We start from the raw sequence: 144,179 nt of genomic DNA, 5'->3' as shown, positions 1-144,179 counted from the left end.
GTTCTCCCCTTCTTCCTCGTATCTCCTTACTCACTTGCAGTTCAAATGTATGCTAGTCTCCAGCTTGACTATATTCAATGAGCCTGCCTCCATAGCTCTGAGGTAGAGAATTCCAAAAACTCTCAACCTTCTCAGAGAAGAAATCCTTTTCATCCCCATCTGAAATGGTTGTGCCCTTATTCCGAAACAGCACTCCCACCACACCTTGCTAAGTAACCCACTGAAGGAAATAGTCTCTCAACGTCTCTCTTGTCAGTTGCCTTCAGAACCTAATATGTTTTAGTAAGATCACCTCTCATTCTTCTCAGCTCTATTGAGCATGGGGCTTCATTTGTTCAACCTTTCTCATGTTAAAACCCTAATTTCAGGAATCAACCTCGTAAACTCTGCATGGCTTCTAGTTCAGTATATCATTCCTTAAATATGCAAACCAGAACTGTACACATTATTCCAGGTACCATCTCATCAGCACCCTATAAAGTTACATCAAAGCTTCCCAGTGCAATAAAGGCCACATTCCATCAACCTTTGTAATTACTTGCTGTATCTGTATGTTATCTCTTTGTGTTTCATATACTGGGACCTCATCCCCAGATCCTCTTGTACCACAACATTTTGTAGTCTCTCTCCATTGAAAAAATAACTTGATTTTTCATTCTTCCTTCCAAAGCAGAAGACTTCACATTTTTCCACATGCTCCATTTACCAACCTTTTGCTGCTCACTTAGCCTTTGCTAACTCTTTGTGTCCTCCTCACAACTGTCCGACCCATCTATCATTGTATCAGATGCAGTACACTCAGTCCTTTTGTTCAATTCATTGATATAGATTCTAAATACTTGAGGCCCCAGCACTGATATCTGCAGCATTCCACTTGTTACTGATTGCCAGTCTGAAAATTTATCTGCATTCTCCTTTATCTGTTATCTTCTGGAGATTACCAGGTTACTCTGACTGTGGCTGGTTTCTCTATGCCTTTAATAAAAACAAATTAAGCAATTTGTGGGTGTTCCTCTCACAGGCAGACAGCTGAAACTAAGATTTGATTGGAGCCCATTTCAATCCTATTATATGCATTGTCTAGAACGAGACTAATGTAGAGACACAAGAGACTGCAGATGCTGGAATCTGGAGCAACACACAATTAGAGAGTTCAGATCATATTTAATAACTCTGCTGAAACACATTATTTCAATCAGTTTTGCCTTGTCTATATTGATCTTTGGAATTCTGTACCCCAAGAGGGCTCTGGAGGCTTGGTCATTTTGTTTATTCAAAACAAAAATCAATAGATTTCTGCATATTATGGGAATGAAAAGGTTGGGAACATTGTAGAAAAGTGGAACTGAGATAGAGGATCTTGATGAGCAGCAGAGCAAATTCAAAATAACAGATTGCCTACTCCTGCTCCTAATTCATACATTACATCTTTTGAGTCTTGATCACGTTGCTGGTGCAGTGTCTCTCAACTGGGGTGGCGCACTGTTGTAGGTGTTGCCTTTGGATGAGGCATTAAACAGTTATATGACTTCTCAGTGAATGGAAAGTACCCCATGAAGAGATTGTCCTGACAATGTTAATCACACAAGTATGACCACGCAAACCTGAATACAACTCACTTGCTGCTGTTTGAGGAGTCTTGCCTTGATTTGGTTGCCATATGTACCTATTGAATAGTAAGTTCAAAAATAAGCACTTTTGGACCCCGGAGATGTAAAAAGCTCTGCTAAGATAAGCACAGAAATGCTGCAAGTACTCGGCAGGTTGGGCAGTGTCCATGGAGAAAGAAATAGAGTTAATGTTTCAGGTCAATAACCTTTCTTTGGAACTGGGAAAATTTAGAAAACAGACTTGTTTAAACTTGCAGAGAAGGGGGAGATGTGGAAAGAACAAAGGGAGTATCCATGATGGGGGGGAAGACCATGGGAAGATGGGTGACATAGATTGGTGACGGCTTAGAGAGGATGTAAAAGGCTTGTAAATGGCACCTAATCTATCTGAAGGAGGTGTAACTAGAAGGGCAAGTGGGGATGGGGGGGGGGGGGGGAACAAACTGATTGAAGTGTGGGATGGAGAAGACAGCAGACAGTGGAAATCTGAAATAAAGGGGAAGTCAGCATCTGTGGAGAGGGAAACGGGAGACACAGCCTGATTGAAGTATATAAAATTATGATAGGCGTAGATAGATTAGACTGAATCTTTCTAATGTCAAATACTGGAGGGAATAGGTGTAAGGTGAAGAGGGGGCATGCTTTTTTTTTTACACAGAGAGTGCTAGGTGCCTAGAATGTGCCACCAGGGGTGGTAGTAGAAGCAGATACAATATCAACTTTTCAGAAGCATTTAGGCAGGCAGATGAACAGATAGGGAATGGAAGGGTATAGACCATGTGCAAACAGATGGGATTAGTTTAATTTGGCACCATGGGCTGAAGGGCCTCTCCTGTGCTGCACTGTTCTATGTTCTTGATGCCACCTGACCTGCCAAGCACCCCGTGTTTCTTCTCCTGCACCGGAACCAGCCAGCTCTGACACAAACTGGAAAGTCAAATTCACTGGGAGAACAAGTCAGCCAACACAAGATTCCATAAACAGCAACAAGTGTGATTGAAACAGGTATTCTCACAGAAGTTGTTGAATTCGTTAGTGAGCTGCAAGGGATAAAGCATGTCTGGACATAAGATGAGATTTTGTTCCTTAAGTTTGCATTAGGGTTTGTTGGAAGAGTGTAAGAGGTCAGAAATGGTTGGAGAATTAAGGTGAAGTGCAACTGGAAACACAGGGGCACTATTGTGGACTGAATGGGGTTGTTTCTACAAAGCAATCATCCAATCTGCATGCAGTTCTTCCCCACAGAGGAGATCGAATGTGAAGACTGAATGAAATGTACCAAATTGGAACAAGTACAAGTAAATTGTTGCTTCACCTGGAAGAATTGTTTGGTCCTCGGATGGTGAGAAGGGAAGAGATAAAAGGGCGAGTGTTGTGTCTCCTGTGGTTGCATGGGAAGGTGCCATGAAAGGGGAGCGAGTGAGTTGCATAGGGAACGGGAGCGTAACGCTATTACGGCGCCAGCGACCCGGGTTCAATTCCGGCCACTGTCTGTAAGGAGTGTAAGGCCCGTGTCTATGTGGGTTTCCTCTGGGTGCTCCGGTTTTCCTCCCACATTCCAAAGACGTACAGGTTGTGGGCATGCTATGTTGGCGCCGGAAGCGTGGTGACACTTGCGGGCTGCCCCCAGAACACTTGACACAAAAGATGTATTTCACTGTGTGTTTCATGACTAATCTTAAGATGCTGGAATCTGGATGCTGGAGGAACTTGCTGGGTCAGGCAGCGTCTGTGGAGAGAAGTGGACAGTCAATGTTTTGGGTCAAGACCCTTCATCTGGACCAGTCCCCAGATGCTGGGCTGACCCCCTGAGTTCCTCCAGCATCTTGTGTGTTGTTGCATAGGGAATGGTCCCTTCAGAATGCTGAAAGGAGAGGGGAAGATGTTTTCTGTTTTTGTCTCAGATTTCCAGAATCTGCAGGTTTTTGTTTGCTTTTTTTTTTGGTTACATTTATATCACACTGCTTACAACCAATTCACATGTGAATTGTAGTCACAATTGTCACATAGAAAATCTGGTAGAAAATTTGCCCATATCAGGGTCCCACAAACATTCACGTGATAATCACCAGATATACTTTCCTCAATAAATACTGGTCCTTCTATTCATCACACCTTATTTTTACCTGTTTCTGGGATGTGGGCATTGATAACAAGATCAGAATTTATTGCCCATCTCTGCTTGCTCTAGAGGATGGTGGTGAGCTCCTTTCTATAACTGCTGCAGTCCTTCTACTGAAGGTTCTCCCACAGTGTTGTAGGGTAGAGAGTTCCAGGACTTAATCCAGTGACAATGAATTATTGGCATCCAGGATGGCGGTTATGTCATTGAATGGTGCTTAGTAAGTTTGCAGATATTGTGAAATTACTAGGATTAGCGATACCTTGTGCTGACGATATGAATCTGCGAGGGGTTGTGAGGAGGCCACAAAGAGGGTTCCAGGGGATTTAGATAAATTGAGTAAATGGGCAGATACGTGGTAGATGCAGCATAATATGGATTAATGTGACATTATTCAATTTGAACACAAGCATGGCTGATCATCCACTTCAGTACCCTGTTCCTTTGATCTCCCTATCTTTCCCTTTCATGCACTTGTCTCTAGAATTGTACAGCTCAGAAGCAAGCCCTTATAGCCCACCTCATCCATGCAGCTGTGATATCTATCTACACTAACCCCATTTGCCTGCATTAGGCCCTTATCTCGCTATGCCTTTCCTCTCAAACTACCTGTCCAAATGCCTTTTAAACATTATAACTGTATCTGCCTCCACCATCTCCTTTGGCAACTTATTCCAGGTAACTCATCAATCCCATTCCACCCACTTATTTTTCCTGTAGACTATTCTTTATCACATGCCAATTGACTCCTACCTTCCCTAATTCTTCAACCACCCAACTAGACTTGGGGTAATTTATGGTAGCTAATTAACCTGAGATGGCAGGGCAGATGAATGAGCAGACATTAGATCAGTTAGAACTATATTCACTGGAACAGATGAATGAGAAGATATTGCACAGGAACCTATAAAGTTCTAACAGGACTGGACAGACTAGAAAAAATGTCAGCATTATTTAAATAGTGCTAGATTGGGAAATACTGATGTCCAACGGAGCCTGCTGTTCTTGTATGGTAGGCATAGAAAGCAAGCACGCAGCAAACTGTGACAAGTTAAATGGTATGCTCACTTTCAATGTAAAAGGATTTGATTACAGGAGCAACATCTTGCTACAGTTATACAGGACCTTAGTGAAACCACAACTGGAGTATTGTGCACAGCTTGATCTCCTTGCCTGTGAAAGGATATTCTTGCTACTGAGAGAGAGCAATAAAGGTTCACCAGATTAATGCCGGGGATGGCAGTTTGAGGAGAGATTGGGTCAACTTGGTCTGTATTCAGTAGCGTTTAGAAGAATGAGAGAGGATCTCATTGAAATGTACAAAGCTCTGATGGCACAGGACAGACTAGATGCAGGAAGGATGTTTCCCTTCCCCTGGCCAGAGAGACATAGAACCAGGGGTCACAGTCTCAGGATACAGGGTAAGACATTTAGGACCGAGATGAGGTGAAATTTCTTCACACAGAGGATGGTGAACCTGTGGAACTCTCTACTATAGAGGGTCAAGTAGTTGAATGTATTTACAAAGGACATAAATATAATTTGTTAAGGCTTACAGAGTAAATGGCAGAAACCTTAGAGTGTGATGTACAGAGGGACCTTGGGGTGCAAGTCCATTGCTCACTGAGTGGTGACACAGGTAGATAGGGTAGTAAAGAAGGCATTTGGCATGCTTGCCTTTATGGGCCGGGACACTGAGTATATAGTGTTGGGATGTCATGTTGTAGCTATACAAAACATTGGTTAGACTGCATTTGGAGTACTGTATACAGTTCTGGTCACCCCACACTACGGGAAGGATGTGTAGGGCAATAGAGAGAGTACGGCAAAGATTCACCAGGACGTTGCCTGGAATGGCTGTATTTATAGGAGAGAATTGATTGGCTGGGTTTATTCTCACTAGAATGTAGGAGGCTGAGGATTGACTTTATAGAGGTTAAAAAAAAATTATGAAGGCTGTGGATAGGATAGATAATCAGGGACTAGAACTAGAGGGCACAGGTTTAAGGTGAGGGGAAAAACAAGAGATCAGAGGAATAAGCTTTTCACACAGGATGGTAGTTACCTGGAATCACAAGATTACAAGACAAGGGAGCAGAAGTAGGCCATTTGGCCCATCGAGTCTGCTCCAAGGAAAAGGGAAAAAAAGAAATGAGAAATGGGGGGGGGGAGGAAAAAAAAACTATTCTAATCCCAATTTCCAGCCTTATCCCCATATCCCTTGATACCCTGACTATTTAGATACCTATCTATCTCTTCCTTAAACGCCTCCAGTGATCTGGCCTTCACTGCTGTACCTGGCAAGGAATTCCACAAATTAACCACCGTCTGGCTAAAGAATTTCTCCTCATCTCTGTTTTGAAACTGTACCCTCTAATTCTAAGATTGTACCCTCTGGTCCTGGACTCACTCACCAAGGGAAACAGCCTAGCCACATCTACTTTGTCCAGTCCTTTCAACATTTTAAATGTCTCTATGAGGTCCCCTTTCATTCTTCTGTACTCCAGTGAGTACAGTCCAAGAGCCGCAAACGCTCATCATATGTAAGCCCTTTCATTCCGGGAATCATTCTCTTAAATCTCCTCTGAAACCCTCTCCAACATCAGCACATCCTTCCTAAGATATGGGGCCCAAAACTGTGCACAGTATTCCAAATGAGGCCTCACTAGTGCCCCATAGAGCCTCATCAACACTTCCTTACTTTTATACACAATACCTCTCGAAATGAATGCCAACATAGCGTTCGCTTTCTTTACCACCGATCCGACCTGGTGGTTAACCTTTAAGGTATCCTGCACGAGTACCCCCAAGTCCCTTTGTACTTCTGTACTTTGAATTTTCTCTCCTTCTAGATAATAATCTGCCCATTTATTTCTGTTTCCAAAGTGTACAACTGCACATTTCTCAGCATTGAATCTCATCTGCCATTTCCTTGCCCATTCTCCTAAACTATCTAGGTCTTCTGCAACCTTCCTGTCTCCTCAATACTCTCTACTCCTCCACCTATCTTGGTGTCATCCGCAAACTTAGCCACAAAACCATTTACTCCATCATCCAAATCGTTAATGTACAAGGTAAAAAGAAGTGGCCCCAATACCGACCCCTGTGGAACACCACTAGTAACCGGTAGCCAACCAGAACAAGATCCTTTTATTTCCACCCTTTGCTTCCTGCCAACCAGCCAATGCTCCACCCATTCTGTTATCCTACCTGTAATTCCATGACTTCTCATCTTATTAATCAGTCTCTTATGCGGCACCTTGTCGAAGGCCTTTTGAAAGTCTAAATACACAACATCTACCGCCTCTCCCTTATCCACCCTACCTGTGATTTCTTCAAAAAACTCCAATAGGTTGGTCAGGCAGGATCTTCCCTTCACAAAACCATGTTGGCTAGGACCTATCTTGCCTTGCACCTCTAGGTATTCCATAACCCCCATCCTTAAGGATAGATTCCAATAACTTTCCCGCCACTGACGTCAGACTAATAGGTCTGTAATTTCCTTTATCCTGCCTCCCACCTTTCTCATGCAGCGGAACGACATTTGCGATTCCTGGAAAATTATCACCAATGCCTCTGTTATCTCTAAAGCCACCTCCTTCAGAACCCAGGGATGCACCTCATCCGGTCCGGGAGATTTATCAATCTTTAGCCCATTTAGTTTTCCTAGCACCTTCTCTCTAGTAATCTTAACTGAACTCAGTTCATTCCGTGAGACTCCTGACTAACTGGCACATTGCTGATGTCTTCCACAGTGAAGACCGATGCAAAATACTCATTCAGTTCCTCTGCCATCTCTTTATCATCCATTATAATCTCTCCTGCACTGTTATCAATTGGTCCTATATCAACTCGTGTCTGTCTTTTACTCCTTATATACTTTTTAAAAAACTCTTAGTATCCTTACGAATGTTATCCGCCAACTTCCTTTCATAATTCATCTTTTCTTTCCTAACGACCTTCTTAGTTTCTTTCTGCAGGTTTTTAAAAGTTTCCAGTCTTCTGTTTTCCCACTAATTTTTGCTTCCTAGTATGCCCTCCCTTTTGCTTTTATTTTAGCCTTCACCTCTCTCGTTATCCACATTTGTGCCTTTCTTCCATTAAAAAACTTCTTTTTTTCTTGGAATATATCTATCCTGCAATTTCCTTATTTCCTGCAGAAATTCCTTCCATTTCTCCTCTGCAGTCCCTCCAGCTAGCTTACTCTTCCAATCAATTTGGGCCAACTCCTCTCTCATACCATTGTAATTTCCTTTGTTCCACTGAAATATCGATACACCATTTATCAGCTTCTCCTTCTCAAATTTGAAACTGAACTCAATCATATTGTGATCACTAGTTCCCAATGGTTCCTTTACCTTTAGTTCCCTAATCACCTCCGGTTGATTACACAGCACCCAATCCAAAACAGCTGATCCCCTGGTGGGCTCATCAACAAGTTACTCTAAAAAACCATCCCGTAGACATTCCACAAACTCACTCTCCTGAGGTCTACTGCCTTGCTGGATTTCCCAGTCCACCTTCATGTTAAAATCCCCATAATTATCTTCACATTGAAACTCTGGCACGCTTTTTCTATCTCAAACTGTAACTTATTGTCCACTTCCTGACTGCTATTTTGGGGCCTATATATAACTGCTACTATTGTCCTTTTACCCTTGCTATTTCTTAGCTCCACCCATGAGGATTCCACCTCTTCTGACCCAATGTCCTTCCTTTCTATTGATATCACTACTAACCATCATGGCCACACCTCCCCCTCTGCCTACCCACCTATCTTTCCTATACACTGTGTACCCCTGGACATTCAGTTCCCAATCACATCCATCATAAAGCCATGACCCGTTGATTGCCACAATGTCGTATTTATTAACCTGTAGTTGTGCCACTAGGTCATCTACTTTATTCCTAATGCTACGTGCATTTAATCTGCAGGTGGTAGAGATGGATTCAGTTACAATGTTTAAAAGGTATTTGGACAAGTACTCAGATAGGGAGGTCATTGAGGGATATGGGCCTAATGCAGGCAAATGAGATTGGCATAGATAGAAATCACAGTCGGCATGGACAATTTGGCCAAAAGGCCTGTTTCTGTTGCTGTACAATTCTATGATTGTAGAGATAAAGGCATCAAAGGGCGGGAACAGGGTATTGAGAGAGATGATTAACCATGATCCTACTGAATAGTGGAGCAGGTTTTGAAGGGTTGAATGGCCAACTCGTGTTCCTATTTCCTCTGTTTCTCTGAAGGGATATGGAAATTGCAAAGAGACATAAAAAGATTCAATGATTGAGGAATGGAACTTAACAGGGTTAAGGGTGAGTTCTTTTACTTTGGACCCAAGAAAAATAAATAATTTCTTGTAAGGCATGAGAAATTAAGTGACACAGGGATTTGAAAGTACACAAGTAGTCTAATGCCTGTAGAAGTTACAAAAAAAGCTATTAAAACGCTAAAGGAATGCTGACCTTTATATCAAGGTGGCTGCGATACAGAAGGAAGATATTCCTCTGTTAAACAGTGACAGGCCATGTCTGTAGTACTGAGTGTGTTGAGTTCTTCATTCTTGGAGGGGATATTGGAGGGCAGATTCATCAAAATGTCGTGGGAGCTAAACACAGACTAAATTATGAGGTCAGCTTGCAAAAGCTTGGTTTGTTTTTCCTTAGGAATAGAAAATTGAGGGTGTGCGGAATGGGAGATGTACATGATGTTTAGAATATTCCACTGGTTCAATGGGTTAGATACATAGAAATCATTTTCTCTGGTCTGGACATCAAAAGCAGGTGGAGATAATCTGAAAATTAGAGGTCTATTCAAGAGTGAAATCAGGAAATATTTTCAGATGTGGAAAATCAGAGCTTCGATCCAAAAAAAACAACTGTAGAGTCTGCGCCAAATGGAGCTTTCATGGCTCAAATCGATGAATTGTTGCTTGGCAGAAGTATCACAGGATACGAGCATCAATAAACTGAAGATGCTGGAAATCGGAAATAAAAACAGAAAATAATGGAAACACTCAGCAGGTCAGGCAGCATCTGTGGAGAGAGAAACAGAATTTATGTTTCAGGTTGGAGACCAGCATTCACTCTGGTTCTCTCTTCACAGATACTGCCTGACATAGGTTTGAAGAGAAAGCTCCCAATTCTGCCACTCTTTGTATGAATAGATGCTCCATGATTTCACTCCCAATAAGTCTGGCTTTAATTTTAAGATACATTTAGACAGCCAGGTTACCAGCTTGTGATTGGTTAGACACAGTAAATCATAGAACCGTACAATACAGAAACAGGCCCTTTCAGGCCACCTCGTCCATGCTGACTGTGATGCATATCTATGCTAATCCCATTTAAGTCACATTAGGCCCATATCCCTATCCTTCCTATTCCAAATACCTGTCAAATACCTTTTAACCATTGCATCTGCCTCAACCAACCACCTCTGACAGATCATTGCAAATAGCTACCACCCTCTGTGTGAAAACTATTCTATTCAGATCTCTCTTAATTTTCTCCTCTCTTATCTTGAACCTGTGCCCTCTAGTTCTAGATTCCCCTGCCCTGGGGAAAAAAGATTCTGACTATCTATCCTATCTATTGCCTCTCATAGTTTATAAATCCCTGTAAGGTCATCTCTCAGCCTCCTGCATTCCGGAGAGAATAAACCCAACCTATCCAATCTCTTCTTATAAATGCAGCCCTCCATTCCAGGCAGCATCCTGCTGAATCTCTTCTGCACCTTCTCTTTTGCTACCACATCCTTCCTGTAGTGGGGTGACCAGAACTGTACACAATACTCTAAATGCAGGTCTAACCAATGTTTTGTACAGCTGCAACATGATGTCCCAACTCCATGCCGCAGCCTACGAAAGCAAACATGCCAAAAGCCCTATTCACTACTGTATCCACCTGTGTCACCATCTTAAGTGAGCTACGGACTTGTGCCCTAAGGTCTCTCTGTACATCACCGCTCCTAAGGTCCCTGCTATTTATTCTATAACATACACCAGAATTTGACCTCCCAAAGTGCATTACCTCGCACTTATCTGGATTAAATTCCATCTGCTACCATTCCACCCAACTTTCCTGCTGCAGGTGTGTACCCTTCCCTTAACTCTCCAACCTCCACACCCTTCTCCCTGGTGAATACTGATGAAGAAAGTAGGAACTCGCTCATGCCCCCTGGCTCCACTCATAGGTTACCCTTCGGTCCCTTAAGGAACCTACTCTTTCTTTAGCTACCCTCTTCTAATATACTTATCAACAGTTTAGGATTCTCCTTATTCCTGCTTTCCAAGGTCAATTCATGACCCCTTTTTGCCCTCCTAATTTCTTTCTTGTTCTTCATATGCCCTACAATCCTCAGAAGACTCAGTTGATACCAAATTCCTATACCTGATGTATGCTTCCTTCTTTTTCCAGATCAACCTTCAATAACAAAGGATAGTTAACAAACAAGCTTCCCTAATCTTACTGTTGTTGTTTCTTATCCTTACAAGGACATAGAGTCATAGAGTTATACAGCACAGAAATAGGCTCTTCGGCCCAAATTGTCCATGCCAACCAAAATGTCTATCCAAGCAAGTCCCATTTGCATGCATTTGGCCCATATCCCTCTGAACCTTTCCCATCCATCTACCTCTCTAAATGTCTTTTAAACATTGTAATGTCACCCACTTTGTTACAAGCTGTGATGTTACAGCTTCCTCTGGCAGCTTGTTCCATATACCCACCACCCCCTGTGTGGAAAAAGTTTCCCCTCGGGTCCCTTTTAAATCTTTCCCTTCTCACCTTAAATCTATGTCCTCTAGTTTTAGACTCCCTACCCTGGGAAAAAGACATGCTGACTCTGAAATCTTAGTAACTTGCTTCTAAATGTCTCCCACTTAGGTGTTGTTTTCCCCCTGTAGCAGCTGCTCCAAATCTACTTCCATCAGGTCCTGTCTTCCACTATCAAAACCCACCTTCCCCCACCCTCCAGGATCCAACTGCTCTTTGCAATCAAGTGTTCAATGTGACTGTGATTGGATGAATGTTGTGAAGTGGGGTTGGGTGGGGGGGGGGGGGGGTGGTGGGGTGGTGTAGAAGAGAGTTTAATTATAACTTTGAGCGCCTGGAGCTGAATCATAGGAATGCAACTTGTGTTGAGAGCCAATTTCATCAACAGAAATGAACAGCCTTTACTGTAAGTAATGAACCCTAACCATTTAATTGTAACCTCAGATATAAATGGTGTTCCTAAAATTAATTCCATATAAGCATTTCTATTTTTTTTCCAGCACAATTTAATTGATTCAATGCATTTCACAGGGTTGACACACAGCAATTGCCAGTTAGTTAGCAGCAATGACAATTAAAAGATTAACCCAACAAATCTTATGTTATATCTTGGAACATATAGATCCAGTGACAGGGGCAATATATTTTATCTGATCTGTTGATGAATGAATGTGATTATTTTGCAGGTTTTAAGTTCTTTTGCTAGATGTATAAAGCCCAAAATGTTAAATTGTGGTGAATTAAATTTACTGTTCTATAACTCCTACATAAAGCAAAATGAAAACCCTAAAGGTTTTGCTTGTATTTGTTAATGATAATCAAACTGATCCTTGCTGAATCATATTGTACATGCTGGGTTAGGCTACTTGCTATTGATGTTTAATTCCCTTACCATCAAGCTAAAGTCATTGGAAAGCCCCATCTGATAAGTGAAAGTGTGTGACAGTCCCAAAGGTGTCAGAAGTGAAAACTTGGGATTGCATTATTGCAAGAATAGCCCAAACTTTTGCCTTACATTCTTTCAGATTCCATAGTCAGGAGTCATTAGACTGAACACAAGGTGATTACTTTTTTATTGTCATCAGGCATTGATTTCCTATTGAGTGGATCTTTGTAATCAAGCGGGAGAGAATAATCTATATTTATTTGAAGACATTATGGGAGTTAAATGATAAATTTTAGTAATAAGACTGCTTTGTGAATCCTAGACCGGAGATGATAAACTTACTGTTAAAACTCAAACTCTAACAATTAGATTCATTGTGCCTCTAGCATTTATTTCCCTGCTTGGTGACAAAGTGCCTTCATAACTCTCCATCTGATTGTAGGTACAGCAGCAAATATCCTCATTTAACTCATCTGAGATTCTTTAGTTCAAAAATCAATCCTGCAAAGTATTCAGAATGTCCCATTTTAATAGGAATTTTGTGCAAGGGAGATGCTCCATTGCTCCTTCTCAAGGCTGTGGAGTCTTGGATGAGGAACATTTGTATGCATGATCCAGTCATGGGTAATCAGATGTAAGTTAGAGATTCTTCATCATCCAAATCGAATCACTTCACAGCAGAACAAGACTAAGTAGTTTAGGGCTCCATAAAAAGCTGCTTGTTGTGTAGTAAATAGATTTCAAAGCAGACATGTCAGTGCTGGAGTACTGGCCCTCGGTTAAATGATCCCTTTGAAGAGGGTGGCACAACTAGATAATAAATCAGAGATGAAGTTGCACTAGGTTGGGGGTTAATGGAGGAGATAGAGGTGGGAGCTGGGAGTGGAGAGGCAGGAGAAGAGAGAGGGAATGTAAATTGAAGGGAAAGAAAATGTAGAAGGAAGGGGAGAGGGGGCAGGGAAAATGGAATGAAAGATGATAGAGAGAAGAAAGTGGGTGAGAGGAGAGATAGGGAAAGGTAGAGGAGGGAGAGAGGAAATGGTGTTAGAAAGAGAGGGAGGGGTAAGAGATGAGCAAAGGAGAGTGGAGACACTGGAGAGAGGTGGGGGGGAGTCAGACTGAGGCATAGGGGGTGCAGAGAGAGTTGGAATGGAAGAGGGAAGAGACGGAAAGCATGGCAAAAGGAGAGTGTGAGGAAATAAGGAGAGAGGGAGCGAGCACAGGACACAGTGGTAGATAGAGTTTGGGAGGGAAAAAGGAGAGAAAGCATGAGAGAGCAACAGAGAGAGTGCATGAGAGAGTGCAAGAATGAGAGAGAGAGAGAGAGAGAGAGAGACATAGAAAGGAAACTTTAAAGTGAATATCAGTGCCAGCTGAAACTGTTGAGCCTCAGAGGATATTTGTCATTGTAGTAAGAGAACCCTGGTATATGGAAAAGTGAGCTTATTTCCTTTCAGCTTAGGTCAAAGGTACTTCCTGAGGAGTACATTTCATTTGAAGCCCGAAGTTGGTGATATATATTTAAATACTGGCTGTTGGTCATAGTCATAGAGCCATAGATGAAAAACATGATGATGCTGGAGGAACTCAGCAGGCCAGGCAGCATCGGTGGAGAAAAGCAGGCGGTCAACATTTCAGGTCAGGACCCTTCTTGGGATGCTGCCTGGCCTGCTGAGTTCCTCCAGCATCATAACATCTGCAGTCCTTTGTTTCTATTGAGCCATAGAGTTGGGTGGTGCACAGAATTAGGCCCTTAGGCCCACCTTGTTGATTCTGACCATCAAGTGCCTATCTGTATTAATCCCATTTACCAGCACTTGGTCTATAAAGTTGTGTAAAGACCTTCCTGCCATTATACTCTGTGCCCTGGCTAATGAAGGCAAGCATCCTGTATGCCACCTTCACTACGCTATCTACCTGTGCAGCCACCTTCAGAGATCTTAGGACCTGCAAACCAAGGTCCCTCTGTTTTTCAGTACTCCCCACCATTCATGACATAGGTCCCTGAAGGAGGCAGAATGTATCATTCACCTGCCACTGTCTTCCAACTCCACCCCGCTCACCTCCCATACGTGGCACCACCTGCCACATCTTACCCCCCTCCTCAGTCCACCTATCACATCGGACTCCTTTCTCGCTGCCCCCCTTCTCCTCTTTATTCTGGCCGTCTTGCCTTTCCACTCTCAGTCCTGATGCGGGGTTTCGACCCAAAGTGTCGACAATTCCGTTCCTCCCACAGATGTTGCTCGACCCACTGAGTTCTTCCAGCAGATTGTTTGTTGCTCCAGATTCCAGCATCTGCGGTCTCTTGTGTCTCCGTGATATACGTCTGAGCCTTAACTGATCCCCCAAAATACATCACCTCACATGTACGTTGAAACAGAAGCTCAGCGTGATACTGTCTCTGCAGATGGGCAGGTTGCTGATGTTAGTGTGTTAGTGGGATGATTAACTTGATCGACTGAATTACCATTATTTTGCAAAATGATTAAATGGGTCAGACCAAGGTACAAACAAACAAGTTAGGAGCAGGTCACTTGGCCCCTCAAGCCTGCTCCACCCTTTAACAAGATCAATGCTGATCTGATTGTAACTTCAGTTCTACCTGCTCAACTACACACTGTAATATTTCACCCCCTTGCTTATTAAGAATCTATCTACCGCTGTCTTAAAAGTATTCAAAGGCTACTTCTACCACATTGTGAAGAAGAGAGTTCCGAAGACTCTTTGTGAGAAAAAAAGTCCCATCTCCATCTTAAATGGGTAATCCTTATTTTTAACTTTTAACCTTAGTTATAGATTTAACCATAAGAGGAAATAGCCCCTCCTGTCACGACCTTGTAGGTATCAATCAAGTCCCCTCTTGCTCTTCTAAATTCTAGCAGAAGCCTGGACTATCCAATCATTCCTCATAAGACAAACCACCCAATCCAGGTACTAACCAAGTAAACCTCTTCTGAACTGCTTCCAACATATTAGCATCCTTTCTCAAATATGGCCAGGTGTTGTATCACCCCTGCTCTATATAAATGAAGTATACTTCCTACTTTTATATTCAATTCCCTTCACAATAAACAATAACATTCTGTTAGCTTTCCTAATTACTTGCAGTACCTGTATGCCAGTCCTCATGAATCATACACCAGGACACTGATCCGTCTGCATCTCACAGCTCTGCAATCCCTCATCATTTAGGTGTGCTTGCTTTTTGTTTTAATTTCACTGCCAAACTGGACAATTTCCCATGCTACAATCCATTTCCCAGACCTTTGCCCATTCACTCAACCTATCGCTATCCCTTTGTATCCTCCTTATGGAGAGTCAAGAGACTGCAAATGTTGGAAATCTGGAGCAACACACAAAGTGCCGGAGGAGCTCAGCAGGTCAGGCAGCATCTATGGAAGGAAATGGAGGTGATCGAGACCCTTCATCTGGATTGGAAAGAAAGAGGGGAGATAGCCTGTATAAAAAGGTGGTGGAACAAGAGCTGGCAGGTGATAGGTGAATCCAGGTGAGGGGGGTGATGGGCAGATGAGGGAGGGGGGGAAGAGTGGGAATGATATCGGAAGCTGGGATGGTGATAGGTGGAAGTGACAAAGGGCTGAAGAAGATGGAAGATTGTATCCTCCTTATGTTCTCTTCACAACTTACTTTCCTACCCATCTTTGTGTCCTCATCAAACTTAGCATCCAAACCTTTAGTGCTTTCATCCATGTCTTTTATATAAATTGCAAAATACTGAGACTCCACCTCAAATCTCTGTGGCACACATATATTACCAACTACAAAAGGACAATTTATACCTACTCTCTGTTTCCAGATAATCAGCCAACCTTCTAGCCTAGGTAATATGTTACCTCATATCACGAGCTTTCCATCATGAATTTCAATGCAGCTATTAAATGCCTTTTGAAAATCTAACTACAGAATATACACCAGTTCCTCTTTATCTACAGCACGTTATTTTTTCAAACTCCAATAATTTGGTCAGACACAATTTCCCTTTGACAAAACAACTTTGGTTTTCCTGATTAACTGGATTTTTTTTAAGAACCCTTCCCTAGTGTCTTATATAATTGCTTCTGACATTTTCCCTCCAACAGATGTTAAGCTAACTGATCTGTAGTTTCCTGCTTTCTCATTGAGAAGCATTGACATACAAAGAGACTTGGCTGTCCTTGTACATCGCTCACTGGAAGCAAACATTCCAGCTGCAAAAAGCAGTTAAGAATGCAAATGGTATTTTTGATCTTCATAGAGTGCACACCTTCTAAAGCAAAAGCATTCTTACTAAATAAATAGACGATAGCTGTATCTAACACCCTGCTTGTAGTCTCAGCGAGGAATATTTGATTGCATCAAGACATTCATTCTAACACGCAAATAACTATGAATAAGGTTTTATAATTTGCCTTTTCTGCTTTAGCTGTAGGTTTCTTTTCTGTGATGTCTGTATTAAGACCAACATAATCTCAAATACAAATATTTATGTTTCTTTTTTTTAAATACTCAATTCTTTCTGCCAAATAGCATTTTTTTTGTTGTTTCCCCTTCTTGCTCAGTTATTTAATCAGACAGCATCCCTCTTCAGCCCTGCAAGTCCTGGTCACATTAATTTCCTTGTAGCTTTCCATTGTTGGATGCTTCATGCTCATTCCATCCATTTCACCTACAAACACCCCAGACCCAGGTATAAATCCTGATGTCACCCACCCGCTTACAGCCTGTCAGTCTGAAAACAGCCCACTTCATACTGCTCCTATCTGGTAATCAATCCGCAATTAAAATCAATGTATATTAATCCTCAATCCCATGAGCCCCAGTCTCATGTAACAGCCTCTTTATGTGACAACTTGTTGAAATCCAACTACACCACATTCCCTGGTTTCCCCATTATCTACTTATACACATAAAGAAGAACTAATAGATTTGTCAAACATGATATCTCTTTTGTACAAGACTGTTGATTCTGCCTTACTCGTATTAGAGCCCCGTTACCATGTCCATGATAATATTCCACCATTTTCTCTACTGCTGTCATCACACTAGCTAGCCTACAGTTTGCTGCTTTATTTTACTCTCATTCTGTCATTAAAAAGAATGCATGATTTATAAAGTTCAATGGGATGCAGGGGGTGTAGCTTAATGAGCAGCACAGTGCTGCTGCCTCCCAGCAACCTGGCTTCAATCCTGACCTCTGCTGCTGTCTGTGTGGAGTTTGCATGTTCTGTCTGTGTGGAGTTTGCATGTTCTCTCTGTAACTGTGTGGGATTCCTCCAGGTGCTCTGCTTTCCTTCCATGTCCCAAACACGTATGGATCGTTTGGTTACGTGCAACCAGAAATTAGCCCTAATGTGTGGGTGAGTGGTAAGAGAATGGGGGGGGGGGGGAGTGAGGAGGGTGTCAATGGGCATGTGAGAAAGAACAGGTTACAAGTGAAGTAAGCAGGAGAATGGAATTACTCTGAGAACTGGTGTAGATTTGATGGACTGAATGGCCTCCTCTACCAATATCACATATTTGCTGCCTTCGACTAACCCTGTCGACTCCACAGACTGCATTCTGAGAATATGTGGCTTGTCCAAATTTCTGGAGTTTCTCTTTGCTGTGGGTGACATCATTGTATAATTCAACCAGGCATGGAGTACAGTCATCACCAGGGCAGCAGCAATAATTAGAGAACACAGTCAATTAGAGAACCACCATGCATTTTTCACCCACACCAATCTGGGAGGGCACCTTCTCTTGAGCTGTATAGTCATATAGTTCAGTCAGGCATAGTGCACTAGCACAGCCACCCACAGCCAGGCACAAACATATACCAAACTTCCAAGTATTCTTAGCCCATCCCTGTCACTCTGACGGCTGCAGACTCTGGGAACTGCAGACTATGTTTGCTGTTCCCTTTGGTTCTGTAAGCCCCTGTTTCAGTAATACCAGCCTAGGTTCTGGGCTGGGAATTCAATCTCTGTCTAACTCAGAGATGCTGACAGTTCAAGGCCATAAAAGTTGTCATGGGAGCCAATTATATCATCGCTGAGAGAGACTGGCAGCAGTATTTGACTCAACAGGAACAACAACTACGGCCTGCATTTATATAGTGATACAGGACATTCTCTCCATCCACTCCATTGCCAGTGTTTGTGTCCTGACTCATTGAAGTCAATCAATCAATGTAACCGTTTTGTCCCTTCTCTCTCATAAGATTGCCATCTCCCCATAAAAGTATCCTCACTGTTTGCCTCAAGCATCTTGCCTGGTCATTCTGTGGGAGCTTGCTGTGCACAAATTGGTGATCGCGTTTCCTCCAATGATGATGGCAACTTCGGTTGAAGAGTCCTTTGTCAGCTGGGAAGGTGAGTTGGGATATTCTGAGCACGTGGGCTGCCCTCTTCACAGTCTGCTTGGTGCAGGGCTGGGGCAAGGCTGTCTCTGGTTTTTGGATGAGATGTCAAAGCAAGGCCCCCTCTAACCAGCCAGAGTGAACATCAAAGATCCACAGGCGGTGTTTGGGGAGGCGTGGCCAAAATCCTCAGTGTGATCTGGGCAACCACAAAACCTCAACCCAGACCAGGAAAGTAGATTAACAGGTCTCTTATTGGCACTCCAGAGAAAACAACCCTAGTTTGTCCAAATTCTCCTTGTAGCACATTTGAGGAAAAGTTGGAGAATCCTTCGTGTCATTCAATCAGCATTTCTAACAATTTTAAGTTTATTGTTTGTTATAGACATATGTACAAAGAGTATAAGTACTGTGAAAATTAGCTTTTTGCAGCAGCAGTACAGTACATTACAAACCTGACAAACAGAAGTTAACGTAAACTTAAATTAACATAAATTAGACGTAACTTACAGGTGCACAGAAATAAACAACAAAATAAACATAACAATGCTAATGCAAGTTGAGAGAGAAAAGGGATATGACCAAGGTGTGTTAGGATTTTTCAGGTGGGTTCAAGAACCTGCTGGCAGTGGGGAAGAACCTGGAGGTGTGGGTCTTCAGACTCCTGTAGCTCCTGCCTGATGGCAGCGTTGAGAAGAGGGCATGGCCCGGATGGTGGGGGTCCCTGATGACGGATGTTGCCTTCCTGAGACATCACCTCTTGTAAATGTCCTCGATGATGGGGAGAACTGTACCCATGATGGAACCGGCTGAGTCCACTACTCTCTGTAGCCTCTTGCATTCCTGTGCATTGCAGTTTCTATACCACGCCATGATGCAACCAGTCAGAAGGCTTTCCACTGTACATCTGCGGATGTTTGTCAGGGTCTTCGATGACATGCCGAATCTCCTTAAACCCCTAAGAAGGTAGAGACGCTGACGTACCTTCTTCATTGAATCTATGTGCTGGGCCCAGGATAGGTCCTCCGAGACGTTGACACCCAGAGACTTGAAGGTGCTCATCCTTTCCACCGCAGAACCTTCAATGAGAACTGGTGCATGTTCACCTGATTTTCCCGTCCTAAAGTCCACAATCAATTCCTAGGTCTTGCTGATGTTAAGCACAAGGCTGTTGTTACACCACCCAACCAGCAGACCTATCTCACTTCTGTACGCTGCCTCCTCATCATCAGTGATTCTGCCAACAACACCAGTGTCATCGGCAAACTTGTAGACCTATGCTTGGCCACGCAGTCGTAGGTGTAGAGAGAGTAGAGCAGGGGGCTAAGCACGCAGTCCTGAGGTGTGCCTGCCTTGATGGTCAGTGAGGAGGAGAGGATGTTTCTGATCCCCACTGATTGTGGTCTCGCAGAGAGGAAGTCAAGGATCTAATTGCAGAGGAAGTGACAGAGGCCCAGGTCTTGGAGCTTGACAATAAGTTTTGAGGGGATGATGGTGTTGAATGCCAAGCTGGAGTCAATGAACAAAAGCCTGACATACATGTTCTGGTTGTCCAGGTAGTCCATAGCAGAATGGTGAGCCAGCAAGATAGCGTCTGCTATAGATGTATTATGGTGATAGGCAACGTTACCTCGTCATTTTATATCATTACTGTTGAGGGATCCTATGAATTAACTCTTGCCTCTTCCAGTTCAGGAGACAGTTCACTGTAAATCACTGTGGGACATCCTGAGGTTGTGAAAAGTTGGTGCTGAAGCTAACTATTTTGTTTAATTTCTTTCAGACTGTTTCCCATCAATCAATTGTGCCTGTATAAACCATACCACTTTGCAGTGGATTATATAAAGGTCCTGTTGGAATTAGCAGCCTCCAATTCCGTGCAAGAGCATCATAATTGGTTGATAATCAGCCACTAATGCAATCCAGATGCTTTTTATTAAAAATCATTACCTGACAAACAAAGTTGAGATTCTATACAGTGAAAGGAGCTCTGTGCCATTTCTATTCAATAACTTGTATTTTCTGGCCAGGATTTGTGAACCATCTGCACTAACAACACTGTGGGAGCACCTTCATCAGAAGGTTTGCAGCAGTACAGGGTGGCTCACCACCATCCTATCAAGATAGTTAGAGATGACCAATAATAAAATAAGATTTCTTTATTAGTCACATGTACATTGAAACACACAGTGAAATGCATCTTTTGCATAGAGTGCTCTGGGGGCACGCTCCTGGCGCCAACATAGCATGCCCACAACTTCCTAACTTGTACGTCTTTGAAATGTGGAGGAAACCGGAGCACCTGGAGGAAACCCACACAGACACAGGAAGAACGTACAAACTCCTTACAGATAGTGGCCGGAATTGAACCCGGGTCACTGACGCTGTAAGTCGTTATGCTAACCGCTACACTACAATGCTGGCCTTGCCAGTGATGTCCACATCCTGTGAGTGAACAAATAACCATTGTCTTCACAGCCTGTGTAGTTACATTTCTGTGGGTAGACGTGCTCTTCTACCACTCTTTATTACCTCAGGCTGATTTAGATTTGCACTTTCAGATGTGGCACAGTGAGCAGAGCTGCTGCCTCACAACTCTGATAACCTGGGTTCAATTCTGACTTTTTGTGCTATGTCTGTAGAGTTTGCAAATTCCTCTGGGTGCTCCAGTTTCCTCCCACATCCCAAAGACTTGAGTTGATGTGGTTAATTGGCCACTGTATTGTAGGCGATTGGTTGAATGTTGGGGGAGGTGAGGGGAATGTGAAGAGAATAAAACAGGATTAGTCTGCTTCTATGTCTCTATAATAAATGGTGGGAAATAAGGAGTCCTGATTTTAACAGTGACGGAGATTAGTTCTGGTGGGTCAGACCCAGTGGGGGTGAAGTCCAGGGCCATTGACACCCCATTGATCAGAGGTGGTGCTGCCATCAAGCTAATAGAACACAGAAGGAGGAGAAGAAGAAGCCCATGTGAACCCTTGTGCCTACTCCACTGTTCAATACGTTCATGGCTGAACTGATCTTGGCTTCAGCTCCACTGTTCTCTGTTACCTTTGGTTCCCCAATAATCTGCCTATCTCAGTCTTGAGAGTACTTAATGAGTCAACCTCCACTACTCCCAAAGATCCATACACTCTGAGAAAAAAAACTCCTCCTCACCTCCACCTCAAATAGAAGACTGAAACCAGGTTACCCAACTTGGGAAAACATCCTCAGATCATCACCCCCGTGAATGAGTTCCAGGAATAACGGCAACATATACGTCAAAGTCAGATGTTGTGTGCCTTGGAGGGTGCTCGCAAATGATGGTCCACCATGTATCTTGCTGCCTGTCCTCAGTACTGGAGACCCTGGGGCTGTGAAGGTGGTTAAGAAGTGTGTATTTTGCAAGAAAAGACAAAAAAAAACTTGCATTTATATAGCACCTTTCATATTCTTTCAGGATGTCCAGAGCATTTTACCGAAAAAGAAGCAACCTTTGAAATATAGATACGATTGTAGGAAATATAACAAGCAATTTGTGCACAGCAAGATCCCACAAGAACAGTCATGTGATGATGACAGGAGAATCAATGTCTGTGATGTTGTCTGCAGGTGAATATTGGCCAGGGTGCCTGCAATAATGTCCCTGCTCTTCTTTGAGACATACCACCTTAAGAGAGTAGACAAGGTCTGGGTTTAACATCTCACTCAGTTTAGTTCAGGTATGAAGGTAGTTTGAAGGCACTGATACCACAAGCTCAGTGGTGTGAGGACTGTGTGGTGTCAGAGCACCAGTGTATACACAGCAAGAAGCAAATGCATACAGTGCATTCACTTACATGCTCACACACCTGCTCTATTCTGTCTAAGGTTCTACCAAATACTAAGCCTGATCTCTTGACTATGGGAAAATATAAGGACTGTCAGAATGGCAAAAACTCCCTGATTTAAGGGATATTAAACATCTTGCTTAGTGATGTGTCATTGTCAGGCCCAACTGACCTTAGATTGTTCAGATTGCATTCCCCAATCAATCATGTCTCCATCACCAGCCTTCATCAAAATAAGCACTTTAACGTATGCTTTGCAGTAGAAAATTGGCAGCAGCCTTCCCCAGGACTGGAAATTCAACAGGAAATGTATGTGCGCCAGACCACACAGCCAAGAGTTTCTGAGGTATGGGTCTTACTTACTCAAGAAGCAGAAGGTCTGTGCACTCTCGTGTAGCTCAGTGACACAATGACAACTACAGAAGACCCAGGCCCGAGAGGCCAACTTAATTGGTAAATTGGTTTATTGTTGCCACAGGCACCAAACTACAGTGAAATTTGCATGCCATCCATACAGATCATTGCATCACATCAGTATATCGAGGTGGTACAAGGGAAAACAATAACAGAATGCAGAATCAAGTGTCACAGCTACAGAGAAAGTACAGTACAGGCAGACAATACAGGTGCAAGGTCAAACGAGGTAGATTGTGAGATGAAGAGTCCATCTTATCGTACTAGGGGACCATTCAATAGTCTTATAACAGTGGGATAGAAGCTGTCCTTGGAGTTCACAGAGTCTTTCAAGCATTTCTCCTTGTGCTATCCAATTATTTCCTAAACTAAATAGTGACGTAGAAACATAGGAAATCGGATCAGGTGTGGGTCAGTCTGCCCTTTGAGCCTGCTCCATCATTCAATACCATCATGGTTTATTCTCAATACCACATTCTCTCCCTCTTCCAAAACTCTTGATGCCTTTTGTGTCCAGAAATCTATCCACCTCCTCCTTATTCAGTGACTTGGCCTCCACTGCCTTTTGTGGTGGACAATTCCCACAGATTCACACTCTAAGTGAAGAAATTTCTCCTCATCTCAGTCCAAGATGTCTTGGCCCATATCCTGACACTGTGATGGCCCCACTTAGGGAACAATATTCCCTGCATCCAGCCTGTCAAGCTCTATCCAAAGATTCTTGAGGGTGGTAGCACAGGTACTTAACGTGGTCGATAAGATGGACTCTTGATCTCACAATCTACCTCGGTATGGCTTTGCACCTTCTCTGCACTGCACTTTCTCTGTAACTGTAACACTTTATTCTGCATTCTGTTACTGTTTTCCCTTGTACAACCTCAATGTACTGATGTGATGCAATGATCTGTATGATACTAGCCTTCATTAGTTGGGCCACTGAATACAGAAGTAGGGAAGTTATGTCCAACTTTATAAAACATTGGTCAGACCTCAGCAGGAGTACTGTGTGCAGTTCTGGTCACCACATCACAGGAAAGATGTGATGGTGCCGGAGAGCATATGGAGGAGATTCACCAGGATGTTGCCTGAGATGGTGTCTTTGAGTTATGAGGAGACTGCAGAGGCAAGGTCTGTTTTCCCCAGAGAGGAGGAGGTTAAAAGAGCACATGATTGAGGTATATAGAACCATAAGGGGTTTCGATAGGGTAGACTGCAGGAAACCTTTTCCCCTATCAGAGGTGAATAAAATAGAGCACATAGGTTTGGGGTAAGGGGGAAGAAATGGGATCTGAGGGTTTTTTTTCACCCAGAGAGTGGTGAGTACTTGGAATGCACTGCTGGAGACTGTGGTAGAAGTAGAGTCACTGACGGCACCTTAAGTATTGAGATGAGCACTTGGATCAACTGGGCATAGAAGGCTGCGGGGCCAAGTGCTGGAAGATGGGATTTAATACAGGGAGGTGCCCACTGGTTGACGTGGACATGTTTGCATGCTGTATGACTCTTTGACTCTCTTCTTCTAAAGCCTAGTCAATACAGCCTCTTAATGCAGAATTTTAGGCTCCCCACATTACATAGAAACATTGAAAGGCCATTTTGGCCCTTCGAGGCTGCTCTATTATTCCATAAGGTCATAATCCATATTTCCTTATGACATGGAAGGAGGCCATTTCAGCCCATCAAGTCTATGCCAGCCCACAGCACAATCCTGTCCCTCTACTAATCTACTCTCCACATTCCCATCAACTCCCCAGAGATCCCACCACCCACCTGCACACCAGAGGCTACTTAACACCAATGCATGCTAGAATCTGGGGGAGTTGATGAGAATGTGAGGAGGATTAAAAGGAGATTATTGTATGATTAGTGTAAATGGGTGGTTGATGATCACAACAGGCTCAGTGGGCCGAAGGGCTTGTTATGTGCTGCAGTAAATCTAACCAACTGTTTTCTGCCCGGCGTGTATTTTGTCCGGCTTATCCTAACATTTCTGAGCCGCCTTCTCCACTGCCCCTCCCAGTTTGACTACATGGAGTTAGTAGTCCCACAATTGAGCCCTGAGGTGTTTCACTCAGTGCTTAACCCCAACCCCACTGCCACATGCCAAGATACTTCCTCTAATGAGTACCTGCTGTTTCCTACCCTTCAGTCAATTTCTTATCCATTTTCAGCATTTGCCCTGAATCTGCACAGATCAGGTTAATTAGTAGCCTTCTGTGTGGAATTTTTGCCACAAGCTTCGTGAAGGGAAAGTGCACAGTGTCACTGGCCTTCCCGTACTACGAGAGTGTGGTGAGTTCCTTGAAGGAGTCAAGGAGCTGATCAGGTAGAACCTCCCCCTTCCCAATCCAAACTGCTGTTAAATGTTAAGTTGATAATGCATCCTGCCATTAACTAGGTTACACTTATAATGCAACATACCATTAACTGGATTATGGTGTGACGTACCTTGCTGCTAACTAGGATTGTAGCACAAATGTAACCTGCCATTACCACAGTCGTACTGATAATGTGTCCTGCCATTAACTGTACTGTGCTGATAATGTTTCTGCTGTTAACCAGGTTGTGGTGATAATATGTCCTGGCATTAACTATTAATAATGTATTCTGGTTTAACCGACTATGCTAATAATGTATCTTACATTAACTAGGTCATGGTGAAGATGCTGATTTTGTATCTTGAGTTAAGTAGGTAATGCTGATAAAATAATATGCTATTTACTGGCTTACACTAATAACGTATCCTGCTGTTAACTGTAGGTTATCCCAATAACGTCTGTTACTGCAAAATAGATTGGATGCTGATCATGCATCCAATGCTAACTAGATAATGCTGGTAATGCCAGTAGGTTGGTAACATTGGTAATGTACACTGCCATTAACTGGGATAGAATGATAATTTTTTATGGTGTTAATTAAATTATTTTGATAATGTATCCCACTATTAACTAAGAGCAGGATAACTAACAATTAATCATCCTGCTCTTAGCTAAGGAATTGTGAAGCTGTAACTTGCTGTTAACTGGTTATGCTGATAATTGATCTTGCTGTTAACTAGCTTATGGTGAGAATGTATCTCTTAACCAGGCCACTGATAAATTCTCATGCCCTTAACCAAGTTACACTGATGATGTATCCTTCCATTAACTAGACTGTGTCAATAAGTTATGCTGCTGTTAACTAGGTTATTTTTGAGCAATGACGCTTAAGCTTATAACAATTTTTTCATAAAGAAGATTTTATCTGATGTGTTGTTTTAAGTTGTGAGCAGAGACGGCTGTTGCCTGCAACCAGGATTCACGGGTGGCTTGGACATAATTCATAAACAATGAGATAATGTACAGTTAGTGTTCAGACACCCAATAGGCAGTGATTTCCCAGACTGTGGCAGACAATAGAATGAGTTTGTGTGGTTCGTCAGCCAGACTCGCCTCACTGACGTAGGGGACTCATTACTGACTGTAAGGTCTAGTTGTCACCCTCTGCCCTGTTTCCCGCTCCTCGTCCTACTTCTCTCCAACCTCCACCAGGCCCCTTCCTCTTCATTAGCTGCTTGGTGACTGAGAATACAGTATCGGTGTGGCTCATTCCTGGGTGTAGCCAGTTGTTTGGGACTCCAAGATCTTCCAGCTGCCTTCTGTTTACACTACCCCCTGCTTACTCTACCCCCTAACCAATCACCCCCTCAACCTCAACCTTACACCCTAACATCTCTTCAAAGTCTTCTCTGCTCTCTAATCCCTCCATCCCTTGACACCTTCCATCATTACGGTTGGACCACTCGCTCATTCTTGGAACAGTACAGTGCCAGAATGGCCCTTCAGCCCACAATGTCTGTGCCAACCATGATGCCAATTTAAACTAAGCCTATCTACCTGCACATGGTCTATATCCCTCCATCCCCTGCCTGTTCCTGTGTCTATCTAAATGCCTCCTAAGTGTTGCTGTCGTATCTGCTTCCAGCACCGACCCCGGCTGCTTGTTCCAGGCTCCTACCCCTCTGTGCAATAAAACAGCCATCATAGAACACAAATCTTTGAACTTTCCTCCTCTCACCTTAAGGCTATGTCCTGTAGTATTTGAACTTCCACAAAAAGGCTCTATCTGTGCATCTCATAATCTTATAAACCTCTATCAGGTCACCCCTCAGCCTCCGCTGCTCCAGAGAAAACAATCCAAGTTTGTCCAACCTTTCTGTATAGCTCATACCCTCTAATCCAGGGAGCATTCTGGTGAACCTATTTTGCACTGTCTCCAAAGCCTCCTCGTCTTTCCTATAATGCAGTGACCAGAACTGCACGCAATGCTTCAGATGCAGCCTGACCGAAGTTTCATACAGCTGCAACGCAACTTGCCAACTTTTACACTCAATGCCCCAACCAATAAAGACAAGTATGCCGTACACCTTCTTTTACCACCCTATCTTCTTGTGTTGTCACTTTCAGGGAGCTATGGACTTGCACCCCAAGATCCCTCTGTATATCAATGCTCCTAAGGGTCCTGCCATTTACTGTATACTTCTCTTACATTTGACCTCCCAAAATGCTACACCTCACACTTGTCTGGATTAACCTCCATTTGCCATTTCTCCACCCATATTTCTAACCGATCTATATTGATCCAAATCTTGCTAAATTCTTTGACAACCTTCCTCACTATCCACAACTCTGCCAATTTTCTTGACGTCTGCATGCCTAATCCGCCCACTTACATTTTCATTCATATGTATCACAAACACTTGGTCCAACTGTCCCTCAACCTTGGTGTTTCTACTGCATTAATCATTTGTCCTTTTGTAGCAGAAACTATAACATTCCCGACAATTTTTTGCTTTATTTTGTTTTCCCACTTGCCCTCTGATCTCCTTCCCAAGCTTCACCTGAACAGTTTATTACATCACTGTCCATAAACAATAATCTACCAGTTTTTAATCCTATCAAATTGATTAACTAGCTCCAGTGAAAAGAAAGCTAACTAATTTCACCTTCATTAGAACATAGAACAGCACAGCACAGGAACAGGCCCCTCGGCCCACAAAGTCTGTGCCGACCATGATGCCGAATTAAACTAAACCTATCTACCTGCACATGATCCATAACCCTCCACTCCCTGCATGATGATATACCTGTCTAAATGCCTCTTAAATGCCAGTATCATGTCTGTTTCCACCACCACCGGTGGCAGCACATTCCACGCACCTACCACTCTTTGTAAGCGTTGTAAGGATTCACCCTGGTAATGGTGACGGGTTTTGAGTCGCTCATGTCTCTTCCTTCTGAGCATCAGTGCAGGGGGAGCAAAATGAAAACCAAAAAAAGTTGATTGTTTCTCTGTGGTCTCTTCAAGCCCCCCCCCCCCCACAAACTCCCCCTCCATCCTACAAGACCTCTGCACTCCCATAACTCTGGCCTCTTGTCCATCTTCGCTTATCCTTACATTTAATATTGTAGTTGGTGTAGTTTCATTTTGTCTTCAGCTGCAAAGGCCCAGATCTCTGGAATTCCCTCTCTGAACCTTTCTGCTCCTCCCTCTCTTCCAGTTAAAATGTTCCTTAAAACCTATCTCTAAAATCAATGGTACAGATCAAATCTGCCATGATATCTCCCTGTAGTAGGTCAAATTTTTGTTTGGTGCCAGCCAGGATGTTTTACTCTGTTGCAGCCACTTTAGGGAATTCAAGGTGTCGTTACTGATTGTACATGGAGTTGAAAAGGACAAGACTTAGGTTTCTTTCTCTTGTGCAAACCTCAGTTCACGGAGATGCTGGGATCAAAGTGTAGATATCTCGCATTAACACTGAGTCATGTTCTTTTCAGGTGGATGAGGTGTCTTGAATAGTCCTGAGGAAGGAAGCTGTCCACCAAACATGGCCTCCAGCCTGAATAATGCCTTTGTCACTGCACAGAAAATCTATTACCATCGCTGTGTGCCGTTGGAATCCCAGGTAAGTCCTGCTGATTTGGCACCCACCGAAGCATCACAAGGACCAAGGGCAAACAAGACAAACAATTCAGGCAACATAAGAGTGGGAGAGTGAGAAGTAGACCTCCCCTGTATATTATGAATAACCAAACTAGGAACCTGGAGGCACAAGAGACTCTGGCACAGCAAACAATCTGCTGGAGGAACTCAATAGGTCAAACCGCGTCTGTGGGTGAGGGAGTGTGGGGGGGGGGGGGCGCAGGAGGAACACTCGACATTACAGGTCTAAACCCTGCATCAGGACCAACTGCAACCTTTTATTTATAGATTTTGTTACATACAAAAGAAGGAGAAAATACCCCATCCCAAGCAATTAACTTGTCTTCAACAACATCTGCAGCTCGATAGCTTGGCTCCATAATGTTTGCAGGTCATACACTGTCTGTGGAAGAGTGGCAACATGCATTCATCAAAAATGATACCAGGTTAGGGTAGGTTACATGGACTGGGCTTGAATTCCCTTAGGAGAGAGGGTATTATCAAAGTCAGGTAGTAAAGACTGAGAACCATTTCCTGTGGTGGGGAACCCAAAGGGAGATTGGTATTGGTTTATTATTGTCACGTACTGAGCTACAGTGAAAAACTTGTCTTGCATACCGATTGTACAGGTCAATTCATTACACAGCGCAGTTACATTGAGTTAGTACAGAGTGCATTGATGTACAGGTAAAAACAATAACAGTACAAAGTGTCACAGCTACAGAGAAAGTGCAGTGCAATAAGGTGCAAGGTCACAACAAGGTAGATCGTGAGGTCAGAGTCCATCTCATCGTATAAAGGAACCATTCACTGGTCTTATCACAGTGGGGTAGAAGCTGTCCTTAAGCCTGGTGGTACGTGCCCTCATGCTCCTGTATCTTCTACCTGATGGAAGAGGAGAAAAGAGAGAATGACCTGGGTGGGTGGGGTCTTTGATTATGCTGGCTGCTTCACCAAGACAGCGAGAGGTAAAGACAGAGTCCAAAGAGGGGAGGCTGGTGTCTGTGATGCACTGGGCTATGTCCACAACTCTCTGCAGTTTCTGCAGATGGAACTAGAATTAAAACTTGATCGATACTCATAAAGCAGAATGAGACCATTCAACCCAATACGTCCACACTGGCTCCCATCAGACAATCCCATCAGACCCAGTCCTCCTCTTTCTCTGTAGCCCTATGAGTTATTCCCTCTCATGTGCCCACCAACTCCCTTTGGATTCTTTTGCCACTTACTTGTACTGAAGGGCAATACACAATGGCCAGTTAACCCACCCGCATGTCTTCGGGACCTGAGAGGAAACCAGAAAACCCAGGGGAAACCCATGGAGTCAGCGGGAGAACACACAAACTCTATGTAGACAGCACAGGAGGTCAGGAAGTATGATTTCACATGTTGGTGAGTGAGAAATCAGCCATTGTTTTCTGAAGGGCTCTAGAAATTTCCGAGGCTGTGATCGATGGATATTTATTATGTGAAAGTGTTAGGGGATGTAGATCAAAGGCAGGTGAATGTTCCTGAGCAGTCAGAGCAGAGTAGGAGAAGGTGACATGGCAGAGTGGTTTAAGATTATCCAGGGGTCTCAATAAAATGAATAAGAGGAAATGAGAGCAGAAAGGTCAAAAAGGCACAGACAATTAGCTAAGAACCAGGTGGCATAATGAAAAACCTCTTCACCCCTGAAAATGTCAGGTGAAAACCTCTGAAAATGTCAGGTGTATTCTTGGATATGCACAAGACTGTGGTTAGACTAATTACAAACCCTCTGTTCCTTTTGCAAACGTTAGAAAGTATTGCAAGTGAATTATTGCTTCACTTGGATTGCTCCAGTTTCCTCCCACATTTCAAAGACGTACAGGTTAGGAAGTTGTGGGCATGCTATGTTGGTGCCGGAAGCATGGCGACATTTGCGGGCTGCCCCCAGAACACTACGCAAAAAGATGTATTTCACTGTGTGTTTCGATGTACATGTGACTAATAGAGATATCTTATCTAAAAATATGCAGTTGCATGGCACTTTTCCAAGCACCACAGGAAAGGCAACACCTGTCCTTTCACCTTTTCCCCTCCAGCACCTAGGAACCAAAGAGATTTTCTGGGTGAAGCAGTGATTCATCTGCATTTCTTCCTATCCAGTGAACCACATTTAATGTTCACAATGTGGCCTCCTCTACATTGGAGAAACCAAATGCAGATTATGTAATCACATTGTGAAGCACCTGCACTCAGGTCTGGAAGAGTGATGCTGAGCTTCTGGTTACCTGCCACTTGAATTCACCATCCCAATCCCACTCTGTTGCCTCTGTCTGTGGCCTCCTGCACTGTTACAGTGAGGACCAAGACCTCAAATTACACCTGGGCACATTGCAGCCTGCAGGGCTCAATATCAAATTCTCCAACTTTAAATAATTCAATCTCTTTTTTCTGTTTGTATCAGAATTGGTCTTTTTTGCCTGCCATCAATTTATTCGGTTGCTTTCTGGGTGTTTTTGTACAGTCTAAACTGCTGGGCATGTTCCAGGGCCTTACCATTAGTAACACGTTATACAGACAGAGAAGCTTATTCTGATTTTAACCCCTTCTTAACTGCCACACTAGATCATCTAGTCTCACCCTATCAGAGATATTCCTTTCATTCTACCCATCCCCCTTCTTCACTTTCTCTGCTACCTAACCTAACTTGTTTCTTCTTTTTCTCAGTACCGATGAAGGGTCCCAGACCCAAAACGTTAACTGTTTCTCTTCCCGCAGACGCTGCCTGACCTGCTGAGTGTTACTGGCATTTTCTGTTCTTACTACAAACGCAGGGTTGCCCATTGACTGTGCTGGATGTTAACAGCACCCCATCTTGTTTCAGTTCCTGTAGTATTTTCTCCTCCTGAGCCTTAAGGGCTCAGAGTCATAGAGTTGTACAGGATGGAAATAGGCCCTTCGGCCCAACTCGTTCATGTCAACCAAGTTGCCTATCTGAGCTAGTCCCATTTGCCTGTGTTTGGCCGATATCCCTCTAAACCTTTCCTATGCATATACCTGTCCAAATGTCTTTTAAACATTTGTAATATGTTCTTCAGCAGTTTTACCTGTAACTTCTGCAACGTTCAATAAAAGCAGAAAATGCTGGAAATACTCAGCAGGTCAGGCTGCATCTGTGGGAAGAGAAACAGTTAATGTTTCAGGCTGGAGGCACTTTGACAGAACTGAGAAGGAAACAAAACGACCTCGTTAAGCTGTATGGAGGGAGGGGGAGGGATGGAAGTCTCCGATAAGGCAAAACCGGGGTGACCATAGGGATAAGCTATACACAAGGTTATCAGGTCAATGAGTGAATGGGAGCAGTTAGGGATTCAGAACCTAGACAAAACAATGTAGGAGTTGCGAAATGCGGAGCTGGAAGACATGCCCGGCAGGTCCTCCATTCCCAGAGAAAGGAAAAAAGGAAAATAAAACAAGCTGAGCCAATACTACAGATGGATGGCTGATACACATTACCTGAAGTTGTAGAATTAAATATTGAGTCCAGAGGCTGCAACGTGCCCAGAGGGAATTCCAGAGATTCATCACCCTGTGCAAGAGGAAGTTTCTATTGCACCTCAGTCTTAAATGGCCATCCACTTATCTCGTAATTACGTCCTCTCATTATGGGATTCTTCAACAAATGGAAACATCTCGCCATCTACCCTGTCAAGCGCCCTTAGGATCTTCTATGTTTCAGTAAGATCACTCCTCATTCTAAACTCCAAAAAAAAAATCTAATTTCTTTGGCCACTCGTGATAGGACAGCCTATTCACCTCAGAAATTTGCACAGTGAATCTCTTAGAACTGCCTCCAATGCCAATATATCCTTTCTTAAATAAAGGGACCAAATTGCGCATGGTGCTCCATGTGTGACCTCACCAATGCCCTGCATAATACCTGCTTCTAAACTCCAACCTTCTTGCAATAAGGTGAATCTGGCTCTTTGCCTTCTAACCAATCTGCCTGCTAACCTTTTGCAATGTGTGCACAAGAAACACCTGGATCCCTCCATAACATTTCTCTCCATTTCGGTAATAGTCTTTTAGATTCTTCTTATCGAAGTTCAGGATCACACGCTTCCCCACATTAACTTGATCTGTCAGCTTTTCACCCACTCACGTCAACATATCCGTATCCTTTTGCAGAGTTCAAAATATCCTTATTTCCAACATGCACTTCACTATTTTTATGTCATCGGCAAACTTGGATAATTTACACTCCACTAGCTCCTCCAGGACATTTATATAAAAGTAAATGAACTGCGGGGAGCCATGAATATAAACAGTGAGTAATTAAGTGCTGTGTTTTCTATGGGCAGACCAGTGACTGGGTTTTCTATTGTGAGCAACCCCGCTCCCTGGTCCATAGAGGCTGGAACTGCCTATTCTTTAGCATTGTGGCAGTACCTCCATCAGAAGGACTGCAAGCAGTCGAAGGCAGTAGCTCACCACCATCTTTGCAAGGGCAATTAGGTATGGGCAATAAATCCCGTTCTCATCAGTGGCAGACCTTTCCCATAAATTAATTTAACAAAGCCCTGTGCATGACACCAGGTTGCTCAGTAATGAGAAGTGTTGGCTACGGGTTATGGCCTCTCTCTCATCTCTCCCAATATGCCTCCTTGCATTCCTAACTGCTTTACTATAAACCAAATGATTTCTCAAACTCTCCTCAGAGATGATTAGCAACTGTCTCCAGATCTGGCCTGGTACAGCTACTGTAGAATAAACAATGATTTGTGGTTCAAATCCCTCATATAAATCTGTTGTTTAACCCGAGGTGTTAAGGGAATGTTACTAATTCTAGGCAAGAACATCCAGAACAAATGGCTCTTCTTCAAAGGGATTTCCAGACATTGTTCTGAGTTGTACAGTGCCAGATTTCCATCCCTTTCCACACTATGCAGTGTGAGAGCAGGTTGCCAGACCAGCAAAGGGGAGGCTATACTTCTCATCTAAGTGGATTAAAGATTCTAATGAACTTTACAGTAAGATTACCCACATTATACTAATCTACTGATAGCTCATTTGCTGATACTGATATATCTCTGGCATACATCTCTTCTGTTTATGTTTGGGTCAATGTTGAAATGGGGTGCAGAGCTATGTGGTCCTGGCTGAAGCCAACCTTAGCAGCAGTGAGCAGGTCAGTGGTACTTGCCACTTTATTGCACTGTGGGCATTGCCAGCAACCCTGGTACTTACTGGCCATCCCTAATTGTCCCTGAACTAAGGAGGCAACCACATTGGTAGGTCTGCAGTCACATAGAGGGCAGACTGTGTAAGGGTGGCAGGTTACTGCCCTTGAAGAGCATCAGTGAACCAGATGGGTTTTTATGGATGCTAAATGGAGTCATTGGAGTTGTAGAAGACTGCTCCTGTACGGGCAGGAGGATCCACGGAAGGCAGCTGAGATGGATCATTCATTCAGTACTTTTGGCTGAAAATGGTTCCAATGGTTTTTGCAAGTGTTGAGTGGGCTCTGCCAGCATTGAGAATGGGAATGTCACAGGCGATGGAGAGAGAGGTCAGAGGAGAGGAAGAGTCAAAGAGGTAGGCACAGATAACCAGAACTAGCAGTCAAGGTAAAAACTCAATGATTGCTGTAAGCAGGAGCATTAATAACATAAAAGTGAATGTTTACTGTGAAAATGTAAATATCCGGTTGGTAATAAATCTTCTATTTAAACTGAGGGAGGGGGAAATAAATGCACAGAGATGAGGAAGACTGATATTGATGTACATGGGGAGAAACACTATGATGCTGGAGGAAGTCAGCAGGCCAGGCAGCATCCGTGGAGAAAAGCAGGCGGTCAACGTTTCAGGTCAGGACCCTTCTTCGGGACCCTTCCTCCAGCATCACAGTGTCTTTCATCTAGATTCCAGCATCTGCAGCCCTTTGTTTCTCTTGATGTACATGAGGTGTGGGCAAGATTAAGGGAGAAGGGAAATTGAGATGGGAAAGAAGATGCTGGGTTGAGGAGGGGAGATAGGAGAGAGCAAAGAATGGAGGAGGAAATTTCTAAGTGGGAGAGAGGAAGAAAGATGATCAAGGAAGAACGGGAGAGATTGTTGGTCTCTGAGTGGTCGTCCTGGTCGATGGAGAGCTAGAGAAAGACTATTGGAAGAAGGATGGCGCAAGGACATTGTGGGATGGAGAGAAGGGAGGAGAGTGGCCTATTACCCACCAACATGCACATCTTTGGGATGTGGAAGGAAACCCACATGATCATCAGAAAGAATCTACAAACTCCACACAAACAGCACCTGGGTCACTGGAGCTGTGAGGCAGCAAACTCTATGAGCTGCACCACTGCTGCAGGAAAGGAAACTGTGTTTGATAAACTTACTAGAGTTTTTTTCGGGATATTACTGGTAGGAACAGACAAGGGAAAATCGGTGGATATGATGCAGTTGGATTTTCAGAAAGTCTTCGATAAAGTCCCACATAAACACAAGCCTGAAAAATTCAAACAACTTATATTGGGGCAATATATTCACACAGATTGAAATAAAACAAAATGCTGGAAACACTCAGCAGATCAGGCAGCATCTGGGAAAGAGAAACATTTCAGGTTAGGGACCCTTTGTCAGCACTCCAGTAGCTGCAGAATTTTTGGTATTCATTGGCGTGGATTGAAGATTGACAGGCAAGAAACAGAAAATAGAAATAAACAAGGCTTCAAGGTGACTTAGACACATTGGGTGAGTGGGCAGAAACCTGGCTGATGCAGTGTAATATAGAATAAATGTGGAGTTAACCACTTCAGTAAGAAAAACAGAAAGGGAGCAAGCTATTTAAGTGGAATTACATTGGAAATTGTTGATAGAGTCAAAGTGGTCATAGAGTCCTACAGCACAGGAACAGGCCCTTTGGCCCAACTGGTCCATACTGACCAAGATTCCCATCAAAGCTAGTACCATTTGCCCGTGTTTGGCCCATATCCCCCTAAACTTTTCCCATCTATGTAACTAAGGTGTACCATGTATCACGATGTACAAAGAGATTTGAGTGTTAAACCCAGTCACTGAAAGCAAACATGCAGATATATTAAACAAGTAAGAAAGCAATGCCTTGTTGGCCTTCACAGCAAGAGGATTTGAGTACAGAAGCAAGGATGTCTTCTTAGAATTATACAGGGCTTTGGTGAGACCACACCTGGAGCGTTGTGTGCAGTTTGGGTCTATTTACCAAAGAATTTACTTGTCATAGAGGGAGTGCAGCAAAGGTTCACCTGAAAGAACCCTGGAACGTCAGGACTGACATATGATGAGAGGTTACGTTGACTGGGTTTGTATTAGGTGGTGTTTACAAAGCGTACACCAGAAAGGGTTAGAGTTAGGGCAGCAGATTTCCTTTCCGAAAGGACACTCGGCTTTGTCCAACAATCTGGTAGTTTCATGGCCACCACTCTTTGGTCACCATGGTCCATGCATGGTCACCAAAAAGAATCGTTTTTTGTAATTAAAATTGAATTAGTGTAGGATTGGTGTTAATGGGTCATACTAACAGTGGGCCGAAGGGCCTGTTTCCATGCTGTAGTACTCTATAATTCTATATTCCATCCTTACTTAATTGCTTGAATTTAAACACCCCAGCTATTGTGGTGGCATTCAAACCAACGTTCTTGGATCTATGGTACTGGAACTGCAACTGTTAGCCCAGCAGCCTAACCACTACACAACTGAGAGTGCATAAGCTTGTCTTAACTTACCCCAGTGGCCTGAAAATGAAACTGGCAATCCATCAAGCCAAGCTGCCTTTAGTCTCCAAATGAAAGAAGGGATTAAACCTCAAGGAATAAACAGGGCAATAGTTCATAGGTCAGGAACACTGACTCACAAATCCATTAATGCAGCTTCAAAAGTTCAATTACTGCATTTGGCCTTGGCTTCTTGGCTTGGTTCCTTGGCTTGAACAAATGCAGCAAAATGTTTTTTGAACAAGCAGTAATGTTCCAAATGTAGTGAAATGTACATTCATCTGGTAAGACTCAGAGCACATCTTCTTCATTCCAGCCTCAGTGAGAAGTGTCACCAGAGGAATTAAACATGTTTTTATCTGCATCCTTTAACACCATCCCTAGACCCTTTTAGTGATCCAACTCGCTTGACATTGACCCCAGCATTCACTCCATAATGTTCATTAGTCTAGATTAAAAAATAGGAATCCATTTCATAGGCTTTAAGGCATTTTATAAAAACATAATTTGGCATCTAATTTGTCGGTTAAGTTGTGACATAAGTAATTATCAAGATTAGTCAGCTCTATTAACACAGTTTCCTGTTCTGTCCAGCCAGTGAGTTAGATGAATTTTGCAATTTTGCAAATCCGCTATTGCAGTCTAACAGTGAGATCATGGCATTTATAATGTGGATGACCTAAGATTAAGCAATCGAACTGGCTGTTCCAAAATCTCCAAACCAGGAGAATTATGAACCAAACTAATAGAAGTATATATATACATACTCATTAAAACTTTCAGTAAAAGTTATGTCCATGTGGGGAAAATTCCTCGCTCCTTCACATTATCCTGCCTGCACTCCTTCCCCACTCTCAGACTGCTGCCAGTGTATTGCAGTTACACAAAATGGACCAACACTATTCTTCATATATGCATGTGTGGCATTTAGCATGCATGCACAAGCGCATGCTTATGTACGGTCATACTTAAACACACACCAAAGTGGTTAAAGTCGGTGTAATTGTTCAGGAGACTGAACATATTCTTTAGGGTATCATAAGTACATGCACAAATTCATATACAGACATACATCTACACACCTGTGCACATGCGTGCTTGTGGATTGGTGTGTTTTACTGTATGTGAGTGTGTGTGCTCATTTGTCTGTGTTTGAATGCATGTGTGTTCTTGCACACTTCCCAACAAGCGAGGACCCATACAGTCAAGCGAGGGTGCATTGCCCAATACTGTTGTGGGTGACCTCAGTAAGATTTTGTCAGCAAATATTCAGCAGCAGACACTTCTGCTGGCTGGTTTGGTTAATCTGGAACCTGATTAGAGTTCTGCGTTATTGTCAATCCAGTGGCTGGAAATACATCTTTAAAACTGAATTTCTGGGTTGTGGATCTGAATGTAGACACAGAAGCCCTATATTGGATTAGAAACCTGAATCAGAATGTTATCAAAAGCTCTATGGAGCACGTCAGAACTGGAGATGCTGAAGCCAGGAAGCTGTCATGAACAAAATCTGTGAAGTGTAGAGCTTGGAAGAAGTTAATTGGCCACCATAAATTGTCCCTGGTGTGTAGGTGAGTAGTAGTCTGGGTGAATTGATGGGAATCTGGGGAGAATAAAATGAGACTCGGTTAATGGCCATTGGATGGTTGGCATGGATCTGGTGGGCCAAAGGGCCTGTTCTTGTGCCGTAGGATGCTAGGACTACAGAGGGAATGTGGAATGCACTCTGGTTGGATTGGTGAAGGGGCAGAGCAGAGATGTCGGTATCAGGAATCCCTGGTAAGGAGAAAGGAATTAGAAGGATTTCCGGATGGGGCTAGACAAAGTTGGATGGTGTTGAGCACGAGTATTTGGGGTGAATGGCCTGTGAATTCTGTGTAATTTGGGATATCAATTTTCTTTTTCCTCAATGGGTTCCTCCAGTTGTTTTATCATATGGTTGTTCCTTTATTGAATCTGTGTTACTTCTACAGTAAGATGATTGATGGTGTGTATTCTCTCTCTCCCTGCAGCGAATCTCCTCACCATCTACACCATCTATAGTAGAAGATGTGGGATGTCCATGGTCGCCAGGCTCTATCTGATCTCACTGGCCATTGCAGACACCCTGTGCTTGTTCTGGGGCGCGCTGATTGACCTGAGCCTGGTGTGGTTGGACCCCAGCCCTTTCTGGCTGAGCTCCCCGTGGTGTGGGCTGGTCACGGTGCTGGAGTATGGCTCTGTCTTCACCTCCACGTGGATTGTGATCATTTTCACCTTCGAGCGTTACCTGGTGCTGAGGAGTACCCGACCCAGACAGGCCTGCTCCCAGACTAAAGTCACCGTCAGGGTCATCCTGACTGTCACCGTGGTCTCTCACCTGATTGCTCTTCCAGCCTACTGGATCTACAGCTCAGAGTTACTGAATTCCACCATGCCCAACCAGACTGAGAAGGTGCCCAACTGTGTTTACAATCATAGTTTCTTTTCCACCGTTGTGGTTTGGTTTCACACGCTGGTCTCGGGAGGTATCCCCTACATCCTCCTCATCCTCTTCAACATCCTCATTGGACAGCAGCTCCATGCAGCCTCCAAGATGTTCACTCAGGAGCAGCTGAGGTCGATAAACGGCGTTACCATGCGGAACCTGGCGAAGAAGTCGATCCTGATCCTTTTCACCATTTCCTTCACCTTCGTCCTCCTGACGCTCCCACGCTTCGTCACCTACTGCATCCTGAGGACAGCCTACAACAGGCCAGACCACGACCGCAACGACTACGGCCAGCTTATCAACTTCTTTGCGGACATTGGCATTATGCTGCAGTGGCTGAACTCTGCCATCAACTTCCTCCTCTACTGCCTCATCAGCAAGCCATTCCGCAGGGAATTCTTCCTGGTGCTGACCTGCAGAACTCAGGCTTCCGGTGCCCCCACTTCCAACACCCCACTGAAGGTCTACAGCCTACAGGGTGCCCCCATTCAACGGCCTGTAATTGTTGCTGGGTCCTAGGGTTCACCACTGACCAAAGAGTCAGATGCACCAGCCACATAAACACTGGTCAGAGGCTGGGTATCTAGTGGCAAGTGACTCACCTCCCGACACCCCAAAGCCAACTTCTCCACCTACAAGGAATAGGTCAGGAAATTGATGGAATACTTTCCACTTAGCTGGTTGAGTGTGGCTCCAGTAACTCTTGAGAAGCTGAACGGCATCCAGGAGAGAGCAGCCTGCTTGATTGCTATCACATCCATCGCCTTAAACATTCATTCTGTTCCTGTGCCTTATGGTCTGAATGGCTGAAGCTACGCTGTTAGTTATGAAAAGCAATTGTAGGCCTATTGTGTACACCTTGAGACCAGAGTTTCTACATTCAGACTCCGGCAATTCCTTCTGTTTGTCTTTACAGGAACTCAGCCAACCGCACCAAGCAGTTTCTTGTGCTTCTGTGGCTGAGTAAACAGCGATTTACACTCATTTGGTTTTAAGTAGAAACTGAAAGATGCTGAAATCTGAAGCAAAATAGAATGATGCTGGAGTCGGTCAGTGTACACAGAGAGAAAGAGGAAAGTTAATGTTTCAGGTCTTGTCTGAAGATGGCTTATTTACCCAAACACTAACTAATCAGGCCTCTGCGATATTATTCACTGGCCCAACAGCATATTTCCAGCATTTTTTGCTTAATGTACTGCTTTGTTTAAGTTGTGGTATTTCATTACTACTTTCACACTGCCACACATGACCGATGAATTTATTTATTGCTGAGCTCCAACTTGTTGAGGTTGATTAATTTTAACCAGGCGGTATTAATTCAGGAGCCCACCCAGCCAAGGACTGTGGTCATCCCAAAGCACCTAGCAGCCAATGAAGTACATTTGAAGCGTTGTGGGAAAAATGGAAAAGTAATGTGTGCACAGAAAGATCCCATTAACAGCTGTTAATCAGGACAGGATGTTAAAGGCTGAGTATCCTAAGCCAGGACAATAGAAAGTAACTCCCCAGCTCACATTCAGAAGTGCATAAGACCGGGCCTCAGTTTAATATTGAGACACAAGGGACTGCAGATGCTGGAATCTGGAGCAACAAACAAAGTGCTGGAGGAACTCTGCGGGTCGAGCAACATCTGTCGAGGGAAACGGACATTCAGTGTTTTGGCTCAAGACCCTTCATGTCCAGATGAAGGGTCTCAACCTGAAACATCGACTGTCCATTTCCCTCCACAGATGCTATCTGACCTGCTGAGTTCCTCCAACACTTTGTTTGTTGCCTCAGTTTAATATTATTTGGAAGAGAGCATCCCTCAGCACCGCACTGGAGAGTCAGCCCAGATTTTCCGACCCCATGCCTCCAGAGTGGGGCTTAAACCCGCAGCCTTCAGTCTCAGAGAAATCAAATGAGCCACAGCCATTGCAGAGGGAAACCCCAAGGGCTCCATAAAACAAGGAAAGGCATGCTAACAATGCCTACAGTACTAAAGATTTTCTGAAATAAAACAGAAAACGCAGCAAGTCAGCCAGCATCTGGGGAGTTAGTGTTTCAGGTCGATTACCTGGCTGGTGCCCAGAGATGCTGAGATGTGATGAGTGACATTTCACATGGGAAGTCAGTGAGCACCAGCGGTTGTGCCTACGGTATTCCAACGAGGATTATACCTGGTAGGCAGCCACCCCACTCCCACCTGTCAGAATCCCTGCACTCAACAGAGCCGGCTCTTGGAAAAAATGTTAACTGGTCACTGAAACAAATCGTGGAGTAACCGTCACTCATAGGTGGCACAACAGGCAGGTTAAAGAGGTGCAGTACCACTGTGGTCCTACAAGTAGTGCTACTGAGCCACTAACAATCCCCGGTGTTCAACCTCCTGTGGCCTGGGATCCGAGTAGCACAGTGGCCCTGTCATTGACTCATTGGATTTTTAGATCCCATTCACGGAGCATTCCCAACATTTTCAGGAGAATTCTGTAAACGTGATTGAACCATCACTTTTCCTACTTCGCAACATGACTACATTTTACAGCCAATTTCGATTTTCTTCGAAGAAGTTCTTCTGGGTATTAAGTTCTTTTATTCAGTCCTGAGTCTTGGCGCCATTGAACTCTGGCCATGCTACCAACCAGCTTGAGCTTGGTGCTTGAAGATATTTATCCCTTCCACAAAGCACTGGAGCAGTGACCCTGAGTCCAGTGATTGCCACATTCTCGGTCCAAATGACTAGGTTAATCATGTGTACCCTGAATCCCTTTGGCTCCCACTGTGACCTTATCTATCTCTACAGCTGAACTGCTGGCTATAATATACTGGCTACGTACTAAGTACTGGCTATAATAGTCCCAGTGCGCATGGCCTAATCATTCATATACCATCTAAGGAACCTGACACTTGGTGGGAAAAGGTGACTTTGGACCAGTGGCTCCCAAACCAGTGCAGGATTTCTCTGCATCATGACAGGGTCTCCAGTGGACATTGTTGGTCCTCAAGCATCCTCGTTACATCATGTGACCACCAGGACGGCAAAAGGCCAGTGAGGTGGACTTGGGTCATTCTCAGAACTGTGCTTTACCTGGCTCAGTGGACAGCACTCTTGCCTCTTGAGCTAGCAGGTTGTGGGTTCAAGCCCCACTCTGAGTAGTTCAACGTGAAAGTCTAGCCCGAGATTCCACCACAGTACCGTAAGGGAGCTGCACTCTCCTTTGGCTGAGGCGTTAAACCGAGGCCCTGTCAGCACTCTTTGGTGGATGCGAAAGATCACATTATTTTAAGAAGAGTTACTGTGTTCTGCCCAATATTTAACACTCACTGATCATCGTCATGTCACTGTTTGTTGGAGCATGTTGTGTGTAAATGGATTCTTGGGTTTCCCACATTACAACAGTAACTATGCTTCAAGAGGTTGTTCATTGGGTGCCCTGCAGTATCTGAGGCAGAGGAAGGTGACATAAAACATCTTAACTTCGTGTCCCTGTGAATGTGCCGATCATCAAGAGAATGTTAACAATTGCACCGTTTGTTTCTGAGGGAATCACTGCCCCCGCATTACATTTCAATGGACCATTTTCGCACCCTTCACAATCATGTATTCGTATTGTTTACTGCGTTGTATCCTTTCAACATTACGTGCAGCGCCTTGTTTAAACAGTAGCAGTGCAAGTCCACAGCCCTGATTCTTCAGTTCCTGACCTTACATGATAGTGAAGGGGTAACTCCTGGTTGGGGAAGTACAAACCACCTGAGAATGACTGGCAGCAAGTCTCTTCCCCCGAGATCTGGTGGATGGGGCACCATCCTGCGTTATAAGGTTCATGGAATTGGGGAACCGCTACAGCATAGGTGGAGGCCATTGATGATGAGGAGTTGGGGATTATGAGGAGCAGCCAGGAAAATTGAGGCCAGAATCAGCGTCAGCTGTGATCTTATTGAAAGGTGGACCAGGCTTGAGGGGCCGAATGGTCTGTTCCTTACTGTTTATGATTCTGTGATGACAACAGAGAGGACAATGGCAGAGGCACTGAATATGCACAGGCCTTGGCTTTTTGCCCATTAATATTCCAACAGACTGTGGGGTCAACAGTATTAATTGCCAGCTACAGGTGACATGCTTTTGTGTCCACACTTAGCCTTGTAGATGGCAGGTCAGCGATCAAGCTGTAATTCCTGGCCACTGAGGGGTAGTGCAGAGCAGTGTTTGAAATCTTCCCACCGATCGCTGGGTCGGGCAACATCCTACGACATCTGAACCTCTGCCTCTGACCCGACACCCTCTCCCACCTGACCCCCACTCCTCCTCCAATTCTGCTCTCTTCTCTTGTCTGTCACTGGTTTAAAACACTTTGTGCTACTTTCTACTCAGTGGGCAATCTGGGACTCCCATGTCAATTCAAATATGTTTTCAGATAGAAAGTGAGGGAGTGAACCCATGGCATCATTTCAAGGCGGAGGGGGAGAGGTAATGGAGTAATCTGCTGAATCTTGTGTGTGTGCTGGGGTGGGGCGTTGCTAGTGTTTTTGGGGAGGGTTTAAACTAGTTTAACAGGGGGATTTGAACGTCAAAGGGAATTCAGAAAGGAGAGAAAGCAGGAAGAGCAATTTAGAAAAGTAGTAAGTGAAATAAATGGGTAGCAAAAACAAAGTCAGGCACCAAAGGGGTGGAGATAAAGAAAAAAAATGTTGAAATGGCAAAATTAACAGCGCTGTATCTAAATGCTCACAGCACAGTTAATGTCAAATTAAAAGTGAACAGGTGTGGTGTTACGAACCAGCAACAAAAGAAACACACCGAGCCATGTATAAGTGTTAAAAACTATTTTATTAATAACTACTTAAGACAATAAGAAAAATAAAAGTAAAAATGTTAGAATGTTAGAAGTAAAAATGTTGGATCTTAAACATTAACCCCAAAAACTAAACTCGAAGTGTGTGTGTGGCAAATTCCCAAACTCCAAGTCCAGGAATAGTTCTCAAAGTTCAGTTCAGCAAGCCATAAGGTGAGCAAAGGCTTCTGCAAAACCACCGTTGACTGAAGACAAAACGTAGAGAGAAAATAGAGAGTAATTACAAAATCCAAATGTTCCACGATGGAACCCATATGACACCTCAGCGTCTACTCAGCAGTGACTACTCCACTGCTTTGTTCCGAAGCATCTGCCACCCCAAAAGGCACTCGAATTGTGGCCGTCAACACAAATACCTGTTTCCCACTACAGATTAACGACAAAGTGGACTCCACCACTTTGTTCCGAAGTATCTGCCACCCCAAAAGGCATCCGAGATGTGGCCGTCCACACAAATACCTGTATCCTTCTACAGGTTAATGACAAAGTGGACTCCATTGGATTATTCCAAAAATCCATACATGGATTGTGGTGACAGACACAGTCATTGTTTTTCAACCATCGATACAGAGACCAGCAGGCTGGTGTCTCTCTCTCTCTCTCTCCTGACTGATTCCGACTATCTGCTCCAAAAACGTCATTACGTCCTTATCTTCTGTTGTCATCATCACGCCCCCCCCCCCCCCCACACACACACACACACACACACACACACCTCTATCTTAAAGGGACTTTCACCAATAGTAACCTAGTCCGTAACAGTGGCCTAACTTATGAAAACTTGGGTGCAGAGTGATCAAAGCTGGGAACTGAATACTCCAGGGTATTCGACATTTAGGAAGGAGAGGTAACAAGAAAAAGAAGGGATAGTGTGGCACTATTGGTTAGGGAGGAGATCAGTGCAGCAGTGAAAAATGATCAGGTTTCCAGAATTATAATCAATGTGCATCGAGCTTAGAAATAGCAAAGTGCAGAAAACATTGGTAGAAGTTAGTTATGGCCATTAATTGGTGGTTGTAATATCGGGCAAGGCATAGATCAGGAAATTAGTTACAGAGATATAGAGACTTTAACCAACATGTAGACTGGATTGTTATAAGGAGGGAGATGAATTCATGGAATATATTCAAAATGCTTTTCTAGATCAATATGTTGAAGATCTTGTTTGTTCAAAAAGGTTGTTTGTGATTTTGTTGTCAGGAGAGCTTTGGGGAATAGTCACTGTAATATGATGGAATTTTGCATTAATTTGGAAAGTACTGTGGATCAATGCAGAATTAGGATTTTAAATCTAAACAAATGAAACTATGAATGTATGAGAGAATTAGCAATAATATGCAGACATGGGTAGAGGATTAGTTATCAGACAGGGAGCAAATAATGGGAATAAACAGGTACTTGTCAGTTAAAAAGAAATGAAAATCAAACAATCTGCAGAGATGCTGGAAGTCTGAAATGAAAACAGAAAATGCTGGAAACACTCAGCAGGTCAGACAGCATCTGTGGAAAGAGAAACAGTTAACATTTCAGGTCTAGGACCATCAGAGCCGGGAAAGAAAGGAACAAGTTAGTCTAGGTAGCAGAGAAGGTGAGAAGGGATGGGTGGAACTAAGGGAATATCCCAGGTAAGGTGAGGCCAGATGACCTTGTGTGGCAGTTAAGGGGCAGTTAAAATCAGATTTTCTTTCTTTGCCCATGCAATATGTTAATGATAAGGCTGTGGGACATACTCCAAAAAAAAAGAAAAAATGAGCCAAATGATGACAGGCAGAAATGGCCAATTCTGATAAAAAAAGGTAAAAGGACTCAGAAGTTGGATAATTTGACATTGAGTCCTGAGGGCTGCAATGTGCCCAGACAGAAGATGAAGTTTTATTCCTCAAGCTTGCATCTGGGCCTCGTTATCCATACAGGAGGCCACAGACAGGAAGGTCAGAGCGGGAGTGGGATGGTGAATTGAAGTGGCAGGCAACAGCAAGTTCAGAGTCACTCCTACTTACTGAGCACAGGTGCTCCACAAAGAGATCGCCGGTCTGCAGATGTGTCCCTGATCACCAGTCTGGTTTCTCCAGTGTAAAGGAAGACACATTGTGAACACCAAATGCAGTAGACTAGATTGGAAGAAGTGCGAGTGAATCGTTGCTTCATGTCGACTGTTTGGGTCCCTGGATGGTGTGAAGAGTACTATTGCACCTCCTGTAATTGCATGGAAAAATGCCAAAAGACGGGGAATATTAGGAGGGGATAGAAGAGTGGACTGGTGAGTGGTCCCTTTGAAAGGCTGAAAGGGGAAGTAGGGGAATATGTGTCTGGAGGTGGAATCTCGTTGGGAAACCTTGTCAGATCAAGACTGGTGGGGTACCACAGGAATTGATGCTTCGGCTCCAGCTATTCACAATCTACTATCAACAATTCGGCTGAAGGGACCAAGTATGATGTCCCCAACTTTGCTAATGATACTAAACTAAGTGGATCCATGCATATGGAGGAGGACGTAAAGGGGCTTCAGGTGGATATGGACAACCTGAGTGAATGGTCAGGAACACGGCAGGTGGAATTCAGTGGGAAAAGTGTTAGGTCATCCACACTGTTGCACAAATCAGAAAACCAGAGTATTTGTTAAATGGTGAGAGGTTGGTGTTGATTGAAGTGCTGATGTTCAGAAGGACCTGGGTGCAATTGTACACAAGTTACTGAAGGCAAACATGCAGATGCAGCACAAAGTTAGAATGGCAAGTGACACGTTAGCCTTGGAGACAGAGAAGAATGCAGATGCTGAGGTCTGAAGCAAACAGCAAGCTGCTGGAGGAACTCTGCAGGTCAGGCAGCATCTGTGGAGGCAAAGGGATAGTCGACATTTTGGATCAAGACCCTGCATCAGGACTGAGAGTGTAAAGTGGTGGAGTCTAAATACATTAGCCATATTATGAGAGGGTTTGATTCCAGGAAGAAGAATGTCTTATTACATTTGAATAGTCCTGGTGAGTTTGCACCTGGAGTAATGTGTACTACTTTGATCTCCTCACCTAAGAAAGAGTGAGTGCAGCAAAGATTCACTGGTCTGGTTCCAGGGATAGCGAGCTTGCAGCAAGAGGAGATATTGGGTAGACTGGGGTGTATTCTCTCCAGTTCAGAAGACTGAGAGATCTCAATGAAATTTACAAATTTCTTAAAGGGATTTACAGGCTAGATGAAGGAAGGTGTTCCCCTATTGAGGACTCTAGGACCTGAGGTCACAGTTTGAGAATAGGGAGTGCACCACTTAGATCAAGAAACTATTCTTCATTCAGATTGCGGTGAACCTTGGGAATTCTTCTGCCCTGGAGGGCTATGGAGGCTCAGTCATTGTGTTCATTCAAAACCAAGGTCAATAGATTTCTGGGTACTAAGAGAATCGAGGTTTACGGGGACCATGAAAGGAAATGCTGCAGCAGTAGAACTTCAGCCACGATCCTGATGAATGATGGAGAAGGGCTGGATGGCCTTATTCCTGCTTTCCTCTTCTTTTGTCCCTTGGGCAACATCATAAAATCTGGCATACTGGAGGGAAGCTTCTGGGAGCGTGCAGTGCACGGTTGGCTAACACATTTATTGTAACGATGACTACAATTCAACAACTCTTAATTGGTGCATTCAAATCTGGAAGAAACATCAAAGGTGATAAGAACATAGAAAAATAGGAGCAAGAATAAGTTATTTGGCCCTTCGGGCCTGCTTCACCATTCTATACTGTCATGACTGATCCTGGGTACCACATTCCCACCCTGTCCTATACCCTTGATGTCTTTGACTGTCATGGTTCTGAGTGCTTGTCCTCAATTCAGCCCCATTGATGGTGCCTTGTTGTGCAGCACATGACTTCCATGCACTACTAATTGCATAATAGCACACACCTGAGTTCTATCGGGAGACTAGTATTAGAACCCGGTTCCACTATCACTGGTTGCCAGAGTATTGGTCAATCTTTGGGTATATGTTGTCTCCTGGCTGCTTAGAGCTGTCCACTTCAGAGCAGTCCTGGTTTTGCTGTTTCTCCTAGGAGATCCTGTTTCTGTGTTGGGACTCTGCCTCAGAGCCCTGAGGCAAGATTCCTCCTGGTTGCTGCCTGCGTTCGGTTCTGAGGAAGCATTCCTGACTCCAGTCTTGTACTGGTGTTCTGCATTTGGGTTCTCTGCGATCTTGTTCTTTGTTTGACATTGTGACATTGACTCCAGAAGTACATGGATGTCCTTCTTAAATATAACCAGCCACTTGGCCTCAATAGCCCTGTGGCTGTGATTTCCACAGGATTTACCACTCTTTGAGTGAAGAGATTTCTTCTTATCTCTATCCCCATATCCTGAGACCCTGACCCCTCATTCTAGTATCACACCTCCCCTCCCCACTTCCACTGGACAAGAGAAACATCCTCCCTGCATCCAGCCTGCCTAGCCCCATCTGAATTTTGTACATTTTCAAAGAAATCTTTCATTCTTCTATACCCCAGGGATACAAACCTAATATCTCCTCATATATCAAGTGCCATTGCTCAAGCTTACACTGAGCTTTGTGAATTGGAGCCAAAGCCATCCTAAGCAATGGTCAGTTTAAATAATTGGCAAAGGGTGAGTCAGCACTAGGAATGGTTAGAAGTAGGGAAACTTGCCAGTGGCTATCTTGGGAGTCACTATCATGCTGGACCTGGTACTAGGCAATGAGCCTGATCAGGATTCAGATCTCTCGGTGGGAGAGCAGTTTGGAGATAGTGACCATAACTCGTTGACCTTTACCATAGCCTTGGAGAGGGATAGGAGCAGACAATATGGGAAAGTATTTAACTGGGGGAGGGGGAATTATGATGCCATTAGGCACGAACTTGGGAGTGTAAATTGGGAACAGATGGTCTTGGGGAAGTGCATAGCGGAAATATGGAGGTTGTTTAAGGAATACTTGCATGGGGCTCTGGATAAGTTTGTCCCATTGAGGCAGAGTAAGGATGGTAGAGTGAAGGAACTGTGGTTGACACGAGATGTAGAATATCTCGTCAAGAGGAAGAAAGAAGTTTACCCTAAGGTTTAGAAAGTATGGATCAGACAGGGCTATTGGAGAGTTACAAGGTAGCCAGGAGGGAGCTTAAGAAGAGCTAGAAGGGAGCATGAGAAATCCTTGGCGAGTAGGATCAAGGAAAACCCCAAGGCATTCTACACGTATGTGAAGAATAAGAGGAGACTAAAGTGAGGGTAGGACTGATCAGGGATAAAAGAGGAACGTGCCTGGAGTCAGAAGAGGTAGGGGAGGTCCTTAATTCACCAGAGAGAGAGACTTTAACGTTGTAAGGATGGCGTACGACAAACTGATATGCTAGGGCATGTCGACGTGAGGAAAGAGGATGTGCTGGAACTATTGAAAAACATTAGGATAGATAAGTCACTGGGGCCGGGACTGCGCTTTTGGCAATGATCGTTGCATCCTCACTGGCCACAGGAGTAGTGCCAGATGATTGGAGGGTGGCAAATGTTGTTCCTTTGTTTAAGAAAGGAAGTAGGGATAACCCTGGAATTACAAACCAGTGAGTCTCACTTCAGTGGTGGGCAAATTACTGGAGAAGATTCTTAGAGACAGGATTATGGGCATTTAGAGAAGCATAGGCTGATTAAAGACAGTCAGCATAGCTTTGTGAGGGGCAGGTCGTGCCTCACGAGCCTGATTGAATTCTTTGAGGATGTGACAAAGCAGGTAGAGCAGAGGATGTGGTGTACATGGATTTTAGTAAGGTTCCTCATGGAAGGCTTATTCAGAAAGTCAGGAGGCATGGGATCCAGAGAAACTTGGCTGTGTGGATTCAGAATTGGCTCACCCATAGAAGACAGAGGGTGGTGGTAGATGGAGCGTATTCTGCCTGGAGGTCAGTGACCAGTGGTGTTCCGCAGGGATCTGTTCTGGGACCCCTGCTTTTTGTGATTTTTATAAACGACTTGGATGAGTATATGGAAGGGTGGGTTCGTAAGTTTGCTGATGATACAAAGGTTGGTGGTGTTGTGGATAGTGTAGAAGGTTGCTGCAGATTACAGCAGGATATTGATAGGTTGCAGAGCTGGGCTGAGAAGTGGCAGATGGAATTCAACCCGGATAAGTGTGAAGTGATACACTTCGGGAGATCAAATTCGAAGGCAGAATGCAAGGTTAATGGCAGGACTCTTAGCAGTATGGAGGAACGGAGGGATCTTGGGGTCCACATGCATAGATCCCTCAAGGTTACCACGCAGGTCGATTGGGTTGTTAAGAAGGTATATGGAGCGTTGGCCTTCATTAGTCGGGGTATTGAGTTCAAGAGCTGAGAGGTGATGTTGCAGCTCTATAGAACTCTGGTCAGACCACACTTGGAGTATTGTGTTCAGTTCTGGTTGCCTCATTATAGAAAGGATGTGGAAGCTTTAGAGAAGGTGCAGTGGAGATTTACCAGGATGTTGCCTGGATTGGAGAGCATGTCTTATGAGGATAGGTTGAGTGAGCTGGGGCTTTTCTCTTTGGAGAGAAGGAGGATGAGAGGTGACTTGATAGAGGTGTACAAGATGACACAAGGGGACATAATTTTAAGGTGATTGGAGGAAGGTATAAAGGAGATGCCAGGGGTAAGTTTTTTACCCAGAGAGTGGTGGGTGCGTGGAATGCACTGCCGGCAGGGGTTGTGGGGGGCAGATACATTAGGGACATTTAAGAAACTCTTAGATAGACACATGAATGATAGAAAAATAGGGGGCTATGTCGGAGGGAAGGGTTAGATAGATCTTAGAGCAAGATAAATTGTTGGCACAACATTGTGGGCCGAAGGGCTTGTACTGTGCTGTAGTGTTCTATGTTCTATGAACCTTTGTTTCACTCCCTCCATGGCAAGTACATCCTTTCCTAGGTGAGAAGACTAAAACCACAGACAAGACTTATGTGCGACCTCAGCAAGGTCCTGTGTAATTGATATATAGAAATAAAACTCTTCCAATTCTACTTTATTCAAACATACAACAGCCCGAAGGGCTTGACAGTGCAGAGATGTTTTCACCAGTGGCAGAGTCACAAACAAGGGGACATAGCTACAAAATAATGGGCCGCTCATTTAAAAGTGAGGTGTGTAGAAATTTCTTCTCTCAGTGGGTAGTAACTTTCTGGAATTCTCTTCCCCTGGGGGTGGTGGAGACCAGATCATCAAATATATTTCAGGTGGATATAGATAATTATTTGAAAGATTGAAGAATTGAGGGCGATGCGGAATTGGGACAGAAGAGGAGTTAAGGGCAGCATAGATCAGCCATGGTCCTATTGAACAGCAGGGCAGGGTTGAGGGGCTGAGTGGCCTACTCCTGCTCCTAGTTTCTTGTGTTCTTTCACATCTCATGCTGGAAGCCATGTATGTGCCTCCTTCCCCAGCCCAAACCCCCAGAACAATTTGCTCCCTTTTGCTCAATGACCGACTCCTGACCTGCACCCTAGACCTGGGACTGTTGGCTAAGACACAAACATGGCTGCAGACTCCATTCTGACACACCCACAGCACCATTATTGGATGCCTCTCCATCTGCACTGGCCCAGAGTTCACTCCCATGCTCCAGCTGCTCTAGTAAATGTCCTAAATGACTGGAGATGGAGTTAAATCCAGCAAGTTCTCAGGCAAGTCCTGCCCTCTGGTCACCATCTTTAAGCCTTCATGCTGAAGTGCCCTCACCGTGGAATGGATCACCCACAATCCATGCCTAACCCTCTGCACCACAGCAGCATCCTCCTCCCAGTCCCACTCCAATCCCCGTGACCTGCCCCTCTTCTGGCTGAGAGCTTACCTACTTGTATCCACTCTCAGTGACAGAATCAGCTTCTGTTGATTATTTAAACTGACTATGGCTTGACTCCAATGCACGAAGCCCAATGCAAGTTTGAGGAACAGCCCTTCATCTTTCTTCTGGGCACACAGCAGTCTTCCGGACTCAGTTTGAAGTTCTACATCTTAAGATAACTCTCTGTATCTGTCTGTGTCAGAACTGGCCACCTGTGTCACCTCATCCATCTGTAATATTGGCTCAGTGTGTTCCCTCTACCTGTATGGTCCGACCTGCTTGGCATTCTCAACAGCTCTGTACTTCACAGCTTTTACATCCAGCGTTTGCTATCTTCCCTCATTAAAGTATCAACCAAATTCCTTCATGAACATGAAGACAAAATAGACTGCAGATGCTGTGATCTGGAACAACAAACTCAACGCTGGAAGAACTCAGCGGGTCAAGCAGCATCCGTGGAGGGAAAAGGTGTAAGTTGACATTTCAGGTTGAGACCCTGCATCAGGACTGAGAGGGAAGAGGAAAGGTTTGCAGTTTATAGCAGTGTGAAGGGGGGGGGGCAGAGGCTGGTAGGTGGTTGGTGGAACCAGATGGAGAGGGGCCAGATGATGAGCAGATGGAGCCAGATTGGATCGCAAATTAGAAGAACAGCATCTCATATTCCACTTGGGTAGCTTACAACCCAATGGTATGAACAGTGATTGTTACAGTTCCAGGTAACCCCGCACCCCTTGTGCTCTCCTCCCACACACACTCACCCATCCTCCTAGTTTTCTTCTCCCTTTGCTCATCTCTCCCATTCCCTCCCCCCACCTGCTTCCACCTGCCCGTTATTCCCTCCCCGTCCGGTTCCAACTATTACCTCCCAGCCTCTATCCCACACCTCTACATAATGCTATAGAGTGTCCATCTCTCCTCTTCCCTCTCAGTCCTGATGCAGGGCCTTGACCCGAAATGTTGACCTGCATCTTTTGCCTCCACAGATGCTGCTTGACCCATTGGGTTCTTCCAGCGTTCTGTTTTTTTTCCATCAAACACCTTATCCCCATGGCAACTGTGACCTCACCTCAGAGATATTCCCTTTATCCTCTCTATCCTTCCCCCATCATCTTTGCAACTTAAAACTAACTTGTTTGCTCTCTTTCCCAGTCGTAACACTACTACAGCGCCAGCGACCCAGGTTCAATTCCGGCCGCTGTCTGTAAGGAGTCTGTACATTCTCCCCGTGTCTGCGTGGGTTTCCTCCGGGTGCTCCGGTTTCCTCCCACATCCCAAAGACGTACGGGTTAGGAAGTCGTGGGCGTGCTATGTTGGCGCCGGAAGCGTGGCGACACTTGCAGGCTGCCCCCAGAACACTCTACGCAAAAGGTGCATTTCACTGTGTGTTTCGATGTACATGTGACTGATAAAGATCTTATCTGATAAAGGGTCTTCAACTCGAAACAATAACTCTGTTTCCCCTTCTGCAGATGCTACATGACCTGCTGATTTTTTTCCAGCATTTCCTTTCTTTATTTCACCCTCCTCCCTCTGTTACTTTCTCAACCACTAGATCTCATCTGTGTCAATGTTGTAAATGGCTAGGGTAAAACTTCCCATCCCATTTCCTTCTCGCAATGGTTGTGCTGTGATTCCATGGCTGGCCACCAAGGGTGGTGTGGAGCAGTATTTGAACTGTTTCCTCTGATCACTGGATCAGAAGCCTAGTGTGGGTCAGAAACTGACACAGTGTTAAGTCGTTCATAATATTTAATTTTATATTTTATTTTGTTATGTCGTAGGCTGAGACCATTTGGACCATCGTGTCTCAGGACATTCCCATCAGTCCCATACCCCCATTTATTTCCCTGTAACCTTTTCTCTCTCACATTCCCATCAACATCCCTGATTTTTCTGCCACCCACCTAACACACTGGGGCAATTTACCTCCCTACCCACATGTCTTTCACATGTGGGAGGAAACCGGAGCACAGGGAGAATGTCAAACTCCACACAGCAGACAGCACCTGAGGTCAGGATTGAACCTGGGTCGCTGAAGCTGTCAGGCAGGCAGCACTACCTGCTGCACCCTTATGCTGCAAGAGCATTGCTAAAATATAAACTTAGAGCTCAGTTTAGATTTTATTCTACCCGTGGCTGGTGACTGCACGATATTTGTCAAACTCCCTAAATAGGAAATCACTGCTGGCAACAGCCATGGGGGCTAAAATCAGTGGGTAGGAAGCAAGTATTTGCTCACAGCAGTGTGGGGCTCAATAACACATGCACTGCACTTTCTCTGTAGCTGTGACACTTTACTCTGTACTGTTATTGTTTTGCCTGTACTACATCAATGCACTCTGTACTAACTCAATGTAACTGCACTGTGTAATGAATTGATCTGTATGATTGGTTTGTAAGACACGTTTTTCACTGAACCTCGGTACAAGTGACAATAATAAACCAATACTAATACCCACCCCGCCACCCCAGCCTCCTCTATTCCAACAAAAACAAGCCCAGCCTATCCAATCTCTCCTGAAATGCTCTAAACCAGGCAATATCCTGGTGAATGTCCTCTGCACCCTCCCCCTGCAATCACCCCCTTCCCATGGTGTGGAGACCAGAACTGTACGCAGTATTCCAGAGGGCAAAGCCTTGGTCAACAAGGAAGGGTTTAAGAAGCATCAGAGGGGGAGAGGATTACGGAGAGGATTCCAGCACTTCGGTACAGTCATAAGAGGAGGTTCAATTCAGGAGCCAGATTTAGAGGAACACAGATAGCTGTGAAGGTTATAGGGCTGGAGGGGATCAGAATTAGGGTGATGGATTTGCACATGACAATAATGATTTTAAAATCAGGGAAACAGGTATAACTCAGTAAAATGGAACAGCCATACCGGGAGTAATTTATTCCTTGGGTATTCCCTGCACTGTTCCATATAGTATTTCTTTTGCCAGAGTGTCTATTGATCTATGAATTTACTAATTCCTTGTGCCTGCTACTTAATTCACTGGTGTCAACAGTTGTATTTTGTGTATTTATTTGCGCACTGTGCTACCTATCTTAAATCCTTATTTACAAGTCTATTGTTATTTAGGTGCCAACTTCACTCGTTCACCATTTAGATCAATTGTCATGTATTTTTTAAAATAATATCATCAAGATAAAACTCTACAACACTGTACAGGCATTGAGTTTTCCTTCCACAGCACCATGGGAAGTTGGTTGGAGTGTACAATGACGGTACCCACTATCACATTGAACGGTGGGGTGGGCTTGAGGGGTCTGGTGGTCTACACCTGCTCCAATTTTCTGGTGTTCACTTGCCAATCTGGAGAAAGGGACAAACTTCCCCAATTTCAAGTGACCATCGAGCTCTCACGGGTTGTTAGAACACGAGTTAGATCAAGTCGAAAATTCCTCTCTCGTTAGAATGGGCCTTAACTCCACCCCATTCCTAGCTTTTACTTCACCCAAGTGCTACTGGAAGACCCTGTAGCCCTTTGAACAACTGGTGCTATTCCCAGTCTCCCTTCCCCCCAACACCCCCTCCCCTTTTACCTGGATCCACCTATCACCTGCCAGCTCTTGCTCCACCCCTTCCCCCCACCATTTTATACTGGCTACCTCCCTACTATCTTTTAGTCCAGATGAAGGGTCTCAACCCAAAACATCAACTGTCCATTTCCCTCCACAGATGTTGCCTGACCTGCTGAGTTCCTCCAGCATCTTGTGTGTTGCTCCAGATTCCAGCATCTGCAGTCTCTTGTGCCTCTCTCTCTCTCTTCTTCTATTGTTTGTTCTGCACTAGGACCCATACCTGGAATGAACCAATGAAAGTTCAGGTCTGTTCTGGCACAAGATATAAAGGAATTAATAAACTAAGACAACATTGGTGCTTTTGTACTTTAATGGCTAATCAAATAGGGTCCAAATACTTGTCCCCAAGAAGGGTAGGAGTCTGAGAGACTGTCGAGGGATCTGCCATGCTGGGGAAGGACTTGGGGTCAATTACTGAGTAACAACAATCGACACCTTTGTTTCAATCAAAATTGTGGAACTCTTGAAGATTTGTTTAATATTCAAAAAGAAAGATCTACTTCAGGATCCCAAATCACACGTGGTGAAGTGTAATCGCTGGAGTATTGCAGGAATCACAGGCCAAGATATTGGAGAACAAACAGGCAGGTGATGCAATGGGCCTACATCTGGTTAGCTCCTTATGCTGGATAATGCTGAAGGACTGTGGGGTTTGGCACGACCTGAAAGGTGTTGCACATTCTCTGGATCAAAGACGTACCTGCGTGCTGATCACAAATGGGTGGGATAGGGGAATCGTGCTGGCTGTGGGCCAAGAGGGTTGGATGAATGGGTGGGTGTGGGAAGAGGAATCAGCATCACGGGAGACAATGGTTCAAAGATTCATGACTGGGGCCCAGGAGTGAGGGCCAAAAGTCTGCTTCTCATATCTTATATACCTCTATCAAATCCCCTTTCAACCTTCCTTGTTTTAAGAGTAATGATCATTGGTAATTGGTTTATTTTTGTCACATGTATTGAGACACAATGAAAAACTTTGTTTTGCAAGCCATCCAGACAGATCTCTTTGAGGTAGTACAAAGGGAAAAGCAATAACAGAATGTAGAATATAGCATAAAAAGTTAGTTACAGAGAAAGTGCAGTGCAGGCAGACAGTAAGGTGCAAGGTAGGTTGTGAGGTCAAGAGTTCATCTTTATCATACAAGAGGTCCATTCAGGAGTCTTATAACTGCAGGATAGAAGCTGTCCTTGAGCCTGGTGGTGCGTGTTTCCAAGCTTTTGTATCTTCTGCCCGATAGAAGGGGGTGGGGTCAGGGTGGTGGTGAAGAGAGAATGCAAGGATTAGGGCAAATACGTACAAAACTTTGAGCAAAGATATAAGTGGGACCTGAGGAAAAACGAGGGACTGGAACTGACAAGATTTCTCTACAAGGAGCTGGCAAGGACTCAACGAGCCAAATGGCTTGTTCCGGTGATATAATGATTCTATTTGATGGTTCTTGCAACCTTCTGGGTTCTGGGGTGGAGGATGCGAAACAAAGGCTGCATTTGTACAGAGGGAGGACCAGTGACTTCACACACAACAAGATCAATATTTAAAATGTGTCAGCTGCTAAGAAAAGCCTTGCCTTTCCATTCAGTCAGTCACTTGGGCAAAAAGCACCAGGGACTTGAGTGCAATTATAAAGCGCTGACCTAACACATTGTCACCAGAGACTGGGATCTCCAGGGACAAAGAGCCGAGGAACCCACAAACCAAAGACTGGGATTTCCCCACCACCACCACCACCATCCCTGGGGATCAGGGAAACAACAATAACTAATTGAAGGTGCAAAGATGATTCCCTTACAAGCTCTAATGAGCATCTCCGAGTTGTGTCATGGTCTACTGCCACAGGACGGAGCTCGGCAAGCAGGTTAGATGGGCAGAGAAGGAATTGTTTGGTGGCCTTTCCTTACTGTGGAATACTCACTTTCATTGTTTTCCATTCTGTTCGGGCTGAAGTCTTCACATGAGGTCCTCTCATCCAAATTCAGAGACTGGGAAAAAAAGGGACAGGTGGAACATGTGAATTAGGGGCAGACCCCTTGGTCCTTCAAACCTGCTCCCCCATTTGAGAAGACAGAGTCATAGCTCAATACAGCATTGACAGAGGTGCTGCCAGTTGAATGAGATGTTAATCTGCTCTGCCGCATGGACATAAGACATATTGGACAGGTGCTTAGATAGGAAAGGTTCAGAGGGATATGGGCCAAATGCAGGCAAATGGCACTAGCTCAGGAAGGCACCTTGGTCAGCATGGACAAGTTGGGCCAAAGGGCCTGTTTCCATGCTTTATGACTCTGTGGCTCTAAAAGATACTGTTGTCCTATTAGAGTCAGAGTCATACAGCATGGAAATGGGCTCTTCAATCCAACTAGTTCATGCCAACCAAGATTCTCATCTAAGCTAGTCCCATTTGCCTGTGTTTGGCCCATATCCCTCTAAACCTTTCCTATCTATGTACCTGTCCAAATACCTTTTATATTTGGTTAATGTACCTGACCCAACCACTTCCTCTGGCAGCTCATTCCACACACTGACCACCCTCTCGGTGAAAAGGTTGCCCCTCAGGCTCCTATTAAATCTTTCCCCTCTCACCTTAAACCTATGCCCCCTAGTTCTTGATTCCCCAGCCCTGGGAAAAAGACTGTGTGCCATCAGCCTATCTATGCCCCTCATGGTTTTACATTCTGAACAACCGCAGGGAGGGGCATCCTCAATAACATTAAATCAGATTATCTGATTGTTATCACTTTGCTATTTATGGGACCTCTCTGTACATGTTGACTGAAGTTCATGAGTTACAGACATTAAATATTTTGGGAGGTCCTGAGAATATGGAAGGCACTATATATGCAAGTCTTGTTTTCTCTGTGGCAGCAGCTCTTTCAAAAGACAGCTTCATTTCGGCACCAAACACATTATTCTGAGAACAAATGGAGGAAGTGGCTAGTGCAGCCTGCCACAGCACTGTTAACAAAATTTAGGTGCAGGTAATTGTGAATGGAGAAGAAAAGGCAACATTGAAAAGGAAAGTTTCAGATCCACTTTCCGTTGTGCATTGGTTGTCAAAAGCCAAAATTTTGCCTGAAATTTTCAATGTTTCAATGACTTAATTAATTCCGGATATAAAATGAGAATCTGTGCAGTGCACCCGGTGTTCTATGGGGATTCGAGATCTGCTTCTTGCTTCTCAGTCTGCTGAGCTTTAGCAACTCCTGAGGATAGCACACCGCCCCAGTGACCCTGCTTAAGATCTGAACACGAGATCATTAGCTAGAAGATCGAACACGGCACACAGGTGAAGCTTTCTCTTCTCACCTGGGAGCTGCTGTTCAGTGAATCAAGTAGCTGTTTTTTGACTCATTACTCTAATATTACTTTTGCACTGAAACCTGTCATTGCGATCCAGAGATTTCCAATATTTCCAAAACAAAAATTCAAAACACCATGGCTCAGAGTGAGAGAAGTGCATTGATTCTGTTCCTCTGTCGGAATAATCTGTACAAAATTTGCAAACTGCAGAAGGAGCTTTTAACTCAGCAGGTTGAAGAGCTCTGGGATCATGGGAGAGATGACGAGGGAGAGGTAGGAGCTCCTGCAGCTGCAGTTAGCTTGGGCTGAACAAGTTTTCTTGTTCGGTTATCAAAAGAACCTCACCCTCCAGGCTGATCCATCAACAGGACAGTAAGGAAAATGGACACAGCAGGAAAAGCACCATCGTTCCCCACCTTTCTCCTGCCATAGGAAAGACTCTAGATAAATAGGTCGTTCCCACCCCCCCCAACTTCCCTCTAATAATTTTGTACACCTCAACAATACTCTCATTAGTCTCTACTGCAAAGAAAATTACCTTGCCTTTCCTCATAACTAAAACTCTCCTGTCCTAACAACATGCTCCACACCCCCTCTGGTTGTATAACAAACAGGACTGTATACAGTATTCTACACATGGCCTACTACGATTTTACACAGATTCGCCATGATCTTCCTGCACTAAAACTCCATGCCTCTGCCAACAATGCATCCCTTTTGTCCTCTTAACCACCTTATCTGTGCTGCTCACCCTCCAAGTCCAATTAAATCCTCCCTTCAGCATAGTTCCCAGAAGGAAACAAGTACACTAACGGGATCAAACCGAGCCTTATATAACTCCCTTAACTTTGATCCCAACCCCTATGAGATAAGTGCAATCATTCTGTTATATTTTTCAGTTATTTATTGCTAGCTGTCCACTGCCTCCTGGTGTTTTGGTGATTGGACACTTTACCTTTGCTTCTCTATCATTCTCACTTCACTCTTCTTCCAATTCAGAAAATACTCCAACCTCTCTTCAACAGCAATGGAACACTAGGGACCACCTCTTGAACTACCTTGGACTTGTCTCTGATTGTGTCTTTTTTTTGCACTAAGATCTTGTTTTTGCACAGTCGTTTCTCTCTCTCTCTCTTCACTATCTTGTATAATTTATGTATGATTTATATTCAGTGTGCTGTCTGTACCTACGTGCCTGTGATGCTGCTGCAAGCAAGTTTTTCATTGTACCTGTACCCCAATGTACAGTTCAGCATGAGAAAGTGCACGGTCATCCACTTTGGACGAGATCCAAAGTGGATGAGCGTGCACTTTCTCACGCTGAACTGCATTTGCCACAGTTTGTCCCACTTGCTCAATCTATCACTGGCTCTCTGCTCCTATCTAAACTGCGTATTGTTCCACTTCACTTACTGTCATCTGCAAATTTGGCTATACAGTTCACATGTTCTGCTATTTAGGTCACTAATAAATGTGAAAAACCAAGACCTCAACACCTGGGACCACCCTGTGGGATACTATTAATCACATCCTGCTGCAAGTTTTTTTATCCCTGCTCTCTCAAATTATTCCCTGGCATGTCAATAAGTTGCCTTCATTTGTGTTAAGTACCATCCTATGAAACTAGATTGATACCTTCTGGAAGACCACATAAACCACACCTTGTAAGATGTTGGACGTGAAGGATTCGATTTCAAGATTTAACAAATGTCTCCCCATGATTCAATGTGACATTGTATTGAAAAGAGTGGTAGGTTTTATTTTTCACAGAATGAGCAATGCCAGCCTTTACTTCAGTGATATTCTAAGTCACTACGCAGATATTTGTGTTACCTTTTAAGATTCAGACGGAAGACAGCACACTGACAGCTGTCAATCATTAAGATCCTGCCTGCTTTAGATTTCAACATTGGACTACACTAAGGCCGTTAATCTTATTCAAAAATAGCGTCTCCCTTGCTTCCAGCTGTTTCTACCCTTAACTGACTTTGGTTGCTTCCTATTAGTTCTTCTTCTAATTAGTTTCTCATGGATTTTTTGCATTTCTTACTAAATGACTTGTTTGATTTTCATAGGAATATTTTCCTGGACAATTCTAACTGATCCTCCTTCCAACGATGTATGGAATGAGATGGGAGTGTGGCCTCCACAACCTCCACTCGTGAATGGGACTGTCTTTTTCCCAGGTCTATGTGATCTGGCTGCAAACTACTTTTAACCTAAGGTGCTGGGTCTGTGAGTGTGACAGGTCTTCCCCAGTGCAACTGACATCTTTCACATTTGTATTTTGTGACATAAATAGAACTTCACACAGTCCCCTATCCACAATCAGTAATCTCCACAAAACATTCACTACACATGACTTCTTCTTTACTAACCCATGCTGGCTTTTCCTGATCAGCTCCTGTCTGTCCAAGTTTCTCACTCACTCTGTCTCAGGTATCTTATAGACCCAACCTGAAACCTCTTCTCTTCCTAGATACTGACCGACCTGCTGAGTGTTTCCAGTATATTCTAGCTTTGTTGTGAGAGATCTGCTGGTCTGTATTGATGTGTTTCTAGCATGTCCTTGTCTATATGTCTTTCTACCTGACTGTCTACCTGTCTGCCACTCTCCGTCAGTCCATCTATCCATCTTTGCCTGGTTGTATTTACCTCTGTCTCAGTTTCTGTATCAGCTTGTTTCTGTATTAATTCTGTATCATTCTTTTTAAGAGGCATATAAACAGGCAGGGAACCTCCGTAAGATCACCTCTCAGTCTCCTATGTTCCAAGGAATGGTCCAAGTCCTAGCCTGTCCAACCTCTCCCTATAACTCAGTCCCTCAAGTCCCAGTGACATCCTTGTAAACCTTTTCTGCACTCTTTCCAGTTTAATAACATCTTTTCTAAAGCAGGGTGACCAAAACTGAACACAATACTCCAAGTGCAGCCGCACCAGCGTCCTGTACAACCACACCGTGACTTCTCAGCTTTTATGCTCAATGCCCTGACCTATGAAGACCAGCATGCCAAAAGCCTTCTTCACCACCCTGTCTACTTGTGATTCCACTTCCAATGAACCTTGCACTTGAACTCCAAGGTCCCCCTGTCCCCTAGGGCCCTGCTATTCACTGTGAAAGCCCTACCTGGATTTCACTCTCCAAAACACAACACTTCGCACTTATCCCAATTAAACTCCATTTGCCATTCCTCAGTCCACTTACTCAGCTGATTAAGATCCCCCTGTAATTTTTGATAACCTTTTTCATTGTCCACTGTACCACCTATTTTAGTGTCATCAGTGATACGACCACGTGCAGGCAGATGTGCAGTTTAAATTGGCATCATGGTCGGCACAGATATCATGGGCCAAAGGGCCTGTTCCAGTGCTGTACACTCTAATCCATCTATCTATCCTGATGCAGGGTCTTGACCTGAAACGTCAACAATTCCTCTGCCTCCACAGATGCTGATTGACCTGCTGAGTTCCTCCAGCAGTTTGATTTTTGCTCCAGATTCCAGCATCTGCTGTCTCTTGTGTCTCTATCTGACTACCATTCTGTCTCTGAGCATAGCAATCAATTGGTGTGCATCTATCTGTGCCTAATTGCATCTATCTCTTACCTACCTGTCTTCCTTGCTACCTACCTACCTATCCTTGCAGCCAGGTTTGCTGGGGTGGTTCAGGTGGGTTTAAACTAGATCGCGAGGGGGAAGGGAACCGGAGGAGTAGGTCAGAGGAAGAAGGGGGATGGGGAAAAGTCAGATCCGACAGGTAGAGAGGCTTTGAGGAAGGAGAAGCAGAGTATAGGGTATAAAAGTAGTAAGGTGGATGGGCTAAAGTGCATTTACTTAAATGCAAGAAGCATCAGGAATAAGGGAGATGAACTGAGAGCTTGGATAAGTACATGGGGCTACGATATTGTGGCTATTACAAAGACATGGCTGACATCAGGGCAGGAATGGATATTGAATATTCCTGGCTTTCAATGTTCTAAAAGGGATGTGGGGGGGGAGAAGAGGAGGAGGGGTGGCAATACTGGTCAGGGGCACCGTTACAGCTGCAGAAAGGGTAGATAATGTAGAAGGATCCTCTCTAGGGTCAATATGGGTGGAAGTTAAGAACAAGAAAGGAGCAGTTACCCTCCTGGGAGTATTCTATAGGACCCCCGGTAGCAGTAGGGCTACTGAGGAGCAGATTGGGCAGCAGTTTTTGGAAAGATGCGAAAATAACAGGGTTATTATAATGGGAGACTTCAACTTTCCAAATATTGATTGGCACCTACTTAGTGCCAAAGGTTTAGATGGGGTGGAGTTTGTTAAGTGTGTCCAGGACAGATTCCTGATACAGAATGTTGACAGGCCGACTAGAGGGAATGCCATATTAGATCTAGTTTTAGGTAATGAACGGGACAGGTGACAGAGCTATCGGTGGGTGAGCATTTGGGGGACAGTGACCATTGCTCCATAACCTTTAGAATTGTCATGGACAGGGATAGGAGCAAAGAGGATGGGAAGATATTTAATTGGGGAAAGGCGAATTATGAGGCTATAAGGCGAGAACTTGGGATGTGTAAATTGGGATGACATTTTTGAAGGGAAATGTACTGTGGAGATGTGGTCGATGTTCAGGGATCTCTTGCAGGATGTTAGGGATGAATTTGTCCTGGTGAGGCAGAGAAGGATTGGCAGGGTGAAGGAACCATGGGTGACAAGAGAGGTGGAACAACTAGTTAGGAAGAAGAAGGCAGCATACATAAGGTATAAGCGGCAAGGATCAGACAGGGCTCGTGAGGAATATAGAGTGGCAAGGAAGGAACTTAAGAAAGGGCTGAGGAGAGCGAGAAGGGGACATGAAAAGGCTTTGGCGAGTAGGGTTAAGGAGAATCCCAAGGCCTTTTTCTTGTACGTGAAGAGCAGAAGGATGGCGAGAGTAAATGTTGGTCCGATTAAAGACAAAGGTGGGAGGATGTGCCTGGAAGCTGTGGAAGTGGGTGAGGTTCTCAATGAATACTTCTCTTCAGTATTCACCAAGGAGAAGGGTCTTGATGATGCTGAGGACAGTGTTGGTAAGGGTAATGTTCTGGAGTATGTAGATATCAAGAGAGAGGATGTGTTGGAGTTGTTAGAAAACATTAGGACAGATCCCTGGGGCCTGACGGAATATTCCCCAGGCTGCTTCGTCAGGCAAGGGAGGAGATTGCTGAACCATTGGTTAGGATCTTTGAGTCCTCGTCCATGGGGATGGTACCAGAGGATTGGAGGGTGGTGAATGTTGTCCCCTTATTCAAAAAAGGTAGTAGGGATAGTCCAGGGAATTACAGACCAGTCAGCCTTACGTCTGTGGTGGGTAAGCTGTTAGAAAGGATTCTAAGAGATAGGATCTGTGAGCATTTAGAGAATCATGGACTGATTAGGGACAGCCAGCATGGCTTTGTGAAGGGAAGATCTTGCCACACAAGCCTGATAGGGTTCTTTGAGGAGGTGACCAGGAAGATTGATGAGGGTAGTGCAGTGGATGTGGTCTACATGGATTTTAGTAAGGCGTTTGATAAGTTTCCGCATGGTAGGCTTCTTCAGAAGGTCAGAGGCCAAGGGATCCAGGGAGGCTTGGCAGTGTGGATTCAGAATTGGCTTGCCTGTAAAAAGCAGAGGGTTGTGGTGGAGGGAGTGCATTTGGATTGGAGGGCTGTGACTAGTGGTGTCCCACAGGGATCGGTTCTGGGACCTCTACTTTTTGTGATATTTATTAATGACTTAGATGAGGGGGTGGAAGGGTGGGTTAGCAAGTTTGCAGATGACACAAAGGTCAGTAGTGTTGTGGATAGTGTGGAAGGCTGTCGAAGCTTACAGAGGGATATTGATAGGATGCAGAGCTGGGCTGACAAGTGGCAGATGGAGTTCAATCCAGAGAAGTGTGAGGTAGTACACTTTGGAAGGACAAACTCCAAGGTGGAGTACAAGGTAAATGGCAGGATTCTGGGCAGTGTAGAGGAGCAGAGGGATCTGGGGGTTCATATCCACAGATCACTGAAAATCGCCTCACAGGTAGATAGGGTAGTTAAGAAAGCTTATGGGATGTTAGCTTTCATAAGTCGTGGGATCGAATTTAACAGCTGTGAAGTAATGATGCAGCTTTACAAAACTCTAGTTAGACCACACTTGGAGTACTGTGTCCAGTTCTGGTTGCCTCATTATAGGAAGGATGCGGAGGCATTGGAAAGGGTGCAGAGGAGATTTGCCAGGATGCTGCCTGGATTAGAGAGTATGGATTATGAGGAGAGACTAAAGGAGCTAGGGCTTTACTCATTGGAGAGAAGGAGGATGAGGGGAGACATGATAGAGGTATACAAGATATTAAGAGGAATAGATAGAGTGGACAGCCAGCGCCTCTTTCCCAGGGCACCAATGCTCAAAACAAGAGGACATGGCTTTAAGGTAATGGGTGGGAAGTTCAAGGGAGATGTCAGAGGGAGGTTTTTCACCCAGAGAGTGGTTGGTGCATGGAATGTGCTGCCTGGGGTGGTGGTGGAGGCTGATACGTTGGTCAAGTTCAAGAGATTGTTAAATAAGCATATGGAGGAATTTAAGATAGAGGGATATGTGGGAGGAAGGGGTTAGATAGTCTTAGGTGTGGTTTGAAGGGTGGCACAACATGGTGGGCCGAAGGGCCTGTATTGTGCTGTATTGTTCTATGGTTCCATGGTTTCATCTATGTCTGGCTGTATCTATTATCTATCTAAATTTCTGTGTCTCCTATGTATTTAAGAATATTTTAGCTGACTATAACTCCAGTAATTTTTAGGGTAGAGATGTCAAATACTACAGGACATGCATTTAAGGAGAGAGGGAGAATGTTTAAAGGAGATGTGCAGACAAGTTTTTTACACAGAGAGTGGTGGGTGCCTGGAATGGGCTGCTGGGGGGAGTAGTGGAAGCAGCTGCGGTAGTGGCGTTTAAGAGGCTGTTAGATAGACACATGAATATGCAGGGAATGGAGAAGGGAAGTAATTTAATTTGGCATCATGTTCAGCACGGGCATTCTGGGCCGAAGGGCCTGTTCCTGTGTTGTACTTTTCTAGGCTCTAAAACAAATTCTGGTCAAAAGGTGTTTTCTTCCTCTGTACCAGCAACAAGTTATTGGCAAATTGGCCTTCCCTTCTTCCTCCTGCTCCAGCCCCCACCAGGCAGACAGCAGCATAATGTCACAGCAGTGAATCTTCTGCCTCCCTTCTCCAGCGACCCCAGTTTGATCCCGACCTTGGGTGCTGCCCGCGTGGAGTTTGCGCGTGGGTTTCCCCCAAGTGCACCCATTTCCTCCCAGACACCAGCAGGCTGGTGGGTTAATTGGCCACTGTACAATACCCCTGGTGTAAGTGGGTGGCAGAAAAAAAAGCAGGGGGATCAGGAAAGGAGAACCATGTGAGAGTCAATAGGTCACAAGGAAATAAGAAGGAAACAGGACGAATGGGAACGCTCTGCTGGGAACCAGCATACACACGATGGGCGGAATAGCCTCATCTGTGTTGTAATAAGCTGGTGAGAAGCTCCGTAAACTGACTGAGCACAGACGTTCAGATAGCCCGGTGCTGTCCAACTCTGGGGGTGTGAGGGGTGGAAGGAGATTTACTCTGGATCTGACCCCACTCTTCTATCCTGTGAGGTGTGAGGAGCAGAGTGGAGGGAGGTTTATGGAGACACAAGAGAGACGGCAGATGCTGGGATCTGGACCAACGCACAAAACGCTGGAGGAACTCAGCGGGTCAGGCAGCATCCGTGGGGGGTATTGGACAGTCGACGTTTTGGGCCGAGACCCTTCATCTGGACATCCTCGGGATCTGACCTCACTCTCCTGTCCTGGGGTGTGTGAGGGGTGGAGTGGAGGGTTTACCCTGTATCCCACCCCACTCTCCTGTCCTGGGGTGTGTGAGGGGTGGAGTGGAGGGTTTACCCTGTATCCCACCCCACTCTCCTGTCCTGGGGTGTGTGAGGGGTGGAGTGGAGGGTTTACCCTGTATCCCACCCCACTCTCTAGTCCTGGGGGAAGAGAGGGGTGAAGTGGAGGTTTTACCCTGTATCCGACCCCACTCTCCAGTCCTGGGGCTGTGTGAGGGCTCACTCCGTACCTGACCCGGGTTATTTTTTATTTGTCTGCTTCCATTACCTCAGCTTCTCGTCAGGTTTGGGTCTGTACATTACGGGCTGTCTGAGTTTTCCGTACTCGACGTAACCAAGTTTTGCCCAAAGAGTTTCGCCGGGTGAAGTTTTAGGGAGGCCAACACAAGCGAAGTTCCAGCGCCGGTGGCAGCGGGAGCAGGAAGCGGGAAGTCCTGGCTCATACTGAGCTCGGCCCGGAGGGGTGGATGGGGTTTTCACCGCCGAGCCTATTTGCATAGAGCGACTTGTGACAGTCCCTGATTTTTTACCCTGGGATCTTCCTCCTTCCTCCTCTGTCTGAGTCTGAGCGATACCTTGACTGGCCTTCCAATGCAAGGTAGGACAACACACCTGGCCCCACCGCCCTCCCCGGCAGTGGGCTGGGCTGGGCTGGGCTGAGCTGGGCTGGGCGGGCGGGGCGGTGGGGGGAGTGGGCAGCCCATCGGCTGGATCCCAGCGGGGAGCCGAGTGGGCGCTTCCCTCGGACCGGCATGGCGAGGGTACAGCAGGAGCCCAAGTGTTGGCGCTGGGCTTCGTTCCCTGACTGACTCCAGCTGTGGTGCCTGTCCTTGGAGGAAGCTTGGTGTTTGAGCTGAGTTTGCGATTGAGGGAGGGGAGGGGAGGGGAGGTGGGGTGGGGTGGGGAGGGGAGGGAAGGGAAGGGAAGGAGAGGGAAGGAGGGAGGTGTTTGAGGGAGGATTTGCCCATTCACCACACAACAGTAACGAACGTAAAGAAACCAGACTGCTGGAGGGTCTCAGCAGGTCGAGCAGCATGTGTGTGTGTTTGTGTGGGGTGGAAGGAAGGGACGGTCACTGTATCTGGACCCTGCGTCAGGACTGAGTGCAGAGGGGAGATAAAGTGGTTTCTCTGTAGCTGTGACGCTTTACTCTGTACTGTTATTGTTTTTACCTGTACTACATCAATGCACTCTGTACTAACTCGATGTAGCTGCACTGTGTAATGAATTGACCTGTACCATCCGTATGCAAGGCAGGTTTTTCACTATACCTAGGTACAAGTGACAGTAATAAACCAATTCCAATACCGAGAGAGAGAGAGAGAGAGAGGAGTGAGGTAGGGGCTGGTAGGTGACAGATGGAACCTGGAAGGAGAGAGATGGAATAGAGAGATAGAGGCACTCCAACCTCATCTGCTGCATTTGGTGCTCCCAACATGGCCTCCCCTACATAGGCAAGACCAAGCATAGACTGGGCAACCAATTGGCAGAGCATCGACACTCTGCTAGTGGCCATTCCGGGCTCCCAGTTGCCAGCCATTTCAACTCCCCTCCCCATTCCCACACCGATCTGTCTGTCCTTGGCCTTCTTCACTGCCAGGGTGAGGCCCAACACAAACCGGAGAAACAACACCTCGTGTACCAGCTGGATAGTCTACAGTCCAATGGTATGAACGCTGAACTTTCCAATTTCAGGTAACCCTTATCTCCTGCATTTCCCCCCACCCTCCCAATCCACTTCTGGTCCTTCTATTTTTGTCCCCTTTCCCTTATTACCCACCTCCCCATACATCCCTCACCAATAATTTTCAATCCCCTCCCCCTCCTGGTTCCATCCACCTCGTACCCACACATTTCACCCATGGGATCCCCTCCCCCATTGGTTCCATCTTCCCTTCACCTCTCCACAAATGGATCCAATTTTCACCTTCCTTGTCAGAATCCAGCACTGGCATCCTTCGTGTCCCCACCTCTCACTCTCCAGCTTCAGCCTCGCCACCCGCACCTGCCTCCATCTGCATTTCTTGTATCTATCAGCCACCTGCCTCTTGTCTCCCTCCCCCACCCCTCCCTGACCCCCAACTTGCTTCATCTGCCAATCATTCTTCATCCATCCTTGGTCCTGCCTCTGCCTTGGTGCCCCTGCCTCACCACTCCCCCTCTCCTCTTTAAGATAAGATTTCTTTATTAATCACGTGTACATCGAAACACACAGTGAAGTGCATCTTTTCTGGGGGCAGCCCGCAAGTGTCGCCACGCTTCCGGTGCCAACATAGCACGCCCACAACTTCCTAACCCGTACGTCTTTGGAACATGGGAGGGAAGCGGAGCACCCGGAGGAAACCCACGCAGACACGGGGAGAACGTACAAACTCCTTACAGACAGGGACCGGAATTGAACCCCGATCGCTGGCAATGTAATAGCGTTATGCTAACTGCTATGCTACCGTGCCTGCCTTATTCCTTTATTCTGCCTATCTTCCCTCTCCACTCTCAGTCCTGATGCAGGATCTTGACCTGAGACATCAACAATTCCTCTCCCCCCTCCCCCAGAGATGCTGCTCAACCCAGCTGGTGGGTAATAGGTAGAAACGGATAAAGAGTGAGGAAAAAAAGGGGCAGACAGAAACACAAGAGATTCTGCAGATGCTGGAATCTGGAGCAACACACACAAAATGCTGGAGGAACTCAGCAGGTCAGGCAGCATCTATGGGGAAATAAACAGTTGACGTTTCAGGTCGAGACCCTTCATCAGGACTGGAAAGAAAGGGAGCAGAAGCCAGGATAAGAAGGTGGGGGAGGGGGAGGAGCACAGGCTGGCAGGTGACAGGTGAGTCCAGGTGAGAGGGGGAAGGTAGGTTGGTGGGGCAAGGGGGATGAAAGGGAGTGATGCGAGAAGCTGAGAGGTGACAGGTGGAAGAGGCAAAGGGCTGAAGAAGAAGGAATCTGGTAGGAGAGGACAGTAGACCATGGAATAAAGGGAAGGAGGTGGGGAATGGATGGGCAGGTCATGAGGGCAGGGGGACGGGGAAAGAGAAGGGGTGAGGGGCTACAGGAATGAGGGAAAACAAAGGGGGAAGGGGAGGAAGAAAACAAAAAAAGGAGAGGGGGAAAGAGGGGAGGGGTTACCAGAAGTTAGAGAAATCGATGTTGAGGCTGTCACGTTGGAGACTACCAAGGCGGAACATGAGGTGTTGTTCGTCCAACCTGCGTCTGGCCTCAACATGGCAGTACAGGAGGCTGTGGATGGACATGTCAGTGGGAGTGGGATGTGGAATTGAAGTGGCTGGCCACTGCGAGATCCTGGCTGTTGCGGCAGACGGAGCGAAGGTGATCGACGACACGGTTAGGGGAGGGGGTAGTAGACCCAGTAGGTTACGTGTGTGAGTGATAGACAAATGGAATCAGGTGGGGGGATGGAAACAGAGGGGTGAGGTTTGGAAAAGGAGGAGGGTGAGAGAGCCTGGGTGGATCAGGGGAGAGGAAGAGGAACGTGGGGGGTGTGGGTTACCTGAAATTAGGAAATTCAATCTTCATATCATTGGGTTGTAGACTACCCGGAAGGAATATGAGGCATCCTTCTAGCTTGCGGTTGGCCTCCCCGCAGTAGAGAAGGCCGAGGATGGGCAGATTGGTGTGGGAATGTGAAGGGTAGTTGAAATGGCATGCAACTGGGCGCTCGGGATGGCCATCATGGGCAGGACACAGATGCTCCGCAAACGGTCACCTAAGTCTACTCTTGGTCTCCCATTGCCACATGGACCTGTCCATCCGTGGCCTTTTCCACAGCTAGGGTGAGGCCAAACGCAAACTGGAAGAACAACACTTCATATTCCTCCTGGGTAATCTACAACCCAATAGTATGAACAGTGAACTTTCCTATTTCAATGAACCTGCACCCTGTGTTTCTTTTTCTCTCTCCTTCTGATCTGCCCATGTACTCTCACCACCCCCACCTTTTTCCAAACCACCCTCCCAGTTTCCCATTACCTAGTTCCATTCCCCTCCACACCTGGTTCCATCTGTCATTCACTCACACACTTAACCTGCTGGGTCTCCTGTTCCCCCAACTGGTTCTATCTGCCCATCATCTCTCCATGATCTGGTTACACATATCACCTTGCTTCCATCAGATTCCAGCATCTGCAGCCTCATTTGTCTCCACTTATCGCCTTCCATCTCTCCCTCCACTGTCCCCTCCTCCCACCTGGCTCCATTTACCCCCTTTATATCCTCTCCGTTCTACCTATCATGCACCAGCCACTCTCTCCCTACTCCACCACCCCCTCCCCCTCTCCCACACCCCATCACCTCCATCTTCCTATCATCTCACCTGGTCCCACCTATCACCTGCCAGCTCCTGCCTCAACCCTTCCCTTTACCTCTTTATTCTGGCTATCTCCCCTATACACTCTCAAGTCCTGATGCAGAGTCTCGACCTGAAATGCCGACAATCCCCCTGCCTCCACAGATGCTGCCTGACCCACTGAGTTCCTCCAGCGGTATATATTTTGCTCCAGATTCCAGCATCTGCAATATCTTGTGTCTCCTAATTCGTGGATCTACAGTCAACAGTAAACGTTGAACGTATCTGTGATCCTGGATGGGTCAACAGGCCAAGGCTTAATGTGTTGTCCTGGTCTGGATTTGGTCTTGTGGGGGTGTCTGAAAGGAAGTCTCCAGTATTCCCCTGTCCCTCCTTTTTGTGTTCACCAACACCGATTTTATTTTCACAGGGGGGCTGGCGGGGAATGAAGAGGAGGACCTGTTTCGTCATAATGCACGCAAGCAGACTGAGTGTGAAGGCAGCCTAGATTAAGATTAAGAGATTAAGATACCTTTATTAGTCACATGTACATCGAAACACACAGTGAAATACATCTTTTGCGTGGAATGTTCTCGGGGCAGCCCACAAGTGTCGCCACGCTTCCGGCACCAACATAACATGCCCACAACTTTCTAACCTGTACGTCTTTGGAATGTGGGAGGAAACCAGAGCACCCGGAGGAAACCCACACAGACACGGAGAGAACGTAAAAACTCCTTACAGACAGCAGCGGGAATTGAACCTGGGTCGCTGGCGCTGTAATAGCGTTACGCTAACTGCTACTTACCGTGCCTGCAGCTCCCCCTGGCTGTCTTTTTAATAGGTGTGTCAACACAGTGGGGCAGTTCAGCAGATAATTAGGTGCAGAATGTTCAGCTCTTGAAGAAGACCATAGAATTTATTATTTTTCAGAATTAGATTAGCACACATAATCTCGACATTTGGGAAAGAACGTGGATTCTGATGGAAGGCTGTAATTGTGAAACATTATCTCGCCCTCCCTGCCCTTTCCCCTCTCTCTATGGATGCCGTCTGATCTGCTGAGTATTTCAGCTTTTCAGATTTCCAACACCTGCTTTGCTTTCCTTTCTGAACACAGTACTGTCCCACTGGCTAGCCTCAATAATGGCAATCATGAAACTACCAGATTCTTGTAAAACAAATCATCCAATTCTTGCCTGTGTTTGATCCAGATGCACCGATGGGGGTGACATTTAACTGCCTCCTCAGTTCAGGGACATCTAGAGCTGAACAGTGAAATGCTGCCAATGCCAGCTATGTCCACATTCCTTTTACAGCGCCAGCGACCCGGGTTCAATTCCGGCCACTGTCTGTAAGGAGTTTGTACGTTCTCCCCGTGTCTGCGTAGATTTCCTCTGGGTGCTCTGGTTTCCTCCCACATTCCAAAGACGTACGGGTTAGGAAGTTGTGGGCATGCTATGTTGGCGCCGGAAGTGTGGCGACACTTGCGGGCTGCCCCCAGAACACTCTACACAAAAAGATGCATTTCACTGTGTGTTTCGATGTACATGTGACTAATAAAGATATCTTATTTCTTATCAAAGATATTCCTACGAATTAGATATAACTTATTTTTGTTCAGTAATTCATTACACTGTGTGTCAGGAGTCTGTAGGGTGGAGCTTGACCCTCTGCAGTGGTGTAGTGAGAACTATTTTACATCTCCCCAGGTCTTTGTTTCCATTGTCAAAGGGGAATTTATATCAGGAGGGACAAACAGCTGCTGACTCACTACCAGCAATTTAGCAAAGTTGGGATTCACCATTTCCTTGTGTCAAAGTCCACTACGATAAAGCTTGGATGCCAGAGATTTAATACCAGAAATAATAGAGGACAAAGGGTCTAAAATGAATGAGGAACTGAAATAAATTTGCTTTAGCAAACAAAAACGTATTGGAGAAATTAATGAGGCCAAAAGCCTGTAAATCCCCAGGACCTGATGACCTGTTTTGAAGGAAGTGGCTATGGAGGTAGTAGATGCAATACTTGTCGTCTTCCAAAATTCCGTATATTCTAGAATGTTTCCCACAGATTGGAAGGTAGCAAATGTAATTCCACTACTTAAGAAAGGAGGCAGAGAGAATACGTGAAAGTACAGACCTGACATCAGTTCTAGAATCTATTTTTAAAGAACTGGAAGCGGCAGAGAAAATAAAATAAGATTGGGCAGGGTCAACATGGATTTAAGTAAGATCATCCACTTTGGTTGAAATAACAGAAAAGTATTATTTTTAAATGGTGTGAGATGGAAAGGTGTTAGTGTGACTGGTCATGTACCCAAATAACTGCAAGTTAATGTACAGATAAAACACGCAATTAGGAAGACAAATGGTACATTGGCCCTTATTACAAGAGGATTTGAGTACAAGAGTAATTATGTTTTACTGTCCTGGATGTTCTTCCCATCTAAAAATGGTTATGCTTCCAATAGTTTTTTTAAATTATTCATAATAAGAAATATAAACAAAGGAAGAAACAGTGCAAAAAAAAATCTACATTCATGGTCGTTACATTCAGTAGTGTAAACTTTTAAAGAAAAAAAACACAAACAAAGCACCATTGCCACTCATGTGGCAATAGAGGGAGTGCAATGAAGGTTTACTCGATTGACTCCCAGGATGGAGGAGAGGAGAGATTAATTAGGCTAGGCGTACACTCTCTATTGTTTAGAAGAGTGAGAGATGATATCATAGAAATGTACAAAGTTCCTGTGAGGGTTGACTGTGTAGATACAAGGATGAAGTTTCCCGAGGTCAAAGTGGGTGGGGTGGGGGTTTGCAAGGCTCCCTGGAGGCTGTGGTGGGCCAGCCTGGATCCCACACAGATGGTCCCATAGCTAATCGCCTCATGACCTCTGACTGGCTCAGGCCCTCATGTGCAACACAGTTCGTGTGGTCCTAGTGCCCATCCCTATCTTGCATGGACAAATTTTGCCTTTGTGCTTAAACAAAAAAAGAACAGAATAATGCAGGTGATAAGGACATCAGAAGCAAGACTAGGCCATCCAGTCCATTACGCCTGCTCTGGCATTCAATGACTGAACCTTCTCTCAGCACCACTTTCCTGCACTAAATCTATATCCCTTGATTCCCTGAATATCTAAAGGTGTACCAATCACTGTTTTGAATATTCTATTCAAGGTAATATACCTTTTCAAGATCTGAACCAAGATTTAAAGGCTGGTAATGCACACCAAGTCAGTCAGAAAATGAAGAGAAAATGATAAATTAACAATCCATAGAGTGAAAGGGCATTGGAATCAGCCGATCATAAAATAACTATTGATTAAATCCTAATGTGGACAGAGGTGTATCTCTGATTCTGTGACAAGGTATCTCCAGTGTCTTTTGACAGAATTGTACGCACTTAAATCTGTGATTTTTATTTCTATGTTGTTGGTATTCTGTTTGTTATGAACTGTCTGCTTTGCTGTAAGGTGGGACATTAATCATCTACATTGTGTTGCTAGTGGCTTGTGACAGTGCAAATATTATCTCCATGTTTTGCTCATTGCTCTCGGGTGGGATTAATTTGACTTGATGATTATCCCTATTAGGTGTGGGCCATACATCAGGGCTTAAGATATTTGAAAGATATTTAAACACATTTCATAACATTATACCACTTGCGTGGTGTGAATCACTTGTCATGGACCTGCAGAGATTTGTTAACTTCATCCCAAACAAAGGCAGATGAGTCAAGTGAAATGTCCCCAGTGTGTCAATCCCATGTCTTGTAATCCACTCCACAGCAAAGGCTACTAATATTATGGTGTGTCTCCCTTTCAAAGCATTTGATTTAAAGGTTAATATTTTTTAATTTATGTCTGCTTAACCTGTAACTGACGGTGAACAGTGGAGTAATGGTGCAGCAGCTCTCTGGGAGTTGAAGCCTTTCCCTATACTGTGACAAACAGCAGCAGGTCATTAAAACTTTAAAACTTCATTTATACAGCACAGTAACAGGCCCTTCTGGCCCAGCGAGCCCGCACCGCCCAATTACACCCATGTTAACCTACTAACATCTTTTTGGAGTGTGGGAGGAAACCGGAGCACCCGGAGGAAACCCACACGGTCACGGGAAGAACATACAAACTCCTTACAGACAGCAGCGGGAATTGAACCCCAATCGCTGACATTGTAATAGCATTACGCTAACCACTACGCTACTGTGCCGTCATTACTGGATTGAATTTTGTTAATCTCCATGTACAGCCAGTCCTAACAAAGATCAACTGATTATGGTTTAACCCAATGGAGATTCAATGGGATGTCCAGCACCAGTGGTCTTTACTTTTGGAAGCAGCTGATTTCAACACCTAGAAATTTTGTTCCTTTTGCATAGATTGTTTAATCCTGCAGCAAGACTTCTTGAGGAAATTGTCACATGTAGGCTCAGTATATTAGTATTTTTAAGTGGTTTTAGGGCAAAGGCAGGTAGGTGGATCATTGTTTCCCACTGTATGGAGTGCACTGCATGAAAATCTGGAATATATCGGTAATGTTGACCTTGAAACAAGCAGACTGACATAGCAACCCACCTGTTTTACTAAAATCCTTCAAAGAAAGAAACTTGTAGTCCTTACCTGGTCTGGCCTATGTGTGATTCCTGATGCACTGCAATCTAAATTGGCTTTATAAGCTGTTTGGTGCAGTTAGGTTTGGACAATAAATGCCAGCCTTGCTGGCAACGCAAATTTCCTGTGCATAAGCAGATAAAACTGCTACACTTCACTTTCTCTTGAATGTGACACTCAATAGAGGAAGCATGAAAAGGAAGCTCTTTTGTGGTGAAAAATGCACTCCATCCCAGGAGGTTTTTCTGGTTAACTCTTCTTCAGGGCCTGGGTTATTCCTGGAAAGGTGCTTAGAATCTACAACTGTTCATTTATCTCCCCCCAACCCCCCCCCCCCCCCCGTTCCCCAGCCCCCATCTCCCCGACCCTCATCAGAATGTGTCTCTGAAGGGCACCAACTGTAGCGCTGACCTGGCACAAACCCAAACCTCAGCAGTTGCCATTTCTACCACATGGTCTTTTTCTGGTCAACCATCAGATGTCTGACTTTGTTGCGGTTTCTGGGAGTTTGAGTAGTTCGCTTGTGCTAGAAGCACCATATAAAGACAACTGTTTGTTACTTGGAGGAGCTCCTAAACCTCTGCCACCAGTTCTCATGCAGTACGTTGAAACCACAGATGCTGAGGTTCTCTGAGAGGTCAGTGTTCTGTTACAGTGCTCAGCCCCTTTGGTGCAGTGACCCAAAGGGAGCAAGCTCAGATCCCATCACAGCACCTGAGTTCAGTTCAAAAGATCTGGAACTCGATAGCGAAGCTGTTGGATTCTCATGAAAAGGACAACCAGGGAAATTAATGTTCTTTGAAAGAAATCTGCCACATGGCGCAGACTGTCATTCAAAGACCAAAGTGGATGACTTCAAAACCATCAAGCAAACCAAGGATGGGGGGTCCTTACCTGGGAGCTGGGCATCCCGAGAATGAGTGAAGCATACAGGCGGGGAGTGTTCTCGGTATTGTTTTGGAGTTCCCACCAGACTGCATTGGACTGTATCCTCATTGAAGGGTCTGCAGTGGAAAGGGTGAGCAGCTTCAAGTTCCTGGGGTGTCATCTTGGAGGATCTGTCCTGGGCATAGCACATAGGTGCAACCGTGAAGAAGGCGTGCCAGCATCTCCAGTTAGAAGTTTAAGGAGGTTTGGCAGGTCATCAAAGACTCTGACGAACCTCTACAGATGTACAACGAAAACCATTATTATGTAATTTCTGTCTATTAGGTTTGTAATGTGCTGTGCTGCTGCTACAAAAAGCGATTTTTCATGGCACTTATACCCTGGGAGTGTGCGTCCATCATAATGAACTTGAACTTGGATTGCAACCTTTCTTATCCAAACATCCCCAAATATCAATCAAAGCTCCTTCACTCCTGAGCCAAAAGTTAGGTCCAAGTCCAACATAAGAAGAAAAGAAATAGGAGCAGGAGTAGCCCATCTGGCCTGTCGAGTCTGCTCCGCTGTTCAATAAGATCATGTCTGATCTGGCTGTGGACTCAGATCTACCTACCTGCCTCTTCCCCATAACCCTTAATTCCCCTAATATGCAAAACTCTATCTAACTGTGTCTTAAGTATATTGGTATTGGTGTAGCGGCCCGGACCCGCAGGACTCGAACCGCCATCGGCGGGCGCATGCGCGGGAGCGTGACGCAGATTAACCACGGGGTGGGCCTTCCAGCGGGGACCACACGTCACGTCCGCTGGAGAGGCTCTCGGTTACTTCAGTGAGCGTGCGCGCTTTTTTGAGTCAGTAAAGTGTGCTCCAGTCCAGCCTCCGCGTTTCTGCGTTTTCTTTTCTGCCACGTGCCGCGTACGGCTACATTTGGTGACCCCGACGCTCCCAGACGGCATCTGAAACCCACGACATGAATCCCAACGACTCACACAACGCAGTCTCGCTCAAGCTCTTGACTTTCTGGGCTGCTCAGCCCCATGTTTGGTTCGAGCAGGCTGAGGCCCAGTTCAGCATCAGAGGCATTACAGCCTACGCCACACAGTACTACTACGTGGTCAGCGCGCTCAACCAGGACATGGCAGCGCGGATCATCGACTTACTGCACCATCCACCTACAAAGGACAGGCACACTAAGATCAAGGCACTCCTCCTCCGCACTTTCGGACTCTCCCGCCGCGAACGAGCTGCGCGGCTCCTGTGCATGGACGGCCTGGGCGACCGCAAGCCATCCGAGCTGATGGACGACATGCTGGCGCTCATGGATGGCCATAAACCCTGCCTCCTTTTTGAGCAGCTGTTCCTCGAGCAACTGCCAGAGGACATTCGCCTCCTCCTTGCAGGTGAAGATTTCAGCGACCCGCGCAGCCTCGCGGCCAGGGCGAACATTTTGTGGCAGAGTAAGCAGCGGGGAGCGGCTTCCGTCTGCCTAACCATGACCATGCAGCCTAAGTCCAAGACCCCACAACCGAAACCGCCGAGACCCACGGGGGACAAAGACGAGGGTTCGGACCAACGGTGTTTTTACCATCAGAGGTGGGGGTCAAACGCGCGCCGCTGCCGTCCACCGTGTGCCTTCCCAGGAAATGCCGGGGCCGGCCATCGCTAGTGGCTTCGACAGCTGGCCATCACGACAGCCTCCTGTTCCTCTGGGACCGACACTCTGAGCGACATTTCCTGGTGGACACCGGGGCCGAGATCAGTGTCCTTCCCCCCTCAAACATGGACACCCGTACCACAGCCCCAGGCCTCAACCTCACCACCACGAGCAGCACCACCATCTGGATGTACGGCTCGCGTACCATCCCGCTGCGTTTCGGCCCCAGCTGTTTTACCTGGACCTTCACGGTAGCAGCGGTGTCGCGGCCATTACTAGGGGCGGATTTCCTACGGGCCAACCGTCTCCTGGTCGACCTGAAAGGCCGGCGTTTGGTCCATGCCGAGACTTTCCAAACCTTCCAGCTCGGGGAAGCCCAGTTCCCGGCCCTTCACCTGGACTCCGTCACGCTCTCGGGTGACGAGTTCGCCAGGGTGCTGGCAGATTTCCCCTCCATCATCACCCCACAGTTCCCCACTACCGGCCTCAAGCACGGTGTACAGCACCACATTCCCACGCAAGGACCACCGCTGCACGCCCGGGCCCATAGGCTGCCACCCAACAAGCTCCGCCTCGCCAAGGAGGAGTTCCGGAAAATGGAGGAGATGGGGATCATCTGCCGCTCGGACAGTCCTCGGGCATCGCCGCTGCACATGGTGCCCAAGTCCGCAGGAGGTTGGAGGCCCTGCGGGGACTACAGGAGACTTAACGATGCTACAACCGCCGACAGATATCCGGTGCCCCACATCCAGGACTTCACAGCCAACCTCCATGGGGCGGCCATCTTTTCAAAAATCAACCTGGTCCGAGGTTATCATCAGATCCCTGTGCACCCCGACGATGTGCCCAAGACAGCCCTCATCACCCCTTTCAGGCTGTTTGAATTCCTAAGGATGCCCTTCAGCCTCAAGAACGCCGCTCAGACTTTCCAGGGGCTAATGGACTCGGTTGGGCGAGGCCTGGATTTCGTCTTCATCTACCTAGACGACATTCTGGTGGCCAGCAAGTCACGCAAGGAGCACGTGGCACATTTGCGCCAGCTCTGCCAGCGCCTGAGCGACCACAGACTGGCAATCAACCCGGTGAAGTGCCAGTTCAGGCTGCCGGAAATCGACTTCTTGGGCCACAGGGTCAACCAGCATGGAGCCACCCCTCTGCTGGACAAGGTCCAGGCCATCCGCCAGTTTCCCAAACCCAGCACGGTCAAGGCCCTGCAAGAGTTCGTGGGGATGGTGAATTTCTACCACTGGTTCGTGCTGGTAGCAGCGCACATCATGAGACCCCGTTCGGTCTGATGGCCGGCAAGGCCAAGGAGGTGGAATGGGACGCGGAGTCCACGGAAGCCTTCGAGCAGACCAAAGAGGCGTTGGTGACAGCGGCCCTCCTAGTACACCCGAGAGTCGATGTACCCACGGCGCTCACAGTCGACGCTTCCGACACGGCGGTGGATGGAGTCCTGGAGCAGCTCGTCGAGGGCCAGTGGCGATCGCTCACCTTTTTCAGCCAACACCTGCGACCACCAGAGGTGAAGTACAGCGCTTTCGACAGGGAGTTGCTAGCGCTCTACCTAGCCATCCGGCAGGAATGGCTAGGTAGAGCCATTTCCTCGAAGGAAGGGATTTCACCGCTAAATTTCAATTTAGCCTGAAAAGGGAGCTGTGAGTGGTGATGCTTTGTGCATTACAGCAATCCCACAAGTAAATTGGTTTATTATTGTCACTTGTACTGAGGTACAGTGAAAAACTTGTCTTGCACACCATTCGTACAGATCAATTCATTACACAGTGCATTGAGGTAGTACAGGGTAAAAACAATAACAGAATACAAAGTGTCACAGCTACAGGGAAGTGCATTGCAGGTAGACAATAAGGTGCAAGGTCATAACAAGGTAGATTATGAGGTCAAGAGTCCGTCTCATCATATAAGGGAACTGTTCACTAGTCTTATCACAGTGGGATAGAAGCTGTCCTTGAGCCTGGTGGTATGTGCCTTCAGGGTCCTGTATCTTCGGCCCATATTTAATGAGGTAGCCTCTACTGCTTCCCTGGGCAGAGAATTCCACAGATTCACTACTCTCTGGGAAAAGCAGTTCCTCCTCGTCTCCATCCTAAATCTACTCCCCCAAATCTTGAAGTTATGACCCCTACTTCTAGTCTCACTTACCAGTGAAAACAACTTTCCTGCCTCAACCTTATTTATCCCTTTCATAATTTTATATGTTCTAAAAGATCCCCTCTCATTGTTCTGAATTCCAGCAAGCATAGTCCCAGGCAACTCAATCTCTCCTCATAGGCTAATCCCTTCATCTCTGGAATCAACCTGGTGAACCTCCTCTACAACTGCCTCAAAAGCCAGTATATCTTTTCTCAAGTAAGGAGACCAGAACTGCACGCAGTACCCAGATGTGGCCTCACCAGTACCCTGTACAGTTGCAGCATAACCTCCTTGTTCTTAAATTCAATCCCTCTAGCAATGAAGACCAACATTCCATTTGCCTTCTTGATAACCCGTTGCACCCGCAAACCAACCTTTTGTGATTCATGTACCAGCACTCCCAAGTCCCTCTGCACAACAGCATGCTGCAATCTTTCACCATTTAAATAATAATCTGATTTTCTATTTTTCCTTCCAAAGTGGATGACCTCACATTTACCAACATTGTAATCCATCTGTTGGACCCTTGCCCATTCACTTAACCTATCTCTATCCCTCTGCACACTCTCCGCATCCTCTGCATAATTTGCTTTCCCACTCAATTTATGTCATCAGCAAACTTAGATACGCTACACTCGGTCCCTTCTTCCAAATCGTTAATGTACGTATATCATCAACAGTTGCGGGGCCCAGCACCGACCCCTGCGGCACCCTGCTCACCACTGATTGCCAACCAGAGAAACACCCATTTATCCCAACTCTCTGCCTTCCATTGGTTAACCAATTCCCTATCCATGCTGATACATTACCCCCAACTCCATGCATCCTTATTTTATGAATAAGTCTTTTATGCAGCATCTTATCGAACTCCTCCTGAAAATCCAAGTACACAACATCCACCTGTTCCTCTCTATCCACTGCACTCGTTATATCCTCAAAGAAGTCCAGTAAGTTTGTCAAACAGGACTTTCCCTTCCTGAATTCATGCTGTGTCTGCCTGATGGAATCACCTCTATCCAGATGTCTCGCTATTTCTTCCTTAGTGATAGCTTCAAGCATTTTACCGACTACAGACATTAAGCTAACTGGCCTGTAGTTATCTGCCTTTTGCCTACATCCATTTTAAAACAGTGGAGTGATATTCACTGTCTTCCAATCCTCCAGGACCTGCCCGGAGTCCAGAGAATTTTGGGAAATTATCACAAACACCTCGACTATGACTTCCATCATTTCTTTCAGTACCTTGGGATGCATCCCATCAGGACCAAGGGACTCATCTACCTTTGGGCCCACTGGTTTGCTCAGCACTACCTCTTTAGTGATGGTGATTGTACGGAGGACCTCACCTCCCATCACATCCATAACATCTCTCTTTGGCCTGTTGGACGTGTCCTCCACCGTGAAGACCGACACAAAATAGACATTCAAAGCCTCAGCCACTTCCGGATTACTCAATATTAATTCTGCCTTCTCATCTTCCGTGGGACCTACATTCACTTTAGCCACCCTTTTCTACTTTATATAATTATAGAAACTTCAAATATCTCTTTTTATATTTTGTGCTAGTTTACTTTCATAATCTATCTTTCCTTTCCTTATTGCTTGCTTAGTGGTTCTTTGTTGCTTTTTAAAGTTTTCCCAATCTTCCAGTTTCCCACTACTCTTGGCGACTTTGTATGTATGAGCTTTTAGTTTTATGCCTTCCTTTATTTCCTTAGTTATCCAAGGCTGGCTCTCCCCACCCTTACTGTCCTTGCTTTTAACTTGAATATACTTTTGTTGAGCATTGTGAAAAATCTCTTTGAAAGTCTTCCACTGTTCCTCAACTGTCCCACCATATAACCTGTGTTTCCAGTCTACGCTAGCCAACTCCTCCCTCATCCCATTGTAGTCTCCCTTGTTTAGGCATAATACACTGGTTTTAGATCGAACTATTGCACCCTCCATTTACTCATACAAATGTAGGGTCCAATAGTTCGATCTAAAATTCAATCATACTGTCACCACTCTTTCCAAGAGGATCCCTAACTACAAGATGGTTAATTTTACCTGTCTCATTGCTCAGGGCCAGGCCTAAGATAGCATTTCCCCTAGTAGGTTCAGTAACATGCTGTTCAAGAAAGCTATCACAGATGCATTCTATGGAGTCCTCCTCAAGACTGCCCTGACCAACTTGATTCACCCCATCTATGTACAAGTTAACGTCCCCCATGACAGCTGCCTTTCCATTCTTACATGAATCAGATATTTCTTGGTTTAATGCCTGTGCCACTGTAATGTTATTATTCAGTGGCCTACAGACAACTCCCACCAGTGATTTTTTTCCCTTTACTATTCCTAATCTCTACCTAGATGGACTCAACATTCTGCTCCTTAGATCTTATATCATCTCTCACTATTGCCCTGATCTCATCCTTAATTAAGAGCACTACCCCAACTCCCTTATCTTCCTGTCTGTCTTCCCTATTACCTGATACCCTTGAATATTTAATTCCCAATCATCTCCACCCTGCAACCATGTTTCTGCATTGGCCACTAAATCATAACCCTTTGTACTGAATTGTGCCACAAGTTCACTGACCTTATTCAGATAAAGTGCCCTTACACTCATTGTCCTTTTAGAATCTTCGTGTTCTTTGCGTTTGGCTTTTCTGTTCTCCACTCTTACTTTTCTCCTTTCTAACTTTTGCTTTGGTCTCTGCATTGCTTGCCTCTGTCTTTCTGCATGGATTCCCATCCCCTGCCATGTTAGAATCAGAATCAGGTTTATTATCACTGTCTTATATGATGTGAAATTTGTTGTTTTGTGGCAGCAGTATAGTGCAACGACATAAAAAACTATAAATTACAACATAAATGAATAGTGCAAAACAAAAGAATAACGAGGTAATGTTCATAGGTTCATGGATCATTCAGGAATCTGATGGCGGAGGGGAAGAAGCTGTTCTTGAATTGTTGAGTGTGAGTCTTTAGGCTCCTGTACCTCCTCCCTGACAGTAGTAACGAGAAGAGGGCATGTCCCAGATGGTGAGGGTCCTTAGTGATGGATGCCACCTTCTTGAGGTACCATCTCTTGAAGATATCCTCGATGGTGGGGAGGGTTGTGCCCATGATGGAGCTGGCTGAGTCCACAACCCTCTGCAGCCTCTTGTGATCCTGTGCATTGGAGGCTCCATACCAGGCTGTGATGCAACCAGTCAGAATGCTCTTCACTGTACGTCTGTAGAAATTTGCAAGAGTCTTTGGTCACATACCAGATCTTCTCAAGTTTAAACCCTCCCCAAAAGCACTAGCAAACAATCCCACTAGGACATTGATCCCAGTCCTGCCCAGGTGTAGAACGTCCGGCTTGTACTAGTCCCACCTCCCCCAGAACCGGTTACAATGCCCCAGGAATCTGAAACCCTCCCTCCTGCACCACTGCTCAAGCCACATATTCCTACTCTGACTAGCCCGTGACACAGGTAGCAATCCTGAGATTATTACCTTTGAGGTCCTACTTTCTAATTATCTCCTAGCTCCCTAAATTCGGCTTGTAGGACCTCATCCTGCTTTACTCCTAAAACTTTGGCACAAACAAAAGCTAAGCTGAATCTTCCGGAACAATAAGGATGGGGTGGTGCACTGTTAAACGTGCTGTCCTCCAGACAGAACATCCATTTTGTGTATACCTTCTCACAGCAGCACAACTAATTAATCTTTCTCTGACACCAGTGAGAACATGTTCAGCAGGTCATTGGGAGCAGCCTCCCTGCAACTGTTACTGTTAAAACAAGAGTGGGAGTAGGGAGGACACAGCAGGAGTGGGGATTAGGCATAGCTGACAACAATAAATTCAGCTTTCAGCAGAGAAGGATATATAGGCTATCTTATATAGAAATTTGTGTCTGTAGGATACAAAACTGCAGACTGGACCAATTCTTTTCTGTGGGAATCTGTTCTTCATCTTCATCTAACTGAATCCAGTGAACTCACCTCACTTAATTACTATCTATTTCCCAGTGTGTTGTATTTATTCCAACCTGCTACATCTTTCATATCATTTTTCTCTGCATCCTGTTTGTGTTTTTTTTTAAAATAAGGAAGAGATAAAAGTAATGAAATGCAGAAACAGTCATCACTCTGTGTATTGGAGAATTAGCAAGGTCATCTATTTACACTTTTCCCAGAAAGAACAACAGTTGCAGAATTTGCACTGATTAAAATCCCAGAAAGAGTAACAAAGTTTGGCACACAAACTTGTGCTTTAAGTAAAACATTGTGCTAACTTACTTTGACTGAGAAAGAGGCCAATCAGCCCATCTGGTCTATGCTGGCTTCCAGCAGCAATCCCATCCGTCCCTGTTTCCCTATAGCCCTGCAAGTAAGTAAGCATAATGTTTTACGGAAAGCACAAGTTTGTGTGCCAAACTTTGTTACTTTTTCTGGGATTTTAACCAGTGCAAATTCTGCAACTGTTGTTCTGTCTGTGAAAAGTGTAAATCAATGACCTTGACATTTTCTCTTACATGTCCATCATCCTATCCTCCTTTTGCCAATTACCTACAATAGGGGCAACTTCTAGTAGCCCACTAACCCACCAGCATGTCTTTACTATGTTGGGGGAAACCGGAGCACCCAGTGGAATCCCACGTGTTTACGGAGAGATTGTGCAAACCGCAGCTGAGGTCGCGATCAAACCTGGGTCCCTGGAGCCGTGAGGCAGCACCACCGACTGCTGCTCCACATTATTAGTTTGTGCATATCAAAACCAGTGATTGTGCCAGTTGATGTAAGTACAAATTCATGTGACGTCTTGCAGCAACATCTAACATGCCCTGTCCAGCGGACAATAGGATCTAGGTTACCATTGCTGTTTGCAGTGCAATCAAGGCAATGTTTTCTTGCCAATCATTCTTCTAAATTGATATGCAAATAATCTGATTCAGGAGATGTTTTTAATGTTTCTCCAGTCCATTGGTGGGTGATACTTATTTCCATGTTTATCCTGATAGAACATAGAACAGTCCAGCACTGGACACGCCATTCAGCCCATGATGTTGTGCTGATCTTGATGTGGATTTATACTAAATATCCTCCCATGTATCATCCATATCCCTCCATTCCCTTCATATTCATGTGTCTATCTAAAAGCATCATAAACTCCACCAAACTGCCTTCTTCCACTACTACCCCGGTAACCCATTCCAGGCACGTACCAATATCTTCGTAAAAAAACTTGCCCCTCACGTTGCCTTTAAACTTCCCCCCTCTAACCTTAAAAACATGTCCTCTGGTGTTTGACATTTCTGCTCTGGGGAACAGATTCTGACTGTCTCCCCTATCAATGCCTCTCATAATTTAAAAAAAACCTGTATCAGATCTCCCCTCAGCCTCTGACGCTTTAGGGAGAACAACCCAATTTTGTCCGACCTGTCCTTATAGCTCATACCCTCTAATCCAGGCAGCATCCTGGTGAACCTCTTCTGCACCTTTTCCACAATCTCCACATCCTTCTTATAATGGGGCAACCAGAACTGCACGCAGTACTCCAGTACGGTCTGACTAAAGTTTTATATGGCTGCATCATGACTTCCTTACTGTGTAGCACAGATAACACCCATGTAGCATCCCCTGAATTGTGGAGCATGGTGAGTGTGGTGGGTAGGGTGGGGTTAGGAAGGCAAATAGAAATTGATGGGGGCCTGGTTTCAGGCATGCTTTGTTATTCAAACGAATGTGTGACCTCGATCAGCTCATTGAGCTCCTGCTCGCCTTTTGTCTTCCAGCAGGAGCAGCTCCCCAGAGCAGGCCTGAGGAGGTGGATGAGAACTTGCATCACTGGATCCAACCCACACCTTCACACAAGAGCCATGCCAGTGAGAAACCGCAGCAGCACAGTGGTGCAGGAGAGGCTGAAGTCGGGCTCTGGCACCGTGGCCCAGCTCTGACTGCCCATCCACGTCAAGTGCCGGAGGAGAACGCAGCGGCACCAACAGATAAGCTGAGACCACCAACCCAATGGGCTGGTGCTGGCAGTCATCAGCAGCACTCTGAACCCATCACACCGTTTCACACCTCGGTCAGTCATGATCAACAGTGTGACCTCTCCCGCGAGGAAGCTCAGATAGAATCAAGGGAAGCCCTGGAATCTGATTTCAAGGATTTCGTGGGGACAAATGACCCAGAACATTTTTCTGGATTTGGGAAGGACACATCCCAGATCTCCCCTGATACCAGTGTGTTTGCTGCAGTCAAGGCCAAACAGAACCCTTATGGAAGGGAGGACCCATCCAGCATACCTGAGTACAGGGACCAGGAGACAGCAGGGTTACCTCCACCCTTGACCTACAGGAACCCTACGATGAACCATGACCATTCACGTGATATTGGGAAGGATTTGTTTGGCGCACGTCAGCGCTTAACCAAGAGCACTGGCAGCAGTTCAATGACTAACCTGCCTGGTTGTCAGCACCGGTTAGAACTGCCCAGTCAGGACACTGGGTACGAATCCCAGGATGTCTTTGGAATTGGTCAGCTTGATCGTCCTGAACCACTGCTTTCCAGACTGAATGACCTGGAGCCTCATGGCCCTCTGTGGTACCGGGAATTTCCCGTAGGAGAATCCCACATCTATCCAATGCTTCCCTATCCTAACATACCAGCCTATCTCCATCCATACCCTCATGGTGTTCCGCCATACCGATATCAACAGTGTTTGCAACACGTGCAGATCCCACGTAAGTAAATAATTTGCCTCGTTTGGAATATGACATCTTATGGAGTTACTGACAGTTACTTATTACATCGATTGTCCAGCAGAGAAAGAGGCCATTCAGCCAACCAGCTCCTCCCAGCTCTCTTACTTTAACCTTGGCAACATAGTGTACTGTTTCTTTCTGCCTTAGTTAAGAATCATAGAGAGATACGGCATAGGAATAAATCCCTCAGCCCACTGAGTCCGCACCGACCACCAAGCTCCCATTCACACTAATCTTACATTGATCCCATCTTATCCTCCCTACGTTCCCACCATCTCCCCCCAGGTTCTACCACTCACCTACACACTCGGGGCAATGTTTTTTCATTGGGATGTAGGAGAAAACCAGAACACAGGAAGAAACTCACGCAATGACAGAGAGAGCGTGCAAACTCCACACAGACAGCACCAGAGGTCAGGATTGAACCCAGGTTACTGGAGCTCGAAAGCATTCCCCTCACAACTTCCCCTTCAGTGTTTTACAATTATATAGATTCAGAAGAAACACTGGTTACTTAGCACTCATTCATTCTCTCGGGGTTATGGCAGCATGGTGGTCAGCTTTCTGGACCTACAAGACTGGGTTCAAATCTTGCCAACAGCAGCTGGGGAATTTACATTTAAGTCATTAAATAACAATGGAATAATAAAAGCTTGTGTTATTAAGGGTGACTATGAAACTAAAATCCCACTAATGTCCTTGAGGAGAGGAAGTCTGCCATCTGTACCCAGTCTGGGCTATAAGTGACGCAGCAACCTTGTTGACTCTGAGTGATGTAGCAGCTATTTGGGGGTAGTCAGGGATGGATGCTAAATGTTAATCTTGCCAGTGACATTTGTAACCTGCGACAGAATAAATAAATAAACCCAAACTTGCTTTAGAGAATCCAGTTGTTCCTGAAATTATTCAAAAGGACTCCCTCCCACCTATCTGCTGAGCTAAATCCAGGGCTGCTTTCTTGCTCTATCCATGGAGACCACTCTGCTGATTTCATTCCTAAAGTTACTGTTGGCTCTCTTGCCTCCGTAAGGTGTCAAATGACACACCGGACAAAGAAGTACACAAACTAAAGTTTAGCAGAACTCAAGTCTTTATTAACTTAACATATACAGGCATTCATTTGTTTCTTAGAACTCTTAATGACTTTACATTTAACTCGCTGTTCTAGATTGTTACTCATTACATTAAATCAAAAAACTCATGACTTGGACTCAGGGACCACCCATATGAGATGAACTGGCCAGGCTCACCTCACTCGAGGGTAATCATCTCTGAGCTCCAAACTTAGGAGTCCTCCTTCTGTGATGGCTCCTCGGGTTGTCGCTGCCTAGCTGCTCCACGTTTCTTCTTTCATGTGTTTTTCTCCTGATCATCCAGGATGTTCAAGGCCCTCATATCTCAATTAAGCCAATCAAAAAGGTTAGGTTAGGCCACATCTGGAGTATCGCATTCAGTTCTGTTCGCCCCATTATAGGAAGGATGTGGAGGCTTTGGTGAGGATGCAGAAGAGGTTCACCAGGATGCTGACTGGATTGGAGGGCATGTGCTATAAGGAGAGGTTGGACAAACTTGGGTTGTTTTCTCTGGAGCGGAGGAGGCTGAGAGGAGATCTAATAGATGTTTATAGGATTATGCAAGGCATGGATAGAGTAGTCAGCTGGTATCTTTTTCCTAGGGTCAAAATATCTAATACTAGAGAGCATGCATTTAAGATGAGAGGGAGTAAGTTCAAAGGAGATGTGCAGGGCAAGTTTTTTTACACAGTGGTGGGTGCCTGGAACGTGCTGCCAGGGGAGGTGGTGGAGGCAGATATGACAGAGGCATTTAAGAGGCTCTTACATAGGGATATGAATGTGCAGAGAATGGAAGGATATGGACTTGTGTCGGCAAAAGGGATTAGTATTGTCAGGCATTTAATTACTAGTTTAATTAGTTCAGCACAACATTGTGGGCCAAAGGGCCTATTCCTGTGCTGTACTGTTCTATGTTCTATGAAAAGGTGAAGACACAGTTACTTCCATGGAGGGATCTGTCTTGCCAACTTACTGGGTGGGTTTCTCACCTTCTCCTTATCGTAGGATGGCTTGCAGGGTCATCATCTGTTCTGACAAAAAGTCACAGACCCGAAACATTGACTGTTTCTCTTTGCACAAATGCTGCCTGATGTGCTGAGTATTTCCAGCATTTCTATTTTTTTACTTCAGATTTCCAGCATCTGCAGTTTATTTTGACATTCACTACCTCCTCTTGACTGCTTTCCTTTGCACCAAGCTGCAGGCTCACCAGGTTGTCTTCATCTACATACGGCCACACAGTTCTTTCACGCCAGGCTCTAATGATGCAAGGTCTCAACTGAAAACATCGATGATTCCTTTCCTCCCACAGATACTGCTCAGCCCACTGAGTTCCTCCGGCAGCTTGCCATCTGTCCAAGGGTGGGGTAAACAGGACACGTTTGTCCCATTGTCTTCTTATGTGTCCTTTAATTTAGTCATCTATGTGACCACAAAATCCAATGTCCCATAACAACAGATATCTGCTCATTCAGCTGTCTGGTTCACTTCGTTCACAGAGTAAACTGGCAGCCACATAAAGTTGGCTTCATTTGCCATCATACATTGTAGAAATTTAACTGCTAGCCACTACATTTAACCCTTTTGTCCCCTTATCCTTCTCTAATAATTTCATGTAAACTCCTATTCTAGGTCATCCTTTTCCTCCCATTTACTACCTTACAGGTTTATATAGGACAAGATGTACCTTTGTGCCACAAGGCTGTGGCTTGTCATTGTAGTATAACCATATACACTTTCACATTCTTATCTACAGGAAACATCTAGAGCATGCAATTAAGCAATGACACATACTGTCGACTTTTTATTGATGAACTTGCGGGGTTTTGGCATGTAGTGGCAGATGGTGGCTTTTTCCCTCCTTAGACCTTGGTGTTAGCATTGTTTGTGCTGTGGCAGATACGTTAAACCAAGTCAGTGTTCTTGCCTGTTCCTGTGGTTCTGCTGCACCTTAAAGATCTTGGGAAAATGTTCTTTAACAAAACAGGACATTTCTCAGCTTCCTGGCTAGCAATTTCCCCTCAACTGACACCATCAAATACTAGCTAACTCATGATTCAGCTCGATGCTGATTATGCAACAGAAGCGAGCAATCAAATCACAAATTGCAAACTGTATTACCTAGTGTGTTTATTGCTGGGTTTTCCAAGAAAATCCAGGCTCCAGAAAAGGGACGGTGTGGATTTATTAGCATGCTCTCTGATACAAGGACTTAAGGCAGCATAGTTATGAAGCTAGATGAGCCAATGCCTCACAGCTCCACTGATCTTGTGTTGTCAGAGTTTGCATATTCTCCCTATAACTGCATAGGTTTCCACCACGTGCTCCAGTTTCCTCCCACATTCCAAAAAATGTCTGTGTTGGTGACTTAATTGACCACAGTTAATTGTCTCTAATGTGTAGATGAGTGATGGCATCTGTGGGGAGTTGATAAGAATGTGGGGACGATAAAATGTGATTAGTGTAAATGGGTGTTTGATGGTCAATGTGGATCCTGTGATTCTACGACTCTCTGAAATATAAAGAGACTTGCTTATTTTTATTTGTGCAACCAATTTCCAAGGCAAATGTGTTTAACAATGTAAAGGGAGAGAAAAGAATAAACAGAAATGGATTGTTAAGGAGTCGAGAACAAGGAGATATGTGTCCCCATCTCCCTTCTGATACTGTAACTCCTGAATTCAACCTGCTGTCAGTTAGGATAAAACTGGTTGAGGCTGATAAAGCAGTGTCTGTCCCATAAACAAATTTTTAAAGAATTGGCACGCTCTGTTTCTGCATCCCTTTTAAAAGTCTTCACTTGCCTGAAACAAGTCCATGAGGTATTTTCAAAGACATGTGTAAATGAAAGTCTTCCTTAATCTCTGCACTAAACACTTTAAGATGTTCATTTCAAAAGAAGGCCAAGAGGAAGACTGGGAACAGGGAAGTAGGATCATAGAGAGACGAGAGAAACTGAGATTGCCCCCATTTAATCAGAAGTCATGGAAAAATGTTGACAGAGTAAAATTAGCTTAAACCGTTTCTACTGAATACTGAATTCAAATACTAAAAGGCCTGGATAGAGTGCACATGGAGAGGATGCTTCTATTGGTAGGAGAGTCTAGGATCCGAGGGCACAGCCTCAGAATGAAGGGATATCCCTTTAGAAATGAGATGAGGAAGAATTTCTTCAGCCAGTGGGTGGTGAATCTGTGGAATCCGTTGCAACAGGGGGCTGTGGAGGCCAAGGCATTGGGTGTATTTAAGGCAGAGATTGATTGGTTCTTGATTGGTAACAGGGTTAAGGGTTATGGGGAGAAGGCGGGAGGATAGTGTTGACAAAAAAGAAATCAGCCATGATTGAATGGGGGAGCAGACTTGATGGGCCGGATGGCCTCATTTTGCTCCTATATCTTATGGTCTACTGACACTTCCGATTGAGAATCAGAGGACTCAGGTTTAAGATAAGTGGCAAAAGAGGTGAAATGGGGAGAATATTTGTTAATCAGTGAGTTGTGATCTGGAATGCATTAATTTAGATTTCATAGAGTTATACAGCACGGAAACAGGCCCTTCGGCCCAACTCGTCCATGCTGACCAAGATACTGTGAGGACTAAGCTAGTCCCATTTGCTACATTCGGCCCATATCCCTTTCCCATCCATGTGCCTGTCTGAATGTTTTTTAAATGTTGTAATTACAACCTGACTCTAGCACCTCCTCTAGGCAGCTTGTTCCTTACATGCACCCTTCAGCCTCCTTTGCTCCAAGGTAAAGAGTCCCAGTCTATCCAATCTCTCTTTATAGCTTAAGCCCTCCAGTCCACGCAACAATCTTTTCTGCACCCCCTCTAGTTTAATCACATCACTAAGCCGCCCTTGTTATCTTCTTAGTGTTGAAAGCCATCATATAGCCAAATATTGTGCCTTATGCCACAATCCTGAAATGCAAATTCCTTTTGCTAGCTGACTCACTGTTACCTGACACATAAACTGGAAGCTCAGCCTTGCAGTGCTTGTTATTTAAGGTGCTCTGTGTTTGGAGTGTGGTGTTAGATCAATGATGGGTAACCCCCATTTGGGAGCTCATATTGTGCATGGTGCATTGCCAAATGCTCACACTCATGGTTTTGTACTAAGCGTTCAGAGCATATAGGGGTGACATCAAATCCTTGTGCAATGCACGAATGGCTCCTCTCCATGAAACTGATGTACCCATGTGTAGGGGCCATGCACAATGGGTCTGAACAGTGGGGAGCTGTCCTCTTTACAGCATCACAAATTACTTGTAAGGTTGATGGGGAGCAAGTTGGAGAGTTACACGGAGGCTCAAAGCTTCAGGAATTTCTGAGTCCTCCAAACATCGTGGTAAAGCCAAAGAAGGGATGCTTTAGCAGCAGTCCCACTGCCCTTCAGCAAGACCAGGAACAAGGGAAGAGAGAGCCCAAAGGCAATGCTCTCTCACGGAACACCAGAGCATGGGGGGAACGAAAGGCTCAGGGCAGAAGAACCTATACCCCAGGAGTTTTTCCACTAGGCTCCCATCTCAACCTGTACAGAGCTGAGGGTTTCTAAGCCACGGTGACAGGAATCATTGCCTCCTGCAGCTAGACCTCCAGCCTTGCACCCATGCCCAACCTGTTCTGCTGTCACCATCCCTGTAATGGTCACTACTGCCTGGACATTTTCGCCTCCAGGCAGTGGGAGCTGATATAGAACATAGAACATTACAGCACAGTACAGGCTCTGGTAAATTGGTTTATTATCGTCACCTGTACTGAGGTACAGTGAAAAACTTTGTTTTGTACGCCATCCATACAGATCATTTCATCACATCAGTATATCGAGGTAGTACAAGGGAAAAGCAATAACAGAAACCAGATTAAAGTGTACTGTTACAGAAAAGTGCAGTGCAGGCAGACAATAAGGTGGAAGGCCATGATGAGGTAGATAGTGAGGTCAAGAGTCCACCTTATCATACAATACTTCAATAGTCTTATAACAGTGGGATAGAAGCTGCCCTTGAGCCTGGCGGTACGTGCTTTCAGGCTTTTGTATCTTCTGCCCGAAGGGAGGGGGAAGAAGAGGGAATGTCCGGGGTGGGTGGGGTCGCTGATTATTTTGGCTGCTTTACCGAGGCAGTGAGAAGTACAGACAGAGTCCATGGAGGGGAGGCTGGTTTCCGTGATGTGCTGAGCTGGGTCCACAACTCTCTGCAGTTTCTTGCGGTCTCAGGGCAGGGCAATTGCCATACCAAGCCATGATACATCCGAGAGGATGCTTTCTATGGTGCATCTATAAAAATTGGTGAGGATCAATGGAGGCAATGCCAAATTTCTTAACCTCCTGAGGAAGTAGAGGCGCAGGAGAATCGTCCACTGAGTCAGTGTGAGTGGAAGTCAGAAACAGGAAAGGAGTGATCACTCTATTGGGAGTATTCTACAGACCCCCCCCCCCCCCAAATAGCAGCAGAGATGCTGAGGAGCAGATCGGGAGGCAGATTTGGAGAGGTGCAAAAATAAAAGGGTTGTTGTCATGGGTGCTTTCAACTTCCCTAATGTTGATTGGCACCTCCTTAGTGTAAAGGGGATAGATGGACGGAGTTTGTTAGGTGTGTACAAGAAGGATTCCTGACAAAGTATGTGGACAGGCCGACTAGAGGAGAGGCCATACTGGACCTGGTACTAGACAATGAGCTTGTTCAGTTTCAGGTCTCTCGGTGGGAGAGCATTCTGGAGATAGTGACCATAACTCCTTGACCTTTACCATAGCCTTGGAGAGGGATAGGAGCAGATGATATGGGAAAGTATTTAACTGGGGGAGGGGGAATTTTGATTCTAATAGGCAGGAACTTGGGAGCGTAAATTGGGAACAGATGTTCTTGAGGCAGGGTAAGGATGGTAGAGTGAGGGAACCGTGGTTGACACAAGATGTAGAATATCTTGTCAAGATGAAGAAAGAAGCTTACATGAGGTTTAGACAGCATGGATCAGACAGGGCTCTGGAGAGTTACAAGGTAGCCAGGAGGGAGCTTAAGAATGGACTTAGGAGAGCTAGAAGGGGGCATGAGAAGTCCTTGGCCAGTCGGATCAAGGAAAACCCCAAGGCATTCTACACATACGTGAAGAATAAGAGGATGACTAAAGCGAGGGTAGGACCGATCAAGGATAAAAGAGGAAACGTGCCTGCAGTCGCAAGAGTTAGGGGGAGGTCCTTAATGAATACTTTGCTTCAGTATTCACCAGAGAGAGAGACCTTGACGTTTGTGAGGATGGCGTATGATAGCCTGATATGCTGGGGGCATATCGACATGAGGAAAGAGGATGTGCTGGAACTATTGAAAAACATTAGGATAGATATGTCACTGGGGCCGGATGGATATATCCAAGGTTACCACGGGAGGCTAGGGAAGAGATTGCTGTGCCTTTAGCGACGATCTTTGTGTCCTCACTGGCCACAGGAGTCGTGCCAGATAATTGGAGGGTGGCAAATATTGTTCCTTTGTTTAAGAAAGGGAGCAGGGACAACCCTGGGAATTACAGACCAGTGAGTCTTACTTCAGTGATGGGCAAATTACTGGAGAAGATTCTTAAAGACAGGATTTATGGGCATTTAGAGAAGCATAGGCTGATTAGGGACAGTCAGCACAGCTTTGTGAGGGGCAGGTCGTGCCTCACGAGCCTGATTGAATTCTTTGAGAATGTGACAAAGCACATCAATACAGGTAGTGCAGTGGATGTGGTGTACATGGATTTTAGTAAGGTGTTTGATAAGGTTCCTCATGGAAGGCTTGTTCAGAAAGTCAGGAGGCATGGGATCCAGGGAAACTTGGCTGTGTGGATTCAGAATTGGCTCGCCCACAGAAGACAGAGGGTGGTGGTAGATGGAGTGTATTCTGCCTGGAGGTCGGTGACCAGTGGTGTTCTGCAGGGATCTGTTCTGGGACCCCTGCTCTTTGTGATTTTTATAAATGACTTGGATGAGGATGTGAAAGGGTGGGTTAGTAAGTTTGCTGATGATACAAAGGTTGGTGGTGTTGTGAATAGTGTAGAAGGTTGCTGTAGATTACAACAGGATATTGATAGGATGCAGAGCTGGGCTGAGAAGTGGCAGATGGAGTTCAGCCCAGATAAATGTGAAGTGATACACTTCGGGAGATCAAATTTGAAGGCAGAATACAAGATTAATGGCAGCACTATTAGCAGTGTGGAGGAACAGAGGGATCTTGGGGTCCACGTCCATAGATCCCTCAAGGTTGCCACACAGGTCGATAGGGTTGTTAAGAAGGCGTATGGAGTGTTGGCCTTCATTAGTCGGGGTATTGAGTTCAAGAGTCACTAGGTGATGTTGCAGCTCTATAGAACTCTGGTCAGACCATATTTGGAGTATTGTGTTCAGTTCTGGTTGCTTCATCATAGGATGGATGTGGAAGCTTTAGAGAGGGTGCAGAGGAGATTTACCAGGATGCTGCCTGGATTGGAGAGCATGTCTTATGAGAATAGGTTGAGCAAGCTAGGGCTTTTCTCTTTGGAGAGAAGGAGGATGAGAGGTGACTTGATAGAGGTGTACAAGATGATAAGAGGCATAGATCGAGTGGACAGTCAGAGACTTTTTCCCAGGGCAAGAATGGCTAACACGAGGGGACATAATTTTAAGGTGACTGGAGGAAGGTATAAGGGGGATGTCAGGGGTAAGTTTTTTTACACAGAGAGTGGTGGGTGCGTGGAACACACTGCCTGCAGAGGTTGTGGGGGGCAGATACACTAGGGACATTTAAGAGACTCTTAGATAGCCACATGAATGATAGAAAAATAGGGGGCTATGGGGGAAGGAAGGGTTAGATAGATCTTAGAGCAGGATAAAATGTTGGCACAACATTGTGGGCCGAAGGGCCTGTACTGTGCTGTAGTGTTCTACGTTCTGTAGTGCGCTTTCTTGGCCATGGCATTTACATGGTTGGACCAGGACAGGCTATTGGTGATGGTCACTCCTAGGAACATGAAGCTCTCAACCCTCTCAATCTGCCTCATATTGCAAGTTGCAACATCCTGCTAGATGCAAGATGACACAGAGTAACTGCTCAGAGGGAGGAGAATTCATCGCCTTCTTTTGGAACCAGCAAGCATTCCATGTACATGGCTTAGCTGGTTCAGGGAGAGGCAGACTGTGGTCCCAGCGCCTCATCAGCTGGTTATCGCTCCCTGAATGAGGAGGTAATGTGAGACCACTTGCTAAAGAGCCTCATGGTTGGCGCTATGTGTCCTGTGCTTGTCCACTGTGTCTGCTGTACTCTTCAGGATGACCTTTCTCATTCTCTATGAAACTGAGGTCTTATTAAACTCTGCTTCATGTGGCCTGACTCTCACCAAGTCACCATCCACCCATCACCCTGAGCTCTTTGACCTACACATGAAGTAGTGCCATCATTTAAACATTCTCATCCTTGTTTTCAAATTCCTCTTGGTAATTGCACAAAGGGTAATCAGTTCTGGGTGAAGTGTCAATCATATGGTGCACAAGGATTGATGTTAGCCCTGTGTACCCTGACTCAAATCAAGGTGGGCATTCCATTCTGCATTGTACATGATATCAGCTATCATATCATCCTACATTAACACCACAATTAATTTTTGGAGCACTTTAAAAAACATGCACTGTATGCCTGATTCTCGCTGTGTAAACATCAGAAGTATGTACACTTGTCTAAATCTGGCACCATGCTGGTCTTTGAATTTAATCACTCCACCAGTGGTGGCTCTGCTCGGGAATTCCAGCTCTAAGCCGTTTCATTTCTCTATGGTCTGGATCCATTACTTAAACACTGTCACTTCCTCTCAATTGCAGCTGCAGAGATAACTTTGCTTTGGCTTTGTGGAGCCCAGTGTGAGTGGGGTGGTGGGGCTGAATGGGGGGGAGGTGGTTTGGTGGGGGAGGTAAGAATGCATTGGATTTCCCAGCATTGAACCCTGGCCCACATCCAGCAACCCCACTGATGTTAATACAAAGAACCAACTGTGAATATAAACATAATTTCCATTTTTAATGTGTTTAATGATTTATAACTTTAATTTTTTAAGTTGTTTACCAGTGATTTAATTTTGTTTGTCATTTGGATATTTTTAATATCTAATTTTTTAAGCAGTTATTTTATTAAAATGTTGTGCCTTTGTGGATGAAGGCATTCACAGACAAGCTCTTCAATGGCTAACAAGCCGGGAGGGGTGGAGGGGGTAGTTATGGTGGGGGGCTGTGAGGGTGGGGCTGAACCAGCTCTCAGAGCTTTGCTGGAGCTGGAACCAGTCAGATTCGCTCAGAAAGTCCCTTTGCTGCACGGAACCTCCCTGGTCAGCTGGGAGCTGGCTTTCCCGTGGAAAAGTGTTCCCCCCCCAGACCTACTCCAGGTAAGAGCCGGCTTTGAGAGAAGACGAGAGGTCAGCCAATGATCCAGCTCCATTTCTCTTTCCTTGTTTAAGAAACTTCTTTAAACCTGTCCCAGTGACCAAGCTAATGTCTCCTTGGATGGCTTAGTGTCAACACGTTCAGCTTGATATGTCTATGATGGACCTCAACACCCAAGCTGTGCTAAAAGTGCAATGGAAATGGAATTTCCTACTATTACTGAATTTGTCGATTAGACATCATGTCGGTCTACATAACAGTGTTTCCTGTGTTTCAAAGTTAATTCTGTATAATAATGGAATCAAATATCATTGAAGAATGCCATTAAGTCCATTGTACCGATGCTTCTGAGAGAGTTGTCCAACCTGTTCCTTCCCTTCCCAATAGTCCTGCAATATCTTCAAGAACTCATCCAATTCCCAGTTATTATTGAATTGCTTCCACATCCTCTTAAACTTTGACCTTTAGTTTTGACCTTACAGATGTCCACAAAATTATGAGGGGCATAGAGAGGGTAGATAATCACAGGCTTTTTTACCAGGGAAGGAGAGTCTATTAACTAGAGGGCGTAGGTTTTAAGGTGAGAGTGGAAGGACTTAAAGGTGATCTGAGGGGCAAGTTTCTCACGCAGAGGGTGATGCATATTTGGAATAAGCTGCCAGAGAAAGAGGTGGTGGCGGGTACAATTATAATGCTTAAAAAAACATTTGGACGGGTACATGGATAGGAAAGGTTTAGAGGGATATGGGCCAAACTCAGGCAAATAGGATCAGTGTAGATGGGAATCTTGGTCAGCAGGGACGAGTTAGGCTGCAGGGCCTGTTTCCATACTGTATAATTCTATAACTCTATGAATCTCTATGAATCTATAGTGACGCAGCTTTGTTTGGGTTTGATCCTGTTCTATGGTGCTGTCTATGTGGAACTTGCACATTCTTCCCGTGACCCGGTGGGACGCCCCAGATCCTTTGATTTCCTCCCACATACCTGAAACTTGTAGGACGGTCGGTTAATTGGCTACTGTAAGTTGTCTCCAGTGTGTAGGTGAGATGTAAAATCTGGGAGGAGGGCAGGGAGAATAGATTACAGGGAAAATTAGCGGGAGAATGGAAATGGTCTGAGAGCCAGCATAGGCATGATGGCCCGAAATGGCCATCTTCTATGTTGTAAGGAAATATGAAGGAAACTAATGAAATATTGGAGTATTTGGGTGCCCCAATATTTCATTATTGTGTCCACACATCTATTGTGTGCAATTCTGGTCATCCCATTACAGGAAGGATGTGGAGGCTTTGGAAGGGGTGCAGAATAGGTTCACCAGGATGCTGCCAGGATTAGAGAGTATGAGCTGTAAGGAGCAGTTGGACAAACTTGGGTTGTTTTCTCTGGAGTATTGGAGGCTGAGGGGAGACCTGATAGAAGTTTATAAGATTATGAGAGGCATAGATAGAGTCGAGAGTCAGAATCTCTATCCCAGGGTAAAAATGTCAAGCACCAGAGGACATGAATTTAAGGTGAGAAGGGGAAAGTTTAAAGGAGATGTGCAGAACAAGTTTTTTAGACGGAGAGTGGTTGGTGCCTGGAACTGGTTGCCGGGGGAAGTGGTGGAAGCAGATATGATAGAGGTGTTTAAGAGGCTGTTAGATTGACACATGAATGTGCAGGGGATGGAGGGATGTGGATCATGTACAGGCAGGAGAGATATAGTTTAAGTTGGCATCATGGTCGGCACGGACATCGTGGGCTGAAGGGCCCATTCCTGTGGCCCATTTCTTTGTTCTATGTTCTATAATGAAGTAAGCTCAGTGTTCAGAAGCAGTGGTGGGGAGGCAGTGGGAAGAGAGTGGAATTTTGTGGTCTGTTTAGGACTTAAAATTTTGCTTTGCAGCTGTTCTCCCCAGATTATAAGCAATGCTCCACCACACCCATATGTTTATTAGGGATCCTGTGTTCAGAGATGGTAACAATAGATACTTCCATGCAACCACACTCACACAACTAAAGTAGGAAATACTCATCAGAATGTGAATTAACCTTTCTCCTCACAGCTTGGCCTTATCGTTACAATTTCTCTGTAAGCTTACTGATAAGCAGCCATCTCTGGAGCAATGTTGGTGCACAATGGAAGCAAGAATTGCAGTCATCTCCTTCTCCTTAGGCAATCCTTTGCGATCAAGAATGACTCCATTATTTTCTCCTGGGTTTTGAAGAGGCTAATGAGGCCAATGTGGGAGCCACAGAGTTTTCCACAGGTGGGGGTGGGGGGGGAGGGAGCAGGAGGTGGCTGACAGGGCAGGCAAATGGGTAGTGTATGAGGTAGTGCAGTCATTCTGCTGCTTACTTTCTGCCTTCTGTGTGTTCCTGATGCATAGACTTGAGGTTCTCAGTTCCATCCCAAATGCTTCTTCTCACTTTGAGTCGTCACGCGCTAGAGGTTCCCAGGAGTCAGTAAGGATGTTGCACTTCTTCAGAGAAATTTTTGAGCACATCTTTGAAATTTTATCCATAGCGCCTTTCACAACCATGAGGCACCCCAAAGCACTTCAGAACCAAGTACTTTCTGAAGTTCAGTCACTAATGTCATGTAGGAAATGCAGCAAGCAATTTATTCACACAGTCCCCCACTAGAGCAGTGGGTGGAATGCAATTGGTCATCTCCTGGGTGTGAAGCAGAAGGAAGCACTACAGAGAGCTATGGTGCCCATACCCTACTCTCTTTCCAGTGGGGCAGTCCCACATCAGTCAGTGTGAAACCACAGCTAGCTGTGTCTGCAGAGGCTTTAGTGTTGCTGATTGCAAAGTCAAATAACAGGTGGAGCTATCAGCAGAATGTGCTTTATTGAAGGCAGCTACTCAACTAATGGCAGTGTCTGATACAACAAAGTATCAAATGCCCACCCGGCCCTTCGATCCTGCTCTGTCATCCTTCAACATCTTCCTCTAATATCCCTCGATTCCTTTTACAGCCAAAAATTTATTCCAATATCTAGAAAAATCATTTAATATCCAGCAGGCTACACACATTTTTAAAGTACATTTATACACACAGAGCTTCTGTACAATGCACGACCTTGGGTTACACAATACTTTCCTAAAATCTTTTCTGCATGGAGTAGACATGGGCCAATGGGTCCCAGTGGGCAACATGCACTTCTTCAAGGGAACTTTGAGCACATCCTTAAATGTTCTTCTCTGCCCATCCGGTGATCTCCCCTGACCACAGCCCTCACGTAAGTGTCAGCTGATGGAAGGCTTGTCTGATTTCCTGATGCTGAACCGTGTAGTCAGTGCAAACCCCAGCATGTGAATAATGGCCAAAGAGCAGGAAGGGTTTCAATGACCTCATGAGGATGGTGAAGACATTGGGGCCAGGATAAATCCTTCAGCTTCTCACACTTCCTCACTCACTCTCCTGCTCACCTGCCCGTTGCATCTAATAGCTTTACTTCTTGAAGACCATGAGGAAAGACTGGATAGGCTAGGTGTTTTCTTTGGAGCAGAGATGGCTGAACTTGTCCAAGCTAGTTTTCATCTAACAGTGACGGGGTCAAGGCATACCAAGTAGTACTGTTCTCACCAAACACGGCACAAGACGTTCATTGGGAGGTGAGCATCATTTCTCCAAAAGGATGTCGAAATCCTTGCCAACGAAAGCCAACATTCCATTGGCTTCCTAATTACTTGCTGCATCTGCACGTTGGCTTCCAGTGATTTGTGTACAAAAGGGCACCCAGTTCACTTTGAACATCACCATTTCCCATCTCCCACCATTTAAAGCACACACTGTTTTCAGATTATACTGCCAGAGTGCATAGGCTCAAATTGCTCCAGTTTCATAAGATTACCACAGGCAGCTGGGCAATTACATCTGGCTTCACCCTGCCTACCCAAGGAAAGAAGAAAGAAGTATAGCCAGAGGTTCACCTCCTGCCCACCTCTGATGGGAAAGAGGTCTCTTCAGGTCTTCCTTGAGGGAAGAAACATCATCAGTGACAATGCTTCCCATAATCCACTAACAGTTCATCAATAAAGTGATGGAAACACCCAGCAGGCCAGGCAGCATCTGTGAAGAGAGAAACAGAGGTAACCTGTAACATTACCTCTGTTTCTCCGAGTATTTACAGCACTTTCTGTTATTTCAGATTTCTAGTATCTACAGTTTTTTACTCATAGTGCTCACCTGGCCTAGTAAAGGAACCTTGGCACCTCCTATAACTTGTCTGTGAAAGTGCAATGCACATCAGCTCAGGATAGTGAGTGACTGGGAGGATAAACATGTGGTGAAGATTTCCATGTGCACGGACCCACAAGGGCAATAATGAAAACAGAATCACTTCCAATGCAAAGTTCTGACTTATCAGTTAAGTAAATCACGGTTTTATTTCCATGTTTTTCTGCTACCAGATGACGTGAGCTGCATTCCTCCAGTCTGCAACTGCGTACAGTGCTCTGGCAGCATGAACCAGAGTGGTCCGCTTCCTCCGCATCCTCATGGAAGATATAACCAAGATGCAGCTGTGAGAGAGGTGTCGCCTGCTCAACTACGTGGATGTGGAGTGGTCAACACCCCACCTCAGTATGTTCTGAGGTATCCTTGGAATGGAGGAGTTCAAAACAACTTCATCCAGGGCCCACCTCAACAGCAAGAATTTCAGTGAGTTACTGGTTGTACTCGGTCACTGTATTTTATACCTTTCCTTCGCATCTGTGTACTACCGTTGTTTCCTCCTGTCCATTCTCTTTCTGTGAGTCTGTGGACGTTGTTTGCATGTGGGATCCTTTCTCTATTCCCTGCTACTCTCAGCGCTTAGACATTCTCCCACTGCTGGTGTCACATATGTCAGCCAACATCCTAGTCACATGGTCAGTGTGTGAGTGTGAGGAATGACACAAACACATTCACCAAAACCTCCTGGCATCTTATCTTTGGAAGTTGACCTCAGAGAGACTGCTGGTATCTTTCATCGCCTGAAAACCTTGGAGATTCAAGCATTTTTCCCCTTTTCCTGAAAGCATTTGTCTCCCAGTGGAGTTTACCACTCAGCTGACAATACCATGTGGCTGCACAGGTTGATATGGTGGTAAAGAAGGCATATGGCATGCTTGTCTTTATTAGTCGAGGCACTGAGTTCGGGAAGTTATGTTGCAGCTTTATAAAGTTCTAGTTAGGCCGCATCTGGAGTATTGCATTCAATTCTGGTCACCCCATTACAGGAAGAATGTGGAGGCTTTGTAGAGGGTGCAGAAGAGGTTTACCTGGATGCTGCCTGGATTAGAGGGCATGTGCTATGGGGAGAGGTTGGACAGGCTTGGGTTGTTTTCTCTGGAGCGACGGAGGCTGAGGGGAGACCTGTTGGAAGTTTATAAGATTATGAAAGGCATAGATAGAGTAAGCAGCCAGTATCCTTTTCCTAGGGTCGAAATGTCTAATACTAGAGAGCATTTAAGGTGAGAGGGGGTAACTTCAAGGGAGATGTGCAGGGCAAGTTTTTTTACACAAAGAGTGGTGGGTCCCTGGAATGTGCTGACAAGGGTGGTGGGGAGGCAGATACGATAGAGGTGTTTGAGAGACTCTTAAATAGGCACATGAATGTGCAGAGAATGGAGGGATATGGACATTGTGTGGGCAGATAGGATTAGTTTAGCTAGGCATTTAATTACTTGTTTAATTAGTTCGGCAGAACATCGTGGGCCAAAGGACCTGCTCCTGTGCTGTACTGTTCTATGTTCTATGTTCTATGTCCGAGATCCATTCTATGAGGATTAACCCAGACAGAAAATGCTGTAATAAAAACAGATAATGCTGGAAACATTCAGCAGGTCAGGCAGCATCAGTGAAAAGAGAAACAGTCAACGTTTCAGGTCCAAGACTCTTCATCAGAACTGGGAAAGAGAGAAAACAAGGTCGTTTTTCCCAGTTCTGATGAAGGGTTATGGACCTGAAACATTGATTCTGTTTCTCTCTCCACAGATGCTGCCTAACCTGCTGAGTGTTTCCAGAATATCCTGTTTTTATTTCAGATTTCCAGCACCTAGAGTTTTTTGTTTAATTTTCAGAGAACGCTGTCATCCTTTGGAACTGCCAGGGTTGTTGGTGTATGGTTCACTGACCCAGAGTAGAACTCCAGAAGATATCTTTCTCACCTCTTTGTCCAGGACTCCTGAAGCCAATTACCACAGCCCTGCTCCATCCAGGCTGACTACAGTCTCCAGGCACCCACTGAGTGTTGAACCTGGTACCGTATTAATGGGCACAACCACAAGCTGAGTTTCCAGCAGCCCCATCCTGGGGGGTGGGAGAGGAAATACAGTGTGAAAGCTGCTCCATCAAACCACAGCGCTTCATCCAACAATGAGACAAAACATCCTGCTGAATTACAGTAAAATTTAGGCAGCATGTTGGCTCTGATTTAAGCCAGTCTCCATTTGCTGTTAGTGGTTCGGTGCAGGAGTGGAAACAGAGTGGTTTAAGTCTCTGAGCTAGCCTGGATGAAGTCTCATTCAAGTCCCACTGAAAGAAGGTGGCAAATTAAATTCAACTAATTTAATAACTCTGGAATTAAAAAACTTGCATCAGTAGTGGGAATCATGAATCTGCTATATTGTTGTTGTATACCCATCTAACGTCCTTTTGGAAAGGAAAAGTATTGAGACTCTAAAGCCCACCCAACACTCCATTCATCCCATTATAAAAATATTAAGAAAGGGGCACCCAGTGTGTGCCAATCCCCATATTTTAGGAGACAACAGAACAAAGTCTTATTTTACAAGACTTTGTAGCAGTTGAAACATTAGTTTGCTGCCCTAGTTCAGTGCATTGCATACATTTTATCATAGATGTTACATTTGCTGATATGTAGAAACTTGGCTGGAACAATGCAGTGATTGCGAGTTTAAAAAAGACAGGGAGAAGCTTGGCTGAGCAGCAATTTTAACCTTCAGAACTGGGGAGGGTGGAGTGCAATGTTATAGAACACTTGTTATCTGGATTGTGGAATGATCCAGCACCTTCAGGATTTGAATTGCAGAATGATCTAGCCTCCTTCAGGACCAGAGTTTTGGAATTTGAGCTGTGCAGTAATCTAACACCAACAGGATCTGGGTGGTATTGTGATCCAAAGCATTCAGGATGTGGCAGTGCATTGATTTAGTACCTTCAGGATCTGGACATTGCAGAGATCTGTTACACTCAGGATCTAAGTGGTGCTATGATCTAGTACCTTCAGGATCTTGGTGGTGGTACCACTTATCACCATCAGCATCTGGGTGGTACAGAAATCTAGTTCTTTAAAAGTAAACTAAACTCAAGCTCAAACTAATGAAATAATTGTTTCTTCTGACTTAGCGAAACATAACATTATTCTGCTGCAGCACGTTACAGTTCTACGCAAAACACCCAATGTGCCTACCCACTCACAGCAACAAACAAGAAGCTGGAGGAACTCAGCAGGTCAGGCAGCATCTGTGGAGAGAAATGGACAGTCAACGTTTCAAATGGAGACCCTTCATCTGGACGGCTTATCCACTTGCATATCCACTCTCCTATTTCAATCCCCAGCTGATCTCATTCATTGTATCGTGAAGACGGAATGCTTGTCTGGGCCTCAGCTCTGTGCTGAGAATGGTTGATGCACCAGATTTGGCTAGCTGATGTGAGGAACACAGCCTGCCCACAGTTTACTGCCATGTTTGCTGCCAGATCACTGGATGTCACACCCAGGTGCTCAACATTTAGTGTAAAGCAGCTGAAGCCTGGTGTGGAAATCGACAAGGACTCAGCGATCAAGGCTCTATATCCAATGAAAGTTCAATTAGATGAAATTCCTATTAAGGCAGCTGACTACCCCCTGTTTCTTGCAGTACCACAGGCCTCCTCAGGGCTTGTAAACAGCAGCTCCCCAACCCCTATTCAGGCATGAGTCTTGACACGTCGTGCATGAGCCCAGCTCCGTATGTTAATGCCTCTAAGGCTCGATCTGTGACCAGAGCCACTGTTTGCCCCTGCCTGCCAAGCTCAGGGCGCAGTTACGGGAGAGGAATGGGTGCAAAGAGAAGGCTGGTGTTTGGAAGAGTCTCAACTGGAATGAATTTGGCCAAACTGTCCAGTCAGGAAAGGGTAATGACTCAGCTGTCCCTGATGGTTTTGCAATAAAGCAGCAAGCAGATTTTACTCCCAAGTTAAATGCACCCTTCTGCAAGTTGCTGTTACTGTTCCACATTCAGACACTGCAATTGTGCATATGGTGTTGCTGTGTCACATCCAGCAGCAAAGCACCTCTTGCTCCACACCCTAGATGCTTTTTATTCTTTCATGGGATATGGGCATCACCAGCAAACCTGTGCCAAATCCCCCTTGAACTGTGCTCACTAGGCCCGTTCAGAGGAAAGTTAAGAGTGAACCACAGTGCTTTGAGTACAGTGTTACATGTAGGCCAGCAGATTTCCTTCCCAAAGCTGATGGGTTAAAGATGAGAGAGTGAAAGGACTTGGAAAGGAAAGGTAGATTGATGTTTCCCTTGGTATACAGCAGACCGGTAATTTACAGTGAATTGTACAATGGTGGGAAGATCTCTCTTGCACCTTCCCTCTTACACTTGATTTGGAAGTTGATGTTTTATAATGCAAAAGTGATGTAACTTACCATTTTAGGTACTGCACTCTACAGGCTGTTCTGCTCTCCATGCACCAATCTTGGCCAAAGTTTCTCTCAGGGTAGTTCAGCCCTTACCTTTGGCACAACTCAAATTAGGAACTGTGGAGCAATGCCCAGAACTGGGAGACACGTCCTTCTGAGCAACTTCCAGGAAGTGTGTACTCCTGGCTTAGTGAATATCCTTTTTTCCCCTCATCTAACTGTAATGAGCATTACAGTGTCACAATTATACAGACCATTTCAGCCCACATTGCCAGGTTTAGGAACAGCTTCAGGCATCTCTCTCCTCATCCCACCAGCCCACATTATCTGAATAAGCTCCTCTTCTGTTTAAGAAAGGAGAGCACACTGTAGACTTTAAAACAATGTTAACTCAAGTTCCTTGTATCTTTCTTTTGTGCAGAATTTTCTTGCAGAGCTTCCGAGATGTTTGCATTAATCTTCCATCTGTAGCATTGCAGGGAAGCAGCAGGTTGTCTGTGAGGAGATGTTTGTAGGCAGGAAGCCCAGTCTATTGGAATGGCAGCCAAGATCCAGTTCCTTTATAATGAATGGACTGAAAGAAAATAATACAGAGGGGTTTCTTTTCTCTGTTTTTGGTCACATATATAAAAGGAGCCTTTAGTAAAGGAAAGAAAATCAACAAAATAGGAAAACGGTATGAATTTAGTGAAATTAAATGGGCCCTCGAGAACATTATGTGAAGCACACAGACAGTTATGCCATAATGTAGAGCCCTCCTGGTGTCACAAAGTAATTTTTTGCACATGCAAGCTTCTCTGGTCCAATGGGTTGCTAACACTTGTCAGTGATCGCCATTAAAAGCTCAGCTTCCCAAAGCAAATGAGATGCAGCAGAGACTGTGAGATCACCTAGGATAGCCTTTCCCACAAAGGGCCCCATTGACTGTTATGCTTTAGTGCTGTGACAGAGCGAATTGAACTGTGTGGGCAGAGGAACGATTCCCCACATGCAACTGTCTCAAGATACCGAGTGAATGGTCAGCTCATTGAGCAGACAGTCCCTGTGGGTGAATCAGTGGGTCCTGGACTCATAGCCACAAGACCCTGCACTGTGGAGCCCCTGAACTTCGATACACCACTGTTGGGAAGGCTGATTGGAGTAGATTAGTGGGATGGAAGGAGAAGGAGAGATGCAAAAGATCAAGAAACTCATCACCACTGCACAGCTCAAAGCAGGGAGCACTGGGGAACATTTTCACCAGGCCTAAAAATCACTGTACCCACTTCCTCCTTTCAAAACCATGAGAGGACTAGATTTTCTGATAACTGGAATACTCCTAAGCTTTCTGGGCTCCTGCCCCTGCATCACACTGGTCCCGGATTTGATTTTCCACAACTCCCAGCCCATTGATAAGACCCTGTACAGCTCCATCCCAGAACGTCCCTTGCTGATATTTCAGATCACAATGTTCATTATTAAAAATAATATCTCCGATGGGGGCTGATCACCCTACATTCATCTGTGCGTGGGCAAACATACATTTAAGCAAATGTATGTTTCTAATAAATATTCAAAATTTGAGCCCATCACAGGGCACCTAACTGGAAACTGAGCCGTAGTGGCATTGTACACATCTTGAAGGAAAGATAGCCACCAGGAAGATCAAGAATTAAGAAGGAATAATTTATATTTGACATCTTAATCACAAATTTGTTTTGTTTTATTCTGCAGAGGCTTAATTAGTGAAAAGGAATCAAACTACTGCTTTAATTGCAGGCATTAGTTTTGATCAAAGCAGTTCCCAATAATTTTTTACTTGAACAAGTCATTGAATTGGTTCTCATGAAAACTTTGGTGTCTGGATAGCTGTGAGTAAAGATGTATATCAGTAACTTATCACTCACTTCCTTAATTCACGAAATTGAAGGTTACACTACTTGTAGTTGTTGTATTCTCCCTCTCAATCAGTACAATAAAAACACACAACTGAATTCTGTATGAGCAGAATTGGCTAAATATCACATCTGAATTTTTGTATTGACATCATCCAGAAGGAAGTGAAGGAGTTATAATTTCTATAAAGAAAGTACTGCAAGAGCTGTACTCTTTCCTACCTCAGCTCATGTTATTTTTGAGAAATCCACGCTGTGGTTTATAGCTTAACCCACATAATACCAGTCTCCCTCACAGCATTCAGCTCACATAGGAACTGTAGTTGTGGAGCACCCCACAGCAGCTCAAGCTCACAGCTCTTAAAAACACCAGGCTAACAAAGAGCCTGTCACTGAGTCATAAAATTATACAACATATTCAAGGAAATTAGTGGATACAGAGAATAAAGTGGAAAGGTGGTGTTGAAGTAAAAGATCACCCATGATGACCTGTGGAGCAGACCCAAGAAACAGAATGGCTTGGATCTGCACCTATCTCTTAGGTCCATGCATGCAGAGATTAAATCCAACTAGTTTTGCAGAGAGGAAGTTGGTACAGCTGCTGCTGCTCACCAGGTGCACTCACTGAGGTCGGTGCTGCCAGGAATTTCCATGAGCAATGGGTGGTGAAAGGTGCCCTGGTTGGAGTTAGCATTGGACTGCTGAGGTCTATGGAGAGCTCAGCATTGTAGGGCAGGCCCTCTGAGATCAGGGGGCAGTAATTCATAAGGTCAACACTTAAACTTTTGTGAGTGGCTAAGACAGAGTGCTGACCTTCCGAGGGGAAAAGGCAGCGAGTATTTTCCTTATTCATTTTTCAAGATCTGGACATCGATGTTAAGGGTAGAATTTATTGCCCTTGCCTAATTTCCCTCGGGAAGGTGGTGGTGAACCACCACAAGTCCTTCTGCTGAAGGTTCTCCACAGTGCTGTTGAACAGAGAGTCCTAGGATTTAGATCCAAGGACAAAGTCAGGATAGTGTGTTACTCGGAAGAGAACTTGCAGGTGGTGGCACTACCCGTGACTGATGATTTTGTCCTGCATGGTGGTCGAGGTCACAGATTTAAGAGGGTGTTGTCAAAGTAGCCTCTGCAAGTAACTTGAAGACATTTTGTAGATGGTACATACTGCAGCTACTATGCACTAGTGATGGAAAGAATGAATGTTTCAGGCGGTAAATCAAATGAGCTACCTTGTCCTGGATGGTGTTGAGCTTCTTGAGAATTGGCACTACATTCATCCAGGCAAGTGGAGAGTATTTCATCGCACTCCTAACTTGTTCCTTGTAGATGGTGGAAAGGGTTTTCAGTGCCAGGAGGTGAGTAACTTGCCACAGGAAATCTGGCTCTGACCCACTCTTTTACGCACAGTATTCATGTGGCTGGTCTGGTTGAATTTCTGCTCAATGGCAACTCCCAAGATGTTGATGGTGGAGGCTGGCAGATAGTCATGCCATTAAATGCCAAAGGTAAGTATGTAGATTCTGGGTGTAACTTGCTGCTCAGTTTTGGAAGATCTGCCTCAATATAACTTAGGAGAGTTAGCATGGTTTTAAGGAAGTGGAACTGTATTTAACAGGTCTGGTTGACCTTGTTGAGGATGTTATGAGTGGGGTGGATAATAGGAAGAAGGTTGTGCAGAATACCTGGATTTTTAAAAGTCATTTGATAAGGTGCCACACAAAATATTGTTGCACAAATTAAGCGCACATGGGTTTGGGGAAATACATCAGCATGGGGAGAGGTTTGATTAAAGGACAGAAAATAGAGACCAGGGTCACCTGTTTAATAGCAGTCAAGAGAAAAAGACTGTTATTAGTAGGGTGCTGCTAAGGTCAGCACTGGAGTCACAGCTATGCACGGTAAATTAATAACAGCCTAAATGAAAAGACAGATTAGTGTTTTTGTTTGCGGTTGAAACAAAGAAAAGTAAGAAAGTGAGCTTTGAGAGGACTCAAGGTGTCTGCAAAGGGAAAGGGGCAGGTTAATTGAATGAGGAATCTCGATCTTTATTATTTTATTTATTTATACAGCATGATAACAGGCCCTTATGGCCCAATGACCCCGCTCTGCCCAATTACACCCATGTTAATCTACTAACCCATACGTCTTGTGGGAGGAAACCGGAGCACCCAGAGGAAACCCATACAATCATGGGGAAAAGGTACAAACTCCTTACAGACAGCAGTGGGAATTGAACCCGCGTCACTGGCTGGTATTTACACTGGGTGGGTATTAAACTACCGCTGTATAGGAATTTATTAAATCAATCACAAATGTACAATTAATTTATGCTTCATATAACAAATATACTGTGTGACTCTGCATGTCTTCCTGCACATAACCAGTTTAACTACCACCCTTCCCTTCCCCCAACTTGCCCCCTCCCCTCCCCCCTTAACTGTACCAGGTTTATCCTGTTTGCTTACTGTAAGTCCTTGAATTGGACGGTTTGTTGAACCAGACCTTGTCATTCGGAAACATCATTCTATTTGGTGTTCAACAATTATCAAGCAAAATGTTTTGAAGGGAAAAATTCTGCATTTTTCGTCATTTTGAAGGGCTGGTGAATGGCTTTCATTTCATCAGTGATCCAAACATTAACATTTCCAAAGGCATTAGGGATCAAGTCAGACTTAGTGAAGCCAAGGTTGTCACTTCTCTGTAGATATCTAAGTCATATGGACAGCCATAAGTATTTAGAGAAGGAATCCAATGGTTAAACTTCAGCAAACATATCTCAGCTCCTTCCTCATTTCCTTCAGCTCTCAGCCCACTACAAAGGTTCATTAAGAAGCCCCTTGGTTCCTCAGAGCATGCCGGGATGTGACACAAATTTTTATGTGTGAAGGCCACAGTTGCCTGTACAGAACAGCTGCCTGACCCCTTTACTGTTGGTTTGAGTTAAGTTGCTGCATGTTTAACTACAGAATGTCTAGAATGTGGTAAAACATGAGATTCACCTGATGGGTAGAATAGAAAAACAGAAGATTTTTAAATGTAGATATGTTAGTAACAGCTGGTGTACAGAAGGGAATCTTGATGTGCTAGTGTACAAAGCTAAGCAATTAACAGGTTCAGCAAGAGGTAAGATATACGTTACTGTTTATTGCAAGGGGATTGGCGTAAGATAATCAGTTGGTCTTGGTTATTGGGGTTGGTGGGACCATAGTCAGAGCATAGTTTTGGTCTCTATACACAAAAAAAAAGATATACTGGCCTTGGAGTCAGTGGAATTTGCATTCACTCGATTGATTCCTGGGATGACATGTCCAACAAGGAGTGATTGAGAAGCATTAGGGTTTCGAAGAATGAGAGGTGATCTCATTGAAACATATAAGATTTGAGAGGGATTAATAGGGTAGATGCTGTAGTGTGAAAGGTCATGGCTGTCACGTGACACCATTGAGCACTGGTCAAAAGCGACACCACTGTCAATCAAGGTTTGGCTCCACCCCTGCCCCTCTGGGCACACCTAACCATTGGCTTTTGTAAAACACCTTTGCACCTGGCCCCGAGCGATTGGCTTGTTTGAATCACTTGGGCCGGCTCCACCCCCAGCCCCCCCAGCAGTATAAAGAGTGCCACATGCTTGTTTTCTTGCTCTTTATCCTGTCTGAGGGATGTTGAGGTAAGCTGTGCACTGCTAGAGAAATTAGTTAAGTATCCCTGGGACCATAGAGCTGATGCTTGTATAGAGTCAGGGGGTCAGGCATTGTATTGTTTTTTTCCCTGATCATTTGTAACCAGTTTGGTGTGTGTGTGTATATATATATCTCACCCCCATTGCGATTTCCCCACATTTGCAATCACCCATGTGGGAGTGTGCATCTATTTCCATTCATTCTGTTCCTGCATTTGTCTTTGTGAATAAATCATTTTTAAAACTCCAAAGCCTGTGCCCAGAGTCCTTGGCCTTTTAAGATCTCAAGGAACCTTTTCTCTCAACAAATGCTAATTGCTGGCAAATGGGAGTAGTTTGGATGGGCATCTTGGTTGGTGTGGACCAGTTGGGCCGAAGGGCCTGTTTCAGTGCTGTATGACTCTGTGCTAAGAAGCTGCTTTGTCAGGCTGAAGAACTTTGAATTAGGGCCATTGACTCAAGATAAAGGGACAGGCATTTTGGACTCTGCTAAGGCTTTGATGCTTTGGAATCCACTCCAGAAGGCAGTGATCCATTGTCATTGAATTCAACTCTGAGGTTATAGGGTCTTGAGTACTATTGGAGGGACAGGAGAAGTAGTGTTAAGGTAGCTGAAGTTACCTGTTGCTGAAATCCCTCAACCCAAGGACCAGTCTACAACTGAGTAAATCCTTTCTACAACTCCTCATGGACCTTCACATCCTTCCTAAAGTTGTAAGGATAGAATTGAATGCAAAGCTCCAGTTGCAGCCTAACCAATGTTTTATACAATGTAAGCTTTTGTACTCTAGGCCTCAATTTATGAAGCCCAGAACCTCACATGTTTTACTATCCACTCTCTCAAGACCCCTTGTCATCTTCAAGGATTTATGGTCATACACACCCAGATCCCACTGCTCCTGCACCCTCTTCAGAACAGTGTAATTTGATCCATATTGACTCTCCTTATTCTTTCCACCGAAGTGTGTCATGTTACATTTCCTGTCTGATCTGCTTATGTCGTCTCTCAGACTATAACTATCCTCCTCACCAAGCTTTATGTCATCTGCAAAGTTGGGAAGTTCACCCCACACACACACGTCTTAGTCGACTGACATATCGATGAAGTCAGTGATCCCAGTATTACCCCTGGGGAACGGTGCTCCATCCTGCTGTCTCTGCTTTCTGCCTTTAAGCCAATTTCCTGTCCACACTGTTAGTGACCCTTCAATTTCACAGTCCACAATTTTGCTGGCCAGCCTTTTGTGTGTACCTTTATCAAAGGTCTTCTGAAAACCTGTGTGGATGATACCTACTGCATTCCCTTCATCAACCTTCTCTGTTACCAATAAAATAATGTTCTTTCTTTTAGGGAAAACCTATCTCCTGTAAACATCAAGAGAATGAATGGGATACCTGGAATTTTTGATGATGTTGGTCCTCAGCCCAAACGGCATCTTGCACGGAATGAAATATTCCGTCCTCCTCCACCGTCTGGTAATGTACAAGACATTCCTGCCAGTGGCATTGAAGGACGTGGCAGTCTGAGAACCATTAACCTGCCACATGCCTTACGTAAGTGCCTCATCATTCACATTCTACCCCTGTAGAACCAACTAGAGTGTTGGAGACTAATGAACTAAAGTCAGAGGGGGTCTTTCATTGCATGTGCCATCATGACCCTTCCTGGTCCCACTCTATTGGATGGAACATTAAAGTATCTCAGAGCTCCTGGTAATGACATCGATTGGTCAACCTGATCGTTTCCCTCATTGCCTATCCAATACCACATTTAATGTGGGCCCACTCATTGATCAGGTGGCTCCATGTGGCTCCTTGCTCTGCAAAAACATGACAGCTATGCTTGCCCCTTTAATAGCAAGTGCACCTCCAAGGTATTCCATTGGTTTAAAACAGTCTTATGACTTCCTGAAGATGAAAGGATGCTAGGAAAAAAAACTATTTCTTTCATCTTGTTTATGTGCAGAATAGAATGTTGTCATTGGCTTGCTGAGAGAACCTGTAAAATATTGTTCTGAGACTCACACCAGTTCAGCTTTGAATAACTGTACAGTTAGCTCTTCAACCTACAGTGGAACAAGAATGGGTTGAGTGATTGATCTGACTATTTTCTTTGTTTGGTAGGAAAGGTATTTGTAACATACTCTGTGGACACAGCCAACGAAATCTGTTTCTTTGTGAACTTCCTGCGCATTAATGGCTTTGAGACAGCAGTAAGTAGTTTTCTCATTTCCAAGACACTCACAATTTTCCCCTACAGAAATGGTGTAGGAATCAACAGGGCTAGCATTGCCAATTCCTTTTGACTAAAGATGTCATAATAACATTAGGTGAATTTTCACTGAGAGAGGTGTTGAATAGTCTAAGTGGATGTGTGCTTTATTTAATATTTATGAAGTTAGAAGCCCACAGAACTAAGGGTAATAGTTAAAAGGTGGTTTCATGACAGGAAGCAGAGGGTGATAGTGAGTGCTTGCTTTTATCAGATTGGCAGGTGGTTTAAGGTTGTGTTCCCCAAGAAATAGTTTGGATCTGTTACTCTTTTCAATTTCATAAGTAAACTAGACTCAGTTGTAGGGGGCAATTGTGCACTTTGCAGCTGATACAAAAAATTGACAAATAAGTAGGTAGTTGCCAGTTTAATGACCTGATATGGCAGCAGGAGGTGACTGCTGGAGGGAAGTGATGCCCTTTGAAAGAACTAATGGTAAAAGTCTAGATGATTAGTCAGGCCTTGGTCTCCACAAGTCCTTAAAGGTTCCATGGTAGATTGAGAAGGTTTAAAAAAGCAAGGGATACTTGGATAAGGTGTTCACCCACATCTTCTCAAGGGCAGTTGGGGGTGGGGGCAATAAGTACTGACTTTACCAGTAATACCCAGATCCCAGTAAATGAGTAAAAAAAATCTGATAATGGCTCTGGATCAACAAGCCCAACATCCCCATCTGAATCAAAGTTTTATTTTCACTGCTGCTCTGTGGACTTTTGCACAAGGAAATTTTACCGCCAGTAATTGCCCTTTGTCCACAACTGCAAAATGTCAAAAGTTCTAGAGCGGAGCTGAGAATTAATTTAACTCCAGAAATTGTCAAGATCTTGAATCTGATTGGGTGGCTGAAGCTGACTGCATACAGAATTATTTAGAGGGAGTTGGGCGTGTGCCCGAGGATGGGGAACTTACAGGATAAAGAACAAAATAATGTAGGGATATTGGTCTGAACACTGCTGCTCTTTCGAAGAGCCAGCACAGGCAAGCGAGGCCAAATGGCCTCTGTCTAGGTCTTAAGTTTTCATTATTCTAGGACACATAAACATTAAACAAATTTCTGCTGCTTGGACAAGAGAGGTTCCATCACTGTACAAGGTGCTGGTGAGTAACCCGTGCAGCATCACAGGCCACCTGAGCCAATTTTAAATTCTATTGGCAATGGCAATTCACACAGTGCAGTTACATTGAGTTAGTACAAAGTGCATTGAGGTAGTACAGGTAAAAACAATAACAGTACAGAGTAAAGTGTCACAGCTATGGAGAAAGTGCAGTGTAATAAGATGCAAGGTCACAGAAAGGTAGATCGTGAGGTCATAGTCCATCTCATCATATGAGGGAACTGTTCAGTAGTCTTATCACAGAGGGGTAGAAGCTGTCCTTAAGCCTAGTGGTACGTGCCCTCAGGCACCTGTATCTTCTATCTGATGGAAGAGGAGAGAAGAGAGAATGTCCCGGGTGGGTGGGGTCTTTGATTATGCTGGCTACTTCACCAAGGCAGTGAGAGGTAAAGATGGAGTCCAAGGAGGGGAGGCTGGTGTCTGTGATGCACTGGGCTGTGTCCACAACTCTCTGCAGTTTCTTGCGGTCCTGGGCAGAGCAGTTGCCGTATCAAGCCAGATAGGATGCTTTCTATGGTGCATCGATAAAAGTCAGTGAGTGTCACAGGGAACATAACGAATTTCTTTAGCCTCCTGAGGAAGTAGAGGCACTGATGAGCTTTCTTGGCTGTGGCATCTACGTGATTTGACCAGGACAGGCTATTGGTGATTATCTGGTCATTAAGGTTTCTTTGTACAAAATTGGCTCCTGTGTTTCCTTCATTAGAAAAATAGCTCCATTCAAAAGTACCTCAGTGTCACAAATGGATCATTAACCTGAGTTTTTCTTGTTCTATAGATTGACATTTTTGAGGACTCAGTTCGTGGAATGGACATTATCAAGTGGATGGAAGGATATCTGACTAATGTGAGTACAGGAACCTGTTGGCACTGGTCCAAAACTCAACTATAAAAGTGGCATTGGGAGTTCATAGCAGTACTCACCACTGGATCTAAAGGTAGTGGGTTCAAGTCCTTCTTCAGGTCTTGAACTTGTTCTGTATTTGTGCTCCTACACCAGTACTGAGGGAATGCAGCCCTGCTGGGGGGTGCTGAGTTTCAGATGAAACTCTCCCCACCCCTTTTGTTGAATGTAACTGATCCTGTCACCAATGCCACTTAAAGAAGTACTCTGGTGCTTATCACACTGTCATTGTTTGAGTTTGCAGTGTGTAAATTGGCTCCCCTGTCGTCTATGTTTCAACAGTTAAAGGTTTCATTGGCTGTGAAGCACATGAGATCTCAGGGCCCCACCAATTACTTTTTTAAAGAATAAGTCCCTGGGGAGTAAATTCTCCTCAAGCTCAGCTTTTGGGTAAAAGACATAGTTCCTCCCACACTGCTGATGGGTTCATGCAACACCAGACTCTGCACCAGAATAGTCTGTGGCCCAAGTGGCAAGCTTGCTTTGCCACTTTAGCAGCTGGCACTCTGGGTGAAGGAGGAGAGGAATCAGTTTGAATTCACTCTCCTGACTGCTGTCAAGTGGTCAACATGGTCAATTCTGCCCCTTTCCCTCAAATCAGCACCAACCAGCCACAGTAGATGCCTGCCCATCAGGGCCAGGCTCTCTCAACCCTCAGTGATATCAGTTCAATGTTAAGCTGACACTGGGAAGGAAGAATTTGCCTTTATATAGCACCCTTCACAACCTCAGAATATCCCTATCCCTTTGTAGGTGGTGTTGCATTTTTTAGTTCTGGCCACCATTGTAACTCAAGGTTTCCGTGAACACCTGTAAAAATAAATAAATGGATGTTTAAGAAGCATAGAATCGATATGGCACAGAAGGAGGTTGTTTGGCCCCATCAAGGCTGTGCCAACCCTCAGAAACATCAACAGTCCCATTCTACTAATTTCAGTCATCTGCCCTTGTAATTCCCATTTAAGGCACTGATGAACTCTGTTCCCTACAGGCTGTGAATTCCAGATCATAGCCACTTAATATGCAAAACTAATTTTTCCTCAGATCTCCCTTGTAACTTCTGCTCAAACTTTAAATTTGTGTCCCCTGGGCTTTGAACCACTTGCTCATGAAAACAACTTCCCTCTGCTTCTCCTATCTTACATACCTTTGTCAAATCCCCTTCCAACCTTCCTTGCTCTCAGAGTAATAATGATGTCTCCAGTCTAAAATTGCAGCTGAGATCCTCTTCCCTGGGACTATTCTGGTACATCCTCTTTTGCCCCTCTCTAGGATCTTTAAGTCCTCCTTAAAATATCAGTGATATTCTAGTTGTGGCCTAAGCAGGGTTTTGTGTTCCTGAAGGCAGGCTTTTGTTATTCTTCCTTTTGTCCCACCCAGCAATGTGCAAGCACTGGTCTGCTGCCAAAGCCTGCAACAGAGCCTTGAACAAACAGGAAGGGATAAAGGTCAGTGTGAAGTAAGTGCAGCCTAGAGAAAGAGGCCATCAGAGTCTGGAGCACACAAGGGAGGTCACTAATCATGGGACCGGGGGAAGGGAGACCACAATAAACAAAGGGGTTGGGCAAAGGCTTCTCGTGGGGTTGGATTGGGGGGGGTGGGGGGGGTGGATGGTGGAAAGGCCCATTTTATCAAGCAAGCTTGTCCCTGTCTTGAAGGCAGTGCAGAGGTAATTCTCCATTTGATTCCTGTGATATCTTGAGGGATGATTGGGCAGCTTGGCCCTATACTCCTTGGGTGTTTAGAGAGGTGACCTTATTGAAAAGTAAGAGTCTCAGGATAGATGCTGAGAGGATGTTTCCCCTCATGGGAGAATGTAGAACTAGAAGCATAGTCTCAGTAAACGGACACTCATTTAAAGTGGAGGTGAGGATGAATTTATTTTATCTTTGTGAATCTTTGGAATTCTCCACAGAGAGATGCAGAAACTAAGTGAATGGATATATCCATTGCTGAGTTAGATTTTTAGGTACAGAAGAACCAAGGGTTATGGAGATCGGTCAGGAGAGTGGAGCTGAAGCCAAAATCAGATTAACTGATCTTATTGAATGGTTGCCAAGATATTGAATGATCCACTCCTGTTTCTCCTCCTTTTGACTCTACTTCTCTCTCACTGCCACATTTTCTCAAGGACTCGGGAAGCCAGCCAGCGACTGTAAGATAAGATATCTTTATTAATCGCATGTACATTGAAACACCGTGAAATGCATTTTTTGCATAGAATATTCTGGGGGCAGCCTGCAAGTGTCGCCATGCTTCCAGCACCAACATAGCATGCCCACAACTTCCTAACCTGTACGTCTTTGGAATGTGGGAGGAAACTGGAGCACCCGGAAGAAACCCACGCAGACACAGGGAGAACGTACAAACTCCTTACAGACAGCGACCGGAATTGAACCTGGGTCGCTGGCACTGTAAGTGTTATGCTAACCGCTACATTACAGTGCCTGCCTAAAACAGGCTGTCACGTGCCCTGTGGGAGCTCAGTTTAAATTCGTTAATAACGTCACACCTCTCCACTGATGGGGCACTGGGACACCTCAAAAGCTGACACATAAAGGACAATCAGCTGGAGGAACCATTTATCATTTATGACCTACTCATGCCCAACTGGAGAGAGTGTGTAGGATAATGTTTTTGCCCATCCTAAAACCTGGAGTTTAATGTCTTCACCAGAGAACACCCCCTCACCATTGCAGTGAAGTGTCAGCCTAGGTGTCAATGTGAGGTTTAATCCCACAAGAAAACTCAAAAGCAAGAAGAGTCCATCTTTCTCAAATGGCACTGAAGCAAGTTTCATATCTCCTTGAAAGCATGGTATATGACTAACAAAATATTAAAAATTAAATGTAATTGTGTATTTTTGCCAAGTAAATTGTTCTTTCACACCTTTTAATAAAATTGTAACTTTAGTCTTCATTTCACCAAACAACCTGTCATTGTACATTTGCTCAGAATAAATACATAAAAGTCTTTGTGTGTGTGTGGTGGGGGGCGCCAGAAGTTTTGAGATTAAATAACCGTTAGAAAATCTCCATTGTTTGAATAACTGTATCATTCATGGCAATAGAACTTCTGCATTGGCCAGATATCACAGAGTCAGCAGTTTCCTCTTTTTGTTTACAGAGAGAAGTGATGATTGTAATTGCAATTAGTCCAAAGTACAAGAAGGATGTCGAGGGAACTGGATTGGAGCAACTGAAAGATGAGCACAGCTTGCACACAAAATACATCCACAGAATGGTGAGAGCTCCTGGGTATATGGTCTGTTGGTTCATTGATCTCGGTCGCAGCGCATCACTGCAGGTGTTCCTCAGTGCAGTGTCCTGAGGCCATCCATTTTCAGTTGCTTCATCAATGATCTTCCTTCCATCATAAGGTTAGACACGTCTGTTCATCATAAACACAAAGTACAAATCAATTCACAACTCCTCAGGAAATGAAGCAGCCCGTACCTGCAAGTAGCAAGACTTCAACAAAATTCAGGCATGCACTGAAAAGTGGCAGATTACATTCATGCCACAGAGGTGCCAAGCTGATGACCAGCTACAGTTAGGCAGAGTCTAACCACACCCCCTTCATATTCACTGGCATTCCAATTTCCAGAACTCCTAGCATTGACATTCTTGAGGACACCATTGACCAGATACTCATCTGGACTAGCCACATAAATACCCTGGCTTTAAGAGCGGGTCAGAGGCTGTGTATCCTGCAGTGAGTGACTCACCTCCTGACAGCCCCCAAAGGATATCCACCATGTACGAGGCAGAAGTTAGGGGTGTGATGGAAAACTCTCCACTTGCCTAGACGAATGCAGAGCAAACAACTCTCAGAAAGCTCGACTCCATCCAGGACAAAGCAACCCCTTTGATTGGCACCCCATCCACCATCCTGAACATTCATTCCTTCCACAGCTGCTGCACAGTGGGTGTTGTGTATATCATCCACAAAGTGCACTGCAGTTACTCACACAGACTAAACCAACAACACATCCCAAACCCCAACCTCAATTACCAGCTGCAGGTTGCCCTCCAAGTGGAAATATATCATTAATTTATTGTCATTGGGTCCAAATCCTGGAATATACCCTACCCACAGCACTGTGAGGTTACCTTCACCAGAAGCACTGCAGAAGGTGGCTCACCACCACCTTCTCAAGGGCAATTAAGGATGGACAATAAATGTTGACCTTGCTGGCGAAAGGTAAATGAATGTAAAAATATGATCTGATATTTAAAGAAAGCCCAAAACTGCATCCACGTCTCTGGATCTGACACTTTTACTCAGGTAAGTGGAGGATGTCATGTCGTTGTCACAAAACAGAAACAAATGTAAAGCAAAGGGGTTCCAATATAAGGGCAAAACTTAATTGACCTAGTCCTCACCAATCTACCAAGATACATCTGTCTATGAGAGGTCTTGTAAAAATAATCACTGCACAGTGCTTGTGGAGACAAAGTCCCAACTTCACACTAGGGACACTTCCATTGTGATGTGTGGCCCTGCAAAGATGCTAAATGGAATGGACTCAAAAGAGATCTGGGAGCTCAGAGCTGGGGATCCATGAGGTGCTGTGGACCATCAGCAGCAGCAGAAATGTACACCAGCACAATGTGTAACCTCCTCACCCAGCATATCCCTCACTCTACCATTACGAGCAGCACCAGGCATATCAAAAACTGATGCAGTGTCAGCCTAGTGATTTGCACTGTGTTAAACAGCACAAATAGCACGTAATAAACAGAGCTCTCATAACTGAACAAGCATCTGCAGCCCCACCGCATCTCGTCATGGATGGTGGTGGACAATTAAACAGCTATTGGGAGGAAGAGGCTTCAAGAACATCCCCATCCTCAGGTGTGGGTGATAAAGGAAAGGCTGAAGCATTTGCAAGCATGTTGAGCCAGAAGTGCTGAATAGATGATCCATCTTGGCTTTGTCCTGAGATCCCATCATCACAGAAGCTGGAGTCGAGCCAAATTGATTCACTCCACGTGTCAAGGAATGGTTGAGGGATGCAGCAAAGACCTCGGGTCCAGATAACATCCCAGAACCAGTTATGCCTCTAAACAAGCTGCTCCACGCCGGTTACAACATTGACATCTGCTCCACATATGGAAAGTTGCCCAGGTGTGCCCTGTTCACAAAAAGCAGGACAAATCAAATCTGGCTAACTAACACCCAATCAGTCTGCACTCAATCATTAGCAAAGAGGTGGAAGCTGTCATCAACAGTGCCATTAAAACTGCAGTTACTCAGCAATAATCACCAATGTCCAGTTTAGGTTTAGCCAGGACTACTTGACTCCAGACCTCATCACAACCTTGCTCCAACACAGCCACTCCTTCGTCGTCGCTGGGTCTACATCCTGGATCCCTCCCCACCAGAAGGACATGTGGTTCAAAAAGGCAGCTCACCACCACCTTCTCAATGTGGGACGGGCAATAACTGCTGGCCTTGCTGCTGACACTCAGGTCCCGGAAGTGAATTTTAAAAATGAATGTTGATCCTTCCCTACCATTCCCAACATTCCTCAATATCCTTCCGTGATGTGAAGGCAGTGATGTTCAGTTTGTACCTTCCTCTGCTGACTCCTCCCTGCATATGGTTCCCCATGGGTTGCTCTCTGGATTTTCCAATCAGGATACAGTTCCAAAGGGAATGTTTCATTAGATTTCCTGCCGGGATACATGATTTTTTGGTTACAGAATAATATCCAACCAGGTCCTCCAATCACTTGCAGTTTCTTTGTGAGGAGTGTGAGAGACACTGGGCTGAACGTCCTATGGAAGTAAATGTGTGCATTGTAAAATAGTTTTCCCCTGAGCCATAAGGCATATCCTGCATTATATAAGATTTCTGGAATTGTTTCAAACAGAATCCTGTGCATTGAGCAGATTAGATTAGATTTCTTTATTAGTCACATGTACATCGAAACACACAGTGAAATGCATCTTTTGCGTAGAATGTTCTGGGGGCAGCCTGTCACCATGTGTCACCATGCTTCTGGCGCCAACATAGCATGCCCACAACTTCCTAACCTGAATGTCTTTGGAATGTGGGAGGAAACCCACACAGACATGGGGAGAACGTACAAACTCCTTACAGACAGCAGCCAGAATTGAACCCGGGTCGCTGATGCTGTAATAGTGTTACACTAACCGCTACACTACCGTGTCTGCCTCATTGGTCTCACAGAGCATAAAGATGGCTGGTGTGGACACCTCACTTCCTGCTTATTTCAGGTCTCCACTTTCTGCTCAGGAACATTGCCCTTTTTGCTGGGGGATGAATATGAAATGCAGCATCTGTCCTCTTCCTATTTGCTTCACTATCTGTGTGGAAAACTTCACTGATTTTTCCAACTCACTCCCTGGCCTATTTTCTTGGGCCAGACACCATCAGGGCACTATTTTCTGCAGACCCCAAGAACATTGTTCTGGAGTTTGATCAGAATTGCCAGCCCACTTTAGAAAGACTTGCTTCTCTATTGTACCCTTCCTCTCTCCTTCAGGAATGTTTCAGAGCCAGTGAAGAACATTTGACATCCAGTTATTGCTGTAAAGCAACCTAAGTACAACATGCTTCCACAAATGGTAATGACCAGATCTTCTGTGTTAGACATGCTGAGTGAGAGGCAAACATTGGCCTGGACACCAGGAATAATTTCCATGCTGTTCTTCAAGATAATGCCAAGGGATCTTTTGTAGCCGTAAAGGATGGTTAGATATCTCATCAGAAAGAAGGTAGTCCTGACAGTGAAACTCTCGTTCAATATTGCAATGTCAGCCTTTATTTTTCCATGTAAGACTCTGGAGTGGGATTAGAATGCACGACCTGGAGGCAAAGTGCTACCAACTAAAATCATTTGTAATCCCTCCCAGATGAATGTGGTCTACTATGTACACTTCTTCATCATGTTGACCTTCCTCTCCACATGGTGTGTAATGATTTGCCTCTGCACCAGGATCTCAGAAATAATTTAAGTCTATTTACATTTCTCCAATTGGCCCTTTTCACCTTATACATGTCTTAGTAGGGTGCTACATAGTTGACACACAGCAAACTGAGTTTATTTTATGACTGCAACTGCACACCAAGTAGACATCAGTAATGTTACCTGTCATTGACCCTGCCCTATCAGCAGTTCACACAGCTCCAGATCCAACCTTTGTGGTTAACCATGTCCTGGTGGTTGAGTTTCAGGGGCATTTGTATCATTGGTTGTTTCAACGACAGTTACTCCTTTCTCAGGAATGCACCACGTATACAAGCCTGCTAACGCTTCCCTTGTAAAGCAGTTAAACAACTATTGGTCCAGTTTCCTAAACCCCATAACACATGCATGTTCATTTTAACTGATTTTTCACACATTCTTGCTGTTTTGTAATCCTTCTGCTTGACAGGATAAATTATTTCTCATAAACACACACACACACCGCTAGTTGTGAGAATAGTTGTCCAATGCAGTTTGCTACTGTGAGTAAAATGGTACAAATAGACAAGAGCCTATCAGTCCCTATATAAGGGGTTCCTTAAGTGATGGCTCTCCTGTGTGTGGTGAAGATGTAGATATAGTGGTTAGTATAGTGTGCAAAGAAAGCCACCCACGAACTGACACAAATTTGTCCTTAAAACGTGGCACCAGGCTTTTGTCTGCATCTTCCCAGGCTGCTGGTGCCTTTTCTCCTGAAAGGGGCTCTGTAGCCTCCTTCAAGACCGTTTCTCTGTTGGATGAAGTTATGCAGTAGCATTGCAGCGATTCTAAGCCCCAGGCTGAGACACCAGTGCTCCTCCGGTTCTGGCTTCACGTGCATCCACAATTTTGAGCACGCCACCAGTGGCGACTGTGCCTTCACCTGCCCGTCCCCCAAGCTTCCTAAACCTCTCTGCCTTGAGACCTCCCTTTCTTCCTTTAAGATATTTCTTGAAACACATGCCTTTGAGCAAGCTTCTGGACACGTGCCCTCAGTGTTGCGTTTGAGGCAGTGTCAAATTTTCTTGATACTCTTTTTTTTTAAAAGACGTATCTTAAAATCTGCTTCCAGTTGTCCTGCTATTTCTTCGTGAAGCTCACTGTCAAAAAATTACTTACAGCCTTCTTTCAAAGGCCATGGGGCGAATTAGGAGATTGAAAAATGCTATACAAATCCAAGTTACTGTTGTTGTTGTTGTTGACAACCCAGTGATGATTGGATCTGGCTGCAGTGCTGCTGAGCTGGAATTCTGCAGAAGTGCACAAGTGTCTTCATCAACCATCTTTTCTTAAATGTATTCATTTTTCAGAATCTGGGTGTTGCTGGCCAGACCAGCAGTGGTTGACCATCCATAACTGCCCTTGACAAGGAGCCAGAGAGTCATCTTTTTGAGCCATTCCTTCTGGTGGAGGTGCTCCCACAGTGCTGTTGGGGAGGGAGTTCCAGGATCTACACAAAGTGATGATAAAGGATGGGAAATATATTTCCAAGTCAGAATGGTATTTAACATGGAGGGAACCTGCAAGTGGTGGAGTGCCCATGCACCTGCTTCCCTTGCCTGACTTGGTTGTAGAGATTGAGCGATGCCATTAGAGTAGCCTAGGCAAGTAACCACAGGTGGTCCACACAGCAGCCACTGTATGCCAATGGTGGAGGGAAATTAATGTTTAGGGTGGTTGATGGGGTGCCAATCAAATGGGCTGCTTTGTCCTGATGGTGTTAAGCCCCCTGAGAGTTGTTGGAACTGCACTCATCCAGGCAAGTAAAAAGTCTTCCACTGCACTGCTGACTTGCACCTTGCAGATTGTGGAAAGACTTTGGAGTGTCAGGAGATGTGTCATCCACCACAGGATACCCAGCCTCTGGCCTGCTCCTGTAGCACAGTGTTTATGTGGCTAAGTCCAGTTGAGTTTATGGTTAATGTGACCACCACTGGCACATAGTGCCTGCATAATACACTGCAATTACTCACCCAGGCTACTCCAACGGCATCATTCAACCTCACGACCTCTACAGGGAGAGCAGGTGCAAGGGAATGCCACCACATGCAGGTTCCCTCTATGTTAAATACCATCCTGACTCGGAATTTCCCATCCTTTATCATGTGTAGATCCTGGAACTCCCTCCCCTGTGGGAGCACCTTGACCAGAAGGATTGCAGTGCCTCAAGAAGGTGGCTCACTCTCCTTAAGGACGTTGATGATAGGAGACTTGGCATGGATAGTGCCTTTGAATGTCAAGGGTAGGCACTCCTACGGTTTGAATGTTACTTGCCACTGAATGTTTTCTCGATCTTGCTGCATGCTGGCATGGACTACTTCTTTTGCTGAGCAGTTGCCAATGGAATTGAACATTGTGCAATCATCAGTGAGCACCCCACTTCTGACCTTTTGATGGAAGGAAGCTCATTGATGATGCAGCTGAAAATGGTTGGACCTAAAACACTGCCCTGAGGAACTCCTGTGGTGACGTCCTGGGACTGGGTTGATTAATCTTTGTGCAAGGTGTGACTCCACCCACTGGGATGTTTTCTGCCTTTGATGCCCATAGACCAGTTATACCAGGATCCCCTGATTCCATATGTGGTCAAAGATTGCGTTGCCAAAAAAAGCAGTAATTTGACCCTCACCTGTGGGAGTCAGCTCTTTGATCATATTTGGACCAACACTGTGATGAGTCCTGTGGAAGAGAGGTCTCAGCAAAACCCAAATTGGGCATCAGTGAGCAGCTACAGGGAATAGTCTTGGTCTCCAGGAATGTGTTTAAAGATTAACCTTTGAGTACACAATGTAGTGATAAGATATCTTTATTAGTCACATGTACATCGAAACACACAATGAAATACATCTTTTGTGTAGAATGTTCAGGGGGCAGCCCGCCTTCCGGTGCCAACATAGCATGCCCACAACTTCCTAACCCGTACGTCTTTGGAATATGGGAGGAAACCAGAGCACACGGAGGAAACCCACGCAGACGCGGGGAGAACGTACAAACTCCTTACAGGCAGTGGCCAAATTTGAACCTGGGTCGTTGGCGCTGTAAAGCATTACGCTAACCGCTACACTATCGTGCCTGCCCTTAGTGCCTTAAAAGTGTCTTTGTTGCATCCAGTAAAGAAACCTCCTCGCTGACCATCAACACAGGTGCACCTCAAGGCTGTGCCCTTAGTCCCTACTTTACTCTCTATACACACATCATTGTGTGGCTCAGCACAGCTCCAAAGCCATCTTAAAATTCGCCAATGACGCTGCTGTTAGACGAATCACAGGTGGTGATGAGTCAGTTTACCGGAGCGAGATAGGACACCTGGTTGAGTGGTGCCACAAAAACAACCTCTCGCTCAACATCAGCAAAACTAAAGAGCTGATCGTTGACTTCATGAAGGGGAAGAAGGGTGAACATGCACCAGTCTACACGGGGGGATCGGCAGTAGAGAGAGTCAGCAGCTTTAAATTCCTGGACGTTAACATATCAGACGACCTTTCTTGGGCCCAGCACATAGATACAATCATAAGGAAAGCGCCCCAGCGTCTTTACTTTCTTAGGAGGTTTAGGAGGTTTGGCTTGTCACTGAACACTCTCTCTACGAACTTCTACAGATATACTGTTGAAAGTACCTTGACTGATTGCATCATGGTCTGGTACAGCAATTCGAATGCACAGGAACATAAGGAGTTGCAGAGAGTAATGGAATCTACCCAATACATCATGGCACATCCCTCCCCACCACTAGTTGTATCTACAGGAGGTGCTGCCTCAAGAAGGCAACATCCATCATCAAAGATCCCCACCATCCGGGCCATGCCATCTTTTCACAGCTACCATCAGGCAGGAGGTACAGAAGCCTGAAGTCCTGCACCACCAGGTTCAAGAACAGCTACTTCCCTTCAACCATTCGGTTCTTGAACCAACCGGCACAACCCTAATCACTACAGTTTAGCAATGCTTTGACCACTTTGCACTAAAATGGACTTTGTTTTTTTGTTCTAATTGTGCACAATGAGGGAGTAGTATCAGCGTTTGGACGTAAACCAGGCTGTTGATGAAGGAAGCACATATAACCTAGCCTGGACAGTTCCTGGCTGGCTGGGTTTTGAGGAACCTAGAAGGATTAAATTCTAGTATCCTCTAATGTTGGTACGGTGTTTCCACGAGGAAGGTGATGAGGTAACTGTTCACACAGATTACTAAATAAAAGGATGTCTTGCAATGTCAGTGCACAGCTTGGGGTATGCTGAAGGTGGCACGGTGCAATAATTCCTCAGTACAGAAAGTAAGGACAGCATTGGCCTTGTTGGCAGAGTGCTGCATTTGTTAGGCTGTATGAGCCTTCCTGATAAACATGCATTGAACTTGTGCAAAGTAAGGCCTCCATGAGTGGTCAGACCCAGTCAGGAGCATGGGTATTGGCTGCTGCAGTTTTTTTATTAGGTAGAGATCGAATCATTGAGTCATACAGCAGGAAAAAGGCCCTTTGGCACATCAAATCCTTACTGACCATCAAACATCCATATCAACCAATCCTACACTGATCCCATTTTGTTCTCCACATATTCTCATCAACTCCCCCCAGATCCTACCACTCTCCTACTCACCAGGGGTGATTTATAGTGGCCAATTCACCTACCAATCCGCACGTCTTTGGGATGTAGGAGGAAACCAGAACCCTTGGAGGAAACCCACATGGACACAGGGAGAATAAAGCTGCACCCGAGGTCAGGATCATAGCTGAGTCTCTGGAGCTGTGAGGCAGCATCTCTACCAGTTTCGTCACTGTGCCACTTTCACTTTGTGGGGGCTTCTGCTATCTGGAAAAATTTCAGCCCCTGATGTCAACCAGGGTTAACACTAAAGTGTCCCGCTATGGTCCATGATGCCCCTCACTGAGGTATTTTCTGGTGTTTACAGAGCAGAGCTATAAACATGTTCTCTTGTTTCAGATGCAGATTGAATTTATACAACAAGCAAGCATGAACTTTAGGTTTATTCCTGTTCTTTTTCCAAACGCTACCAAGGCAAGTAAAACCAGATGTTCTATTCATTCCACCAAATTTACGCACATAGACTCAACATAAATGCTGTATGTAATTTCAAAAAATAATCCAGTGAATAGCTCTATCCTCCTCTAAAGAAGCGTTCACTCACAAAGGCAAGGAGAAATTCATTCTCTCAGGGAACTGTGAATCTTTGGAATTCTCAACTCCAGGGATTGGTTGGAGGCTGGGTCAATGAATACATCAGTGGCTGGGAAAAGTGAATGTTTGAACTAGAGGGGAACAAACTGGAAAGAGGAATCGAGGCTAAGGCTCAAATCAGCCACGATGTTAATGAAAGATGTTACAGGCTCGAGGAGTCATGTGATTTCCTCCTCCACTGGCTTTTCTCATTTCTGTAAGAGCAAAGCCCTTCATCACCAGAGTCATAGAGTCAAAGAGTCAAGACTGATCTCTTTGCAGCTCCACAGGTAGATAGGGTGGTGAAGAAGGCATTTGGCACGCTGGCCTTCATCAATCAGGGCACTGAGTATAGGAATTGGGAAGTTATGATGCAGTTATATAAGACCACACTTGGTGTATTGTGTACAGTTTTGATCACCCTATTATAGGAAAGATGTTATTAAACTCGAAAGAGTGCAGAAAAGATTTACCAGGATGTTGCCTGGACTTGGGGCCTGAGTTACAAGGAGAGGTTGCGTAGACTAGGACTTTATTCGTTGGAACATAGGAGATTGAGGGGTGACCTGATAAGAGGTGTATAAGATCATGAGGGGCATAGACAGGGTGAAAGCACGTAGTATTTTTCCCAGGGAAGAGGTGCTAAAAACAAGAGGGCATAGGTTTAAGATCGGCAAAGGGAGATTTGAAAGGGACATCAGGGGCAGTTTCTTCACGCAAAAGGGTGATGCATATTTGGAATAAGCTGCCAGAAATAGTGGTTGAGGTGGGCACATTAGCAATATTTAAAAGCCATCTAGATAAGTACATGGAGAAGTTGAGAGGGCTACAGGCCAAACATGGGACTAGCTCACTGGGCAACATAGTCGGCATGGACAAGTTGGGCCGAAGGGCCTGTTTCCATACTGTATGACTCTGTGACTATATTTGACAAGAAGTGGAATCCTTCCGTACACTTTGTTTAATTTTAACCAATATTACATCTGGTCACAAAAGTAACCAAGACTCCCCAAGGATAATTTGTCACTTTCCCAACATCAAGCTAAAGAAGCACACAGCCCCGTGTGTTCATTATTATTTGAAGCTTCCACCAAAATGTGAAAACCAATTGTCTTTTGCTTCTTGATTTTTTTGTGTTAGGCAATTTAATAATATGATTCAAGATGCTGTATTACAAATTTGAAGGATAGGTTTTGGCTTCGTTTGATGTTGATATTTTAGAATGACAACTTTAAGATTTCTCCTTATAAAACACATTTGGCCTTTCATAGCTAAGATCTTCATCGCAAACAAAACTAAATACAATGGTTGAAATTACAGTGTATAATCCTGGAAACAAACATACGCTCTTTTGTAACTTTTACAAAGCTGCCAGCCAGGTTAAGAATACAAATTCAGGAGAACTAGGAGCAAGGGTAGGTTATAAATTCCCTAGATCCTGCTGCTCTATTTGGTAAAATGATGGTTGATATGACCTTGGCTTTAACACTGCTCTCCTAAGACCCTTCATTCCCTGTGGTCTAAAAGTCTATTGATCTTAGTCGGGAACATAGAACATAAAACAGTACAGCACGGGAACAGCCCACGATGGTGTGCAAATTAATTAAGCTAGTAATTAAGTGCTTAACTAACCTAATCCCTTCTGCCTACACAAAGTCCATATCCCTTCATTCTCTGCACATTCATGTGCCTGTCTAAGAGCCTCTTGAACGCTCCTATCGCATTTGCCTCCATCACCACCCCAAGCACCCTCTCTGTGTAAAAAACTTGCCCCTTTGAACATCTCCTTTGAACTTACCCTCTCTCACCTTAAATGCATGCCCTCTAATATTAGACAGTTCGATCCTGGGAAAAAGATACCAGCTGTCTGCTCTATCTATACCTCTCATAATCTTATAAACTTCTATCATGTCTCTATCATAGCCTCTGCAGCTCCAGGGAAAACAACCCAAGCCTGTCCGACCTCTCCCCATAGCACATGCCCTCTAATCCAGGCAGCATCCTGGTAAACCTCTTCTGCACTGTCTCCAAAGTGACCAGAATTGATTGCAATACTCCAGAAGCGGCCTAACCAGAGTCTACTGACAACAATTCAACCTCTCCTACTTTACAGACGAGAATTCCTTCTTATTTCACCCTTAAGTTGTTGATCCCTTTACTCCAAGAGTACAGCCCCTAGTTCTACAGTCCCCCACCAGCAAGTACATTGGTAACCAACCTCCTTCCTCAATATCCTGTAGGTTCCAAATAATCAACTCAATAATAGGATTACATAGGAAGGACGTGCAGCATAAAAGGAAGGCATTTTTATATAGCATCTTCCTCAGTCTCAGGTTGATACAAAACACTTTATGTTCACTGAAGTGCAGTCATTGTTGTAATGGAGGAAAACCTGGAGCCAATTTACTTGTAGTAAGGACCCTATCATCCAAAAGGTGGCACTTCCAAACACCCTGCTGTCCCTCAGTATTGCACTGGCATGTCAGCCTAGCTAATTGGGCTCAAGTCTCTGATGTGGAACTTGAACCTCCCATCTTTTGATCTGAAAGGTGGAACTAACTAAGCCACATCCAACACTGATACAGATTAATGCAAATATGACCCTCAGCACTGGTTGGGGTTGCAGCATGATGTTGGGGCAGAGTAGGGAGAATTTGGCTGTAAATCTGGTTGTGTTTTATCCAGCTTAAGGCTGTTTGTTGCTGACACACAGGCTGCAGTGCAATTTGATAACAACATTCCCAACAATGATTTCATAGTGGAATTGTGCACAGTTATTGAACAGAACTTTCACTAAAGTGGAAAGCATTCATCGGACGTGACTGGGACATATTCCGGAGTTATTGGAACACGTGGAAGTCTGTAGCTAGTGGTGTACTGCAGGGATCTGTGCTGGGATCTTTGCTGTTTGTGATTATATAGTAACAACCTGGATGTGGACGTAGGAGGTGTGATTATGTGATTAGTAAGTTTGCGGATGACATGAAAATTATTGATGTTGTGGATAGTAAAGAGGGTTGTCTTAGTCTACAGCAGGATAAATATCAGGCAGAGGGTTGGGCAGAGCATTGGCAAATGGAATTTAATCCCAACAAATGTGAGGTGAATCATTTCAGGAAGTCAAACAGGGGTGGGACATATACAGTAAATGATAGGGCCCGAAGGAATGTTGATGAACAGAGAGACCTTGAAGTCCAAGTCCATAGTTCCCTGAAAGTGACAACACGGGTCAGTAGGGATGGTGCAAGCATACAGCATGCTTACCTTCATAGGTCAAGGCATAGAGAATAAGAGTTGGGAATTTACAAAATACTAGTTAGGCCACACTTGGAGTATTGTGTGCATTTCTGGTCACCGCACAATGTGATTACACTGGAGAGGGTGCAGAGGAAATTCACCAGGATGTTGCCTGGATTGGAGGACTTTTGTTACGGGGAGAATTTGGGTACCTGGTCTTGTTTCCCTGAAGTGAATGAAACTATGGGGTGACCTGATAGATTTATGTAAGATTACGGTAAATAGTCAAAATCTTTTTCCCATGGTAGAGATTTCAAAAACAAAAAAACAGGTAAGAGGGTGGAGTTTTAAAGGAGATCAGAGAGTTTTTTTTACATGGAGAGTAATTGATTTCTGGCACTCACTGCCAGAGGAAGTGGTGAAATCAGATGTAATTATTGTGTTTAAGAAGCATTTAGATGGACACTTAAATAGGCAAGGCCTAGACAGACACAATCCTCATGCAAGGCAAATGTAGAGTACTGCAGATGGACAAAAAAGTCACCATGGTCATGGTGGGCTGAAGGCCCATTTCTGTACTGTACAACTTTGACTTTATGACTCTATTAACACTAAACTCTGCAAAGAACAATTAATTAATTCAAATGTACATAGAATATTTGAGGGGATTATTTCTGAATAAAATGCCTGTCTTGCATCAGGCAGTTAACTCCAAATTACTCTCATAATAGTTTTCCTGTTACATAAGGCAATCCCACATAGAATAAAAATATGAAAGTAGTAACGACCAAATAAGCAAGCAAGACAACAGCCCATGGATGAATATTGCTTCTTCACATCTGATGAGAATATAAGCACCAGCATAAAAAATCCACTTGTGATTTTGCTTCAATTCACAAAGCCCTATTAGAACATAGAACATAGACAGTACAGCACAGGAACAGGGCCTTTGGCCCACGATGTTTTCCCAAACTAATTAAGCTAATGACACCTAATTAAACTAATCCCTTCTGCCTGCACATGGTCCATATCCCTCCATTCTCTGTATATTCATGTGCCCATCTAAGAGCCACTTAAACGCCTCAGTCATATCTGCCTCCACCACCACCCCTAGCAGCATATTCCAGGCACCCACCACTCTCTGTGTAAAAATCTTGCTCCACACATCTCCTTTGAATTTTCCCCCTCTCACTTCAAATGCATGGCCGCTAGTATTAGACATTTCAACCCCGGGGAAAAGATACCGGCTGTCTACCCTATCTATTATTGTACTTGTACTAGTAGCCCAGGTTTCCATTGCTTTAATTAATTGCAACTTGCTAAGGTGAATGAATGCTTTGTCTTCCATTAGTCTGTGTTGCCTTGTATGCTCTGTAACATTCTCCCTTACATTGCAGGCACATGTGCCCAGCTGGCTGCAGAATACACACATCTACAACTGGCCAAGAGATCAGAAGCAAATCCTCCTCCGACTGCTGAGGGTAGAAGAATACGTTGCTCCACCAATTGGACAGTTGCCCACTATTCAAGCAGTCCCACTTTGATCCCTTTAATTTGTTAACCTGCTTTGTTTTGAATTAACTATCTACGTACATTCTTGACTCAATAGAGGCCGCCTCATCAAAGTGGACTGTGTAGAGGTTACTGTAATTGACTATTGCCAAGCTGGGTCAGTGTTTGGTCAATATTTTTCCCATTGGTGCATTATGGTGCAGTTCTGCACCCACTGCCAGGTTCTATATTTCAAGGTCAACCCTGGGATTGCCTGTGACCTGTGTAAGTATGAAAAGATGTTTGCAGCATCATCAATTTTCCTGTCATCCACTAAATTACTAATCACACCTCCTACATCCACACCCAAGTTGTTACTATATATCACAAACAGCAAAGATCCCAGCACAGATCCCTGCAGTACACCACTAGTTACAGACTTCCATGTGTTCCAATAACTCCAGAATATGTCCCAGTCACTTCTGATGAATGCATTCCACCTTAGTGAAAGTTCTGTTTAATGACTGTACACAATGCCACTACAAAATCATTATATCTTTCTTGGGAATGTTATTATCAAATTGCACTGCAGGCTGTGTGTCAATTGAATGCAGTGTGATTGTATTAACATTTTGTGTAAAAAGGTGCGTAAAATATTGAGAGGCCCTGACAGGGTACATGAAGAGGATATATTTTCCTAACCAGAGCAGTCAATAACCTGTGGACACAGATTTAAGTTATTGGTGGAAGGTTTAGCAAAGGCAATGAGGGAAAAAAAAATTCAGCTATAGAATGAAGATTCTGCAGCTCACCATCTGAAAGGTTGGTCAAGACAAATACCCTTATCATGTAAAATGGGCCTGGATGAGCCCTTGTAAAGCTGTAACTCACTTGGCTATGGTTGCAGAGCTGGACAGTCAGGTTAACTCAATAGCTGCCTTTGTGCTGGCATGAACATGATGAACGGAACGGTCTTCCCTTCTGCTTAAATTCCAATGAGTCTATGATTTTAACCCTTTGCCAACAGCACGTGTATTGATACATCCAAATCCGAAATTGAACAAAATTTCAATTTAGCCTGAAAAGGGAGCTGTGAGTGGTGATGCTTTGTGCATTACAGCAATCCCACAGGTAAATTGGTTTATTATTGTCACATGTAACGAGGTACAGTGAAAAACTTGTCTTGCATACCGTTCATACAGATCAATTTATTACACAGTGCTTTGAGGTAGTACAAGGTAAAACAATAACAGAATGCAGAATAAAGTGTTACATTTACAGAGGAAAGTGCAGTGCAGGCAGACAATAAGGTCCAAGGTCATAGCAAGGTAGATTGTGAGTTCATCTTATCGTACTAGGGGACCATTCAATAGTCTTATAACAGGAGGATAGAAGCTGTCTTTGAGCCTGACAGTACATGCTTTCAGGCTTTTGTATCTTCTGCCTGAAGGGAAGAGGGAGAAGAGAGAATGTCCGGTGTGGGAGGGGTCTTTGACTATGCTGGCTGCTTTACCGAGGCAGAGAAGTGTGGACAGAGTCCATGGAGGGGAGGCTGGTTTCCGTGATGTGCTGAGCTGTGTCCACAACTCTCACAGTTTCTTGCAGTCACAGGCAGAGCAGTTGCTATACCAAGCCGTGATACATCCAGATAGAATGCTTTCTATGGTGCATCAATAAAAATTGATGAGAGTCAAAGGGGACATGCCAAATTTCTTTAGCCTCCTGAGGAAGTAGAGGCACTGGTGAGCTTTCTTGGCCGTGGCATTTACGTGGTTGGACCAGGACAGGCTGTTGGTGATGTTCACTCCTAAGAACTTGAAGCTCTCAACCCTCTTGACCTCAGCACTGTTGATGTAGACAGGAGCATGTGCACCATCCCCTATCCTGAAGTCAATGACCAGTTCTTTTGTTTTGCTGACATTGAGGGAAAGGTTGTTGTCATGTCACTAAGCTCTCTATCTCCTTCCTGTACTCTGACTCATTGTTATTTGAGATCCAGCCCACTCTGGTGGTATCATCTGCAAACTTGTAGATGGAGTTAGAGCAGAATCTGGCCACACAGTCGTGAGTGTATAGGGAGTAGAGTAGGGGGCTGAAGACGCAGCCTTGGGGTCACCAATGTTGAGGATAATTGTGGCAGAGGTGTCGCTGCCTATTCTTACTGATTGTGGTCTGTTGGTCAGGAAGTCAAGGATCTAGTTGCAGAGGGTGGTGTTGAGTCCCAGGTCTCGGAACTGAAGAGTGAGTAATACCGTGCACGTCTCTGCAATGTACACTTTAGAGAAAATGATAATGAGCAGGTTAATGCATCCTACATGCTGGGTATCCATCAGTCAGGCAACATCTCTCACGTGACATACTTTTTTAAAAAGCCCTCCACCTGGTGAGCAGTCGGAAGGTGTCAAGACGGGTAACAGAAGTCCCGTCCCAGCTGGCCTGACTGCTCTCGATGACAGAGTCATCACAGAAGGAGGAACTCCTGCCCAAGCTCTTTTGCTTCCTGTTATCTATTTTCAGAGTGACCACAAGCAATGGGCGGGGGATGGGAAGCTCATTGCCAGAGGCCCGAGAGAAAGCAGAACAATAAGAACTTTGATAGACAACCTCTGGTTACAAAAAACTTCTTTTCCTTTTTTAACGCGTCCTTTCTCACTCAGGTCCTCAGCTCTGCTGTTTGCCACAGGCACTCCGGCCATTAGCAAGTGCCACATTTGAACTGCTCTCTTAGTAAAGACATTGCTCCTGACTTCCCTGTTGAATTTATGAAAGAAGGGAAAACAAGGGCCACATTTTATGTCGTGCCTTTCACGAATTTAGGATGCCTCAAAGCACTTAACAGCCAATGAGGTACTTTCCTAGATGATGCAAGAATGTAATGCAGACACTTTACACTAGTAAGTTCCTCTGTCAGGGATATGTTAATGGCCAGGACTCTGTGGGTAACTCCCATGCCCTTCCTAGAAGTAGTTCTACTGGCCTTTTTATGTCCACTTTAGACGGCAGGTTCGAATAAAAGTTTCCTCTCTCCTATTATGGGCCTGCTGCAGATGCTATTACAGGCAGTCCCCAGTTTACAACAGGGCTCCAATCCTGAGAACTGTTCGTCAGTCAGAAATGAACAAAAATGGCGCGCAGGAGAGGGTCACAGAAACAGCTGTGATAGGGGACCGAGCAGGCGCGGGAAGAGTGGCCGCCAGCTGGCCTTGCTTACGCAGTGTGTGAGCAGGTGAGTTTGCTCAGCGCTCACAGCTCTGCTGGGCTCAACCCAGACCTCAATCGTTGCGGCTCGAGGGGGCGGGTTGGGGAGAGAAGGCACACGGAAATGCCCCACTTCCACCCAGCAGAAGATGCCTGCAGCCGGCAAATCCATCCCTATGTATCCCACTGGTCTCCCAAACGCTCATTCGTATGTACGGGATGTCCATAAGTTGGATGTTCTTAACCTGGGGAGGACCTGTAGTGTGTCTCCTTTTCTTTTTTAATCTTTTTATTAGTTTTCAAATTAATACAGATTAATATATAACATCAATATTTGTACATGTAATACAAAGAGATCAGGAGAACAATCATGGCATGGATAATCATAAAGAACAATAAAGTATAAAAAAATCTGTAAATCCAACCATCTCTTAGTGAATGAATATAATATAAAAGAAAGGAAAGAAAAAGATTTATTATATAAATATAAAAGAAAGAAAAAAAGTCCCCAAAACAATAAGAAAAATTATAAACAATATATCAAACCAAACTAAGCTGAACAAAAAAAATTCAAAAAAAAAACAAACAGGAAAAAAAATGGACTAAAATTTCTCAGTAGAAACAGAGCAATATTATGTCGTCAACTCCATTCCTCTAAGTTGAAAGGTTATTACAAGGGGATCTATATCATGTGAAAATATTGAATAAATGGACTCCAAACTTCCTCAAATTTAAGCGAAGGATCAACAATACCACTCCTAATTTTTTTCAAGTTTAGACATGATATAATTTGAGAAAACCATTGAAAAGTAGTAGGGGGTATTTGATCCTTCCATTTAAGCAAAATGGATCGTTTGGCCATTAATGTGACAAAGGCAATCATACGGTTAGCGGAGACAGATAGATGGCCAGACTCTATCCTTGGTAATCCAAAAATTGCAGTGATAGGGTGAGGTTATAAATCAATATTCAATACATTTGAAATAATGTTAAAAATATCTTTCCAATATTTTTCCAAAAGAGGACAGGACCAAAACATATGTGTCAAAGAAGCCACATTCAATTTACATCTGTCACATATAGGATTTATATGTTGATAAAAACGAGCTAGCTTATCTTTTGACATATGGGTCCTGTGAACTACCTTAAACTGTATCAAAGGATGCCTGGCACACATTGAAGATGTATTAACTAAATGAAGAATTTTCTTCCATGTCTCTGTAGGTAAAGATGTCTGGAGTTCACTTTCCCATTCATTCTTAATTTTGTCCAGTGGTTCTGGTTGAATTTTCATAATTAAATCATAGATTATTACTATCAAGCCCTTCTGACAAGGATTAAAACCGAAAATTTTTTCCGTAATTTCAGTTTTGTAAGGTGTGGGAAAAGAGGGTATAGTAGCTTTTAAAAAATTTCTAATTTGCAAATATCAAAAAAAGTGTGATCTAGGCAAATTGTATTTGTTAGACAATTGTTCAAAGGATGAAAAAGTTATCAATGAATAAATCACGAAAACATACTATTCCCTTCCTTTTCCATATGGAAAAAGCTGAGTCAACTCTGGATGGATGAAAGAAAAAATTAGATTGAATGGGACTTGACAGGTTAAATTTATTCAATCCAAAAAATTTACGAAATTGAAACCATATTCGTATTGTATGTTTAACAATTGGGTTAATCCTATGTTTACTTAATTTGGTAAGTGCAAAAAGGAGTGGAGCTCCTAAAATAGAAACTAATGAAAATTCAAGTACTGGTTGGGACTCAAGGTGTACCCATTTGGAGAGTTAAATTACATCTGAATCTTGTATCCAAAAAATTAAATATCTAATATTGATTGCCCAATAATATAATCTAAAGTTAGGCAAGGCCAAACCACCATCCTTTTTTAGTTTTTGTAAATATTTCTTACTTAACCTTGGGTTTTTATTCTGCCAAATATATGAAAGAATTTTAGAATCAATAGTGTCAAAAGAAGATTTCGGAACAAAAGTTGGAATCGCTTAAAATAAATATAAAAATTTTGGTAAAATATTCATCTTAACCACATTAATTCGGCCTACCAATGATAAAGACAGTGGGGACCATTTAGTAAATAATTGTTTAACATGGTCAATTAAAGATAGTAGATTAGCTTTAAATAAGTCCTTATGTCTCTTGGTAACTTTAACACCTAAATACATGAAATAGTCAGTTACCAATCTAAAAGGTAATTGGCTATAAATTGGGGTTTGCATATTTAATGGAAAACGTTCGTTCTTATTAAGATTTAACCTATAGCCAGAAAAAACACTGAACTGATCTAATAGTGATAGTACTGCAGGATAGATTCCTCTGGATTAGAAATATAAAGTAACAGGTCATCTGTGTAGAGAGATATCTTATGAATCTTCTGTCCACGAGTAATGCCACATATATTTGAAGAATCCCGAAGTGCAATAGCCAAGGGTTCTAAAGCAATATCAAATAAAGGGCTTAGTGGGCAGCCTTGTCTAGTACCTTGAAAAAGCCTAAACAAAGGAGATCTTTGATTATTAGTAAGTATTGAAGCCATAGGTGCATAATAAATCATTTTAATCGCAGATATAAATTTAGGGCTAAAATTAAATTTTTGAAGTGTGCTGAATAGATATTCCCATTTGACTCTGTCAAACGCCTTTTCAGCATCTAGTGAAACAACATATTCTGGAATTTGGGATGAAGGGGTATATATAATATTCATTAATCTCCTAACATTAAAATGTAGATAACGATTCTGAATAAATCCTGTCTGTTCTTCAAAGATAATTTGTGGAAGAACCTTTTCTAATCTAAAGGCCAATATTTTGGAAAATATTTTGGAATCTACATTTAATAAAGAAATAGGTCTATAAGATGCACAATCAGTGGGATCTTTATCCTTTTTAAGAATTAAAGAAGTAGTTGCTTCATAGAAAGATTGTGGTAGTTTATCCATTGATAGGGCATCTTTAAAAATTTTGGCTAACCAGGGAACAAGAATATCAGAAAAGGATTTTAAAAATTCAGCTGTATATCCGTCAGGGCTGTGTGCTTTACCCGAATTCATTGAAAATATTACTTTCTTTATTTCTTCCTCCGAAATGGGAGCATCTAATGTAGAGTGTTCATTTAAAGATAATTGGGGAGTCTTCAAATCTCTTAAAAATTCATGTATTAATGTAGGATCCTCAGGGGATTCTGATTGGTATAAAGAAGAATAAAATTCTTGAAAGGATTTGTTAATTTGAACTTGATCTATCCTGTTAGTGTGTCTCCTAATATAGATTCCTACTGGCCCACAGTCATCCACAAGTACTGGAAACATGCCTTTAAGTTGAAGGTTCCCATCCAGTTAGTTGGTTTTATAATTGAGCCTCAGTAGCTCAGAGTTGAGGGACAAAGAAAAACTAGCCAGGGTCCTTACATCAGATGTCAGAGAACCAGGTCTGGTTGAGCTTTAGTGCCTCCTTGGTTGAATAGCTTCATTGATGCTGTTGTTCACATCTGAAGCAACTGAGCTGAGATAATGAAGTGGTACCAGTGCCCGTAAAACCGGGCACCAACAATCAGCATCTACTGCTGCAAGGAAGGAAATCTTCAAAGGCAAAATAAATGATCCTTGCAGTTACCTTACATACTTGTAATTGCATTAACCTCAGTGTAAAAACATTACAAATAGTATCCAGAGGCTCTCAGTGCTGCTTTATTGCTCAATATAATCACTCCTGATCCTTCTCCTAATCTACACTTACCCACTCTCTCAACACATTCCTTAATTTTAATAGAATACAGGAATCTATTAGATGTCTAAACCTGCTGCTTTCTCTGGGTTCCAAAGATTCACGACCCTCTGTGTAAAGAAATGTCCCAATCTTAAATTACAGAGCTTTCAATGAAATCACCTCTCTTCTTCCAGACTCTAGAGAATATAAACCCATTCTAATCAACACAGCTCAGTCCTAAGAGTCAATCCAAAGTAAACATATCTTTCCTTAGTCAGACTGCACTCACCACTCTAATTGAGCTTTCACCAAATTCTTAAACAATTACACCCTTACAATCCCATGCTGTTGCAATGAAGGCAACATTCCTTTTCCTAATTTCTTGTGTTTTTGTGTTGATTTTTATAATGCATGCACAAGGACCCCTGCTTCCTTCTGCAGCTCAGCATTTCCTAATCTCTTAACTTTTTAAAAATGAGCTTATTTTCTATTCTTCCTAGCAAAATCAAAATATCACATTGCCTCCGGTTATCCATTACCATTCTCTCAAATAGTGATTGATACCATGTCTCACTAATGCAATGGGTGACACAGTGGCACTGCTGGTAGAGCAGCTCCAGAGACCCAGGGTCAATCCTGACCTCCAGTGCTGTCTGTGTGGAGTTTGCACGTTCTCCATGGGTTTTCACCAGATGCTTCACTTCCCAGAGACGTGCAAGTTGGTAGGTTATATGGCTGCTGAAAAATTACCCCTAGTGTGTTGGTGTGTGGTAGAATCCAGAGGGGAGTTGATGGGAATGTGGGGAGAATAAAATAGGATTGATGTAAATGGATGTTCAGTGGTTGGCACAAGCTCAGTGGGCCGAAGGGCCTGTTTCCATACCGTTTGACAAACTGACTCAGTAATCAAGTCTGGCACCCAAGTTTCGATTGTCATGTGGAAGTAACTGCAATCTTACACCCTAATCCTCTATCGTCTTTTTGCCCACTCACATAACCTGCCCATACCCCTGTGCTGCCTCCTTACATCCACCTCATAGCATACTTTCCCATCCAACATTGTACTGTCAGCAGATTTGGGTGCATTGCATCAGTTCCTCTTATCTATTGAACCAAATTGTGGGTTATTTCCTACAATCGACTCTGGAAAAGATGAGGAGTGACGAAGACAAAGTTCCAGATAATTCACTGATGGCTACAGGAGCACAGCAGTTAAGTGAGTAGACTAGCGGCTAGAGTTCTGGACCATTGACCCAGACGTATGAGGTTGAATCCCATCATGGTAGCTGGGAATCTAAGTAAGTCTGAAATACAAAAAAAAGGCCTCAGTGACAGTAACCATGAAACTACCAGATTGCTATAAAAACCCATCTGGTTGAATAATGTCCTTCAGAGACGAAAATCGGTTGTTCATGCAAGATCTAACCTGTATGTGGCTCCAGACCCATCAATGGGATCGACTCTTAACTGTCTCCATAATTCAGGTACAATTAGGAATGAAGAACAACATCTCCACTGGCAGTGACATCCACTTAGACCATAAGACCATAAGACATAGGAGCAGAATTAGGCCATTTGGCCCATCGAGTCTGCTCCGCCATTCGATCATGGCTGAATTATTATTCCCTCTCAACCCCATTCTCCTGCCTTCTGCCTGTAACCTTTGACACCCTTACTAATGAAGAACCTATCAACCTCCGCTTTAAATATATCAATGACGTGGTCTCCACAGCCGTTTCTGGCAAGGATTTCCACAGACTTACCACCCTCTGCCTAAAAAAATTCCACCTCATCTTTGTTCCAAAGGGATGTCCTTTTATTCTGAGGCTGTGTCTTCTGAACTTCCTGTGAAAGAAGTTTTTAGGAGAGAATTATCAAAAAAAGAAATGAAATGAAATTAGCAAACTTCATCACAAAATACGATTTGTGTTATCCAAGTTGTTGGTAGATGTCTCCTTCACCGGGCACAAATGGGAATGAACATCCTGTCCTTGATGCCAATAATCTCTCATTGTGACACAGCCATAGCAACATGCAAGTAGATTATAGGGTGTTCCTGCAGCTGAAGGGATGCTTTTCATGGACAAGAAATTGGCAAGCTTAGAAAATCTGTTTATGGTTGTCATTATGATGCAAATCACTTGCATGATATGATCTCCCTTCTGGTTCTACTCTCTCTCCAAATGTAAAGATAAAATTTTGATGTGCGTGGTTTTAAAGGATACCGTTCTTGCAGAGTAACATTGCTTATGGCATCATGAAGTTGTTGAGAAGCATGTTACCTACAGTGATAGGTGAAAGTTTATTTGACATGCAGTTGCTTTTCATTAATTCATAGAATCGTAGAAAAGGAGATTGTGTGTCCATGACACAATGACTTTGGGTTAATTCCCACATCCCAGATCCTAAACTGTGATGGTTACATCCCTTTATGTAATATTCAAGTGCAATGATGGTTTCTGCCTTCACTACCCTTTCAGGCAGCTTTCCAGATCACCACATCTGTTGAGTAAAAAACTTTCTCAGAAATGTTGTCAAATTACACAAACTGATGATTTTTCATTAGAGATCTTCCAAAAACAAAAATAATCCTTCCCAGAAACTGTCAGGAAGTTTATGAGCATTTTACAGAAATTCTGAAGAAATTAGATCTTCCTATTTTCCCTTTTTGCTCTCTGCCAGTTGTGTTCCACAGTGTTGTTTGTTAAGTTGGGTTTATGTGTATTTCTTTCAAGATTGATGATCTATTCATGTAAATTATATGCAGGATTTACCTTACATTAGAAGGGCAATAATGGTATTCAAATTGTATTGAATTTACCTATGCGATCCAGCTGCACCTCAATTATGGTGTATTTAAACTTGCCATTTCTTATTTTCTGAGCGATATACTTTAAGGCAGCAATCAGATCTCCATACAAGTCCTGATTCAATGGCAATGAGCTTAGGGAAGCTGTGTGATTCCAAACAAAAAGCTGTTTGTAAGTGAAAAACAAAACCTTTCCTTCTACCTGAAGAACTAAATTTAATGTAACAATAGTCAAGCAAAACTAACCTCAGAAACTCCAACTCAATGAACGTGACATGAGCTTTGTGCGTGTAGAGAAGTTCTGCCCCTGTGCAGTAGATTGGCTGTTGAGAGAAGCAAACTGCTCAGTCTCCAGTCATGATTTGCGTCTGATTTATTCCAAAGGCAAAGTACTGCAGATGCTGGAAATCTGAGATAAAAACATAAAGTGCCAGAAATATTTACCAAGTCAGGAAGCATCTATGAAGAGAGAAGCTGGGTTACATTGAAGGCCAATGAACTTTCATCGGTTCAAAGGAAGTTTCATTGACCTGAAACCTTAACTCTATTTCTCCTTCTATAGATGCTGCCTGACAAGCTGAGTACTTTCGGCATTTTCTGAAGATTATTTATTGACTGGAAACACGATTACGTTCATTGTCTGCTATAAGAAATGCCTTGCCTAGAGATTTTATGTTAAACCCTCCTACTGGAGTTGAGAATCATTTACCCTGTGGATTTCTTCCAATATGCTGCCCCATGTTAGAGAGGGCGCAGAAAGGATTCACAAGGATGCTGCCGGGACTGGAGGGCTTGAGCTATAAGGAGAAACTGGATAGGCTGGGATTGTTTTCCCTGGAGCAGAGGAGGCTGAGACCTTTTAGCAGCTTATAAAATCATGAGGGGCACAGATAAGATGGATGGTCACAGTCTTTTCCGAGAGTCCAGAGGTCTAAAACCAGAGGTCATAGGTCTAAGGTGAGAGGGGAAAGAATTAAAGGGGACCTGAGGGGCAGGTTTTTCACACAGCGGGTGGTGGGTGTATGGAACGAGCTGCAAGAGGAAGTGGTAGAAGAGGGTACAATTACGACATTTAAAAGATATTTGGACAGGTTCGTGGATAGGAAAGGATTAGAGAGATATGGGCCAAATGCAGGCCCATTTGGGGCTGGGACTAGCTCAGTATGGATGAGTTGGGCCGAAGGGCCTACTTCTATGCTGTATGACTCTTTGTTAGTTCAGTGTAGTGTGTAACAGAACTTATTGAAACCATCTGTTTAACCTTTGAAACAGCTGGGGTGTGATTCAGATCTGCATGGGTATGATTTGCTTTCATCGGTTACTTATCTCTGCCTGAAGGTGGAATGCCACTCTGTCAGCACCAGTATCACCCTGAGTAAGTATTCCTTAATGGGTGAACCTTGCAATGAGTTAAACCAATTCAGTATCACAGCAAGAGTAACCAAAGCAAGGGCCTTGGCTGAGAACACACCCTGTGATGTCTCCCCTGTTCTCTTAGCCTCTCACCACTGCTCCACACCACCACCATCTGCAATCCTCTGAGACTAATGTTAACCAAGTGATACTGTAGCATCATGGCTACATCCTTAGACTAGCATCAAATGATCTGCCGCTTAACTCAAGGACGGGAGCTTGAATCAAACTGCAACAACTGGGGAATTTAAATAAATAGGATAGGATGTCTGTATTAGTCACATGTACATCAAAACACACAGTGAAATAGTTTCAGTAGTGGTGAACATGAAGCTATTGGATTGTTGTAAAAGTTCAT

At 44.6% G+C, this 144,179-nt stretch overlaps 2 protein-coding genes across 3 annotated transcripts; both read left to right on the top strand.

Annotated features, from left to right (window-relative positions):
* Positions 1–28,835: 28,835 nt before the first annotated feature.
* LOC127575513 (probable G-protein coupled receptor 139) lies at positions 28,836–40,680 on the top strand. Its single transcript, XM_052025447.1, is given in 3 exon segments — positions 28,836–28,881; positions 28,884–28,913; positions 38,658–40,680. Coding segments are annotated over 3 exon segments (1,053 nt in total). The 3' UTR covers positions 39,635–40,680.
* A 26,306-nt stretch (positions 40,681–66,986) lies between these two features.
* On the top strand, positions 66,987–139,140 carry traf3ip2a (TRAF3 interacting protein 2a). 2 transcript variants are annotated; one of them, XM_052024198.1, is made up of 9 exons: positions 66,987–67,108; positions 85,896–86,846; positions 101,724–101,973; positions 112,862–113,064; positions 113,635–113,723; positions 115,676–115,744; positions 118,928–119,044; positions 127,718–127,792; positions 132,586–139,140. In XM_052024198.1, exons 1-9 carry the CDS (start codon positions 67,102–67,104, stop codon positions 132,730–132,732), a joined length of 1,908 nt encoding a protein of 635 aa, XP_051880158.1. In that variant the 5' UTR covers positions 66,987–67,101; the 3' UTR covers positions 132,733–139,140. The 2 variants fall into 2 exon arrangements, with proteins under 2 accessions (XP_051880158.1, XP_051880159.1); XM_052024199.1 differs by lacking the exons at positions 66,987–67,108; positions 85,896–86,846 and adding an exon at positions 97,248–97,321.
* Positions 139,141–144,179: the final 5,039 nt, after the last annotated feature.

This window comes from Pristis pectinata, chromosome 10, assembly GCF_009764475.1.
Source record: "Pristis pectinata isolate sPriPec2 chromosome 10, sPriPec2.1.pri, whole genome shotgun sequence".
NCBI classification, from domain to species: domain Eukaryota; kingdom Metazoa; phylum Chordata; class Chondrichthyes; order Rhinopristiformes; family Pristidae; genus Pristis; species Pristis pectinata.
Note: the sequence above shows the minus strand (reverse complement) of the source record. Positions and strands in the feature narration are given on the sequence as shown.

Coding starts and splice junctions, on each gene's coding strand:
- traf3ip2a (XM_052024198.1), top strand. Junction 101,974..112,861: donor CCTCAACAGCAAGAATTTCA/GTGAGTTACTGG, acceptor TCTTTCTTTTAG/GGAAAACCTATCTCCTGTAA. Junction 113,065..113,634: donor TAACCTGCCACATGCCTTAC/GTAAGTGCCTCA, acceptor TTTGTTTGGTAG/GAAAGGTATTTGTAACATAC.